Consider the following 125,846-nt stretch of genomic DNA (forward strand, 5'->3'; position numbering starts at 1 on the left):
GCACAAGGGCCAAATTAGGTACTTTGCAGATGCTCTCAAGCAAATTTCAAGAGAGCTACAGTAACAGCAGTGATTTGAACATGTGAAAATTGCTGGGTGGGCATGTTCTTTAACTTTGCTGTGTTTAAAGATAATCTCATTCCACTCGGCAAATAAACGTAGATAGTAACAAAAAGATGGAGAAGACCCTTCTTGGCTCATGGTGGTGCATCCAGTTGTAGTGTTCTATATAGCGATTCTTCTAGTACAGAAGTCTCAGCGGAGAATTGCATTGTCCTTGGATTTTGAAAGCAGAGGACCTGCTGCAGAGGATCAACAGTCCTCATTTTTAAGAGCACCTCTCCTGTCTCATCATAATGGTCAAGAACCGACAGACAATTCTTCCAGGCTTAGGGCAGGGAAATACTTTTGCATTCATAATGGTCCTCTTACTGAGGAGCCTGAATCCAAATAAATGACACAAAGCCTGTGGGTGTAATTCTTGGCTATCTTTCTCCATGCCTGTATCATGATGTCAAGACATTTTTTTTAAAGACAATTATAAATGAAAAAGAATTAAAATTTCACAGAACAAAACTGTGAAGTTTCTTCAATGAAAAGTTGGGAAAGCTTTATTTCCACATCCACGTAGCTGATAAAAACAGATTACTGCTGCAAAAGAAAAGGGCCATGTATGCTCATAGTTTTGCACTAGTTATGGGCTCTGTGAAAGCTGTTCTGTCCCAGTGCCATTGGACGATGTCACCCCCGTTTGTGTGACTAATTCAATCCTGCATGTCAATGGAGAACGCTACACTCTTCTAGTATAGTCATCAAATTTTCAAATACATTTACTCCACATTCACGTGCTCATTGCTACACCATCCAGCATACTCCAAACATTTGTCTCATGTTCAGCACAAGGCACCACTGTTTGATTAAAAGCCTTTGTTTATTGGTTACAATATCAATTCATGGCAACATATCTTTTCACTGAGCCACTGTACAAATACCAAGAAAAGATCAATTTTGAAAAAAAAAAAAACCAAAACAAAACTATAAACAAACATTCATAGCAAGTGATTATTATTTCACAGGGAATTCTTTATACAACAGCACTGTTAAAGAAAATCGCATGGCACAAGTTCCCCCCCTTGGTTTCAGATGGACATAAAACCTTTAAGACTGTTCTTGAATACACACACAATCCAAAGGCAGTGCAGACTCCTTTCGGCACTGGAGAGATTTATGATGCCTTTTGTTAAAATGTTCAGCAACAAAAGAGTAAAAATGTTACAAAAAGAGAAGGTTCTCGAGTTTAAAGTCAAACTTGTTTTGCACTATATAGTACAGAAATTAAAAAAACTAGGTTTGGACTCCTTTGGATAGTAAGCAATACACACGGTCAGCCACTTTTCTTTCCTCCTTTCGTTTTGTCTTTTTTTTTTAGGTTGGAAGGAAAATAAAGCACAGAATGAAGCACCACTATATAAATAAAGCAATAAGGCTGAAATATCTAAGACTAAGTCTGCATTTGTCAAAATCTATCGTACTGTGGAATTTGTGAGGCACATTTAATGTGTTATCAGGTTATATCAAATTAGTAACTGTTCACACATTTAATTTTACCGTACAAACACTGCATTAACTTTCTGCATGTATTTTACACAACCAGCAACTGGATAAAAGGCTCTGTGTGCCTCTGCAGTTCAGGAAGATATTGAACCAACATGCATGGCAGATTATACAAGGTGCACCATCCACCCCATGCGGAATTACTTTTACATGAAATGCAATGTCAAATTCTGTCATTCAACTAGAAAACTGCCTGTGACATACACCAAACATTTATGGCCCAGAATACACATGGGCAAAAGTTTAAAGTACAGTACTAAGTCCACTGGCAGAGACAGTGTCCACTTGACAAAAATATACTGTCTTGGAATGTCTATTTGACTCAATTCTTTCTGAGCTTATTTTTTTGTTCCTCGACATTCTCACACATGAGCTTCCCTTTCTGATAATTCGTTGTGCTGATGGATTAATAACAAATGATTGGCAACTCATGCATTACAGTAAGCAAACACTGTTACTGAGGAACTGTGAAGTCATGAATTGAGGCCACCTCAAAAAGAGAGAATGCAATCTTGGCTTTAAACAGAATGTTAAAACTAAAAACCTCCATTAGGTTGTCAAGTTTATTCACATCCCAACCCAGCAGACGAAAAACAAAATCAAAATTGCTATTGGAAGAGAGAAGGGTACATGTAACAGTGAGGTAATGACAGTATGATAACAAGAAACCTTGTGGGTTTTTTCAGCTCTCAAACAGTATCGCATATCTATGGTGAATATATTCTGCAAACTTGTTCCACATCACTTACACAAAAATTAAAAATCTGGATTCTGGTCAGTTCTGAGGCACATGATTTTCAAATTTCTAAATTATGGCTAAGCCACAAGTTTTTATTCTACACAGTACTTTAAACATCTGGTTACTATTTTTAAACATTAGAAATCCAGTGAATACTGTAAATAATTTAAAAAAAATGAACTGGCATCCAGACATTTTTTGGCACAATATATTCTGTAAGTGATCAGTACTACAAAACGAAAACCTAAGACATGTTTTTGAACCAGAGAAGATACTTGAAATGACATAATTCTCATGAACATCATTATAAACAAATGATGCCATTAACACTCAACCCCACCCCCCTGCTCCTGAAAACCCATATGCTGGTAGATCTGACCTCAGAATGAAGTTACACCACCACCCGCTTTTATAGTCTCAAATAAGGCCCTCTATGCACAAGTGTGCAAGGAAAAACTTTCCCAATACTTTGTGTGTGTGTAACAATTTTTGAGAGGATCAGGATGAAAGATTTTCACAAACTGTACATCTGGAAGCTTTATAAGTCCTCTTGTAAGAAGCTACAAATTTCAAATTCTAAGAACAGATCCAACTATTAGCACCAGGAATTATTTGGGATTAGGGGGCAGGAGGGAAACCTACACAAACCAATATCCCAGAGTGCACCTCTGCCTACTACCAAAAAAAAAATGCACCCAGTTCTATGTGATCTGTATTGCTTCTGCTTTCGATTTTGGTCCCGTTTGCTTTGCCTGTCTTTACAAAGGGAGCACAGTGACACCTGCTGCCCCTCCCTTGGCTTGTGCACCTCTTGGCACATTCACTACTGCAAATATAGGACAAATGCAGTTTGGAAATACTCACATAGGAGTACTGGAAACTTGACCATACTGACAAAATAATGGGTATTCATACTGGAAGAAATGGTGGCACGGATGTAAAACTGAGAACACACTCAAAACAACTTGGTGACAATTTCTAAGTTACCTTCTAGGTCAGTTCTATATGGAGGTTGTTGCGTCCTGACTACAACCTCTGGACGCAACAAGCACTGTTCAAAAACTTTTTATCCTGTCTTTCACCTCTCATATCACACTGGAGCACACTGATACGTAGGAGATGGTGAACGCATTAGGGACTGAAAGGAGAGAAGGGGCAAGGTGTAAAAAGGTGCTAAATCTACCGGCTTTGTAAAGCGGGGCTGAAAAACTCAGTACTAAGTGCTTACAAGTTTCCTTGGCAGGCTTACAAATATTTTCCAGGCAGTTTGCTTTCTTGGTGGAGAAAACGGGATGTTCATATACAGAAGTCCTATGAGGAGGAGTCAGCTCCAAACAGGAAGCCGAATCCCAAGGAGTATGAACAACCCCTCCTCCCAAACAGAGCAACTGAACTCTATTCTCAGAAGTACCTCAACCAACTCAGGTTGAAGACTAGTATGCAGCAAACATTATGTGGAAAATGAAGTGGCTATTCAGAACCCCAATCAAAGCTATGGCACTGCAAAGTCATCTCTACCTACTTCCTACAGGCCATAATTTCCCAAAGATTCTGCAGGATTAAGTAGAGAAAAATCCACAAATAGTCTGCTAGATTTTTTAGCATAAAATCAGGCTTCAGTATACAGCTTATTAATGTATTGCACTGTAAAGAATACTTGGCATTTCAGAAGATGCTTAGGCACCGACACTTCAGACTGGGAACATAAAAACAGACTGTAGAAAGAACCGAGACTACAAGGAGGATTTTTGGCCCATTCAAAAGAGCTAATACCGACTATCAAACAGCTTCATTTCTCACCCCCTCCCCCCACCCCCAACACACACATTGCTGGTAAATAGTGAATGAGTTACTGCATTCCCTAACCATTTCACTAGGTGGTTCTCTTCCCACTGACATGGTGTGTCAGTGAGAGAAATAATCACATATAGGGGAAACCAGACATGCTCTTTAATGGATTATGCATAACCTGTGCAATATATGGAATGAAACCGAACACAAAGACAACGAACATTACACAGATCAACCAAAAGAACTACTAACGCTATGGACATATTTGCCAAAGTAATGACATTAAAACAAATCAAATACATAAAATGTGCAACACATGTAAAAAAAAAAAAAAAAAAAAAAAAACGGCAAAAAAATGGCCTTCAGGACTGTAAAGAGTTCTTTCTTGCTTCTAATTCTTTCAGATCAACTGGAAACAGCTATTGGCTGCCACACTCTCTAGCGTCCTCATCCCTGGCTGACTCGGGGAAACAGAAGTCTGACCTATGAATCAAGCTGGGAACCCTTCACAAGAAGCGCATTACATTTAATTTGTACGTTACCATGCCAGTCCTTATGAAAAGTTTCTCAGGGGCAGAATAAGGGACTTAGAGCAATGTGAACATTTGAACTGTGGGGCTATAGAAGAATTCTAAAAAGCAGTCAAAGGAACAATGCACGCCCTTGCCCTCTATGTACATTGATCTCATATGAAAGGGTGAAGAAGATGACAGGAGGTGGAAGAATCATGCCTGAAGACTTGACCAAAGGGACAAAAGATTTAAGGAGCATGTACTGGAGGGCAAATGAGAGAAAGGAAAAGTATAGACAAGTCTGGGGCAAAGACAAACTGGTTAAGATCTGGAAAATTGGGGACAGAGCTGGCACACACCACATTTGCCAATCTTCAGACTGAAGATGGCGTCTGGTGACAAAGAAATACTATGCAAATGCTACACCAAGTATGACACTGGTGGTTTTACACCAACTGCCAAGTACACTGTGGTTTGAAAGAGCTGAACTTCCACTTTTCACAGTTTAATAGTGATACAAGCTGCTTTGTTCATTGACAATTCCTTATACTAGCTGTTTTAAAAAGGATACTCAATCACAAATGATAAACACAACTTGATTGTGTCCTTCCAAATCTGTCCCTCAGTTCCAGCAGTCAAGTTCTAGCCTTTCCAATTAGTGTTCTGGAATCCAACCAAAATCTAAAGACCTACAATACAGTAGGGCAAGGGGTACTCGTGGCACGCCCAAGATGACTGAGTGTGGTATAGGAAAAAAGATGATCATGAATTCAACGCTTCTGCCGATATACACAGTCATGCCTTTATTTTTCACCCATGGCAAGATCACAAAAAAAAAAAAAATTAATAAACACACAACAACAAATAAAACCCCACACTCACTCTTAAAACCACTGATCAGCTCAATCATGACCAAACTTAAGTGTGGTATCAAGCTAATGGCAAAGCTATAACTAGCTAATTCATGGAAAATGTATATACTAGTTTCTTTACATACAAGCAAATGTTACATGGCTGGTTGCTATAATGTTTACATTCTGTTATATACAAAAAAGTACAGATTAGCAGACTTTGAGCATAAGCAGAAATCCCTTAAGGACAACTTAACTGAACCAAAACAGAAAGGAAAGGACCTCCATCGCCATGGCCAAGTGCTAGCCCCTTGTCAGAGAGTCAGTGATATTTTCATCATTCCTTCACTTGATTTTTACTAGTTTACAGAAAGCCTTTTTCGTGTTGTAATAATAATAATAATAATAATAAATCAGTGAATAGAAAAAACTTCACCTGCAAATACAAGGTAGAAATGTTAATTTCACAGCTCTAGGCTGCAGCATTGATCTCTCCAGATCTCATTGGAGAATGTACAAGATGCTTGCCCCCGTGTTAATTCCAGATTCTGAGAAAACTGTCCCAAGACCCTGTAGCTACAGCCATCCCATCATCGGTAACACCTAAACAGCTGACACGGTTATCATGACCAGCAAGGACACCTGTAGGAGAGAGAAACCAGGGAAGAAAATGAACACCCAGACTCTGAAGTCTAATCTGCACAAACCAATGACCGCAGCAGCAAAGATGAAAACTGGATACTTCTGCAGGAATTGTGTAAAATTTTTAAAATTTAATTAAATAAAAAAGTTCAAAATTCTGCGCGGTTTTTAACTTATGCAAGTTTCTGCATTTGTAATTTTGTATAGACATCCCCCACCATAAAAGCATGGCTTCTCCATGCCCTAAGCCTGAACTCCCCTCCCCCAAAGCTTTCTCCTTGCTCCACCCTTCCCCAGAAGTATCACTCCCCAATTAGCCTGAACCCCTTCCCAGACAGGTTCAATCCCCTGTATTTCCGCCCCCTTTCCATGGTGGACACTCCCAACTTTATTTTCTTTTTTTCTCTGTCCCCTAGCAAGAACCTCACCTCCTCCTCTCTCCATCCCCCTGTTTCTCAATCCCTGCCCCAGTAACACACATCTACATTGCTGTCTCTGACTTCCCCTAGCATACATATACCCATAATTCTCTCTCAGCCTCCTCCTAGCACCCCCTCCTCCCCACCATAGCTCTCTCAAACCTGTCTCCAGCACCTACTCCACAGCTCTCAATAACACCCCCAAAACATCCCCCCTCTCTCAATGACCACCTCCATAATTGAATCCCTCCATATACCTCTCTCTAGCTTTCTCCCTCCCCCCATAGCAGAGTTTTCTCTCTCTCTCCCCACCCTGCCACCTCCACTGGCGCATGAAGCCCCAATCCGGCACTGATCACAAGTGGAAAAGCAAAGCCACTGCACATTGGGCTGTGTCCTCTGCCATTTTGACACTGAATGCAAAAAGGGAATCCACATGGGACAACACAGAAATTTGTGGTTCACATTTTGCATTCAGGGCCTGATGTGCAGCCAATCTCCTCTTTCTCTGCTTGTGGTCAATGCTGGGCCAGGGTTGAGGGGTATGGGTGTATATGTTGGAGCTACTGCAGGGTGGAAGGTGATGAAGACAAGAGAAAACCAGCTTCTTTGTACTTGTGCAGATTTCTGCACAGGATGGGAATTCTGCAACGCATAACTAAAAGCGCCAGAGATTCACAGCCGCTAACTCAAAAGAAAAAAAAAACTGTCCTGTCACTTTAATTGCAAACAGAATTCTAGCAGCCATTCTTAATAGAGCCTTTCACCGGGTGTGAGGCCACTGGCTGAGCAGTAAAAAGTTCTTGGCTCCGATATTACGGATGCAGCACCTGCTCATGGCGCACTTCATATATCCCAAGCTTAAATTCATACAACAAGGCAGAATAAGGAGTCTGGCTTATTGAACTTGATATACTGCCTACAGTATCATAGAAGGCAGTTTAAAACTCTCTTTTGTAGCATACAACTGGTGTTTTTCAAGCTGCTCTTGCAGTACCCCATAGCCAGTCGACTTTTCAGACTATCCATAAGCCATATGTGAGATTGCGCATGCAAATGTCTCATATCTGTATTAACAGTGGATATCCTGAAAATCCAACTGGTTTGGTGTACACTGCTCTATTTTAGCACTATATATTGCTAGGGGATATATACAGCTTCTGTCAACTCTACCCTGCAATGGCAGAAAGAAGTAAAACCACTTATGCTCAAAATTAAGTGCCTACCTAATCTAGGAAGTATGTCCCATCATAATGCATATTAGAATTCTGCATAGCTCCTTTAGTATCCCCAGTATTTCAGAGGCAAAACACAGCAAGTTAATTGTAGAAACCAAGCAAAACATGCTTTGTTTTGTTTTCCATTTTCCCCCCACAAAACAACTAAAATGGACTCTCTTCCTTCTGCCACTGCAGGGCAAAACTGTACTGAAGTCTAGTGCAACAGACAGGATGGGCATACTTGTTTCAACAGGCATTTTCCACTACCTAAATTCACTGAAAGTAGATTAACTTAGATAAAGCTATAATTCATGTAATTATCTACTTAGCGACATGTGATAGACATCCAGTGGTCGCTAGGTACATCTATTTGGTGATCACTATCTGTTTGATTTTGTTATATTGCTTGAAATGTTGATTTCTCTTATTTTTTGCCTATTGCATTTTAGTAAGTTTTATGTTTTCTGTTTTTCTCTTATTTTACTTGTTTTTATTAATTTATATATGCTCAATGTAAACCACTTTGAATCTTGGAAACAGCATGTTATTAAAGATATACCATATTGTCTTTTTCTGTGTTTCTATTACACAGTGATTTTTTTTTTTTTGATGGGATGACTTTGTGCCTGTAACTACTGACTGCTCTATCACACATGATCCTCCAAGTATCTGTCAGAAGAGGCCAGGAATCCAAAAGGCAGATTCAACAGATTTGCCTCCCCTCTTCCCAGTTACATTTGGGAAATTTTGGGCAGCCCTGATACATACAAATATTGATCAGCAGTAAAAATTATCTGAATCTGAAAGAAAAGTTAATGAATTAAGCACTGCACAATGAACACACTGACCTGCTCGCTCTCCCTTTAGAGTGTCCCACACATTGCAGTTGAAGTCGTCATAACCAGCTAGCAACAGGCGGCCACTTTTGGAGAAGGCCACGGAAGTAATACCACAGATGATGTTGTCATGGGAGTACATCATTAGCTCCTGGTCTGCTCGGAGATCAAACAAGCGACAAGTGGCGTCATCCGAGCCTGTGGCAAACGCATGGCCATTTGGGAAGAACTAGAAATAAGAAGATAACATATCGGTGGAGAATAATGCTCCAGCTTACAAGGAAGTCTGGTGGTTGTTCATGTTCAGAACAGCATATGTATCATCAAGTTAGCAAGGAGTGAGGAAGTGTATATGTGGAGTGCAGCAACATGGTGGGTGGAGGTACTAGCGCTTCACAGATGACTCAGAAGAAACCAAACTCCTTCCAGTCCTATACCACAGAAAACTTCAGCTTTCTAACCATTCCGTGGTAGTAGAAACCACCATGAGGAAGGCCAGGAAATCAAGAAATCACTCAAATACCACCACCCCTCTCCCCTCTCCCGAGGAAAGAGCAATGCTTCTTAATCTAAACACAAAACTTGATTAGTCGCAAAAATCCCTAAAAAAGGCCCGATACGACTTACAAAATAAGAAAAAAAACAAACAAACCCAAAACAAACAATAATGGGGAACACTACAGTTACAATAAAAGTTAAGTAACAGTCACAATACTAATTTAAATCAAATAAAAATGTTTTCAATTGCTTTCAAATGACAGAATAATTTGGAACCATTCTGGTACTGGGTATGGTGTTCCGGACATAAATAGCCTAGAATGAAAACAGAGATTTAGGAAGTCGCTTATAATGAATACTTTTTGACAGGCGGACATTTCAGTAACAATTGATCCTGTAGGCTAAGAGAATGGCAGCAAAAAGACTGAGAAAACAACAAATTGACAACAGGTTCAGGGGGCTGCCCCCTGTAAAACAAGAAACATAATACAAGCAATTTTAAGAACACAACCCTTCAAAGGAAGCCAATGCAATGCTCGCAAATGACTAGTAACACTCAAAATCTGCTAATTCGAAAAGTTAACGGACTGCCATATTTTGAATTGTAATTTCCTAAAGAAGTTCTCAATCCAATGTATAAAAAAAAAATTACAATAATCCAAATTAGATGATATACGCATGAATCTATCAGAACAGCATGCTCAGCGTGCATATCTTCACACACCAATTTCAGACGACAGAAGTCATCTATAACATCTAACAAAAACTACAATCCTTTCTTCCTTCTATTTCAAAGGATAAAGAACACAACTCCCAATATCTACCGTACAAGCCTTCAAAGACACGGCAAAAAAAAACTTGAAAGGCACGGCATCTGATTCATACGATACTGCCATAGGTATATTTATTAGATGCATGGCATGGCTCAAGGCCTCGGAGAAGATGACTGGCCCTTGTACTGGCAGAGCTCCTTAAATTTGATACAAGAGGGGGAACAATTGCCAGCAATTATGGTGAAGGTGTGGATCTCTGTTAGCCCTAAAGAAGGTAAAGATTGCACCGACAATCATTCAGGCCTATACTGGTCTTCAACCGTGATGTGAAGATCTGGCTGAAGTGCAAGCTATCAGGCTGTCTCAGCATATGCCTAATTTAATACATCCTGATCAGTGGCTTTGTGCCCTATAGGCAAGACTCTGATAACATCAGGCAGATGGTGAATTTAATGCATATTGCAATTAAAAGAAAGCAACTATTGGCTCATTTTGAACATAGATGCAGAGAAAGCCATTTGAGGGCTCTTTTTTGAAGTAGTCGCCTCTGTATTACTTTGGTGGGGGCAGCTGGAAGCAATTAAGATGTTACTTGCACCCAAACTGAACTATATTCCGAGTATGGTACCTCTTCCTTATCCAGATTCCCTTATAAAACAAGAGTATTTTCTAAGCTTCTGTGGCACAATAAGGCATCTAGAATAGTTCTAAGGAAAATGAAACTGGTTAGGGAAAGGAGTAGAGTTAATTTTCCAGATTTAATGTTGTATCATTATTTGTATCTGATGGCCACTGCTGCTACATAGTTTACCGACAGCGTTGATGGATTTGACCAGAGGTGATTACAGTTGGAAAGGGCTCTAGTGAGTCCCTTTCCTTTGTGTATCTTGGTCATAGCTCAAGCTCAAAAAGTTGTGCCTCATTTTCCAATAATTCTTGCTACAACAAGTACTACGGTATATGGCCAAATGTTCGAAATTATCTTGGTACGATATGGGGCCTATTTCCCTTTGGTTCAATCCTGACTTGAGGATACGAGTGTTTAGTTCGAGCAAATGGCAGGATAGGGGTGTTTGGTATGGTAGTAATTTTAAGTCATTTGAGGCACTTAGTAAGGAGTATAATTTACAGTGTAATCATGATCAACAGTGGCTTCAACTGAGGTTCTGTTTACAGTGTTCGAAAACAGATGTTCAGTCACTGAGCCTGACTTTCGAGTTAATTGATTTATGTGTTGCTCATTAGTTTCACCTACGAAGGTATCTACTGTATATAAGAGGGAAAGCTCAGTTGTGGATATACGTGATACTCAAGTGGACTTTGGATTATGATTTGGAGGGAAGACCATGGAAAGCTTTTTTGACTAGATTTTGTAGACCATTATCATCAGTGGTCACTCAGTCTCTGCATTGTATAGCCCACTGGGATTTGTGTACCTACTCAAAGGTCTCAAAATTGACTTGTTAGTGGCTCTAACAGATGCTGGTTTTGTGGATCTCCTGTGGGTTCTGTTTCTCATATGTTGTATGCTTGTGTGAATTTGAAGCAGTTTTAGGTTTCAGCATGGGAGCGGATTACTAGTATATTAGAAATTCAGTCTGATTTGATTGATAAAATAGTTATTTGGAAGTCAGCTGTTTTACTCATCTCATAAGTAAACAGAGGGCTAGATTGAAGTACTTACGGCTACAGCAAAAAGGACCATATTGTCTAGATAGAAAGATAATACTGCTTTTGTCCATGAACGTTGTATGCCTCACAGGAAAGTATGAAGCGGCTGCTGTGATTAAAAGGCAGAGCTTCTCAATGTTTAAAAAAAAAGTTGTAATATGTATCAGTCTTCACAGAAAGTGCTGAGGCAACATTTAAGAAAATGGGATAAGCACAGAAGGTCTCGCTGCAAAAAGAGTGAAGGAAGGCCTGATGGAGGTCTATAGTCGTAGCGAGCTTATTCCAGCCTGCCTGATCCAGCTCATCCAGTTCGTCCCAGTCCATCTGCTCCAGCTTGTTCCAGCCCGTTCAGCCTCTCCCTGCATGTTCCAGCTAGCTGCTCCCGCTTGCCGCAGTCCATCGAATCCAGCCTCTCCCAGCTCGTTCCAGTCCATCTGCACCAGCTTGCTCTAGCCCGCCTGATCAGCTACCTGCTCCAGCTTGCTGCAGTCCGTCGGATCCAGCCTCTCCCAGCTCCTCCCAGCTCGTTCCAGTCCATCTGCACCAGCTTGCTCTAGCCCGCCTGATCAGCTACCTGCTCCAGCTTGCTGCAGTCCGTCGGATCCAGCCTCTCCCAGCTCCTCCCTGCTCGTTCCAGTCCATCTGCATCAGCTTGTTCCAGCCCGCCTGTTCCAGCTCGTTCAGCCTCTCCCTGCATGTTCCAGCTAGCTGCTCCCGCTTGCCGCAGTCCATCGAATCCAGCCTCTCCCAGCTCGTTCCAGTCCATCTGCACCAGCTTGTTCCAGCCCGCCTGATCAGCTACCTGCTCCAGCTTGCTGCAGTCCGTCGGATCCTGCTTCTCCCAGCTCCTCCCTGCTCGTTCCAGTCCATCTGCACCAGCTTGTTCCAGCCCGCCTGATCAGCTACCTGCTCCCGCTTGCCGCAGTCCATCGAATCCAGCCTCTCCCAGCTCGTTCCAGTCCATCTGCACCAGCTTGTTCCAGCCCGCCTGATCAGCTACCTGCTCCCGCTTGCCGCAGTCCATCGAATCCAGCCTCTCCCAGCTCGTTCCAGTCCATCTGCACCAGCTTGCTCTAGCCCGCCTGATCAGCTACCTGCTCCAGCTTGCTGCAGTCCGTCGGATCCAGCCTCTCCCAGCTCCTCCCTGCTCGTTCCAGTCCATCTGCATCAGCTTGTTCCAGCCCGCCTGTTCCAGCTCGTTCAGCCTCTCCCTGCATGTTCCAGCTAGCTGCTCCCGCTTGCCGCAGTCCATCGAATCCAGCCTCTCCCAGCTCGTTCCAGTCCATCTGCACCAGCCTGTTCCAGTCCGCCTGATCCAGCTCCTCCCTGCTCGTTCCAGTCCATCTGCACCAGCTTGTTCCAGCCCGCCTGATCAGCTACCTGCTCCAGCTTGCTGCAGTCCGTCGGATCCTGCTTCTCCCAGCTCCTCCCTGCTCGTTCCAGTCCATCTGCACCAGCTTGTTCCAGCCCGCCTGATCAGCTACCTGCTCCCGCTTGCCGCAGTCCATCGAATCCAGCCTCTCCCAGCTCGTTCCAGTCCATCTGCACCAGCTTGTTCCAGCCCGCCTGATCAGCTACCTGCTCCCGCTTGCCGCAGTCCATCGAATCCAGCCTCTCCCAGCTCGTTCCAGTCCATCTGCACCAGCTTGCTCTAGCCCGCCTGATCAGCTACCTGCTCCAGCTTGCTGCAGTCCGTCGGATCCAGCCTCTCCCAGCTCCTCCCTGCTCGTTCCAGTCCATCTGCATCAGCTTGTTCCAGCCCGCCTGTTCCAGCTCGTTCAGCCTCTCCCTGCATGTTCCAGCTAGCTGCTCCCGCTTGCCGCAGTCCATCGAATCCAGCCTCTCCCAGCTCGTTCCAGTCCATCTGCACCAGCCTGTTCCAGTCCGCCTGATCCAGCTCCTCCCTGTTTGTGCCAGCCATCTGCTCCAGCTTGTTCCAGCCCGTTCAGCCTCTCCCTGCATGTTCCAGCTAGCTGCTCCCGCTTGCCGCAGTCCATCGAATCCAGCCTCTCCCAGCTCGTTCCAGTCCATCTGCACCAGCTTGCTCTAGCCCGCCTGATCAGCTACCTGCTCCAGCTTGCTGCAGTCCGTCGGATCCTGCTTCTCCCAGCTCGTTCCAGTCCATCTGCATCAGCTTGTTCCAGCCCGCCTGATCAGCTACCTGCTCCAGCTTGCCGCAGTCCGTCGGATCCAGCTTCGCCCTGATGTTTGGTGACTGTGTACCCTTTCCAGAGTTTGTTTTGGTATAATGGGCACGACAGTGTGACTGAGCACAGCATAAAAACTTATACAAAAATATTAGCGATTTTGATACTGGTGACATTAAGAATTGAATGATATCCAACACCAGGTTTATTGTTTCAATCCCATACCTGATTAAGTAATCCACAAAAATTTATGCCTGCTGCTATTTCATCACCATCAGAAAACAAACCAACTCAGCAAAACTTTCTGCAACTTGTGGCTTTGCTCTTCTCCTTCACAAAATGTGTAATATTTATTCCATTCCTCACAATAAAAGTAGTCTATATATCCTCAATGAAATATACCTTACCAGTAAAAGCGTGATTTATATTTTCCTCACACTGCACATATTTAAAAATCCAACACAAAACGAGTTTGGCTGCTCTACTGGGGAAACCTGGTCTATGGAGCAGGGTATGTGTGCGCTGGAGATAACGAACGCTCACTGGGAGTCATAAGAGCAAAGGTGCTCAGTGGGCCTTTGGTGTGCGGTCAGGCCGCGGCTGGTAGTTTCGCGCATTTAGGAGGTGGAGCGTTGTATAATTGCAAGGACCAGTCTAGAAGATATTTTCCATGTTAATAGTTGAATAGGGGTATGGGGGGAGGGGTGGGGAGTAAAAAATTGGGGGAAATAATGTTATGATGGTGCTGAATCTGTTGAAGTCACACATTGTTTGAGGCGTATGCTTATGTGGCCTTGTTATGTATTAGATGTATTTTGCTATTACCATCAAAAAACGATTGAAATAAAAATCCAACGCAGCACTCCCTACAAGAAGGGTGGGGGCTGAAGTAATATATTACATTTATCAGTCTATTTTATTTTTCTGAATGGGTTACAGTTCGGCAGAACTGCTGCTTAGCTACCATAAAAAGTACAGAAATCAATCATATTTGCCTTGAAAAACATGTAAAAGAAACCAGTTCTCGTTTAACATGGTAACTGAATCACACTCTATGGTCTCAGGGTGGCAAATCACCATTACCATATGTGAACAGTTCCTAATAAAAGGCTAAACTAGCTCACCTGTGGATAAAAAACCCCCCAAAAAACAGTTTTGTCTCTAATTTTAACAATCCTTGTCCCCTCCCTTTCCATCATGAGCGAGTCATCAAACAGCCACTGCAACTCATAATATTCAACTGTACAGACTGTGAAAACCTACAGAATACAAACAGAAAATGAACCATACTCCACACTTACGCAAACAGCATTGATATCAGATACATGTCCTGTGAAGGACTGCCCGCACATTCCATCTCGAATGTCCCAAAGCTTAGACGAAGCATCACAAGCACCAGAAACAAACGTTCGCATGTCAGGACTCAGAGAGAGACTCATCACATCACCAGTGTGGCCTGTGAAGGTGGTAGTCTGCTGGCCAGTTTCAATATCCCAGAGAGCACTGCAGACCCAACATACAAAAAGAACATTTAATTAATGCATTACTGTGCACAGTCTCAAAAACTGCTAATCTAGTCAGGGTCAAGAGGACACACACTCATGAGCACATTTCCTAAACTCTTGAGTGTGCAAAAGCCTACAGGTGCCTGGCTAAGGTAGTTCTGTAATAAGAAAAGATCCTTGCATTCAAGAATCTGATGGTCTGAAGACATTCAAGCCACCTGCAATGACCAAGAGGAGTTCTGAAAAGCTCTAAGGTGTAGTGCCCTCTAGTGCTTCCCTCAATAATGAAAATGCAATCATTTATAAAAGTACAACATACCAAGTTGTGTCTCCTGAGCTTGTGACAATTTGGTTGTCATCTAGAAAGCGACAACAGGATAAATAACCTGAAATATCAAATATATAATCATTAGAAAAGTTCCAACGGAAACGGCAACACATTCTGTATTAGCCAAAAAGAGTACTAGCTCACTGGTAGAGATTAGCTCAATTTTGGGGTATTGTTTACTGAATGTTGTTCCTTGGTACCTTATAGTAACATAGTAACATAGTAGATGACGGCAGAAAAAGACCTGCATGGTCCATCCAGTCTGCCCAACAAGATAAACTCACATGTGCTACTTTTTGTGTATACCTTACCTTGATTTGTACCTGTCCTTTTCAGGGCACAGACCATATGAAGTCTGCCCAGCACTATCCCCGCCTCCCAACCACCAGCCCCGCCTCCCACCACCAGCTCTGGCACAGACCGTATAAGTCTGCCCAGCACTATCCCCGCCTCCCAACCACCAGCCCCGCCTCCCACCACCGACTCTGGCACAGACCGTATAAGTCTGCCCAGCACCATCTCCACCTCCCGCCACCGGCTCTGCCACCTAATCTCGGCTAAGCTCCTTAGGATCCATTCCTTCTGAACAGGATTCCTTTATGTTTATCCCACGCATGTTATACTGCACGTACAAAAATTTCAAACTCTGTGTGACGCTTAAGTGAAACTGAAAAAGTATGTTTGACAAGGAACCGGAAAGCTCATTTCTTAGGTGTAACTTTGTCCTACCAAACCAAGAGTAGTTTGCAGAAATCCAAGTGAACAGGGCCCATAAGTGAAACTCTGGTGCATCTCACCTGTATGACCAGGCAATTCTCGGCTCACCCTCACGTTGCCTTCTCTGGTTTTCAGGTTGTAGATGGAACAGATATTGTCTAATCCCCCACAAGCAACATAGTTTCCAGATGGTGCATAGGCACATGTCATCACCCAAGAGGATCTCAAAGGAATGGCATGCATCTTCAGACAAAAAGAACATTCATAAAAATTTAAGTTAAATATTAGCAAGACTGCTCATCTCATCTATGGTTCTGGTGATAGTATAAAAAATTATTTAGATATATACAATACAGGGAAGGAAACAAGTTAACACTACACTCTAGGGCGGATCAGCGCAATTAAAATGATCATACTCCCCAAACTACTAAATTTATTTATGGCGTTGCCTATCTCCTTACCAGACAAATTCCTACAGGGTTTACAATGTAGAGTCTTCGCCTTCATTTGGAAGAAAAGGCCACCACGGGTGTATAAAGAGGTGATGTACCAGTTGAGAGCCCCGGGGGGATGGGAGTCCCATCTTTTCTATTATACTACCAAGCAACCCATCTTAGAATATTGTGAGATTGGTTCCAGGGTACTGGGAAGATTTGGAAACGGCTTGAGCAGGGGTGGTTAGACCCTTACCCACTGAGAGCAATACCATGGCTACCTAGACAGGTTCTAGGAGATAATTAGAGGCTGCCCACCTCCGCTCCAGAGGCCTTTGACCATTTGGAGTAGGATATGAGAAAAATGTTTCCCAGGCCGTACATACTTTCTGCACATGTTTATCCGCTTTGCCCCCCACTTTATCCCAGGTACCCAGGATTCTTGTTACCGTTTGTGGGAGGGCGTAGTTTTGTCTTCTGAAGAGCTATGTAAAGAATATGGGCTTTCCCCCTTGCAGGCCTTTCAATACCACCAGCTACGAGACCTCACCATATGTAGGGCAAGAGGTGGCTATGGGTGAAACATACGAGTTTTCACAATGGGAACAAGTATTTAAATCTTTACTTCAGGTTTCTATCTCAAGTGCAATGGTGGAGAATGGGCACAAAATACCTTACTGTTGATACTATACCCCCCAGTGTTTGGCTAAGATGTTCCACTCCAGTTCAGCACTCTGCTGGCGCCGGTGTGGTTTAAAGGGAGATGTGTTTCACATTTGGTGGTTATGCCTGCATGCTCAAACGTTCTAGGCGGAAGTTTTGAAATTTATCTTTAATGTAACTGCAGCTAGTTATCCTATGAAAATGGATTTTTGTCTCCTGCACTTTTAAACCTCATGGAGTTAAAAGGCGTATTCACCAATTTGCCACACAGGTGTTCGTGGCAAGTAAGATGGTCTCAGCGGCAGCGGCCTTAAGATAATTTTACGTAAGCTGGACAATAGTCACTTGATGTCTAGATTCACAGCTATGCGCACAGGACATCTAACTAAATACCATAAAATTGGGGACTTATATGTTAAATGGACCTCACGTCCAGACACCTCCTGCTCATCTGATACCTAGACCAGAGAGTTCCACCTTGGGGGGGGGGGGGGGAGAGGAAAATTGGGGCTAAACTGTTATTAGCATTTGTTTCTATGCTTAACTCAATAGGGCTGGGTTATGGTTGTATTGTTCATTGACAATTTTGTATTATCGTATTATTTTTCAATAAAAGGAAAACAAACAATGGAAAAAAATAGTTAACACTGCACTTTGAACTTATAAGGAAGTTGAGCAAGTTGAATCAGTTTAAACTGAAATTTAAAATGGGGCTTTATTCATCAACAAGATGGCAATACAATGAGAAATTAGTTCTTACCTGGTCATTTTCTTTCCTTTAGTCCTAGCAAACCAGTCTAGAACCTGTGGGTTATGCGCGCAAACCAGCAGATGGAGACAAGAGACCAAAGACCTGCCCTAAAAGGGCACCACATAGCCTTAGTCCTCAGTATTTCAAATGTCAAAGAAATTGAGATTAGGTGTTTGTCTTTCATCTGAGCTGTCAGTGAATGACAATCTAACAGTCCTTCAAAAGGTAGATGCACACAAACACAACAACTTGTAAAAATGAGAAATTGAGGACCTTGAAAAAGTACTGCGAATAGTTGTCAGCAGCAGAAAGCTGAAACTGTATTAATAAATATAGACTTTGGAAGGGCCTGTCTGGTCTGACAGGACTAAAAGGAAAGAAAAGTAGCAGGTAAGGATAATAAGGAAGGAGAAATTTAGTTCTTACCAGACCAGTCCAGAACCTGCTGGATGTGGAAAAGAAATCTTAAGAAGGGTGGGACTGTGAAATCCCTGTCTGAAGTATTTAGACTCCAAATGCAGTCAGGGCCGGTGTTAGGGTGTGGCAAAAAGGGCAATGCCCTAGGCCCCCATACCTAGGAGATCCCAAGCCTGCCTCAAGCAGAAGGCGGCATATGCTGGAAGTCTAGCTTTTGGGGCCCCATCCTAGTTTCTACCCTGGGCCCCTGAATGTCTAACACCAGCCCTGAATGCAGCTTCTGCTCACACACCCACAGAGCCTGGTTACCTTCCAGATACTTGAGAAGTACCCATCAAGCAAAGGCAGTGACCTAAATTCTTCTCCACAGCCTTCCTATGAAAGGGAGGAAGTACAAGGACTTTATTTACATGAAAGGAAAGAAGGAACTAATGTAACAGAAAATCTCTTGATTCTGTAAAGCGAAAGAAAGGATTTCTGCACAATAAGACTCGAAATTCAGAGAGCCTTCAAGCTGATGAGCTAGTAGCTAGGCCATCTTAAATGTGAAATCTTTTAAGGGTGCTCTCTTAAGAGGTTCAAAAGGTAGAAGACCCAATGCTTTAAGAACCAAAATGTAGATGTCAATGTGGGCAATAATTGCAAATAGGGGGCCTAAAACACAACATGCCTTTTAGAAAAGGAAACACACCCAGATGGAACTTGAATCTTCAAGGACCCTAGGGCCAACTTCTGGAAGAATCCCTCCTGAAGAAATACTAAAATATGAGAGATCTTCGCTGAGAAAGGACATATTGCTCTCATCACACCAAGACTCAAAAACATGCAAGACTCTTGAAAATAGAATAGAGAGGGTAATACAGCACACATAAAAAGTATACAAACAAAAAAATGCATCACTGGGCCTTCAAGACTGAGACAACAGGAGTCCTTTATTGACAGGTGACCCAGCATGGGCCGTGTTTCGGCGTTAAACAACGCCTGCCTCAGGGGTCAAGGTTTGGTTCTGCAGTATGCAAAATGAAAATTACAGCCGCAATGTGAAGATTAAGCTCGTTTACAGAAATAGCTATTTATGTAAACGAGAAGGCTATTACAGGAGCTTAATCTTCACATTGCGGCTGTAATTTTCAACAGACATTTACTTGTGAAGAACCTTTTCATTTTTTTGAGGCATTGGACTTAAACATTTTGCATACTGCAGAACCAAATCCAGGACCTCAAGCATCTAAGCCCTGGGCTCATCCTCAACCTCCATAGAGAAGGGAATAGCTGCAGCCATTTTCCGGACAAAGGAGGTAAAGGATAGACTCTCCGGTGGAGAAAGTCTCCTTTCTAGTGGAGGGGAAGGTTCAGAGGGAATCCCATAGGACTTGTCAGAAGAAAAAGTACCTGGGATCCTCCTCTTCCTCCCACGAACGCTCATCTTCAGTATCGGACAAGACATCCCTCAGAGCAGTCCGAAACTGATCCTGCCTCGACGCCAAGGAACAACATCCTCGATGGCGGTGCCGAGAAGTCGACGCCCGCCTGGACTCCGGTGAAGCTTCCTCCACCGACGTCTATGGGGAGTCGACCTGGGTGGCAGGCGGCACCGAGGTCGGGGACCTCACCACAGACGAAGGGCCAGATGCCACTGCAGCAGATGGTACGGAAGGCGCAAGCACCCCCGACACCGAAGCAGACTGGAGCAGCAATCTTTCCAGAAGCTCTGGAAGCAGGGCCCTGATGCGCTTGTCGAGAGCCACCATCGGAAAAGCTGCGCGGTCGGTAAAAGAACCTGTGGCAGAATCTGTCGAGGCTCGGAAGCAGGTACCGGGCTGCCAGAAGACTGACGCATCGGCACCTCCTGAATAGAGGGGGAGCAATCCTCTCGGCACCGACGCTTCTTGGGTGCCGATTCCTTCGACGCTCCAGAGCTCCCGGCACCGCGTGTCAAAGGAGAACGATGACTGTGCTTCTTCGCCTTTGCTCGATGCCCATCATCGAGACTCCTCGGTACCGATGAGGACGTGGAATCCTCACGCCTCCTCGGGACCGGGTCCGACGAAGGTCGGTCCCGGGGGGCCTGCATAACAGGAGGCCTTGAGGCAGGTGGAGACCCACTCGATGCCTCACTGCTCCCAGCGCGAATAGGTCTTTCAGCAGCTCCTGACGTCGATGCTTCCCTCGAAGTCGATGTCGACGGACCGGACCGAGCCCCCAAAAGCTTTTCTCGTTGGGCTTCTCGAGACGCTTGGGTCTGTTTCTTCCTACGAAGACAGACTACAAGCGGCTGGGCTATGGTCGGGTCCAAGGCACTGCATTCACCAGGCGTGGGTATCGGTGCCTGAGATGGTCCGGTTGCACCGAGTACAACGTTTGAAGCTGCTGGGTGTCTTTGACGACATGGAAGGAAAAACGGCTTTGGCGAAATCAAAAGAAATGATTGTGCCTGTTAAAAGAAAAAAGGGCACAAAAAGAAGGGAACAAGCCAGCCGCGTCGAAAACAAAGGAAACTTTAAAAGAAGCAAAAATAGAAGTTTTTTGTTTTTTTTAAACTGTAGAATTGTAAAAAAAAGAAAAGAAAAGGCAAAAAAACATGAAACGATGAAGACTCTTTCCCAGGCCTGAGAGGAGCGAAGAAAAAATACTCTACCACACCTCAACGCAGAGAAAAGAAAACTGAGGAATGCGTTTGTGTGATGGGCGGGAAATCTCCATTAGCGCCACGCTTACCCCAACGGACAGAGCATTTAGTGTGCTCTACTAGGGCCTCCATCCTCCCAGAAGCTATGTGTTACCTCAGCTGTGCCAGCTATGAAGGAAATTGAGCCCGGTTCTTGCAGCCTATGCAGCTTAAAGAAACAGCTCCATTTCACTGCCACTACAGAGTCACTCGTTTAAGCTCCCTCGAAAATGGCCAAATTAGGAAGGGAGGGACCCCTATCCACAACAAGGACAACTGTTATCAAGACCTCTAGTTGACTCACTTGTAAAAAAAAAAAAAAAAAAAAAAAAAAGGTCAGCAAATAATTTCTTCATTTTTATAACATTGGTGCTCAATTTATCAAAAAAAGGCATCCCCTGCTTAAATGGGTCCCAGACCTCCAAACGGCCCAGAAGCTGCCATCCATTACCACCCTAGAAGCTGTACAATATGCCCATCACCATCTGCTGAGACAGAGAAATACTAAAGACCTAAGGCTGAATGGTGCTGGTTGGAAGGCAATTCCCACAGGTTCTGGACTGGTCTGGTAAAAATAATAAGGAAAGTGCAATTCTTAAAAACATTCCCCTGTGGACTGAACAGCAAGTGTTTCATACCTAACATGGGAAGGTACTGATCATGAAGGGGCTTGTCAGCAATGAATTAGAGCCAAATATAAGTGCTAAAGTGTGACTGGTTTAAAACCACCAAAACTACCAACATGACAAAAAAAAAAAAAAAAAAAAACTACCATATCCTGAGGAGCAAATTGCAAAACTCAGAATAGCACCAGCTGAACCAATGAATTAGACAAATCAGACCACAGCACAAACTCACATTAGTACTGACCAATAAGTTGGCATGTAATCACCCAGTATTCACTACTGCTTTCACAACCCAGCCAACAATGCTACAGAGACCCACAAAACTCCATTTTAGCTGTGACCTGTGCTAGATCAGCCCTCTTGGTCAACCATCAAGGAGAACCAAGAGGAGAGGAAGTAAGAACTAAGTGATTCATTCATCCCTACCTAATCCTTAGAGCAAGTTCTGTCATCAGAGCAGAACATTCTGTTGCCCTTCACACTATGGGATAGATACAAATGTCTCATACACAGACTCTCACCCAGTACATAACCCCACCTTGTAACCTCCCTTCCCTTCTTACTGGAAGGCAGTTGGGATCCCAAAATGGAGTACTGACTCATCTCCCCATCCTTTCTTCCTGAAAATGAGGCAGAACTAATTTCAAATGATCCACTTTTCTATTGCCTCTCTTCTGGAGAAAACCAAAAGATCCAGTTTGGTAACTTCAAAAAACACGTTTACTTTAGCATAGTGAGATATTTTCATTTTAAATTTTGGAAAGCCAAGCTCTGATCTAACCCCCTCTTTCCAGATGGGCAGTATCACCTACTTCCTTGGCATGTCTAGGTTTCAATGGGGGCTCCTAATGTGCTTTTGTCAACTGGTGATACTTTAAAAGGAGAACTATCCTATCCTTTCAAATGCATCTCTCTCAAGTTTTCATCGCCAAGTGGTGTTAAAAAAGTAAGTAAGTAAATAAAGCCTACATTTTGAACTTCATTGTAAAGCTATTATCAAACTCCAGCCACTTCAAAAAAAAAAAAAGTAGCAGAGTTGCATATTTAACTCATTAGCTTCAATGTATGAAATTTACGCATAAAAACAATGTCATCACATATAGAGGCACATTTTCAAAGCACTTAGCCTTCCAAAGTTCAATAGAAATCTACGGAACTTTGGAAGGCTAAGTGCTTTGAAACTATGCCTCATAGTATGTGAATGGAACAAACTACTGCATAGCTACTACTACTACTACTTAACATTTCTAGAGCGCTACTAGGGTTACGCAGCGCTGTACAGTTTAACAAAAAAGGACAGTCCCTGCTCAAAGGAGCTTACTACTACTAAACATTTCTAGAGCGCTACTAGGGTTACGCAGCGCTGTACACTTTAACAAAAAAGGACAGTCCCTGCTCAAAGGAGCTTACTACTACTACTAAACAATTCTAGAGCGCTACTAGGGTTACGCAGCGCTGTACAGTTTAACAAAAAAGGACAGTCCCTGCTCAAAGGAGCTTACTACTACTACTAAACAATTCTAGAGCGCTACTAGGGTTACGCAGCGCTGTACAGTTTAACAAAAAAGGACAGTCCCTGCTCAAAGGAGCTTACTACTACTAAACATTTCTAGAGCGCTACTAGGGTTACGCAGCGCTGTACAGTTTAACAAAAAAGGACAGTCCCTGCTCAAAAGAGCTTACAATCTAATGGGCGAAATGTCAAGCTCTCACTTCCTGTTAAAATAAATACTTCCAAAGTTTTATACATCAGTTATGAACTTAAGACCCTATGGTCTTTAATACACCAGTTATGAACTTAAAACACCCCCACCCAATGCTTCCTCCTGCACTCTACTACTTCCTTGCTGAACATGGCACAGTGTAAAAGAAGAGGAGGCAGACATCCTCTTGCCCTCCTAGTAACGCATATACAATTCACTACACTCCGAATGCCATTTTAGATAGGACACCCAAGTCAGCATGTCACATAGGGATGTCTATTTCTCATGTTTAGAACAAGACCTGGCAACATACAGCCTGGTCTAAAATACACGAGACATGGACATCCAATGTGCTAACGATGTCCAGCATGAATATCTATTTTATAAACAAACAACCAAATTATGAACAGGGAAAAACAAGAGACAAGGACTTTTTTGAGAAAGCACAGAACATCCGTGTTATAAGCAACTTTACCTTATTTGTTGTATAACTGTCCCAGATAATTAATTTGCCATCTTGGGAAGCACTGACTAATAGCCTGCATTAAACAGAAAAAAAAAACAAAACAAAACAGATGAACATTTTAATTTCAAAATAAGCAAAGGAGAATGTCTGGTCTAGTTATGAACACTTTCATAAATCTTGTGCCCTCATGGAGGTAGATGCACTAAACGTTTTTCATCGTTAAATGAGCCCTCAGGGAAGAATTTCCTATCCTTTCCATGCACTTAAGCCTATTTTCCGACGACAGTAGCAGCTAACGAAAACGGAATGGAGATGAGCAATTAGTGTGAAAACCCCATTGAAACGACATGCACTAACCTTTTCCGATTGCCTTTACGCAGGAAAAAGGCAGGAAAACTAACGAGAGGTCTGGACCTCTCGTTAGGACAGCTCTGTGCCAGGAAAAAGTGTTAAGTGAAAAAATAAACAAACTTTGAGCCAATCCCAGCGCATTAGCAGAGCTAAAAGCGCTGTGATTGGTCCAAAGGACCTCAGAAAACACACAAAAAAATAAAAATAAAAAAAGGATCGGGAGGGGGCAAGGGCGCTCATCAGGAGCGTCCTGTACGGACGGCCTTGCCCCCCCCCCCCGCTGCTCCCCACTTTCCGCCGCTCCCCCCACCCCGAAAAAGCAAACTTCTAGAAGCCCCTGCCCCCCTCCCTTCCTCACTACTCTCTCACCTCAGCTCCGCCTCCCGACATCCTCCGTCCGTGCCCCGCCCCCTTTTGGGGTCGTCACCGCCATTCCCCTCCTCCATCGGGCCCCCCTTCCTCTTACCGGGCCCGTGCAGCGCCTCTCTCCTCTGTCCGAAGGCGCTGCACGGGCAAGAAGAAAGCTGAATCAGCTGATGCCTGCCTTCGCGATGGCGCGTCTTTCTCCTGCTGCGCCCGCCCCTGACGTCAGTAACCTACGTAGGTTACCGACGTCAGAAAGGGGCGGGCCCAGCAGGAGAAAGACGCGCCATCGAAGCTGGGCAAAGGCAGGCATCAGGCTTTCTTCTTGCCCGTGCAGCGCCTTCGGACAGAGGAGAGAGGCGCTGCACGGGCCCGGTAAGAGGGAGGGGGGCCCGATGGAGGAGGGGAATGGCGGCGACGACCCCAAAAGGGGGCGGGGCACAGGACGGAGGATGTCGGGAGGCGGAGCTGAGGTGAGAGTAGTGAGGAAGGGAGGGGGGCAGGGGCTGCTTGAATTTTGCTTTTTCGGGGTGGGGGGAGCGGCGGAAAGTGGGGAGCAGCGGGGGGGGGGGCAAGGCCGTCCGTACAGGACGCTCCTGATGAGCGCCCTTGCCCCCTCCCTATCCTTTTTTTATTTTTATTTTGATTTGGGAGCCATGTGCTTGTGATTTGACTGTGTTTTGACTGTGGCATGCGCAGAGCAGCTAACATAACGCTTGGCTGCTCTGCGCATGATTTGGGGGCCGATTAACGATGTGTATTGTGATTCTTTGATACATTGTACGTTTCAATACCGATCTCAGCATGTGTGACTTTTTTTTTTGGTGCATTTTTCGTTATTTTAAAATCGTTAGGAACTTTAACGATTTAGATTTTTTTATGTTTGGTTGCTGCATCTGCCTCATGGTCTGAAATTCTCCTCAAGTAAAGGGATTCTAGGCAGAAAAAAACAAAACAAGTCCTTAACCTGTTAAAAGATAGCAGGATAATCAATCATTCAACTGAGGGAAGAAGTCATCCAACTGTGCAGATGCTGAGTATTTCCTAGATAAAGCTGGAAAAGTCTAGAAAGCATTCACAGGCAAGAATGGGAGATCCTACTTAGCCATCACCATACAAGGAACCCTCAGTATTACATAATACACTAGCTTCAAAAGAAAAATTCAAAGGAAAGAGAAGTAGAACCACACTGTTAATTACTGTGTTATCCACATCAAAGCCTTAGAGATCTCAATGGAGGTCAATCTGAGACGGCCTCCTGACACAGTAAATGACCACAAAATACCATCTGATCCACACAGTATGCCCAAGTATCTATGCCCACAGCTACATCCCAACTGCCTGTTACAGTGTGACTACCTGCAAGATTTCTTAGCCTAAACAGTTTTTGTGTCCTCTCACTTTTTGACACTTCTGATCAGTAAAAATAAATACATAAATAAACCCTCGTATAGCCCAATGAACAATACGAAGTCTCGATCAACTTTTGGAATGCATTCGTAACCTCCTGATACTGATTAGAATCTGCAGAAATCCAGCTTCTGCAGGACCCCATGACAATGTAATGGCCTGGCTGAGGTGACAGGTTGAGATCACCTTGGACAAAAAAAAAAAACTGGATGGAGAAAAACAAGCAGGCTGAAAAGAGAGACAGATAAGAATCCTGGCATGAAAAGAGCCTGCAACTCTGATACATGCCTGGCTGAACAGCTAACCAATAGTAAAGACAGTCTTCAAGCACAGATCTTTAACCATCGCACAGTTCAACAGCTCGAAGGGGGAACCAGCCAGAACATTCAGGACCAGACAGTGGCATTCCTAGGGGGGGGCGGTGGGGACGGTACGCCCCGGGTGCACGCCGCTGGGGGGGGGGGTGCCACGCGCGCCTGTCCTCCGTTGGTCCATGCTTACTTCCTGTTCCGGGGCAGAGAAGAACCATGGACCAACGGAGGGCAGGTGCGCGCGGCACCCCCCCCCCCCCCCCCCAGCGGCGTGCACCCAGCGGAGGGGGGTCCGCGCTGCATTCGGGGGGGGCGCTGCACCCGGGGGGCGGGGCGCATCGGCGATCCGCCCCGGATGCCAGCCCCCCCAGGAACGCCACTGGGAGCAGGTTAAGATCCCAATGCAGCATCACCAGATGAGCAGAGGGCCAAATCTACTAAATTCCCTAGGGGAAGGGGGGAGGTAGAAAAGAAAATATCAATGAGTCGCCCAATATGACACCCTTCACTCACCCTCTAAAGCAGGACAGCGATCACCTGAACCTTGAGAGAACAGAGGGCTAAGCCATGATTAAGACCGCCTTAAGGACTGCTGGAAATGGCTGCCTGCCACACCAAAAAACCATGCTCTTCACACCATTACTCAAACAGTCAATACTCCTCTCTGCCCTGCTCTCTCCCCATGTCCAGCAACCCTCCTCTCCCCCCATATCCATCTCCCCTCCGTGCCGGGCCCCCTGCACTGACATAAGAGTGCCTCTCACCTAAATGTGAAAGCGCTGCAGGCAGCAGCAGATCACTCCGCTGCTGCCTGCAGCGCTTCCACACGGAGGTGAGAAGCACTGTCATGTCAGTGCAGGGGACCTGATACAGAGGGGGCAGGAGCGGCGGCAGCGACAGACGACGTCGGGGATGGGGGGTGGAGGTTGGTTCACCGGCGATGTTGTTTCGTCTCCTCCAGGCTCCAGCGGCAGCGTCCGTTTCCCTCTCTGTTCCGTCCTCTGACGTCATCACGTCTTGACGCTAGGGCGGGACAGAGAGAGAAGTCTCTACTGCGCATTTGCGGGTGAGTCGCTCACTTGTCATTTATATGTTTGATACATCCTCACCAAATATCAAATAAGTAACCACAAACTAAAATTAAACTGAACCCCCAAGAGGCCAGATCCCGCATACAATGCAACACCATAGAAACAGTGATGCATGTCCCCTAGTACTGTGCAAAATATAAAGATAGCAGACATACATTTGAAAAACTGACAATCACCACTTAAATAGAAATAAAACAAAAAATATAAAATAAGATAATACCATTTTATTGGACTAATACATTTTTCAATTAGCTTTCAGAGGCCAAAACGTCCTTCCTCAGGTCAGTACAGTATACTGCTTTACAGTCCTGTCCTAAGGATGGAGGATTTGGTCTCTGAAAGTTAGTCAAAAATGTATTAAAATTAGTCCAACAAAAAGATCACCTTATTTTCATTTTCTATTTATCACCACGCAACAATACTACTTTATTGTAAAGCAAATAAATTTTTTTTCTACCTTTGTCGTCTCTGGTTTCTGCTTTCCTCATCTTCTCTTCACTCTCTCCCTTCCATCCAGCATCTGCTCTCTTTCTCTCTCCTTTTCATCCAGTGTCTGTCTGCTTTCTCTGCCCCTTCCGTCCACTGTCTGCCCTCTCCCCCTTTCCATATGGTGTCTGCCAGCTTTCTCTGCCCCTTCCATCCACTGCCTGCCTTTTCTTTCCCTTCTATCCAGGATGTGCCTCCCTCTCTTCTTTTTATATATGATGCATTCCAGCATCTCCCCCTCTCACCATCTTTCTCTCTCCATTCTCTGTTCCCCATCCATATCTATCTTCTGCTCATCTCCTATTTGACTTTTTTCTCTCCATGTTCACTGTCATTCCCTCTTACTCCCTCCCTCTCCCCCCATGTTCAGCATTTGCTCTGTGTCCCCATCCCTTCCCATGTTCTTCACCCTTCTTTCTCTCTCTCTCTCTCCTGCACTCCAAACCCAGGGCCAGTATCTCTCTCCCCTGCTTCATAGTACTGCATCTTGTTCTCCCCCTCCCCTGATCCAGCTTTTTCCCAGTCTCCTCTCCCTCATGCATCCCACCTTTCTCTTCTCTCCCCTTCTTGCTTTCCTTAGATCTAGACTAGCATTACTCTTCACTCCTTTCTCCACCCCCTCCCTTTTCCCATTCCCCTGCCATTGCTTTCCTTCCTCTCTCCACCACCCTTTCCCCTTAGGTCTGGCATCGCTATCTCCACCGCCTCTTCCCCTTAGATGTGGCATCACATCCTCCTCTCCACCCCCCTTTCCCTTTGGTCTGGCTGGCTGACATCGCTCCCCCCCCCCCCCCCCCGGACTAGTGGCTCTCCCCCTCCTCACTCCATACCATCACTTAATAGCTCATTCCAGGCTAGAATTGGGGGTTTGAACCAAACTCTTATGAAAAAAGTACTCTTCAAGCAATTCTCCCACGACTCTCTAGTCCCCAGGAGACTCCTCTATCGCTCTCTTTAATACCTTGCAGAGCTAGAATGAACTCAGATGTGGTCACAGATCTAGTTACTTCTGGTTGCTTGGGTCCTACTTGCCTAGCTCCAGCGGACATCTGCTGTACCCTCTCCTTTTCCAGAATCAGTGGTTCCCTGCTCCTGTCTTGTACGCCGCAGCCTGCTCCGCTCCTGCATGCCTCTCCACCAGCAGTGTCTCAGAGATGAAGGTGTTGCCTTCTGCCTGCCCTGGAAGCACCCTCTATACAGCTTCCCGTGTAGGCGGGACGCTGTCCAGATTAGGCTTCCGGGGCTGATGCTGCCAGAAGCCTCGAAGTTGAAAGACGTGCAGAGTGGAGCGGACGTGGAGCGAGAAGTGGGAGCGATACCGCACTGGTCGGGGGGGGGGGGAGGAGGGGGAGAAAGACATCCATGGCAGCACCCCCTCACGAGCTGCACCTGGGGCGGTCCACCCCCACCGCCCCGCCCTTGGTATGCCACTGGAGCTAAGCACCTGCCATAAAGCCCAAAAATGCAGACTCAGAAAATGAACTAGCTAGGAAATGCTCCACCAGCACACCATGGAATTATATCACTTCTACGGCCAATTCATTCTGCTTGTTCTTGGCGAGCTACTACTTTTATCCATTAACTGTGCAGCACTAAGGCCCCGATGCTCAAAAGTGAATGCGAGTGCCAGTGGCCATTAGCGCCGGACTAGCACCCGCATTTACCTGTGCACAATGTTCAATGGCCTGAAGCACGGGAACGAGTGCGCAGATGAACAGCACAAATAGCATGCTAAGTAGTCAAGTTCATGAAAGTGAGGTCATTTTATATCCCTCCCCAGTGCTCAGAAAAGAGCGCCCAAATCAAAACTGCCTCACCGCTGCAACAAACACCAGGTCAAACCAGGCATTAGGGTGTTGGAGAGGATTTCATGACTCTCTCTTGAAAATCTGCCGGTTTTGATTGCTTTTCAAAGCAGAAGGAACCCTGTGGCAAGACCTTAAACGCTGGTCGTGAGAAACGAATATGCACAATTCATAGCAGACCCAAAAGTGAAAGCATACATTGACGAAGTGGTGTGCTGGAGCAGGCTCTCACAGGCTCTCGAGAGCCGTTTGTTAAGTTTTTAAGAATTTTGGGAGCCGGTTCTTCATGGCTACTTTAACAAATGGATCCCAAAATGTGGGCTTGGGCCCCTCCTGAATTCTCTTTTACTTTGCTGGCGAGAGAGAGCCCCCTGTTAACAATTTACCAGCACACCCCTGCATTGACGTCTGTTTCCTGCGTTTAAATATAAGCACCCAAGCTTAAAAAAAAAAAAAAAAAAAAAATTACACACACATTTAGGTTGCAGAGAACAGCCGCCAATGTGTGCTTCACGTTCGGGTTTTACCAGGCACATGCGCACAGGAGCCAAGCTTACTGTGGAACTCCTCTACGTATGTGCCAAGCACAATCCTCGCTAACGCTTAACGCTATGAGCGTGCCTATATTTGCATCTCATTAGCATTGATTAGGGAGTTTTTCTGCACTGTTCTGGCGGTATTTTTATGGAACTATTTGGAACAGCGCCAGAGTTTTGAGGATCAGGGCCCAAGTTCTTGAAAAGGGAGAGCCAGCAAGCAGCCTCTTGGAGGTGGGGCTGCGAGAGAAGCTTGCTGATAAAGACTTAAAGAAATACTTTTCATGTTCTGTTATGGCTCTCTTACGAACAAAGTTCTAGCTGAAGAGTTGCAGCGCAGTTCAACCCACCTTGAATCTGATCCCCAGTGCATGGCATAGATTTTAGCTAAGTGTCCCCTCAGTGTACGGCGTGTTCTCATCTGGATGCGACCTACGGAATCCAAACTTGCTGTGATCTGAAGGGGCGAAAACGTGTAGGCTAAGTAATCACAGAGTAATGCAAAGTATTAGTGGTCTAAATTAGAAGCAGAGTAGGTCTTACCTGAGCCAGTGTTGTATCAGTACATGCTTTTCTGGCATCCTGAAAACAGAGAGCAATGGAAATGAGGATAACAGATGCAAAAAGCTAAGACAAGCTCGCAAGGTTAAAATATGTTTATGTTTAAAAAAAAAAAATCTATTCACCCATGATCATTTCAGCCCATACCAGAATATAAGATGAAACAGTAGATGCTGCACCAGAGCATTTAGCAATCAGCATTACAAAGTTCATCTTTAGGTAGTCCTATGGAGGTATGGGTGCAATGTTCACTGGCTGGTGAAAGGCTGGAAGAGACACCAGGCTTTAACTTTAGTGTCTTCCTCTTACTAGCCCTGAAATAAATAAATGTGAGATCACCCCCCCTCCCCACCAATCCACTCTCACCCAACCCTGAAAGCAACATGGCTGTCCTGTTCAAGGAATGTACCCTTATTAAACCACAATAAAACTCCTTAAGCAATAAAATATATGCAATTCTCAAACTGCATTAGCAAAAACCAATGATTTAAATGTTGGCTTCTCCAAGTTCAGACCTCTAGGTCTGTAAACAGGCCAGATTTTCAGGCTATTCCTAATGAATATGCACAAGGGATTTGCATGCATACTACTCCCACTGAATACAGATCTCTCTCATGCACATTCACTATAGACATCCTGGAAATCTGACCTGTTTGCAGCCCTCAAGAACTGAACTCTGACAAGCCTGCTTTAATGCAGGGGTTCTCAACCCAATCAGGTTTTCAGAATATCCACAATGAATATGAACATGATAGATTTGCATACAATGGAAGCAGTAGATGCAAATTTCTCTCATGCATAGTCATTATGAATATCTTAAAAACCAGACTAGCTTGGTGTGCCCTAAGGACTTGCTTTAATGCAATACTTCCTTCTGCAAAAGAGCCTCTGACCAGTAAGCTAGGTTCACAAAACAAACTTGGACTAGTTGACGTAATGAGCATGCACAGAAAAGTTTTGGCCTTTTCATTCGCAACCCCCTTAAATACACTCCACTTTTCAGCAAGCTTCCCAAGACAGCATCAATTTCTTCCTACTCCCTGGGCTTCTGTACACAGCACTGTACTCTATTCTCCATCAAGAAGTTCAATGCACTAACTTCTTATTGATTGTAATTTGCAAAATTCTAATAAAAATAAAATCAAGAAAGTAAGATTCACAGCAAATGAAAACTTTCCTTCAAAGAAACCTAAAAATTCAGTACCACATTAAGGGACATTAACCTAAATGTACAGAATGAGGGAAAATATATTTACAGGGTTATGTAATACGACATTAAACACTCCCCTGTTACCCAATTTCCAAACGATAAGACATAAAATATAAATGTATTCATAAGGAAAGCCTCTGGCAAGGATCATTATAAACATAATTAACCTGTTGATAGGAAATTAGACATCTACAAAGAGAAAACACAAAAAAGTAGAATAGCCAACACTCTAGGTTTTAACTGAAGAAGCTGTCTTCTCAGTTGGGTAGCTCTAGAAACACCATGAAAAATAGTTATTTTCTGACCACAATACAATAAATCTTTCTTAGAAAAAAAACAAGCTTTTAAACACTGAGTTTGTCTTTTTCTGTACCAAAAGCAAAAAGTAAAGTTGGCCTAGAAGAAATGACTTCCCGAGAGGTTTCCAAAAACTGAGTCAGATTAGCAATTGTAGGATCATCCTGAGTTTGCTTGCACGCCGTGTACTAATTTAACAGAACTAGTAATATAATACAGCCTGACAATGCCCACATTTGTCATCGACAATACTGATTTAAGATAATTGTAAAACAAAAATTCTGGTGATAAAAGATAGGTTCTTGGAAAATTTAACCACCTAAGGTTTTTAATCCTTAGGGAATTTTCCAAGAATTCCACATGCTTGTGAAGAGTTAAATTAAAATCCTGAACCCTTGATGCTCCCAAAGATTGCAAGAAGGCTGAGAAAACATCACAAGTGTCTACCATTCACCTCACTTAATTTCTCAGCAGTGACGAGTGAAAATTTAACTACCTGATCAGTCATACCCTTCAGTAATAAATTATTATTATTATTATTATTATTAAAGTCCAAATGTCCTTTAGAGTAATCTGGTCAGAAACTGTAGGTACAGGTAATGCACTAGCCGAGCCTATAGGCAAGGATGCTGGTGCTGGTATAGGCAAATAAGTCTTAACAACAGATACAGGACTTGGTTTCTCATTCATTTCACTGGTAAGTACGTAAGTACATAAGCATCGCCATGCTGGGACAGACCAAGGGTCCATCGAGCCCAGCACCCTGTCACCGACAGCGGCCAAAAGAACAAGCAATTTCTCCCGCCCATCCTAGAAATACTGTATTAGTCCCTCGTCCATTCAATAACATTCTATGTTTTTTTCCTCCAGGAAGCCGTCCAACCCTTTTTTTTAAGTCCGCTAAGTTAACCGCCTTAACCACCTTTTCCGGCAGCGAATTCCAGAGTTTAACTATGCGTTGAGTGAAGAAAAATTTCCTCCGATTCATTTTAAATTTACCACACTGCAGCTTCATCGCAAGCCCCCTTGTCCTAGTATTTTTGGAAAGTGTAAACAGACGCTCCACATCGACCCGTTCCATTGCAAGTAGCAAGTTCACATGATTTTAAAGGCAATAGTTCAGTTAAACCTCCAGGAACTGGGGGAGGAAACCTTTCGATGGGGCTGAATGATGCCCCTAAGCTTGAGGAGTTGAGCTGAGTCATAGTACTCACAGGAACAGGAGTAATCAGATGTGTGATTGTCCACTGAATCGCTCGCAGCAACAGACGGGGCTAAGGCTGCCTTCACCTTTCTTTTCACCACTGTAAAAACATGAAAATCCAAAGGATCTACCAAAGTGGCACCTAAGGGGTGCAACCCCCTTTGGTCTCGAGCCGTGCGGCCGCAAACAAACAGGCTCTAAGATATGGGCAGCTGACGATGTTGTCACAGTTGGGGGAGTGGCTTCCCACTATATGAAATTACTGGAACCAGAGCTCTCCGACTCCGTACACCAGGTCAGCTCCCGAAACGCACTAACTTTAATGATAAATGACCCAACTATTTCTCTCACCTCTCCTTAAACAAATCAAAACAAGTGATCCTGCCAAACAGTGTCACAATGGCCAAGGTCTGTAGTTCACATACAGACCAAATGTCAACTTTTTAACAAGTAGTGAATTGGTCTCAATACGAATCTCCATTACTCAGCTATAAAATTCAAGCTGTAATTGAAAACAAAGCCAGCTGACCCATGGTAATGCAAGTATGTCCAAATGAGTGGAGGAGTAGCCTAATGGATAGTGCAGTAGGCTTTGATCCTCGTAACCTGGGTTCAATTCCCACTGCAGGTCCTTGTTACTCTGGGCAAGTCATTTAACCCTCCATTGCCCCAGGTACAAAAATAAACTTAGATTGTGAGCCCCCTAGGGACAGAGAAAGTACCTGTATATAATGTGTAACAGCACTGCATATGTCTAGTAGCGCTATAGAAATGATTAGTACTAGTACATAAGTATTGCCATACTGGGGAAGACCAAAGGTCCCTCGAGCCCAGCAACCTGTTTCCAACAGTGGCCAATCCAGGTCATAAATACCCGGCAAGATCCCAAAAATGTACAAAACATTTTATACTGCTTATCCAAGAAATAGTGGATTTTCCCCAAGTCCATTTAAGAACGATCTATGGACTTTTCCTTTAGGAACCCGTCCAAACCTTTTTTTAAACTCCACTAAGCTAACCGCCTTTACCACATTCTCTGGCAACGAATTCCAGAGTTTAATTACACGTTGAGTGAAGAAGGATTTTCTCCAATTCGTTTTAAATTTACTACATTGTAGCTTCGTCGCATGCCCCCTAGTCCTAGTATTTTTGGAAAGCGTGAACAGACGCTTCACATCTACCCGTTCAACTCCACTCATTATTTTATAGGCCTCTATCATATCTCCCCTCAGCCGCCTTTTCTCCAAGCTGAAGAGCCCTAGCCGCTTTAGCCTTTCCTCATAGGGAAGTCGTCCCATCCCCTTTATCATTTTCGTCGCCCTTCTCTGCACCTTTTCTAATTCCACTATATCTTTTTTGAGATGCGGCGACCAGAATTGAACACAATATTCGAGGTGCGGTTGCACCAATGGAGCGATACAAGTACATTACTACTACTACTACTATTTAGCATTTCTATAGCGCTACAAGGCATATGCAGCGCTGCACAAACATAGAAGAAAGACAGTCCCTGCTCAAAGAGCTTACAATCTAATAGACAAAAAATAAATAAAGTAAGCAAATCAAATCAATTAATGTGAACGGGAAGGAAGAGAGGAGGGTAGGTGGAGGCGAGTGGTTACAAGTGGTTACGAGTCAAAAGCAATGTTAAAGAGGTGGGCTTTCAGTCTAGATTTAAAGGTGGCCAAGGATGGGGCAAGACGTAGGGGCTCAGGAAGTTTATTCCAGGCGTAGGGTGCAGCGAGACAGAAGGCGCAAAGTCTGGAGTTGACAGTAGTGGAGAAGGGAACAGATAAGAAGTATTTACCCATGGAGCGGAGTGCACGGGAAGGGGTGTAGGGAAGGATACTTTCATGGCCCACTTGTAACACTATCTCAAGGTAAGTCCAAGCTTCAGAAGGTTCTTCCTTGCATCTTAATTTCTGCCCCTTTGTTTGTCCCAAAAATTCTCTTTTATCCTCCAAAACTGAAAATAGCTAACAAAAGCCCCCCACAAAGTTAATATCTTGCTGAAAATGCTGACCACAAGATAATCACATAAGCACAAAGCGTCATTTAATTAAACTGTTTTACATCATTGGATACTTGAGAAATATCCAATGATATAAGTACAGAAAATATTCTCTGGAATTTTTAAAATTATTTTTTAAATAATCCTTTTATTAATATAATCAAGCATACAAGAATCCATAAACTTGAAAAGATTGGAAAACAAAAATTTGGCTACATAGAACAAAAAAAAAGGAACACACATTATTTAGTCCACAATTATCAGGAGACAAGAAATGTTTTAAAAAAAAAGAAAGACAGGAAACTACCACATATCAAAGGAGCAGATATGAGGTTAAAAAAAAAAAAAAAAAAGCCTACAGCTAGAATCCATCATTTTCCTGGGAGTGCCCTAGGGCTATAACACCAATTCTTCCCTGCTCACAATAAATTCAACCAGCTACTTGGGTTTAAAAAACAGGTAATTTTTTTCCCTGATAGGATATACATTTCGCTGGCAATTTCAAAATAAACGAAGCTCCCAAAGCCAGGATTCTCAGCTGAAGGGCTAAGTATTTTTTCCTGCGCTTTTGTGTTGCTTCAGATAGATCAGAAAATATACCAATATTTGATCCCAAGGACTGTTCATTAATATGACAGAAATCTAATTTCAAACCATAATTTCTACCGTGTTCCAAAGCGAAAGTTAACAAGGAAAGTAGTTGTAGCTGTTACAATTCTAGCGAACACTCCAAAAATGCTGTTAAATCTAACTCAGCTTCTAGGTTTCCCCCAAAATGTCAAGTACTGAGTTCTCACAAGAGAAAGAATATTCCCTAGGGGGATAAGCAGTATCTCAGAAGTATTTATGAACCATTTCAATACGAGATATAATTGGAGACTTAGGGAAGTTCAAAAATCTGAGGTTGTTCTCTCTCGATTATGGACTTTCCAACTTCTGGGCTATCAAAGTTTGGGAGATAAGATGGTGTCCAGAGCAGACGCTTGACACATTGCTCTCCCTAATGTGAGTGTTTTCCAGACGCCGCTAAGACCCAGACGGTTTCTGACAGTATGAGGAAGAGGAAAGGCACCCACAAAATTCACCCTCCGTCTTCCGAAGCTCCAAGGTGTCTGGTACAGAGTGGCTGAGCAGGGGTCTTTGGAGGCAGGCTTGATGATAAGATCACTACTGCAAACTGTAAGAGTGGAAACTGAATCTTCTAGAGGCAACATCTCTCTGCTGGAGGAACTGATCAACCGGCCATAGTAACTTTGGAATCCCTCTGGCAAGCAATTAGGGCTATTGACTCCAATTTTAAAATGGCATTGAAAGAAATTAAAACTGAATTTGGGACCATTACTACCAAGACAGAAAGTCACAAAGATTTGTTAGTTTCTCATGGGGAGCAGTTGGACAGACAAGCTGAACAGATTACTGAATTAAAACAACTTGAGCTGTCTATGTTGATTGAATTACAGTGCAATCCGCTTAAGTGCAAGGGTCTGGGACCAAAGAAATACATACAGTTAACCAGTGTGCACTTAACCGTTGTGACCCAAAGAAGCTTGACAGTCTCCATTAACTGACGCTAGGCTTACTTGAAGTAATCAGTCATAGTCCTCTGTACACTCTTGTGTCTGTGAGTCCCATAGACTATGTCTGCCAGACGGTAAAAACTGTTATAGCACTGACATCCAGTGGCCTCCAGATAGGCCCGCACGGTGTTCAGACTAGAGAGTTGCACGGGGACAGAAATCCTACCCATCCCCGCCCGTCCCTGCTGGAATCTTACCCGTCCCCACCCATCCCCGCTGGAATCTTACCCGTACCCACCCATCCCCGCAAAACTTTAAACCATCCCAACCCGTCCCCACCCGTCCCCGCAAGAATTTAACCCATCCCCACCCATCCCCGTAAGAATTTAATAGTACATAAAAGAAAGTTCCAGTCAGCTCCCTTTCTGGATTTGAGCCACAGCACTGTAGGCAAGGACGGACCGGAAGTTGGAACTTGGAACACTCTGGTGCGCACATGTAAGATTTGTCTCTGATTCACTGGGATTGTGTGCTGAGAGGCCGCCACATGCACGCGCCAGTAGGTCAGGTGACATCTGATTCTCGTGCCTGTGTCAGAGCTGAGGTCTGTGCACCAGCCTGGGAGCAAAGAGGATTAATAGTAACAAAGTAAGTGACAGCAAATAGACCTGAACGGTCCATCCACTCTGCCCAATAGTCACACTCATGATCAATTCATCATTAAATCAACGAGTGTGATATTATATACTTGATTATGGTCTTTCTTTCGTGTTTCTGGAACAAAGACCACAGGAGTCTATCTGGCCCCATCCTTATGTTCCAACTGCTGGAGTTGCCATCGAAGCCCACTCCAGCCTATTCATGTTCTCATTTGTGGGACACAGACCGTAAAAGTCTGTCCAGCACTGTCCTCATGTTCCAGCCACTGAAGTTGCTGTCTAAGCCCTTTCCAGCCCATCCTACACCAGATTGCCATGTATGAGACACAGAACATACAAGTCTGCCAGGTATCAGCTCTAGTTCATCACAGCCAGAGTCGCCATCTAAGCGTCACTTGACACATCCACACACATGCAGCCATTTAAGGTTAGCTTTTATATAACTTCCATTTTCTAATTAGAGATCCTCTGTGTTCATCCCACGCCTTTTTGAATTCCGTCATCATTTGTGACTCTACCACCTCCTTAATGGAAGACTTTCCACATTTATGCTGTTAAAGCAAGGAAGAAGAGGAGGAGGAGACAGCACTCAAATAAATTGGTATTCGGTAGATGAGAGGCTGGTGCAGGTGCAGCTTACACTTCCACGGGAAGCCCACAGAACTGGTTCCATCCCCGCGGGAACCCCGCAGGAACTGCCTCCGTCCCCGCGGGAACCCCGCAGGAACTGCCTCCGTCCCCGCGGGAATCCCGCGGGTTCCGCGGGATTCCCGCGGGGACGGAAGCCGTGCAGCTCTCTAGTTCAGACTCTCCAGCGCTCTTGCAAAACTGACAGCAGGTTGTTGAATTTTGTCAGCATGTGCCTCGCTGCTCATTTCATCATCTGTTTCATCATCAGCCATTACCTGTGTGTAAGCGCATATCTCGACATCAGTGCTGCCGTCAGATGTTTGTAGATCGTAATCAACAGCTACGTAGTGATGAAACTCCTCTTCAGTAACACCGGCTGGGATGTCAATAGCCTGTTCATCTGACGTGTTTGCAACAGCTGCATCTGTTTCATCCCTCTCCACATCCCTAACAAAGCTTGCCCGCTTGTAGCAGTTCACAATGGTTGCCTGTGTAACATGATTCCAGGCTTCTTTCTGCATATGTAGGGAATCCAACAGTGATAGATTACGAGCCAGTACAACAGTACGTTTATCCTTGCCAGTCTGGCCATAACGCTCATCCGACGACGTAGCACAAGAGCCCGATAATGTTGTTTGAAACTGGCTATTTTGCCCTGATCCATAGGTTGGATCAGAGAGGTAGTGTTTGGTTGGCAGGAAGACCACCTTGACGTTAGACAGCCTGACATCACTGTGCGAAGCACAATTATCACAAAGCAACAAAATCTGACGCTTTTGTGCCCGAATTCTTGTGTCTAACTTCTTTAGCCACTGCTTCCAAATTTCCCCCATCATCCATGAATTTGCATTAGCCTCGTATGACACAGGAAGTTGCTTAACATTCTTGAAGGAACGGGGCTGTTTGCTCTTTCCAATGATGAGTGGTTCCAACTTCTCACTCCCATCCATATTGCAGCAAAGGAGGATCGTCAGTCGGTCCTTCAACGTTTTAACTCCTGTAGTTTCGGCTTGTTTGAATGCAAGTGTTCCATCAGGAATCACTTGCCAGTAGAGACCGTTTTCGTCAGCACTGAAAATGTCACAAGGTGCAAACTCGTTCAAGATGGTAGGAAGAACTGAAACAACCCAATTTCTAGCATCAGCGTCTTGTTTTTCACCATACTGTTTCTTGAATTTTATGTTGTTCCTCTCCTTCCATCTTTCCAACCATCCAACAGTGGCTTTGAATTCAGTTAGTCCAAGACTTTCAGCTAGCTGATTAGCTTTCTCCATAAGCAGTGGACCACTGACAGGAAACTGTCTGCTCCTGACTTGAGAAAACCACCAATGAAGAGCATCTTCTACATCCTCAGCTTTTCCAGCCCGTTTTCGTTTCCTGTGTGGATTTGTATTGCTTTGCCAGTCTTCCAGAAGCTGATCTTTCTATTTCAAGATAAGTGAAATTTGACTGGGATTCACACCATATTCTTCAGCAATAGATGCTTGACTGTTTGTTTTCTAATTTTTTAAGAACTTCTATTCATTCAGCCAGCCAGTGTTGAAGTCTTACAGTTGCGTGATGACGACAACTCCAGTGTACACTCTAACAAAATTCTTTCGCTTATTCTGCCTGTAGCAGTTAGCCAACGAGATTTCAAATTTACAGCCCCTTTGTCATGCGCCAATTGGCTTCCATATTTCGTGCATGCGCTTATGCGGAGTCTTTCCTGCAGAGGAGCGGTCTTAAACCATGGATATAAGCAAATCTTGCACTTATCAGTGGTGCAATAACCGAAGTTTGTCCCCATAGAAATTGATGGCGCCAAAAACTGGAGACTGACTTTTGATAAAAAAATTAAAAGAGCACTGAAGCCTACTAAAGTAATAACTGTAAATATATTAGGGAGGGCCAGTTCACCCAGACATAAATCACTATTTCACCTTTTTAAACGGCTAAGGTAGGTAATATTTAATTACTGCAGCGACAAGCAACACTTGCTTGTTTGTTACAGCATGCATAATTGATCTAGCACGGGCTTTACTTCTCAACTACTGGAGTTGTTGTCTAAGCACCACTAAGTTTTGATTCAGATTCCATCCTCTTTCCATATAAAGATTCTTTGTGCTTATCACACACACTTTTGAATTCCATCACTGTTTTTGTCTCCATCATATCCTCATGTCCAATCCAGCTATCCATCACCTGCTCCATGAAAAATGTACTTCCTGATGTTACTCTTAAATCGATCCTCTCCCCCCACTCAAATCATGTCCTCTAGTTCTCTTGCTTCTCTGCATAAATAATCTGTATTATATCTACCCTATCCCTCTTTCCCTCTAGGGTATATGTATTCATCAAGGCTCTTCTCATGTCTTTTGGGGTAAACCCCATATTTTTGTTGCCATCCTCTGAACTGCTTCTAGTCTTTACGTTATTAGTAAGAAACGGCCTCCAAAGTAAGCACAATAAACCAAGTGGGACCTCACCAACAAACTGCAGAGGAGCATTAACACCTTCTTTAAAGTTTTCAAATCTGAGCTGGTTCTTTATGCACTATATAGTGTCCCACCTTATGGAAGGCACACTACATATGGACCACTGCTTGAAACCTTTCAGGCCGCCTCAAAAGCATGACAAAGTTTCAATCTGAACTTAAAGGACCCTTGAACTATTTTTACTTGGATTCCGTTCTGAAGAAAAGAAAGATGCAGAGGGAGAACTCCCTCCTCTGCATACCATTTGTCGAGATCTGCCAAACTCTCAAGTACGCTAAAAAGGGAAAGCAGTTCAGAGACTAAAAAAAGCATGACTATGCTTCTCAAAAACTACAGCATTTGAAGTACGACCATGTAAGTACCATGCCATTATAGAAAAACGGAGACATATTTCTTAGTGCAAAATCTCTTCTACTTGAAAATCTGAGGATGCTGAAAATTTCTTGGACAGATTTCAACTAACCAAAAACTCCATGGTTAGTTTGCTGCCATAAGAAAATTATCGGGGGGGGGAGGGGGGGGGAGATAGAGATATACATGAACCTCTGAAGCACCCAACCTAACACTGGAAGAAACTTAGGATACATGATGTTTAAGTGCCAGGACGGTGCAATACCGGAGTGTTTAGGTGACAGACAGTAGTGCATAAACGCTGCTCTCTGACAGGTCTCCTATTATCTCTACTGCTAGGAGGGAGGATTAGCAGTGGCACTGCCACCGAGCACGAGGCATACCACCCACTGTATTTTTGGTTGGAACTCCTCACACAAACCAGTGTTGTCAACTTGACAGAAGGCACAGGTGGCCCAAGATGGTAGCACGCTCTAGAATCGTCCTGCCCCTTTGGCCTTCCTGCTGACGTAGACAGTTCTACAGACCAATGCCACATGGGAAGGGGCCGAGGTGTCAGAGAGGCTCAGGAGGACAAACCCAATGGAAAGGCAATAAGAGCGGGAGACCTGGCACTGTTCTGTAGACATTGGGCATTCTAGCAGGAGATGCAGCCAGACATGCACCATGCTCAGTGTCTGTGCTGCTGCTGAAGCAAAGAAGCAAACGCTATTGGCTGGCTGGCCCAGAAGGGGTTGGAGAAGCATCTATTGCTGATTCACCCTCCTAGCAGTAGCCATGGGGATGACAGGAGGGCTGTCAGAAAGCAGAGTTAAGCACCATTGTTTGGTGCCTAAACCTGGCACCAGACCATCCTGGCACCTAAATATCCTGCTTTGGTAACTGGAATACATAATGTACTTTTTCCACACAGCGAGGGTTGCAGAAAAGGTTCCAGACTTTTGGAACCAATCTCTGCTAAGTGTAAAAGTACAGAACCCTGTTGGCCCTTGTCACCATGGGGTCTAGCATGGACTATCTCAATTGCTATTGAGGTTGTAGAAGACAGGTGCCATCATCCCAGAATGAGAAAGTGAATGCTGAAACAAGAAATTCTGCTTGAATATTATTTTGGCAATGTGCCACATTTAGAACAAGAAAATGCTTCTAATACCCCCAAAGCCACCACTTCATACTGCACCATGCTAGAAACTCCAAAGGTCGATGAATATACTTGTTGCCCTAACAGCACAGTAACCAGCAGGAGAACAGAGAACGCCAAGGATGTCATGTGAGCTTGAGGTCATCAGATTACATTTATAGATGCCCCCTTTTAATTTCAACACCAGCATCTAGCCCCATGACCAAGGCTCCATGTGGTACAGAAACAACTAGATGTAGAATTAAAATGGAATACTCCCTGAACTCGAAAGGGAAAAAACAAACAACAACAAAAAACTTAGTGACTTGGTGATGAATCTCAGAAGTGTAGGCCTCAAAAGGAAACTAGCCTGCCCCAGGAGAGACTGAAAGTACAGTTATGTGGGTTACCATCTCTTGGTGCCTTAAAGAACACTGGTTTACAACAACTAGATGTCCCAAACAGATACAACCAATAAAACTCTCTCAAACAATGCTTTGGGAGCAATTGCCCCCCCAAAATATGCCAATTAACCAAAAAGAAATGCAGTGGCTCAAAAGAAATGAGTAGAAAAGCTCTTGAGTTGCAAGGCTATCCAGGCTGCATAGCCATTACTACTAGTGATCAAGGTTCAATTTGGAAGAAGCAGGAATATATTCTGGTTCACCAGATTATTTTGGAAGCAGTTTCACAGCTCCTCAATCAAGGAGGATCTGTAGTATAGCACGTATGACTGCCATCAGGAAAGAGACACAACACCTGTAGGTGGACTCTGCTACCTGTCAATCCCCGAGAGAAGCAAAGCACCAGGGAATCCCTGTATCCCTTCTCTGACTGCCTGCTCTACCAAAATTCTGAAAGGATGGCTGGTGTGACTGCAACCAGAAATGGCAGTAATAGCTATAATAGTCCAGCTTGTACCTTCACCCTTTGTGCAATCTATTTTAGCTATATGAGAATTGTGCCAAAGATGTGGACTTGCCTCAGCAACTACAAGACTTGGACTCCTCCAAGATATTCAGTTTCCCAGGTCTTCCTTGAAGAGCATTCTGCTTTCATAGGAAGTCTATGAAGACGAATGTTGGGAGAGAAAAATGCAGTCCCCTTTTCCAAGCCATAAAAAGGGGACTGCCTTAAATGGCCCACCTCCTGCAGAAGTTGCAAGAAAAAAAATTAATTAAAAAATAATCATCATCATCATCAGAGGCCATATGGCACATCTCGACATTCAGAATCCATCAATTCCTCAAATTATCCAAGAATGCCGTGTCTATGCCTAGGCCCAGGACCAGTTGGATCCAGTGCACACAAGCATTTGAATATTAGCAATGGATTATGTCACTTCAGAGTTAGGAGTGAGATAAAAAGTCTGCTTCTAGAAGGATTTCAGTTAGGAATACTGAGTGAGATGTAGTCATAATTGTTAATTTCCTTTCCTTTAGTCAGGCTGTACCATCCTGAACAAGGATATAAGGTTGCTGGTGCTCACTGGAAAACTCCAGAATGCATCTGCCAAAACAGAAGATCCTTTTTGTAAAGCACACCCATGAATCATCAACCACTGCAGCTATCATGAATCGACTTAGGCCAGTGAAGTCACTGTAAAAGATCAATTTCTCTACCTCTATCAACTTGCAGAGAGGGATAACACCTGTTTATCCAGGATGTCACTTTTTTTTTCTTGTTTGCACAATAGGTAGCTGGTAAAAAAAGGTCCTGGCTTGATTCACTGTCAGCACTAGAATAGAAGCTAGCCAAGATCAAAAGACCCACTGACCATACTTGGGGTGGTCTGCTTGGGCTCTCTCCAAAATGTGCCCTCAGGATCTCCTTAGGCATGCCAAACTGCGCTACTATGGGAGCCTGCAGCTGTGGCCTAAATGTCATTCAATACACTGTTCCCTATGGCAAAGGAAGATGGCTGCAACCTAAGCTCCCCCACATCAGCTATTTGAAAGACACCCCCCACCCCTGTTACTTGCAGTGCTGGTCAAAGACCTTGCCTGCAATCATACAACACTGAAAATTACAGCTCTCTCAAGGTTCTGTCTTGGTTTGAGATTTTAGTGTTAGAAACTCTGAGTGAAGGAAAAGGTAAAATTATGTATAATCATACCTGATAATTTTCTTTCCATTAATCATAGCTGATCAATCCATAGACTGGTGGGTTGTGTCCATCTACCAGCAGGTGGAGATAGAGAGCAAACTTTTGCCTCCCTATATGTGGTCATGTGCTGCCGGAAACTCCTCAGTATGTCGATATCAAAGCTCCATCCGCAGGACTCAGCACTTAGAGAATTACACCCACGAAGGGACACTCTGCCCAGCTCACCACCGCCGAAACGGGGGAGGGGAATTAACCCAGCTCATCCCCACACAAGTGGGGGAGGGGAATCCGTCCAGCTCATCCCCGCGGAGTGGGGGAGGGACACCACACCCGCCGATGCGGGGGGATCTGGCTTATCCTGCAACCGCAACCGCGGGAGGAGCTGACTGACCCTAACACCGCCGAAGCGGGAGGGGTACAAAGCTGCCCTACAGCCGCACGAAGCGGGAGGGAGTGCCGGCAGAATTTATGTCTCAATCCAGCCCCGTAAAACGGAGGGGAGAGGAATGCAGCAGCTCACTGTAACACAAAGTCGTCTCAACTCTTGAAGAATCCAAGTGAAAGAAGAACTTGAACACGAAGTCCTCCTGAAGTAACTGAAGGCTAAACTTGAACCTAAAATTCAACCAGAATATAAACAGTACAGATATCTGGGAGGGGCTATGGATTGATCAGCTATGATTAATGGAAAGAAAATTATCAGGTATGATTATACATAATTTTACCTTCCATATCATCAAGCTGATCAATCCATAGACTGGTGGGATGTACCGAAGCAGTACTCACCCAGGGCGGGACATAGAAATCCCTGACCTCAACACTGAAGCTCCAAACCGGGCCTCCGCCCGTGCAGCCACAGTCAAACGGTAATGCTTGGAGAATGTATGAGCCGAAGCCCACGTTGCCGCCTTGCATATCTCTTCCAAGGAGACGGATCCGGCCTCTGCCATCGAGGCCGCCTGAGCTCTCGTGGAGTGAGCCTTCAGCTGGATAGGCGGCACCTTCCCCGCGGCCACATAAGCCGCTGCAATGGCTTCCTGGACCCATCTTGCCACTGTAGGCTTAGCAGCCTGCAGACCCTTACGAGGACCTGCAAACAGGACAAACAGATGATCCGATTTCCGGAAATCATTGGTCACTTCCAAGTAACTGATGATGACTCGTCTCACATCCAGATATTCAAGAGCGGAGTACTCCTCTGGGTAGTCCTCCCTACGAAAGGAAGGGAGACAGAGCTGGTGATTCACATGGAAGCGAGAACCAATCTTGGGCAGGAAGGAAGGCACTGTGCGAATAGTCACTCCTGCCTCAGTGCACTGCAGAAAAGGCTCTCGACATGAGAGCGCCTGGAGCTCGGAAACTCTTCTGTCTGAAGTGATAGCCACCAAAAAGACTGCTTTCAACGTCAGGTCTTTCAGAGATGCCCTCGACAAGGGTTCCAAAGGCGGCTTCTGCAATGCTCTTAGCACCAGGTTGAGATTCCACGCAGGCACCACTGAGTGCAGAGGAGGGCGCAGGTGATTAACTCCCTTGAGAAAGCGCACCACATCTGGCTGCGAAGCCAGGGAAGCACCCTTCAGGCGGCCCCTGAAGCAAGCCAGAGCCGCTACCTGGACTTTAAGGGAACTGAGCGACAGGCCTTTCTCCAGACCTTCTTGCAGGAACGCCAACACTGAAGAAATTGGAGCAGTGAAGGGAGAAAGTGAGCCTGCTTCACACCATGCTGCAAAGATACGCCAAACCCTGGCGTAAGCAGTAGAAGTAGAGCGCTTCCTCGCTCTCAGCATAGTGGCGATGACCTTGTCTGAGAAGCCCTTCTTCCTCAGACGCTGCCGCTCAATAGCCAGGCCGTAAGACCAAAGGGAGAGGGATCCTCCATCACCACGGGACCCTGATGTAACAGGCCCTGCTCCACTGACAGCCGCAGAGGATCGTCGACTGAGAGCCTGAACAAGTCCGCATACCAGGGACGTCTGGGCCAATCCGGACCCACCAGGATTACCCTGCCGGGATGCTTTGCCACCCGGTCTAGCACCCTGCCCAACATGAGCCAGGGCGGGAACACATAGAGGAGCTCTTGTGTCGGCCACTGTTGGAGAAGAGCATCTACTCCCAGGGATCGAGGGTCCCGTCCTCTGCTGAAAAAGCGCGGCACTTGGCCATTGGCCGATGACGCCATCAGATCTAGGCTCGGCTGGCCCCAGCGCTTCGTGGTGTCCAAGAACGCCTGAGCAGATAGTTGCCACTCTCCGGGCTCCAAGGTATGGCGACTGAGAAAGTCCGCCTTGACATTCATGACTCCGGCAATGTGGGCCGCTGAAAGCTGCTCCAGGTTCGCTTCCGCCCACTGGCAAAGACTCATAGCCTCCTTGGCTAGAGGGGCGTTCTGGTACCTCCCTGGCGGTTGATATAGGCCACAGCCGTGGCATTGTCCGACAGGACCCGTACAGGCTTCAACACGAGTACCGGGATGAACTCCAATAACACCAAGCGAATGGCTCTGAGTTCCAGGAGGTTGATAGACCACTTGCCTCTGCAGGAGACTAGAGCCCCTGCGCTGTCCTTCCCAAGCAGTGGGCTCCCCAGCCCATCAAAGAGGCGTCTGTCGTGACGACAATCCACTCCGGGGTCACCAGAGGCAATCCTGCAGACAACTTGTCTGTCTGCGTCCACCAGCTCAGCGCCTTGCGCACTGCTGGGTCCACGGGAAAACGCACAGCATAATCCTCCGACATCGGAGTCCAGCGCAGCAGCAGAGATAGCTGTAGTGGTCTCATATGAGCCCTGGCCCAGGGCACTACTTCCATCGTGGCCGTCATAGAGCCCAACAGCTGCACGTAGTCCCAAGCCCGAATAGGAGAGGCTACTAGGAACTAGTCCACCTGAGCCTGAAGCTTGACAATCCGATTGTCTGGCAGGAACACTCTGCCCACTTGGGTGTCGAATCGAACTCCCAGATACACCAGGGACTGAGTCGGGCGCAGCTGGCTCTTCTTCCAGTTGATGATCCATCCCAGGGAGCTCAAAAGAGCAACTACCCGGTCCATAGCTTTGCCGCACTCTGCATAAGAGGGGGCTCGGATCAACCAGTCGTCCAGATAAGGATGGACTTGTACTCCTTCCTTTAGCAGGAAGGCCGCTATGACCCCCATTACTTTGGAAAAGGTCCGCGGAGCAGTAGCCAACCCGAAAGGGAGGGCTCTGAACTGGAAGTGTCGTCTCAGGACTGTAAAACGCAGAAAGCGTTGGAGAGGAGGCCAGATGGGAATATGCAGGTACGCTTCCTTGATGTCCAAGGAAGCCAAGAACTCTCCTGCCTTCACTGCCGCTATAACAGAGCGGAGAGTCTCCATGCGAAAGTGCCTCACTTTCCAGGCCCGATTGACCCCTTTGAGGTCGAGGATAGGCCGGACAGAACCTCCTTTCTTTGGAACCACAAAGTAAATGGAGTAACGTCCCTTGCCAATCTGATTTTTTGGCACCGGAACGACCGCACCCAGGCGGATCAGGTTGTCCAAGGTCTGCTGCACTACCACAGCTTGACCGGAGACTTGCAGGGAGAGAGTACAAACCCGTCTCTTAAGGGTTGGCAGAACTCTAGCTTGTAGCCGTCTCTGATGACTTCCAGCACCCACGCGTCTGAAGTTATAGTGATCCACTCGCCCAGAAACGAGGACAGCCGTCCTCCAATCTGCACTGGGGCGTGGACCAAGGCCCCATCATTGGGTACGAGACCCTGGGGGAGGACCGGAGGGAGCACCTCCGGGACGGCGGTCTCTGCGAAAGGAATGCTGCTTGGGGGAGAAATTCCTCTTGAAGGAAGAGGGGGCAGAGGAACCCGACTTGCCCGGGCGGTATGGAGGTATCGGGACGAGTACTAACCCGAGCCCTGACCTCTGGTAATTTCTTGCCCTTAGACGTGCCGAGATCGGTCACGATTTTGTCCAGCTCGACCCCAAAGAGCAGCTTGCCTTTAAAAGGCAATCTAGCCAGGCGGGATTTAGAGGCGTGGTCAGCAGACCAATGTTTCAGCCAAAGCCACCGCCGCGCAGAGACTGTCTGAGCCAAGCCTTTAGCTGAGGCTCTCCAGACATCATACAGCAAGTCTGCCAAATAGGCTAAGCCCGATTCCAGGGCCGGCCAATCAGCCCTCAAGGAATGATCCGAGGGGGAAGCCCGCTGCACCATAGTCTGGCACGCCCTGGCCACATAGGAGCCGCAAACTGAGGCCTGCAAACTTAAAGCAGCTGCCTCCAAGGACGACCTTAAGGCAGCCTCCAATCTTCTGTCTTGGGCGTCCTTTAGGGCCGTGCCACCTTCCACCGGCAACGCCGTTTTCTTAGTCACCGCAGTGATTAAAGAATCCATGGTAGGCCACAGATAGGCCTCACGTTCACTCACAGCCAAAGGATAGAGGCGGGACATAGCCCTAGCCACTTTAAGGCTCGTTTCCGGGACATCCCATTGAGCCGCAATTAAGGTGTGCATGGCATCATGCACGTGGAAGGTTCTAGGCGGGCGCTTCGTCCCCAGCATAATGGCAGAGCCAACAGGGGCTGAGGGAGAGACGTCCTCCGGAGAGGAAATCTACAAAGTGTCCATGGCCTGTAACAACAGGTTGGGCAAATCCTCTGGGCTAAAAAGCCGCGCTGCAGAGGGGTCATCCGCTCCATCCGTGCGGGGATCTATCTCCTCCAAGGAATCCGCAAAGGATCGTTGGGAGACCTCAGACACGCTGCCCTCATCTACATCGGAGGAGACAAAAGTCCTCCAAGGCCTGGAAATCAACCCGAGGGCGTTTACCTCTGGGAACCTCAACCTCTTTATCAGAAGAGGGAGCAGGGGCAGCGTTTTGCATGAGGAAAGCCTGATGCAGCAGCAAAACAAACTCGGGGGAGAAACCCCCCAGACTGTGCACTTCCGCAGCCTGGGCAACAGCCCTAGACGCACTCTCAACCGGCGCTCGCAATAGCGGGGGAGAGACATGCTGCGCATCCAAAATGGCGTCCGGCGCGAAACTCCGTGAAGGAGCCGCGCGGGAAGAACGGCGCTTAACTTTAGCCGCTTTTGTGCCGTCGCCCAAATTAAGGGCGTTCATGGCATTAATGTCTCCAACCTCAAGGGCGGCCCCGAAGAAGCCGTCCGAGCCGCGTGGCCGGCCAAGATGGCGGAGGCGAGGAGCGGGGGATGGGCGTTTATGGCGGGAAAAAAAAAACGCCACGCCGGAGGAACGACCGGGACATTCATCGGTCACTAAACTATCACCCATCAAGGGCGAATCAGGTTGTAAAACCCCCGCATCCCCTCTAGAAGCGCTCCAGCGATCCGGGGAGCGACCCTTTGCGCCCTCGCCCTCCGACGCCATTGCCACGAGGAGAAGAATCGGGGAACCCCCTGCCCGCTATAAAAAGGTAAAATTACCTGCTTGCCGCTCCGAGCTGTAACGAACTGGTGTCCCAGTGAGTAGCTGCAATGAACGTTTAAAGAAACGTCGAATTAAACGCCTTTAAAGACGTTTAAAACTTTTTTTTTTTTTTTTTTAACGGAGCCAGCGGGAGGGGGGAGAAAAGGAGGGACCTGGCACCACCAGGTTTGCACTTGCTCAAAAGAGCCCTCAACCCCAGGCCTCAACAAAACCTAAGGATTAGGCTTGGAGGCCTAGCCAGAGCTGCTGCTGTGTGTGACCACCACCTGCTGAGATAGAGAACATACTGAGGAGTTTCCGGCAGCACATGACCACATATAGGGAGGCAAAAGTTTGCTCTCTATCTCCACCTGCTGGTAGATGGACACAACCCACCAGTCTATGGATTGATCAGCTTGATGATATGGAAGAAGCCAATTTGGAGGGGGGGGGGGGGACTCGGACTCCTCCGAGTTACCCCTCTCCACCAAGGCCTGCATCCTCAGGCACAACCCAAAATACCTCAGGTGCACAGGCCGAGCCTGTAGGAAAAACCAGTGCTTCGGCCTAGTGCTCTGAAAGAAGAAAAGAACTGCTCTCAGCTTCAATACTCAGCCTCTAACCCAAGCTCCCTCAGGACTAGTTCAAGAAAGAAAAATCATCCCTCATTGCGGTACACGTACATACTCCCACCTGTTTCCATAACCGCTAGTGTAGCCTGGAACAAATGCTGCAGAGTTTTGATGTTTTGAGGCGAGGAAGCAACTTCCCATCTAATTATCCGAATCTCTTTCAGGTGAAGGAAAAAAAAAAGCGGTGAAAAAGAGAGGAGAAGATAGGTAGGAGGAGGAGAATTCAATTCAGACTCCTCCAAATATCATCACTAATCCAGGTCAAATTATATTTTGCTATGTGGGGTTTTTTTTTTTCTTTTCAACTTCAGGTATCTCTCTGTTCAACTGACATCAGTTGCTCAGACTGGGTCAGGAGCTGCTTCAGTAACACTCCAAACAACCACTGTCCGCCCATCACCACCATCCACTGGAGATATTCTAAGGCCGCACGGTGCCCTTACTGGGCGAAGCACTATTTTTCTCTGTCTCCATCTTCTGGTCAACAGGAACAACCCACAGGTTCTGGACTGGTTTGGTGAGGACACTAAGAAAAAACAATATCTGTTGCCTTTAGACAGTGGCACCCAGTTGCTAAACTGTAAAATCATTTGAAATCTGTTGAGAGCGATATCTATTGGATTAAATACATCACACGGTTTCATTTTATTATTCTTTTCAAACCCAAGAGAATGTGTTGGATACTGCTCCATTCTAAATCGTCCAACTCCTCTACTTTCTAGATCTGACACACAAATGTACACACATAAGCAATACAAAACATATGAACACACAGAAAACACTCCGATACAAAAACGCATATGCATGCACACAGGTAACATAATAACATAGTAAATGATGGCAGATAAAGACCTGTACGGTCCATCCAGTCCGCCCAACAAGGTAAACTCATTTTACATGGTATGTGATACTTTATATGTATACCCGAGCTTGATTTGTCCTTGCCTTTCTCAGGGCATAGATCATAGAAGTCTGCCCAACACTCTTCTTGTACTGAAAGTTCTCAAAATTCTGGAATCCTAAAGAGCTACAAGATTCCGGAATCCCAATCAGTAGCAACATTCCATGTAGAACCCCAAAGAGTAAAATAGTAAATGACGGCAGATAAAGACCTGTCCGGTTCATCCAGTCTGCCCAAGAAGATACTTTATACGTATACCCGAGTTTGATTTGTCCTTGCCTTTCTCAGGGTACAGACCGTAGAAGTCTGCCCAGCACTGTTCTTGTACTAAGTGTTGGAAAGGGTTCCATAAGACACGTATTACATGCTCTCCTCACTTCTTGCAATATTAGAAACATAGGCTGAGAAAATCCCTGTACATCTACTACTTGTTCCTTCAATCATCTAATTATGAAGAGGGATTGGAAGTACTTCTCTGGGAAGGCGGAGTGCTGTCTCTCAGAGAAAACAGAAAATGTTTAAAAAAAAAAAAAACCTACAACTCACTTAACATTTACTACTAAGCAGTGGCGTAGCTACGTGGGGCCTGAGGGGGCCGGGGCCCCCGCAGATTCACCCCAGGACCCCCCTCCCGGCGAACCCGCCCCCGCCGCCGCCTACCTTTACTTTTGCTGGCGGGGGAATCCCACTCCCCGCCAGCCGACGTCTTCTTCTTAGTCACTTCCTGCACTTCAATTTGTTTGCTGACGTCCTGCACGTAATTATACGTGCAGGACGTCAGACTCAGAGAACAGTTCTGTTCTCTGAGTCTGACGTCCTGCACGTACAACGTGCAGGACGTCAGCAAACAAATTGAAGAGCGGGAAGTGACTAAGAAGAAGACGTCGGCTGGCGGGGAGTGGGATCCCCCGCCAGCAAAAGTAAAGGTAGGCTGCAGCGGCGGCGGGTTCACGGCGGGAGGGGGGCGGCAATGTCGGCGGTGGGGGGGCGGCGCCGGGGGGAGGGCTAAAATGTGCCCCCTCCCCCCGGGCTCGGACCCCTCTCCCACGGAAGGCTGGCTACGCCCCTGCTACTAAGTCTGAATCAGCTGAAACAAGCACCACTTTAAAGCCCACCAACCAAAACTGCAAACATACAGCTACGCTCTGGTAATAAAGAATATTTAAGTGGCCCATCTGGAAAAATCCAACAGTTATGAAAAGGGGGGGAGGGGAGGGAAACAGTGATGAGGGATGGAAAAAAAAAAAAAAAAAAAAAAAAGGTCATTTGGGTGCCTGAAAATCAGAAAAGCAAAAGAACAAAAGAAAAGAGAGTCAAACTAAACAAGGAAAAAAGTGCGAAAAAAAAAATATGACTGGTGCCAATATTTTCTTAACGGTATTTCCTCCCCTGACAAATAAGTGGCAAGAAGGGGCTGGGGAGAGAATAAATAATTATGCCTAAACGCCTACAACTAGATTACCACAATTCCCGAGTATGGCCTAATCCATTGCCTGGAATTTCTACATTCTTATTGGCTGACACCCAAAATTCTGTTTACCTCTCAGAGTCAATTATAACAATGGGAGGGGCCTGGGAAGTTAACTGCTAAGAACAGATGGGACAGTTCAAACAATTTGGACATTAGAAAGATCTCTTTTCCTTTCTTCTATCTTTTAATTTTAAAGTGATTTCCAGGATCAGATATATTCTTTAACTAAAACACTTCTGCATCTGCTTTAATGCTCCAAAAGATGCCAGAGGTAAATCAACCAGAACCCCATAAAAGCCACTTGCACACAAAATGCCTTTTGTCTTTAACTTTGCCTTGGTTAAGATATTCATATGAGGGAATCTGGTACCCCACTTACTCTGATCTGATTCCTTAGCTGCTCGGCCTCCTGCCGCAACTGTTCCAGCTCACTCATCCTCAGGCAGCTTGGCTCACCTCACACGTCTGCAGAAGATCTGGTAAGAAAAGATGGATTAAAAGTTAAGAGGTCGTTCGTAAAGAAAAACTATGGACTACAGCTACAACTTACAGTGGATCAAGCCTGCAAAAGTGGAGGAGTGGCCTAGTGGTTAGAGTGGTGGACTTTGGTCCTGGGGAACTGGGTTCGATTCCCACTGCAGGCACAGGCAGCTCCTTCTGACTCTGGGCAAGTCACTTAACCCTCCATTGCCCCAGGTACAAATAAGTACCTATATATAATATGTAAGCCGCAATGAGCCTGCTATGAGTGGGAAGTGCGGGGTACAAATGTAATAAAAAAATGCACAGATCTCTCTCTCTCACCCTGAGACATGCTCCCTGTTTAACAAAATAAAGCATCCTTGCTTCCCAATTAAGGAGGGCATTCTGCATTTTATCAAGGTCAAGTTGCTGAGGTATTTATTCTAAAATGTTCTTGTTAGAGAAGGGAGAACGTGACTTGTTTTTTTTAACCTTCAACTGGGGAAGTTGCTGCCAAGCATGCTACCTCTCCCATCATTACTGAAATATGGAGAAAATGCCCTAGTAGTCTTCCTCCAGTCTGAACTATCATACACTAAATCTGAACATATGAGTGGACATATTGGGTCAGACCAATGGTCCAACTAGCCCAGTATCCTGTTTCCAACAGTGGCCAAGCCAGGTAATCGTGGAAACATTCCATGCTACAAATCCTAGGGCAAGCAGTTGCTTCCCAATGTCTCTATCTCAATAGCAGACTATGGACTTTTCCTCCAGGAATTTGTACAAACCTTTTTTAAGCCCAGATACGCTAACCACTGTTACTACATCCTCCAGCAAAGAGTTCCAGAGCGCTTAACTATTCATTGAGTGAAAGTATTTCCATGTATTGCTACTGCTTCAGTACTAGGAAACCAGGGAGAAGCTCTCAAGGAAACATGCCAATTTCCAAGCAACAATTTTATTCAAAATTTAAGACAAGTAGACCAATTCCACACAATCTATGAAGTTTTACAAATACAAAATGAGAGAGAGCGAGAGAGAGAGAGAGACTGGTCCCAGGCACTGCAAAAGAAGCCCAATTTAATTTAATGAAAGTGCTTGCTGGGGTAAAAAAGGAAAGAATCAAAGGGGTGTGAGGGACAGAAAGAATGTGAAACAAGTGTAGCTTTCACCTTATCTCCAGGCCATCTTGACTTTCAGATACTGGCTACAGAACAAAAAGTTGTAGGACCTATAAACACAAATCATCTCAGGAAAACAGATAAGATAGAGAGATTCCTGTTATGATGTATTAACGGCTAACTGTGCAACTGTATTATCTAGAACATTATCTGTATTGTCAGCTACTGGAGGAGGCTCCTCTCTTGCTCTAGTATTTAATGTAGCCTCAACTTTCCCCCAAGAACAAAACAGGACGTCGGCCTGGGTGCAACCTTCTCTGCTGAGATCACAGAGATTTTGTACCCTCTACGTACATTTCAAGCAAGAGGGACTCCAGAGATCTGCTGCAAAAACAGGAAGTCAAACCTGCCACACCTCCTGTCAGGAAAATATTTGTATAGTAACAGGACACTAAGATCTCTTGCTCTCCTGTAAACCCATAGTACAGGATGAAATGATAAAGCAGCAAATACTGATACGAAATCCACAAAATCTATGCTCAGTCCCCTGGGACTTGTTCAACAAGGAAACCTAAGTGGCTCTTGTGGAAGGGCACCTGCCAACACTGAAAAAGGGATATGGTGCACCCCCCCTACTGAAAATGAGCTCTTTTGACAAGAACAAGCTGGAAAACTACCTGCCAGTATCTAACATCCCCTTCCTGGGAAAAGCTTACAGAACAGGTAGTCTGCATTCAACTCAATGACCAGCTAAATTAAAGAAACTGGCCATACCCACTCAGTTGGGCATCAGACCTGGGTATGGAAGACAGTTCTTGTATCCCTCATTAATCTCCAAAGAAACCACAACAAAAAGGATCAGCTTTGATACTACTGCTGCTGAATTTCTCTGCAGCCTTCAACACTGGATTACAAGGTTGGCAGAAAGGTATTGACTGCAGTTTTGCCTGGTTCAAATCCTATCTGGCAGGCAAACAAGTACCATTCGGCAACAGCACACCCCCTTGGGCAGAAAACTATGGTATATTCAAGCTTCTCCTTCTTACCTACAAATGCACTCAGTCTGCTGCCCCTCACTACCTTTCTACCCTCATCTTCCCTTACATTCCCACCCGAAACCTCCGTTCACAGGACAAATCCCTCCTCTCACTACCCTTCTCCACCACCGCCAACTCCGGGCTCCGCTCATTCTGCCTCGCCTCACCCCATGCTTGGAACAACCTTCCTGAGCCCTTACGCCAAGCCCCCTCCCTGCCCATCTTCAAGTCTTTGCTTAAAGCCCACCTCTTCAATGCTGCGTTCGGCACCTAACTCCTACTGTTCAGTAATCCAGACTGCCCCAATTTGACTGCCCCTTTCGGACTAACTGTTCACTTGTCTTTTAGATTGTAAGCTCCATGAGCAGAGACTGTCCCTCTATGTTAATTTGTACAGCGCTGCGTAACCCTAGTAGCGCTTTAGAAATGTTAAGTAGTAGTATATCGCCATAGAGATCCTTACCATCACCTATTATATTTATTATCTACCTCAAGCTTTTAGCCAAGCTGCTTCAGGTGACAATTTTATATCTAGGCTAATAGCATACAACTACTTAAACCCCCTTAAACCAGATCAACCCACAGTTTGAGTAAATTAAATAACAGCAACTCAGGAGCGAGCAAAAACACATCAAAAACTCTGCCTGAATTCTAGTAAAACAGATTCTGTGTGTTCCTCACAAGCATACAGGTATCCAACTTCAAACATACCACTTGGGAAGTAGAAATGCCACTTAAAATCAGGAATCTTGGGATACTGTTAAACTCAGCACTTACTTTAATCCTGCAAATTCCAACAAACTTTTAAAAACTGCTTCTATTATCTTTGGCAAAATCTCTCTTCATATTTAGAAAGAGAGGTTTGGTCAAAGTGGTCCATCCTGTGATAATGTCATAAGCCAGACTATAGTAATGCCCTGTACACTGGTCAAAACAAAAACATTTTGCATCAGCTCCCAAATAATTCAGAATGCTGCAGCAAACAGCGTGACATTACACCCTTCCTGTAAAAGCTGCCCTGGCTACCAGTAACCCACAGGGCCAAATGTAAATCTATAATTTTCAAGGCCCTAAGATAAAATGGGCCAAAGTACCTAAGAACGAGTTAACGCTCTATGTGCCTTTGAAAGGACTTGCTTAGGGGCCTTAAGGAGCATCATCTGTACCCATGTCAAAAGGAAGGCCTGCCCCCCTCCCCCACTCTGAAACCCATTCTCAGGTGGTGGAGATGAAAACGGTAACGGAATTCAAACATGCGTGGGATAAACATAAAGGAATCCTGTGCAGAAGGAAGGGATCCTCAGGAGCTTAGCCTAGAATGGGTGACAAAGCTGGTGGTTGGGAGGCGGGGATAGTGCTGGGCAGACTTATACAGTCTGTGCCAGAGCCGGTGGTGGGAGGCGAGGATAGTGCTGGGCAGACTTATACAGTCTGTGCCAGAGCTGGTGGAGGGAGGCGAGGATAGTGCTGGGCAGACTTATACAGTCTGTGCCAGAGCCGGTGGAGGGAGGCGGGGTTGGGAGGCGGGGATAGGGCTGGCCAGACTTACAGTACAAATAAAAAAGTAGCACATGAATTTATCTTCTTGGGCAGACTGGATGGACCGTGCAGTTCTTTTTCTGCCGTCATCTACTATGTTACTATGTTACTCAGAGGGGCTACAACTAATTCAAAACTGGTTCTATTTCAGGAAGGAAGGTGAAAGCCTGGTTCTTCCCCCAAATCTTTAATACATGTGGCAACTAGCTATCTACTCGCTCTGCATCTGGAACAGCTTCCCTCACACCTTGTAACAAGACTAGCTCCACCATAGGCACCAACTTTTCAAAATTATTGGGGGTGCTAAGCACAATGGAAATAACCCCTCCCTGGACACATACAAGGAATTTTCTCAATATTGGGGGTGCTGAAGCACCCACAGCACCGGCTCCTAAGAGCTCCACGTACCTTATCCAACGTACATATAATCTGAATTCAGTTTAGACATGTATATATTTATCCTACCCATCCTGTCTACGTGTCTCAAGCTCTACTCCCCCTCCCCCAATTAAGATGTGCTGACATCATTAAGGATGAATTGGAAGAACATTATATCATTTATATTCTGACATTTGTCATGTTTCTGTTATATGATTAGCAGTGCAGTACAATAATGCTGATACTATCAGGACATATATCCAAGTTTGCCTCGTTGTATTTATGCTTATATTTGGCATTTTACTATTGCTATGCTGTTAACACAATTGTAACTTTCATGTCAAGCTGTGCCTGCTGTACATCACCTTTGGTGAATCTCTTCATAAAGGTGGTTAATAAATCCCAATAAATACAAATCCAAACCAGTCTAAGGAAGGACGGTAGAGAAGGGTGCAAAAGCGGCTGTACCTCCACCCTCATCTCCCCCTATGTTCCCGCCCGCAACCTCCGCTCACAGGACAAAGCCCTTCTCTCAGTACCCTTCTCCACCACTGCCAACTCCAGGCTCCGCTCATTCTGCCTTGCCTCACCTTATGCCTGGAATAATCTTCCTTTACCCATACGCCATGCCCCCCTCCCTACCCATCTTCAAATCTCTGCTTAAAACTCACCTCTTCAATGCTGCCTTCGGCGCCTAACCGCTCGAGAAATATAAAATACCCCAATGCATCCACCCTATCAGATTAACTGTTCACTCGTCCTCTAGATTGTTCACTTGTCTTTAGATTGTTCTCTTGTCTTTTAGATTGTAAGCTCTTTGAGCAGGGACTGTCCTTCTATGTTTGAATTGTACAGCGCTGTGTAACCCTAGTAGCGCTTTAGAAATGGTTGCTGTTGTTGTATGGGCAAGACTCCTTTGTCCAACTCTTTAAAAATTCAAATCTCAGTGGTAACGTAATTTCCAGGTTATAAGTTGTGTTTTTTTTTTTTTTTAGATAAAACCTTGTGGGATCTCATGGCTGCATGTGTTTGAGGTGTAGGTAGTGGTGGTGGTGTCCAGAACCCCAAACTCCCTTTTTGCAGGCCTGAGTGTGGATAAAGTACCAGTAGACTCAAGTAGCAATTGCTATTCAGATGTTATGGAGTGGGATTCAAACTGCCGGCACTAAATAATTTTGCCACGCCTTTATATGTCAACTTTACCAAAATATATATTTTTTTTGCCCTTCTTGGTACCTGCAACCTATAACCTGGAAATAATAGGCACAGCTATTTCTGCAGGCTTAAACAGTCTTGGCCACAAGCTCAGCACAAACTTCTCTGGTTATCTTGAATTCTGTCAATGCAATAAACATCCTTTATAACAGCAGTCATTTTTATAATCAATTTTAGTGTATTTTAGTATTATTTATTTTGATTATAAAAATATGACTTATAATGGAGGTAGGTTTTTTTTTAAGCCAATGATGGAGATTCTAGCTCTATAAGACAGACTGTTTTTGAGCTCTGAAGCTTTTTTTCCCTCCTTTTTTTGTGGCACTTGCTTCTTATGTATGAAATTGCAGAGAATTTTGTTCGAGTTTGTATGTTAACACATTTGCAATTCTCTGACCCTAAGAAGTATAATAGTAGTCAATACAATAAATAGACATTTTCAGAATGCAAAGGTAAAGGCTGGAGAAAGGGAAGGTAAAAGTAAGGTAGTGCCAGCTATCGACTCATTTCACTACCTGCATACAGCAAATACTGGCACCACCCTGTTCAAGAAAGATGCATCTTCTATTCACTGTATGTTTCCAACACCAAGTATTTAAACAGAAATTAACTTTGACAATTTAGAAGGCAGCTTAAAAGGCCTATTTGTTTTCAAAAGCCTTTTTTTGTTAACTGTTTTAGTTTTATGTTTTGTCTCAGCAGGGTTTTTTTTTTTTAATGTTGATTATTGTATTTATGTATATTTATTTTGTAACCCGCCTGGAATGGCAAGATAGTGCAGGCTAAAAATCATTTTTATTATAATAAAGTTCATTGGGGCAAGAGGGAGAGAACAGAGGTGTAGAAACAAACAGTAATCTTCAACAGCACTCTTAATAAGACCACCCCCCAAATGTTGTAGACAGCATAGAATTTCTGAAGTAAAATTTGTAAAATATGGATTTAACAATGAATTAAATAAAATAGTTGTACACAGATATTTAAATGAGAATCCCCATATAGCCACACAGCTTGTACAGCACAGACAATGGCACTACCCTCATCTTTATTATGGAAGGCAGGAGAATAATTCAATTCCATAGGCCCATTCAGTCCTTACTACTTCTCACAAGCGCCATCCAATCCGGGTGGCAATGTTCTATCAGATGGGCTTGTGCGTTGGCAGCACTGTAAAACAGAATTGCCACCTGTCCATTCCTGCACCTTTACAGGGCCACCACTTCAAATTAATTGGTGCTTGTGAGAAGATGTTGCCAGAATAAGAGAGGATGCTGCCCTTTCACCATGGGATATGTTTACAGGAAGACACACTGCCTGCTCTGCTGCTCCTGCATCCCTGAAGCGAGACCCTTTCCTTCTACTATCTTGCTAAAAATATTAATCTGGCCTGTGTGTGTGTGTGTGGGGGGGGGGGGGGGGGGTAATCACAGATTTCTCTCAGAAGCAACATTACTGGCTGGACTTGGGAACCACGTTACAGCAGTACTCCTTCCTGAATGCTGTAATCACTGGCTTGTGAGGAAGGAGAGGTGGTTATGAATGAAGTCTTATGTCATAAACTCAACAAAAGATGGCTCTGACCAAACCGGGGGGGGGGGGGGGGGGGGGGGACAGCACCTGCCCTGCCAAGTTAATGAAAATATTTAAGAAATCAGTATGGCAAAGGGTGTGCAAGATCCAAACACTGGTAGCAAGGAAAGAGTTGACCATGAAGAAATGCAGACTTTATTCTCTACTCAAAACTCCTGGGTCCTTATACACAAATGCTGGACAAACTATGTTTCACCCAAGGGGCTGCTTCAAGGGGTGGTAAATTACTGCAAACACACAGTACTAATCAAAAATCAAATCATAATGAATAAAGACAAAACAGTTTATATAAAACTCAATCATTCTTAAAATGTCATTTAAACATTTAAAACCACACTGAAAACCATGCAGGAACCAAGAAAAGAACTGAATACCAACCTTTTCAAAAACATTCTATAGTTAACTAGATAAACTATTAATGTTCCACCCCACTTTTTAATTGCATAACATTACTGTAATTTCATCTAACTGTAAACCGTAAGCCACTTTGAACTGAAACTTGTTTTGGGATAATAGTGGGATAGAAGAACATATAAATAATAAATAAAACACAGACATGGATAAGGTTACCCAGTGTTATAAATCAAACTGGTAAAAACTAGTAAAAAAAAAATAAAAATAACTCAGTATTCTAAAAATTCCATCACTTAAAAAGGATGGAAATGGACTGAAATGTGTACCTCTCACCTGTATTTCCAAGCAGCTTATGGACTCTTTATCAAACCACGCTAGCAGTTCCTAGTACAGCAATGCTGACAAAGCCCATTCACTTTGAATATGGGCACTGTTGGCATTGCCACACAGAAACTGATAGCACAGCTGTTTAAAAAAAAGAGGTCCTTAGTGATGCATTCTAACTTATATCCCATTAAATAAAAGTCACCAAAGATTGCGTGTGCAAATAGGCACACTCCCAATTTGCATTGACAGTTTAATAGAATAATGAGCCAACTAGTGCCAATAACTGGATTTTAACAATTATTGGTGCTAATTAGATTTAATTGGGACTTACAAGCATAAATGTTGGCAAGGCTCAAAAAAAAAAAAAAAAAAAAAAAAAAAAGAGGATGTGGAAATGGGCGTTTCAGGGCAAATTGTGGTCACAGTTTTACTTGCAAACTCTCTCCTCAAACATTAATTCTATAAACCTTGCTGAACTTTTAGGCGTGCCTTATATAATAGCGCTTCAGCAGCTTTTTTCGGCACCATATACAGCATCTAGCCCTAAATGATGTCATGTCAGTTGGAGATAAAAAAATGAATAAAATTAAAAACCATGACACTTCTGATAATAAGCATAGCTAGCATCATCATTTTATAAAGGTGCTATCAATTTTAAAACTCCATTTAAGAACACTGCTGTGACTGGTGACCATGGGTTTCTGGCAATTTTAAAACAAAATAATCCATTCAAAATCATACCCAGATGTTCTATCACATGTTGCAACCAAGAAAACAAAAAAAACATTAAAAAAAACACAACACAACCCCCCCCCCCCCCCCCCAAAAAAAAAAAACAGGTTTAAAAGCCTAAAACTGGTTAAAAAAAAGCTTAAAAAGATGGTAAAAATGTTGTTCCTTCCAACGATGTCAATGCATTCCAACACCAGAAGTTGCCTGGGTCTACTGAAAAAGCTTCTCAAAAACCTGAAAACTACCTTTTAGAAGCTCTAAAACCAGGAAATCTCAAACTTTATAAACTTCTCAAAATTGTCAACTACATGGTCATAAATTGTTGTTCAACTGATTGTATTATCTAGATGTTGAACCTGATAAAAAATGACAGAACCTCATCCTAAGTCTGGTGTGTGTATAGATAATAGATAAGCTTGGAGAGATATGTGTGTATATTTCAGAGTTTCTACTCCATCCATCAAATGTAATGTTTGGGCAGATTGCATTCTTAAAGAAAGATCTCAATAGGAAAGCAGGGTGGGAGAACACAAAGAGAGGAGGATACGCAGTCCAGGCTGGCAACCAGTGCCCTTAGGAGTGCAATACTGGGTATTAGTTTTAGGCATCAGTGAAGAAGGTGGTCTTGAGATCCGATTGAGATGTCATGTGGTTCCATAAGTAATTTCACGACAAGAACAATGAGCAGGTTCTGTTGAGATGACCTAAGTGTTCAAGAGGGGCAGTAAAGAGTCAGGAAGTGTGACAGGTATGAAGGTTCGCCAGAGGAGCAGATTTTAAACACTAGTAGTATTTTTTAGGTTATTCAATGAGTCAGTGGTAACCAGTGAGCTGCTTTTAGCAGAAGGGGGAAGGGAATAGGACTTAATATACCACCTTTCTGTGGTTTTGCAACTACATTCAAAGTGGTTTACATATTATATACAGGTACTTATTTGTACCTGGGGCAATGCAGGGTTAAATGACTTGCCCAGAGTCACAAGGAGCTGCAGTGGGAATCGAACCCAGTTCCCCAGGATCAAAGTCCGCAGCACTAACCACTCGGCTACTCCTCCACTCATGATCAAATTTTGTGTGTCCTGTAATCAGTTTAATGTCCGTATTTTGTAACAATTGTAGGCGTCTTGGGTCTTTTGCAAGTCCTTTGTATAGTGTGCTAAAATAATCAAGTTGGTTAATTCCTGAAGGAGTGCATTAGAAAGTTATAGTTGTAGGAAGCAGAAGGGTTTTTATGGAACAAACGATATGAAGTTTGTAGAATGAATGTTTAACTACAGCAGAAATCTGACCCAAACAAACCGAAACCCCAAAAATTAAGGCATCGAAGATCACTCCTAAAATCTTTGTGTTGTGCACTAAAAGGACAGGAGTAGAACAGAGGATAGATGTCACAAGTGTCACACTGGGTTAATCAGTAAAGAGAAGTATCTTAAAATTTATTGGGGTTTAATACTGGTTTGTTATAGTTTAACTAGTTAAGTTACTTATGTTAATTTATTGTTGATACCTGCATATCGTCTGTGTAGACATATTTTTATTTATTGCATTTGTATCCCACATTCCCCCACCTATTTGCAGGCTCAATGTGGCTTACATAGATTTGATAACATTGTCATAACAGGATATCGGATACAATTAGTAATGTGTAGCGCTTAGGAAGGGGTAAGGGAAGAGGGAAGAGAGTTGTTAGGGTAATTATAGGAGGTGTGCGCTCATAGTTGAGTGGACTTAGTGAGGTTATAAGTTCTCATTGTAGGCCTTGTTGAAGAAGAATGTTTTCAGAGATTTCCGAAAGATAGATGTTTCTTTGATTGCTTTCAGGTCTGTAGGTAATGCATTCCATATCTGCGTGCTCTTGTAAGAGAAGGTAGTGGCGTGCATCATCTTGTATTTAAGTCCTTTGCAGCTGGGGTAGTGCAGGTTGAGAAATTTACGGGATATATGGTGTGAAGTCAATAGATTGCAAAAGTGTTAGAAAATAAGTGCAACAAAAATATTGAAAAGTGATGGTGCTAAGTACTTATTTATGAAATGATGAATGTTTTAAAGAAGAGGATGACAATTGCTACTGCTTACACCTTCATGGGGTACAGAATTTGCCGCTGTCGTGGACAGGATGCTGGTCTTTTCCCAGTATGGCATTACTTATGTACTTATGTCTTACCCTATAATTTCCTTTATTTTATTTCATTTATACCCCACATTTTCCCAAGCAAATTGTGTTCAATATGGCTAACAGATTATTATATTAATACAAATCAGGTTCCGGTTCAATGCATATTAAACTAACATTACAAATTAGTCACTGAATACATCAGTCTAAAAGACTTGTAGGGTCGAATTAAACAATGATTAAACAGAATATGATAATCTGAAAGAATAACATTATGAAGTAAAAAAAAAAGAATGGAAATGGACACTTTGTGTTAGGCATCTAAATTATAAGGGGGCTGGGTCCATCAGTAAAAAAAATTCTTCAGAAATGTTTCTAAATATTTCCAGAATTTCAAATAATTACGCTCCTATCTTACTAGTTTCGGGAGGGAGTTCCACCATTTGGTACACTGGTAAGGGAACCCTGCTGATTTATATACCACTTTTTTGTAACTAGGATAATGGAGAGTTAAATAGTGTTACGTAAGGGTAGATTAAGGTTGCATATAATCTGGAGTTAACCCATATACATTTTTGAAAACGAATATACAGGAGTTTAAAGGTGTTCTGGCTTTTATAGGGAGCCAGTGAAGTTTCCTGAGCAGAGGAGAAGCTTTCCCAAAACATGTGACCTTGTAAACAAGTCTGGCTGCAGTGTTTTGGGCTGTTTGTAATCTTTTTAAGGTCAATTCTTTGCAGACAGCATAAATGTCAAAGTGTGATAGTACTAACGATTGTACCAAGGTTCTGAAGATATCATTAGGGAAGAGATATCCGATTCTTTTTAGCCTCCACATTACTCTGAATGCTTTTGCTGTGACTGCTTGAACTTGGGCATTGAAAGACATAAGAGTCTATTATGACTCGTTGCGACTCCAATGCATAAGTTACAGTAATGTATAGTGCGATAGGGGTTAGATAAGAAAAATACATTTGGGATTTTTTTTCTATTTAATTTCAAAGGTGGAGGCCCAATTTCCCATCAGATCAAGGCCAGATTTAACATTATTTAGCACATCATCAGTTAAATCATCTATGCAAATGAAAGTTTTCTAACCTCAGGCATCCAGAAACTTCCCTAGAGGGGTCATCATGATATTGAACAGGATGGGAGATGGGGAAGAGCCCTGCGGCACTCCACAGTCTGGTGACTATTGGGGAGGAGTAGAGCTTTGTGATTTGACCTGATAGAATCTGGATTTTAAAAATCCTTGGACCCAATTAAGTACATTCCTGCCTATTCCTAGATTGTCCATTAGTGCTAGTAGCAAATTGTGATCAACCACATAAAATGCACTAGACATGTCAAATTGAGGAATGATTTTCCTACCTACGCTGATTTATTTTCTGAAGTTAGCAATGTGTGGTAAGGACCATCTCCAACCTATAATTAGGTCTAAAGTCTGATTGTGAATAGTGTAGGAAGAAAAAGTCAAGTTGTCCATGAGTTGGCAAACGACTATTCCCTTCATCATCTTAACCAACAAAGGGATGGAGGCCACAGGTCTATAGATGTGATGTCACATATTAGCCCGAGGGTTTTTTGGAATGGGGGTTATCATTATAGACCCTTTATCTATAAGGAAGTGACTCAGTGAGAACAAAAGAGATGAGATCTAAGAGACTCAATGAATATATTAGTCAGCCATACCATTCGGCACAAGTGGGTGTTATCCCCTTCTAGCAGCAGATGGAAGGAGACAGAAAACCTGAGGTTCACCAGCGACCTCACCAGTATAGTCTAATGGTGCTGAGTGGAAAGATCCAGTATACGTCTGGCAAAGTAGCAGACTGTCCCTTTGTAAGGCACATCCATGCCCCATCACCACTGCAACGAATTTCAAGCAGGATTAAATGAATTAACTCCTCCCTCTTTTTTTTTTTTTTTTTTAAACTGTAAGGGACAGAACAGAGCACCCTGAGAGCCCTGGGCCTTAGTCTTCTGAGGGAGGGCTGCAGAATGGCACAGCTGACTAAAGGTAAGAAAACTTATCACGTAAGACAATTTCACTTCCCTTGCCATCTAACCGTACCATTCTACAAAAATGGGATGTACCGAAGTAGATCTACTAGGCACGTGATGACAAAGCCCCCTGAAAGACCACTTTGCCAAAGACCAAACAGGCCCTGCCAGCATATCCAACCTGTAGAACTTCACAAAGGAATGAAACAACTACCACGTTGCTGTCTTACAAATTCCTCCAGGACCTGAGTACAGTGGGCCTTCAAAACCTGAGAGACTGTACAATTTCTGCAAACTCACCTTACAAATCAAAACCTTGGAGGCTGCCTGACCCTTCCTAGTGCCACAAAAGAAGTGATTCAAAAGATTGAAGTCGTTCGTCTCTTTCAGGTACCACAGTTAACATCTAGCGGGATGTCCAGCTTGTGTAGTCTCCGATCTCCAGGACCAGAGCCTTCCACTAAGAAAGTAGGCAAACAAACCTCCTGATACACATGGAATGAGACACCACCTTAAGAAGAAAGGAAGAAACTGTGCAAATCGAGATCAAGTTTCACTCGAAAGGAGAAACATGGATCTCAACAAGACTGTCTGCAGCTCGCAGATTCTCCAGGCTGAGGCGACAGCCATCAGAAAAACCTATCTTGAGCATGAGGTTGTTCATGGAAGCAGACCTTAATGATTCAAACAGAGCCTCATCAAGAGTTGTGAAAGCCTGATTTAGGTCCCACAAAGGAAAAGTGGGATGCAGCAGAGGGCGTACATGCCCTACCTCCTCTCAGGAACCGGACTACCTCGTCAGGGAAATACCCTTTACCTTGCCCCAAAAGCTGGAAAAGGCAGCCACCTGTATCTTCAAAAGAGCCAAATGCAAGGCCCTGTTGCAGAAACCCAAAATAGTGGGAACCTGAGCATTCCAAGGGGACAGCGGCTGACCCTCACATTAGGATTCAAAAACCCTCCAAACACTGATAAAAGCCATGGAGGTGGAAAACTTCTGTGAAGAGAACAGCCATGCCAGCCAGAGAAAAAACTACTTTTATCACCTCTCAATGGCCAGACCACAAGCCAGAAGGAATCCGGATATTCCATGACCTCGGGCAGCTGAAGAGGCTCAAACACCAACAAATGGAGGTAAGTCTGCGTACCACAGCTACCAAAGCCAATCCGGAGCCAACAGCAGATCAGATGAGGATGACATACAATCCTGAGCAACAGCCGGCTGATCAAAGGCCACAGAAGGAACACGTAGAAAGGTTCCTCCTGAGGCCGGGGCTGCCCCAGAGCATCTATTCCTGGAGAGGCCAGCTCCTTAAGAAACGGGCCGCCTTCGCATTGGCCCCAGAGACCATCACATCAAAGGGTGGGGATGGGGCCAGCTCACATTCCCATGTCCAGGAGAGAGCAGCTGAGAAAGTCCACTTTCACATTATCCTTGCCTACAACATGCCCTGCTAACAGCGCCTGCAAGTGACTCGCCTCCCAATGACAGAGGCAAGATGCTTCCCAGGCCACTCCCTGACTTCTGGTGCCCCCCTGCTTGTTGATATAGGCCACTATAATGGCACTGCCCACCACACTTTGTCCCCAGAAGAGAGGTAAAAATTCCAGCAGGGCTAGGCAGACAGCCCAAGTGTCCAGGTAATTGGACCACGTTGCCTCCTGAACCACTCTACTCAATGGGACTCCCCAGCCATGGTAACTTGCAACCGTGGTGACCAAGACCCAGCCCAGTGCTTCCAGCAGCATTCCTTTCAGGAGGTGAACAAGACTGTCAGACCATTCCAGGCTGACTCTCGCTTTGGCAGGGAAAGGCAAGAGTTGCTCAAAGTCCTAAGAAGCAGGGGCCCAGAGAGAGAAGGGGGTCACAGTAGCAGATGCACATGTGCCCTTGCCCAAGGAATCACTTCCAGCATCACTGCCATGGACCCCATGAGCTGCAGACAGTCCCAAACCTTGGGGGGCCACCAGCTTGCACAACCTGTGCTTCTGCGCTCTGTCCTCAGGAAGGAAAACTATCCCCTGAGCAGTGTCAAAGCGGATCCCCAGGTACTCCAGGGTCTGAGAAGGAACCAAATGACTTGCGTCGATTCACTACACAGCCCAGGGCCTCCACAAGAGAAATGACCTGAGAGGTGACTGCACTGACCTTTATCTCCAAGTTGGCCTGAAACAGCCAGTCATCCAGTAGGAATCAACCCAAATGCCCTGGCGATGTACATGTGAAGCCACCACCACCATTATCCTGGAAAAGGTGCAGGGCACCAAAGCTAACCCACAAGGCAAAGCTCAAAACTGAAGTGCTGCCCTAGCACAGAGAAGCAAAAAGATCTCTCGTGATGGGAATATGCAGATGGACCTCATAGAAGCTTGAGGTCAAGAACTCATCTAGTTGAACTGAGACAGTCAGAGCATAGGGTTTCCACGTGTAAATGATGGACTTGCAGACAAGCATTCACCCCTTTTCAATCCAGGATGAGACAAAAGGAGCTGTCCTTCTTTGGGATCATAAAATAAATGAAGTAGCATCCCAATCCCTGCTCTGCTGGTGGACTGGTTTCACCATCCCTAGATCATGTAAATGCTACAGAGTAAGAGCAAGACTGCCTGTTGCTGTAGGGCCAAGCCACATGGGGAAACCATGAAGGCACTGGGAATGGTGCGGGTGAACTACAGGGAGTAACTTCTCTTGACCACCTCCAGAATCCTTTGACTCGAGGTGATACAGGCCCACGCAGCAAAAGAGAGAGAGCCTGCCCCCCCTACTGGAACCACAGAGGGGCCCAGCATACCCTCACTGGGCAGGTCTAGCTGCAACTCCACCAGAGGGCCCTAGATCTCTTGGGACCATAAAAGGAACTCGCCAAACCAGAAACCTGGGTGGGCAAGCAAGCACCAGACTGACAAAATGGTCCACACCTCTGGAGTGCCCTCTAGAGGTGGACCACTGAGCACCTCTGTTTCAGCTTTGGGAGACAAAGGAGGCGTGCCTTCCCCATATCCTTCACCAGCTTCTCCAAGCCCTCACCAAACAGTAAATGCCTCCCTAAAAGGGCAGTTGACTGAGAAGCTTCTTAGGGATCACATCTGCAACACAATAGTGGAGTCAGAGCCAGTGCCCAAGTTACCACACCACTAAGGAAGATAGGCAAACCAACGAGGTAGCCACCAACCAGGAGGAAAGGCGAACCAGTGCCCACATCACTACACCAACGAGGCGGCCACCAACTAGGAGAAGACTCACTGCCTCATCCTATCTTCTCAGTTTAATAAGTATAAACCTACAACTTTAAATATTCCCAACCAATTCATAAGACAATTAGATTGTCACCTAAAAATCTAATCTTGGGTCCAAAGGGGAGCGGGTTAAATCTGAGGCACACAGAGGGCATATTCATGTATAAGGCAATAATTATAGGAAAGCAATGTATTCTACAATTTTGGACTCGGGATATTGGGCCCTCTTTCTGGCAGTGGAGGAATTTGCTTCATACCCTGGTGCTTCTGGAGGCACGTGAGGTGCACCGTAGCCCTAGGAGTAAACAACGGTTCTGGGAGATTTGGGAGCCATACGTGCAGGCCCTATCGGGCAGAGCCCGCAGCTTACTAGTGAACTCACTCACATTGTAGCTTGTGATATGAAAGAAAGACATGTTAGAATATTCTTACGTGGGAGGGAGGAGGGTGGGTAAGGAGATGGGAGGGAGGGGGAGGAGGGAGGGGGAGGGGGGATGTGTGCTTTATGCTTAAACATATGAAGACTGATTCAAGTTAAAGATATGTGGTTTTCGTAGTAGGTTAAGAATATGCTGCAGTGATATGACATTAATCTGTTGAGTTTACTTGTTTGGGGGGGAAGGGGGTTGAATAAAAAGGGGGGGGGGGTAAAGAATTGTACTATATGTTATTTGATATATTGCTATGAATAGAGGATACTAAGAATGATGATCTTTCTGTATCATGGCATGTGATGTTTACTAATAAAAATAATTAAAATAAATATTCCCAACCACTCTCTTCCTATTTCGGATAGCCTAAAACTACCAGGTGTCACAATTGATCGGAACATGACCCTGGAAACCCAAGTAAATTACACCACAAAGAAAATGTTTTACTCGATGTGGAAACAAACGTATAAAACCTGTCTTTCCTCGAGATGTCTTCCATAACTTAATACAATCAAAGGTATTAAGTCACTTAGATTACTGCAACGGAATTTATGTAGGATGCAAAGAACTAATCAAGAAACTTCAGAGCGCCCGGAACACAGCAGCGAGATTCGAATTTTGATTTACCAAAGATCAATCTGCCAAGCCCCTTCTGGAAAATTTACACTGGCTTCCCATTAAGGAAGCCTTTAAGGTTTGCACCTTGATTCATAGGATTATTTACGGAGATGTTCCTGGATACATGTTAAGTCTAATAGATCTACAACCCAGAAACAGTTTCTACTCTTCCCGATCCTTCCTAAATTTACATTATCCAGATTGCAACGGACTTAAATACAAATATACCTACGCATCTAGCTTCTCCTTCATAGGCACACAGCTATGGAATGCACTACCCAAAATCTTAAGATCAATTCAGAACCATCTAAATTTCAGGAAATTACTGAAGACCACCCTGTTCAAGAAGGCTTACCTTCCAGACTCAACCTAAATTACTATTTCTTTGATACAGCAAAATTCATGGACTTTATCATCTTTAATTATCTTTTATTATCTTTGTCTTATACGTTGCATATTCGATTACTATCTTATTACATTGTTAAATTGTATTTTACTAACAGTAGCCTGCACTACAGTATTGTGTAAGCCACATTGAGCCTACAACTAGTGGGAAAATGTGGGGTATAAATGTGTTAAATACATACATAAATTCCAACATTCATCCTTTGAAGACAAAGAAATACTGATGGTCTCACAGCACAGTGCCTTTATATGGTGAAGCACACTGGACTCCACCCCATTCCCCGCACATATACTTCTGTCTCCATCTGCTGGTCAATGGACACAACCCACAGGGTCTGGCTTGGTCAAGGGAGAATGCTAAGGAAAATACCAATATTTATGCATATATGCAGATGTATTTGCACACAATCTGACGAATGTCAATAAAATTAACAGTCCAGCACACCTCCCCTCAGCTGGGATTGGGTTTTTTTTTTTAGGGGGGGGGGGGGGGGTTAAACCACACACACACACACACATACCCATGCTCTGCATGGAAGCCTGAAAAAAAAGATGAAAGGTCCAAAAGAAAACAGGTATAAAATCCTGATTGACACTATTGCAGAAGAATGAACAAACCTTTTGCTGCTCCTCAGACCTTGTGTTAAAGCTTCAACGTTGCACTGAGCCTTCTGGTCTTCTGTGCATTTCCCTGAATCTCCACAGAATAGCTAATAGCTTCATTAGCATTAATTTAAATGTGCTCTGCATTAATGCCCACCTGAGGCTTTGTGCACAAGTTAGCTCATGAGCAGAATTTGTTTATACATAAAATTCTATACAGAAGCCAAGCTGCGTGGAAAGTCAAACAAACTTTACTGTATCTCCCTCTCCCCCCCCCCCCCTAAGATAGCAGAACCCCCTAACAAGTTCTTGAACATTTCATCTGCCCTGGTTATACCATCTGTTTATTTTTATATCTAGCATTGAAAGATTGCTGTACCTCAAACTGAAGATCTGGCTAGTTATCCTGTAGTGTTTTCAGAGAGTGGGGGAAAGCAGAGAAGACAACTACATAGGAAACCTGCAGCAAGTGGCTGGTATTTTGCAGACCTATATATTAATTTGCAGGTAGCCAATTCACCACCGCATGCCCCTTCTTACTTCACTCCTGGGCATAGTATAAGTTCCCTTGAAAGTCAAACATGTCCATTAATGCCCTCCAAGATCTGCAACCCATCACACCAGCAAAACCTCTTCAGGTCTCTAATACTAGCAGCCTGACAACTAGTGGGAAAAGCCACCAAATTCATATGCTTTAAAAAAAAAAAAAAACACAACTTAGTAGTACTAGTTATACTGATCAAAAAATAGTTACTCTGGTCTTCACTATACTCCTTTTGTTTCCAAGCATCTTTCTTCCATCAAAATATTGCCAAGGTGAAGGACTGGTTCCATGTGCAATACGTCTATAGGTTGAATCCCTCGTTAAAGAAGTGGATAAACTAAGGAGGTAGCAAGGGTGAGAAGCATCTGTGACAATGAGACATACAATGAAATGTTTTTTTGAGATGTCAAGGATTTCTAGTAGAGGGAAAGAAAAACTGTGCAGAAAAAGGACCACTGGAAACAGATAACCAGACCCTGCGGAATCAATACCTTGACTCCTTCCCTCGAAACAAGGAACTGGTATGAAGTCAGGAAAGTGCAGGTGAGAACATTCCAGGACCAGGAGGGACCAAAGTTCAAAAACCCCAAAGTTGCCAGATCAGTGACTATTAGGAAGCAAAGGGTAGTGGTGGTTGGTGATTCCCTTCTGAGGGGTCCTCGGAAGTATGCTGTCTGCCTGTTGCCAATAATCAAGATATTAAGAGTTTGCTGAGACTCAAGTACACTATTATTTTCAATACTGCTCATCCATGCTGGCACAAATGATACTGTTCAGTATCCCACCAAACATATAAAAAGTCACTTCATGGCTCTTTCTAGGGTGATGGCCAAAGCAGAGATGCTTGCATCCTTGAGATTAATGCATTGTCACTCAGATGGTGTCAAAGAGCATTTCAACTTCCTGGACCATGGAATACCAAGCAGAGATGATGTCCGACAAATGTCTTCTGCAGTATATTTCAGTAGGTTAGCCAGAGGGTTTCAAACCAGAATAACTGGGAGGACATGGGTGAACAAAGCCCTTATGCAAGTAAAACATTAAATACCTCTATAGCAAGGGTTCTCAACCCAGTCCTTGGGACATACAAGCCAGACTCGTTTTCAAGATATCCACAATGAATATTCATGAGAAATTTGCATGCACTGCCTTCACTGTATACAAATCTAATGCATATTCAGTGGATATTCTGAAAACTTGACTAGTTTTGTGCATGCTGAGAACTGGGCTGAGAATCCCTGCTCTATAGAAATGGGGAAAAAGGACATCTGGAAAGTAACATATACTAATGCCCAAAGCATGAGAAATAAGATTCTAGGTGATGAAAGAGAAGGACTTGGATTTGGTGGTGGTCGGAGATGTGGTTCATGGATAACCATGACTTTGATGTAGTTATACCTAGGCTATAATTTAATCAGGAAGGCCAGAATAAGAAGGGAGGGAGGAGGAGTGGTGCTATATGTTAAAGATATTAAAACAGAATTGAAGGATTTATAGTTTAAGGAAGAGGAAATGAAGGGGACAGAAATTTAATTAAAGACATTCACAACATAGCTACGAAAGGGGAAGTTCTACCAATAGGTGTTTCAACATGCTGGTTGTTGACTAGGGCATTCGTGTTGCAGGATCATCTAAAACTAGGGATATTCTGGAATCTCTACAGGGAAAATGTTCTAGCAGTTGGCAATGGAACCGACCTGGGATGAGGTCATACTGGACCTAGTACTCACGAACACTGTTTCTGATGATGTGGTGCAGTGGTTCTCGAACCAGTCCTTGGGGAACACCCAACCAGTCAGGTTTTCAAGATATTCACAATGAAAATATATAAGATGAATATGTACGCACTGCCTCCTTGTTGTGCAAATCTACTGTGGATATCCTGAAAACCTGACTAGCTGAAGTATCCCAAGGACTGGGTTGAAAAGCAGTTATTTAGTGGGTTATCATCTGGCATCCCGTGTTTACCGCATGATGCTCTATAATAAAACACATGTAGAGAGGGTTTATTCAAAAGTGAAGGTTCTACACTTCAAAATAAATACCTTTATCAAGACGGATTAGCTGGATGAGAACATTTCGGGGGACGTGGGAGGGTAGTGGGCAAAACAAACTATTTTAAGGGCAACAATCCTTTTTGTTAAGGAAGTAAAAGGAAAGAAGGCCACACTGGTTCTTAAAAGTAGTAGCTGAGTAAGGAAAAAGAGGTTAGCCTTCACAAACTACATGGGAGACACAGGAAGACAGTCAGATGTTACCTAGAAAAGCTAAGAATCTGGTAAGGTAGTCAGGAAAGTAAAGATGCAAACTGGTTGAGTGGAAGACAAAAGTAGCAGTAATTGGAGCTCATTCTAAGGAAACGGGCACTACCAATGGTGTTTTGCAAATATTGATTCTTGGTCTGGTTCTTTTTAATATCTTTGTAAGCGAATATTGCAAAAGGCTGTCTGGTAAGTTTTGCCTCTTTGCAGATGATACCAAAATCATCTGATGGTGTGGATCACATAAAGAGGGATCAAGCAACGCTTCAAAAATGGTCTAAGATTTGATGCTAAGAAAATAATTTAAAAAACAAAACAAAACAGGGTTATGCATTTCGGCTGCAAAACCCAACGGAGCAATCTATTTTTGGGGTGGGGGTGAAGCAGTTCTGTCCACAGGAGTGCGACTTGGACATGATCATGATGATCTTAAGGTGGCCAAACAGTTAGAAAGGTGAATAAAAGCCAGAAAGATGCTTGTGTGCATAGGGAAAGGAATGGTCAGTAGCAAAAATAAGGTAACAGTGCCTCTGTATAGTCTCTGGCAAGATTCCATTTAGAATACTGCATACAGTTCTGGAGTCTGCAGGATGGAGTCTGTCCAGAGCAGGGGCATGGGCCCCTACAGATTTAGCCCTGGCCCCCTATACTTTTGAAGAAAGGTACCAGAGGGGAGATATGATAAGAGGCATAAATGCACAGGACACAAGTCTCTTTCAAATTAAATTAAACTCTGTAACCTGAGGGCACACGGTGAAGGTGAAAGGGGATTGACTCGAGTAATCTATGGAAATACTTATTCATGGAAAAAGTGGTAGACAGGATGAAGGTGAAAGGGAACAGACACAAGAGTAATCTATGGAAATACTTATTCATGCGCATATCCAGCAGATAGCCAAGACCTGTCGCTTCTTTCTCTATAACATCAGCAAAATTCGCCCTTTCCTCTCTGAGCACACCACCCGAACTCTCGTCCACTCTCTTATTACCTCTCGCCTTCACTACTGCAACCTACTCCTCGCTAGCCTCCTACTCCTCGCTAGCCTCCTACTTAGCCATCTATCCCCCCTTCAATCCGTTCAGAACTCTGCCACACGCCTTATCTTCCGCATGGACCGTTATGCTCATATCACCCCTCTCCTCAAGTCACTTCACTGGCTTCCGATCAGGTATCGCATACAGTTCAAGTTTCTCCTACTAACCTACAAATGCACTCAATCTGCAGCCCCTCATTACCTCTCTACCCTTACCTCCCTTTAAGCTCCTACCCGAAACCTCCGCTCACAGGACAAATCCCTCCTCTCTGTACCCTTCTCCACCACCGCCAACTCCAGGCTCCGCCCTTTCTGCCTCGCCTCTCCCTATGCTTGGAATAAACTTCCTGAGCCCATACGCCAAGCCCCCTCCCTACCCATCTTCAAATCCTTGCTCAAAGCCCACCTCTTCAATGTCGCCTTCAGCACCTAACCATTTTACCCCTATTCAGGAAATTTAGACTGCCCCAATTTGATTGACCGCACATTTTATCCATTAGATTGTAAGCTCCTTTGAGCAGGGACTGTCCTTCTTTGTTAAACTGTACAGCGCTGCGTAACCCTAGTAGCGCTTTAGAAGTGTTAAGTAGTAGTAGTAATAGACAAGAGTAATCTATGGAAATACTTATTCATGGAAAAGGTGGTAGACAGGATGAAAGTGAAAGGGAATAGACTCAAGAGTAATCTATGGAAATACTTATTCGTGGAAAAAAGGTGGTAGATACATGGGACAAAGTTTCTGAATTCAAGAAAGCATGGCAAAAGCACATAGGACCTCTAAAAGAGGATACTTGATTGTATGGATAGCCTATACGGTCTTTATCTACCATCATTTTCGCTGTTTCACTTTCAGCAGCAAATCCACAGGACCGCAAATTACGTCTTCCTGTTGAGCATTAACCAGGTGCACGATCATTGGGACCATCTCAGAGAAGAAAATCATGAAGCAGGAGACAAAAGTCCAGTGAAACATCAGTAGAACAACATTTTGTGGCGTTTCACACTTTTACTTGAATTTATTGGGATCAGATATCAGGGCACCTTTATCCCTTGATCTAGAATTTTAAAAAGAAGCCAACTGAATTACTGTGGTATCAAATTAACTGTACAATGAACATAAGGATTAAGTATGAAATTCTCTTCACAAAATCACTCCACCGGGGTATCACCGTGCACAGAATGCACAATGTGACCCCTCCACATTCCAAATGTTCTTGTTTGTAAATATTTTCAACCATGTCTCCCACCCTAAACTCTCCACTTGCACTTCTCCCATACTGCAGCTGAGATTCAAGAGCAATAACTGGGTCAAGATGACAGATCCTTTTTCTCTTGACGTTTTGCCATGTACTTTTTCCACTGTCCTCATCAAAGATAGAAATTAGCAACAGACCAGGGTCATCATTTCCCTGGCAGGAGAGCTCAGGGAAGCACCCACAAAACCCAACAGGAAGCACAGAACAAAACTTTTTCCATTGCCCTAAAAAGGGTCCTTGCTGGTCTCAAAGCTTGCACCTTTAACAAAGTTAAACCCAATCGAGGTTATTACCTATGAAACTGTTGATTTTCTTGTAACTAATGCACATCTCACAAAAGGTTCTTGGTCATAAAATGTTTTAATGGATTCTTTTTGCTCACTGGTCCACTTTTACTTCTCTTTCTATACATAAATTTGCTATTTTGTGTGTTGCACACTGTGCCAAACTGTAAAAACTGTATTTGTGCTGCCTTTTTGGAAGCTGCGTTTACTTCCTTAGGGCAGTGGTTCTCAACCTTTCTTCTGTTGTGACACACCTGACAGTGTTCAAGTGTGTGACACACTGAACAACAAAAACAACAAAAAAGAACCTCCTACATTTGTTAAAAATTATGAAAGGGAAATATAAATATAAAATATTCTTAAACAGAATGTATTTACTTTAACAGTTTATACAACAAAGCTATTGTTTTCAAAGAAGTTTTGATCATCACTTTATCAATAAAAAATCTGGGAGTGATGAATTTATATGCAATATTTCCACATGGGAAACTTTTATCCACTCTAGAATCTATCTGCTTATCATAACAAATATTTTCAAATTCTGGTGTCATCACCAACACAAAATCCCTCTACTGCCAGATACGGTGAAGTAACTCAAAACTCTGCAAACACTCAGAAATTATGTAGAAAGCAAAAGATATGGGCAGCAGACCTGCAGTGTTTCTATTTGGGACTGATGGCAGCAGGGTAGTCAACAAGCAGAAAAAGGGACCAGTTAAGGGTATTTCAAGGGACACACTGATTGAGAACCACTACCTTAGGGTCTTCTACTACTACTACTAAACATTTCTAAAGCGCTACTAGGGTTACGCAGCGCTGTACAATTTAACATAGAAGGACAGTCCCTGCTCAAAGAGCTTACAATCTAAAGGACAAATGTACAGTCAGTCAAGTAGGGGCAGTCTAGATTTCCTGAAAGGTATAATATGGTCACAAACAAAATGAGTTCCTGATTCGACACAAAAACAGCGATTTTCTATATGTTTCACACAGGTAAGTACATGTTTACAGAGGACACAGGTAAGCACATGTTTACAGAGGTGAAGGCTTTCAATCTTCATATACTTTTTACCTGCAGCAAAAAGACGCTGTGTTGACCAAAGGGGCACTCACAGAAGTCAACAGAGGATTAGATCTAAGACTTGAATATATACACATAAAAGCCTTTTTCCTTTGTTATTTTTGATAGATGTTTACATCAATGTGCTGTGCACGAAGTTTGCCTGAAAGGTAGTCCACAAAAAGGCTTTACAAGAATTAGTAGTTCCGAACATATGGACCTAGATCAGGAACTCTCAGCCCAGTGCTCGGGACACACCTGGTCAGTCTAGTTTTCTGGACATCTCCAATGACAATGCATGAAATATATCTGCAAGCACTGCCTTCATTATATGCAAATATATCTCATGCAGTCATTGCTTTGACTCTCCAATAACCACTCATATTAATCATCAAAATACTTCTTTATTCTTACAAAAGATTTTTTAATGCCTACAAAATTGTTTAAAAAATGACCCTAATCCTCACATCCACTCGTAGCTCTAATCATACAGCTGTGTAATCTATTTTTTTTTGTACCCCGCACTTTCCCACTCATGGCAGGCTCAATGCGGCTTACATGGGGCAATGGAGGGTTAAGTGACTTGCCCAGAGTCACAAGGAGCTGCCTGTGCCTGAAGTGGGAATTGAACTCAGTTCCACAGTTTCCCAGGACCAAAGTCCACCACCCTAACCTCTAGGCCACTCCTATGGCTACTTGTGTTGTTTGCAACCAAAATACATATTCCTTTTTTCCTCACAGATGATGTATCATAAATAGAGCACTCTCATGATATTAGGAACCCTCAACATTGTTCTGTTATACACAACTGATGCAACAACTAGACTGAAAAAGAAAGAAGACTGGACAGTGACAATTATTTGTAACAAATTATTTTTCTTTGCATCTTAACCTCAGTAACTATATCAGTGCCACAGCGTTCAAAACTTTCATCAATTCCAATTATTAAAAGTAGAGTATTTTTTCTTATCTGTTCTTCAAATTGTTCTCTCTTAATTCTCTCCACAGTTCACTGTCCAGTCCTCTCACTGAACGTATAGTTCCAGTGAACTGTCACACCCTACAGAAATTTGTGTTTCGTTGTCCACGTCTTCAGGGTTCATGACTACAACACAAATAAATGAGAACTTAAAGATAATATATACCCTCTACACTATCTTACTAACGCATCTCATTCTAATATTACTTCTTACCTTTAACAACATGAGATTCTTAATCTTTTAGTCACACTCTAGAGGAACCTCCACTGGCTGCAGGAGAAAATGGCGCCTCAGCTCGCCCGAAGCCTTCCTGATTAACTTCCTGTTGGCTCAAACTATAAACTCTGGAGGAAATACGTCACATCAATAAGCTCGCCCATTCCACCTCTTTGTTTAACCCCAGCGGAACCACCATCCGCCACTCAAAAATTAATCTTTGTTCAAGCTGCAACATCTTACATACAGTGTTCCTTGATTGTCCGCGAATTCAGCCAACACCACAAATTATAAAAGATTTTCTTTCATCCAATGTTCTACAAATGGGGTATCAATTTTTTGTAACTTAATGTTGATCAAGTGCTGTGCTAGTCTATGTTTTATTTTTTTTAATGGTTTGGCCAATATAGAACAAGCCACAAGAGCACTTTATAGCGTAAATCACAGCAAACAATTCAGTCAGTTCTAGATCTTAAATAAAATCTACAAGACTTACTTTGGTTAGGAATTGTTACTCATAGAGTCTCTATTGCATGTTCACAGTATCTGCAACCCCTACATTTATAATGACCTACCGTCAACATGTTCTGATTGTTCTTTTCACGAGTTTTTCCCCTAGGGTCATTTTTTAACAATTTTGTAGGCATTAAAAAAAACTTTTGTAAGAAGAAATATTTTGATGATTAATGCAAGAGTGGTTACTGGAGTGTCAAAGCAAATAATATTGTAACCAGAGTGAAATCAGGAAACTCAGAGGGAAGCATAATGCATAGTCATTGGGGATATCCTGAAAACCAGACTGGCTAAGCATGTCCCAAGGACCGAGTTTAAAACCTCTGTTCTATTTAATACATTTATAACCCACCTATTCAACCATCTAGGCAAGGAATAAAACATTCATAAAATATACAAACTGTACAAAAAAAGAAAAAAAAAAACAAACTTACAAGCAGCAAAACCCAGCATGCCTCAATACCCACCCATCAGTCGAACACCTTACAAAACAACTAGGTCTTTAACTGCTTCTTAAATTGAGATGCAGATACAAGTTGGCGCACAGAAAACGGCAAATAATTTCACAAATGGGGGCCAGCGACAACAAAAACTGGGCTATGAATTTCTTCCAAATGTACCTGATGGAAAGAAGGAGCTACCAGCAAAGTCAGGTCTTGAGACCGCAAAGCCCTAGGAGAATAATAGTGCCAATAGACGTAAGCAGCGCTGTATAAATTATATTCAAGTACTTTCTCTGTCCCTACTGGGTTCACAATCTAAGTTGTTGTTTTTTGGGGGGTTTTTTGGTGGTGGGGGGGGGGGGGGGGGGGTTGCACCTAGAACTATGGAGAGATATGGGACTTGCCCAGGGTCACAAGAAGGTGTGGTAGGAATTGAGCCTGATTCTCCTGGATCTCAGCCTACTGCACTAATCATTAGGTACGCCTTCTCTCCAAAGCACACAAAAGACCCTTGTTTTAGAAGCACCCTCACATGCAGTGTTAGCATTTAGAAGCATGCTGACACTTACATGTATAAACAGCATTTCCCCGAGAAAGATCATTTAAACATGAGGAGATACTTATGTTTAGTCAAAGTATGGGAGATGTGTGGGTAGGGCAGGGAAAGGGAGCGTCCTAGGAAGATATACCATACATATGTGGATTCCCATTTCACATAGAGAATCCACATTTATAGGGCAAAATTCAGATATCAGCATTTACAGCTGCCCCAAGGCACATATAAATACCTGCCCCATCCAGTGATCACACTCTTGATACAAATTCCTCCCCAACCCCCACCAAGCATCTAATCTCTCCATGAGGTCACTGCTCCCACAGCAAACCCACACCCAGCCTCATCGTTCACTTTATTGGGAAAAAAATTGAGGGAGGGGGGAGGAGGCACAACAAGCACATATGGGCCTGACACTTCAGCGCCATCCATTTTCAGGGCTAGTTCATTCAGCAGGCGAGTTGTTACACACTCCTTAGTGGATTCCAACTTATCAGGGGTCCCCGATGTTTACAGAGTGGGAGCAATGCCCACTCACCACTACTCTCAATGATCCTGGGTTCTCTAAGGTGACCACTGAGATGAGGAGGAGTGGCCTAGTGGTTAGGGTGGTGGACTTTGGTCCTGGGGAACTGAGTTCAATTCCCACTTCAGGCACAGGCAGCTCCTTGTGACTCTGGGCAAGTCACTTAACCCTCCATTGCCCCATGTAAGCCGCATAGAGCCTGCCATGAGTGGGAAAGCTCGGGGTACAAATGTAACCCCCCCAAAAAAAAAAAAGGTCAAGCATCCATTTGAACCCAGCATTATTAAGAGCGGAAGTGAGTGGACATCACTCCCGCTGCTTTAAAAAAAAAATGTTATTCTGTACTGACAGTTCTAGTAGGCATGTTATAGTAGACACCAGGGATCCATAATAAAGCGAGGAAGGAGAAAGGTTTTTTTTTTTTTTTTTTAGGGGTGGGGGGGGGGATTTCCTATGCTAGGATCATGGTCCTCTAGAGCAGGCGAAAGGATTTTATAAACTGCTCCCACATTACGTGTGTGCAAGGGAGGCGTTTCCCCCACAAGCAGTTTTCTAAAAATCACTACTCCCTATGTAAGTGGGGAGACTTACAGGTGCAATCATGCACCTGTTTTACAAGAGGCTCTACCTATGGAATAACCTCTTGTAAAGATATTATGGGAATTTTCCACCTCTTGCCCAGATGTGTGAATGCCCGTTCCACAAAGCATCTACAATTTGCCTTCACGTGTCTCTGAAGTCTCTAGCTTGAAGATAAGCCATTTGTGATAGAAAAGTAGTATGTAGCCTTCTCCTACATAAAAACAGGTACAGCCTGTCATATATGAATGGGATCTACTGCAACGGTTTCCAAATGCATAAAGAAAAAGAATAAACACATTTTTAGGGAAGATATATATATACACACACGGATAGGGTTTGTGCCTTTGACAATGTCCGGAAATCCCCTGCACAAGTTCACTGTCATATTCTCGAAGCCGGACGATCCCTAACCAACCCTTTGCAACTGGAAACAGCTCTCGCCTTTTCAGAACCCACATGCCATCTCCAAAAACAAAACAGCATTTCCGCGGGGGGGGAAAGGAAATGGACGGGAACCCCGTTTCCAACCCTTCCCGTTTCTTCCCGCGTTGTCACGTAAAGCGCCGTGAGCAGCAGAACCCGCTACACCGTCTAATTCGGGTGCAGCACCACCACCGCCCGCGATACATAACGCGCAGAGCCCGACTTACAGGCCCCAAAAAAGCCCCGGTTAGCGGCACAGTCTAACCTGGTTCAGCGTCTACCTCCTCCTGCCTAGGCCTCTGGACCCTACAGCGAGCGTCGGCTCCCACAGCTCTGGCTCATGGCTCCTGCCGGAACGGATTCCCCCGGGGCGACGGCGGCAGCTTAAGTCCCTGTGGAAGGCGGTGGTGGGAGCGAGGGCCGCTGTTCCTCCTTCTTTCGCGAGCGCGGCCACACCCCATCCAACGCCTGGGAGGCTGCCAAATCCACGCCAGGACGTGGGGGGGGGGGAGACGGAGTGGGACTCACCGCCGGACTCGGCGCCGCTACAACGCAAGACACAGCTGATTACGACATACCGTCTGTCTGCTCCCGTTTACGGGTTTTCCTCCCCCCCCCCCTTTCCACCTATAAAACCGAAAGAGTCCCGTGCGAGCCGATATTGCCGCCTCCCCCCCTTCAACCCACGCCATGGTATGGTCCATCGTCAGACCGGACTATTACGACGCAACGGGGCGGGGGAGGAGGAGAAGAATCTTTTAGCTAACGGAACTTACAAGTGCGCTCACTTGCACGGCAGACGCCAGACCCCCCCCCCCCCCCCCAAACATCTTTATTCCCACCTCCATCCGGAGGGGCACCCATAGGAGCCGGCATCCTCCCTCCCTCCCTCCCTTGAGGGGTGATTCGCCCCCTCCCACCCGACGGTCACCCGTAGAAACTAGCATGCGCGCGCGCCTGACCCGTCCTCCTCCTCCTCCTGTAGCCGGTACCTCTAGTCCGGCCTTTCTGTTAACGAAGGCTCTTTCTCCACCATTTTTCCCGGGGGGGGGGGGGGGGGGTTCCAATCGGTGTCTTCGATACCTCTCCCTTTGCAATACCATTAACCGAAACTAACGTTGCAGACACAAAAATCGGGGCTACCTTCAACCCTAGGTAACACGCATAAGGGCAGATGCACCAGACTTGCTGGAAAGCCCGCACTCACAGCGACGTTGCTTGCGGCACAGCTCGTCGGTGGTGGTGCCCCGCGGTAGGATCCCCTGGGCCTGCACATGGACCGAGCCCGCAGGGCTGACGGTTGCCATGGGATTCGTGTCTATGCGTCAGAAAAATTAAAGAGACAGTTTTTGCTTGGGGTGACAGCCAGAATGCACCCTCTTAAGCCATGCAACAGCCCAGGAAAAGTAATGCACTGATGAAATCGAAGCGATTTCAAGTACCAGAGGGTGACTCAATAGAAATCAAACCAAATAAAACATGGAAAAGAAAATAAGATGATACCTTTTTTTATTGGACATAACTTAATACATTTCTTGATTAGCTTTCGAAGGTTGCCCTTCTTCGTCAGATTGGAAATAAGCAAATGTGCTAGCTGACAGTGTATATAAGTGAAAACATTCAAGTATTACTATGACAGTAAAATAGATACCATTGGAGATTCTACATGGAATGTTGCTACTATTGGAGATTCTACATGGAATGTTGCTATTCCACTAGCAACATTCCATGTAGAAGGCTGCGCAGGCTTCTGTTTCTGTGAGTCTGACGTCCTGCACATACGTGCAGGACGTCAGACTCACAGAAGCAGAAGCCTGCGCGGCCACGTTGGTGATCTACAAGGGCCGACTTCTACATGGAAGTCCATGTAGAATCTATAGAAATCAAACAAAATAAAACATGGAAAAGAAAATAAGATGATACCTTTTTTATTGGACATAACTTAATACATTTCTTGATTAGCTTTCGAAGGTTGCCCTTCTTGGTCAAATCGGAAATAAGCAAATGTGGTAGCTGATAGTATATATAAGTGAAACATCCAAGCATTTCATTGACAGTCTAGCAGGGTGGGGGTGGGTAGGTGAGAGGAGGGTGATAAACAGAGAAATACGACTTTATGGTTTATAATGGGCTAGAAAACCCAGATCCTTGTTAAGTCCTGTCCGATGGTGACTGCACCAGCCAGACTTGTTATGTGTCACTTCATAAGATTTAAAGGCTGTTAAATAATAAACTGTAGTAGAAATCTTGAACTGGATTTTTATTTACACATACACAACGCACTGCAATTAATGAAGCACCTTTTCTAAAAAGTACCACACCCAGCCCCAGACCTTGAAATGTAAACTTATTACAGTACTGCTTTGGATGGACATCTTCAAGGCAAGACAACCGTAATGCAAAGTCTCAACCGCATTTCAACATAGTATGCATGTCATAAAGTTTGCAGGGGGGGGGGGACCCCTTTGTATTATCACATCATGCAAGATCAGGGGACATGTCTGAGGAACAGGAAATATGAAGACAATTTCCAAAGATATTCACCTGAACAGAATGCCAGTATTTGTCCTCCATAGCACGCATCCTTTTAGCCTTTTGGAATCATTGACATAGAAACATAACAGCAGATAAGGGCCAAATAGCCCATCCAGTCTGCCCCTCCTCAGTAACCACTAACTCCTCCTTTTCCTAAGGGATCCCACATGCCTGTCCCACACTTTCTTAAATTATGACACAGTCCTCGAGTCGTCTCCACCAGGAGGCTATTCCATACATCCACCACCCTTTCTGTGATATTTATGGTGAGCAGCAAAATAGCATATGTGTATGACATTTTCACAAATCCATGCACTATATTAAGCCCCTAGTTCGCCCAAGCTGTACAAGGATGGATAGTGCTGTAAGCAAACCTTTAATCTTACATCCACAACTCTGGCCTCTCTTGCAACCTACTGGTTCAACCTGGCTCTCACAGAGGCCCCCACCCAGCATTTTCTACAGCTCTTCAGTCCCCATAGCCAGCAGGAGGAAGGCCAATCTCGGTATGAGCTGTGAGGTGATGTGATGCATCCTTGCGTTTGTCATTCTTTGACTCCAAGGTTTCCTTTTGTTCACTTTTTTTGTTGGTCCTTTCCTACATCTGTTTTCTTTCTCTATATTTTCATAGGAGCCTTTTTGGTGCGTGCTCTTATATGTATTTTGGGACATACAGAGTGGGTTGTGTCTGAGTATACTTACTGCTCAGTGTTTGGATGCAAACACAGGCATTTCGCCTAAACATGTCAGGGTTCAGATTGAATTTATTTAAATAGGCTGGATTATTATTGAGCATGGATTTGTATCAACCCACCTAATTGATGTTTTATTATTTTTCTGTTATTCAAAATATACATGTTTATAAAGATTCTTGTTTGATTACTATTTCACAATACTCTTGTGCTTTTTGCTTGTGTATTGTATTGTTTTTGCATATCCCCCTCCCATTTGGTATTTCACAGTTGATAGTGCATGACTGACCCTGTGCAGATTAAGGGATCCTTTTACAAAGGCACGCTGAAAAATGGCTTGCGGTAGTGTAGGTGCAGGTTTTGGGCACACGATCCATTTTTTAGCGCATCTTGTAAAGGGGTCCGCTTCCTTCACTCTGGGTTGGGACCGGCAGCCCTGTTAGGCTCACAGGCTTCCAGAAAAGAACCAGACTGCCATATGGACTTAAAACCAAAGTGCTTCATTCTCAATTCAGTTCCACTCTCAAAATTGAAATGCAATTCACAAACAGGGTTCAGGCTGGGTTCCAAACTCCAGCCAGCATTCAGTTCCTTAACAGTTCAGGCCCACTTCCTTTGCACTACCTTCCCCTCTCCCTCAGAAGGGCTCAGTCAAAGTTCAGCCTGCTGTTCTATACATCCTAATAATTCAACCCTTTCACAAACAGTCTCTTCAAAGGAAACCACTACTTAATGCCCCTGTCCTCTTCACAGCACCCCGGAGGACCCTGTACCAAACAGGGCTGGCAGCTTTCCTCCTACCTCACAGCACCACACCCCTGTGGCCTCTCACACTGCCTTCATGTGCTGGTCAGGGTTATATCTACATTCTCACACTCCATGGCAGCTTACTCTTCCCCCCCCCCCACCCCCCCCCGGAAGCCGTTTCCGTCCTCCACCTACTCCATGGCAGCTTCTCTCTCAATCAGTTTCCTCTCCCTCCTGGTGGCTGGGAGCCACCCAGAAATCTCTCTCCCTCTCACAGCTGTAGGGAATTATATACCGGCGGCGATGCAGCTAAGGGACTGAGCTTCACCTCCCCTTCTCCCTCTAGTGGGGAAGGGAGTAACTGGCTCCCCTAGTACTGAGCCACTTCTCCCCCTGCTGGGGTTGGAAATCCATTCCACCCTTTTGGGGCTACCCTCCTCTCTCCTGCTTGCAAGGGCTTCTGAGAACCGTAGTTCAGGGGTTAGCTGCTTTTCTGTGGGGCCCCGAGTGCTAGCTTTGTCACAGCCTGTAAAAAAAGTCCTTTTTAAAATTTTTGCCAAAAATGGACGTGCGACAAAATGAAAATTGCTGTGCGTCCATTTTGGGTCTGAGACCTTACCGCCAGCCATTGACCTAGCAGTAAAGACTCACACGGTAACCGGGTGGTAATGACCTACGTGCGCCAAATGCCATTTGGCGCATGTCCATTACGCGCTCCCGAAAATAACAAATATTTTTCAGACGCACGCCAAAAATGAAATGACTGCAAGAGCCACGCGGTAGTCAGGTGGTAACTCCATTTTGGCATGAGAGCGCGTAGACGCTCACGCAGCTTATTAGTAAAAGGGCCCCTGTATGAGGAAAGGTGGTATATTAAATAAAGTAAACCATATGTATTCTAATCTGGGCAAGTGTGAGTATGACTTTAGGAAGAGAAGGGAAAGGGGGATGTGATATAAATATACATACTTCAAAGGTGTAAAAAATGCACAGGAGGAAAGCATTTTTAATTGGAAGGGATATCCTAGAATAAAAGGGGTCAGAATATGAAGTAACCTGGGGGTAGGCTCAGAAGCAGCATAAGAAGAGAGAGAGAGCAATAGATGCATGGGGGAGCTTCCCAGTATCGGAATTTAAAAATGCTCAGGATTTTCACAGAAGATCCTTAGCTGTGGAGAAGCAGAGGGACATCTAGAGAGTGTCGACTCTGCGGTTCTATAACAAGACAAACTAGATGGGCTTTGTAGTTTTTAGCCGTCATCATGATCTAAGTTTCAGTATGTATCTTACAAATCAAGTATACACTCTAACTTCCTTCCTCTCAAATAACTTTACCCAGAGATAAATTTTGAGCAATACAGAGTGGCAGAAGCATGCACGAGACCAATGTCATTTGATTTAGTTCATTTGCAAGCTTGGAAATGATTGCATAAGAATGTGTCATGTTGGATCAGACCAATTGTCCATTGAGCCCAGCATCTTATCTTCAAAACTAGCTGAATAGAATATTGTTTCCTATCCCATGATGCATTTCGTCTCCTTCCTCAGGAGGAACCAAAATAATAATCCTATATCAGGCTGCACGCCTACGTGGTAATCGGCCGGGCTTCCGCCCAGGAATCGCACCACCGGAAACTGTTGTCTATTATTTTGGTTCCTCCTGAGGAAGGAGACGAAATGCCGATCAGCATCGGGGAACTTGCGATTTGAAGTTTTCAAGCACGGATGCATGTCCCAACTCTAGACTTCGCGCCTTCTATCTCGCTGCACCCTACGCCTGGAATAAACTTCCTGAGCCCCTACGTCTTGCCCCATCCTTGGCCACCTTTAAATCTAGACTGAAAACCCACCTCTTAACATTGCTTTTGACTCGTAACCACTTGTAACCACTCGCCTCCACCTACCTCCTCTCTTCCTTCCCGTTCACATTAATTGATTTGATTTGCTTACTTTATTTATTTTTTGTCTATTAGATTGTAAGCTCTTTGAGCAGGGACTGTCTTTCTTCTATGTTTGTACAGCGCTGCGTATGCCTTGTAGCGCTATCGAAATGCTAAATAGTAGTAGTAGTAGTAGTAGTCCCCAGCCAACCCAATTTTGGGGTGTTTGGATATTCTCTGTGATATTTGTCATCAATTGGGAACATTATTATGGACTGAAGAATATTTCTACAATACACGTATATGGTGCAATATTGTATCAAGTTTGCTCTAGTTAAACACAGGACAATTGATATAGAACATACGCAGGTTCCAGTTTATAGAACCAGCGTTAATGGTGAACTTTCAGATCAAATAGATAAGTTCTAAATTGTTATATTTATATTGTATTTATCGAATATGAGCTGCAACATCTTATGAGAGGTGTATATAGCTGTGCACTATTATTACGAATATTGATGGATGGCTGGAGCATGTGAATGTTTGAGTGAGGCAAAATTGTATTGTATGTTGTTATGTATGGATGATTGACATTTATTGTCAATAAAAATAAGGTTTTTCATATGTTCTGGAGTCTTTAGTAGCTATGTGTTAAAACTGGTTTTGAAAAAAATCCCTATAGTTAAATAGTTAATCTATAAGGTGCCATTAGCCTTTGTCATTTTTGCTGCTATCAATTTATTTCTTTATGAGTGCTTGATAAACCGCTCATTGCGCACACATAGTGCTGCGGTGCGGTTATCAATAGGATAGGGAAACGGGAAGGAACTACAGAATCAAAATAGAAAAGTTGGAGGGATTAAGGGGAGAGAGTAACAACAAGAAGCTGATTAAAGGACATAGGAACCTACACATGGAAAATTAAAAGGAAAGGGGTGGAAACAAGAATTAAGGAGGGTACTGCGAATCTGCATAAGCAGTAAATGAGAGGCATCTTCTAAATACCTGTTAGAAAAGTAATGTTTTCACCGATTTCTCTAAATAGGGAAAAGAATATTCAGAGCAAATATCAGGTGGGCATGTGTTCATGCTACCCAAGTTCTATATGTATTACTAATTGTATATTCTCTTATACATGTCCACCATTCATGATGTATTGTAAGCCACATTTAGCCTGCAAAGAGGTGGTTGGGGACCCCCGCCAGCCAAGGTATGTGGGGTTGTGGCAGGGCGGGTTTTGCGGCAAGGAGGCAGGCCAAACTGTGCCCCCTCCCACACACACACTTTGGGCTCCGGCCTCCCCCCCACGTTGAGGTCTAGCTACGCCCGTTCTTCTGCCTGCAAGGCTAGGTTACTGCTGAAGGAGCAGGCCCCCTCCCCCCGAGAGCTCTTTTGGGAGCTGCTGATAATAACCCTGGGCTGCGCTGTAATTTTAAATAGTACATTACTTCTCACTTCAATCAGTTCTTATAAAACTGAGAAATATTGACCTTCAGGTCAAGAATGTCACTACTTGAAGACATTGAAAGAATGTCAGAAGACACTCCCACAGGTAGAGATGATAGTGACATGTCCTCCTGTACCCCAAAGCTGGACAAATGAAGCAGAAAAAGGGGTATCACTATGGTTATTGCAGTCAGGATTTTTTTTTTTTGTTACATTTGTACCCCTTGCTTCCCTACTCATGGCAGGCTCAATGTGGCAGGCAATGGAGGGTTAAGTGACTTGCCCAGAGTCACAAGGAGCTGCCTGTGCCTGAAGTGGGAATCGAACTCAGTTCCTCAGTTCCCCAGGACCAAAGTCCACCACCCTAACCACTAGACCACTCCTCCACTGTTGCTACTATGTGAGATTCTACATGGAATGTTGCTATTCCACTAGCAACATTCCATGTAGAAGTCGGCCCTTGCAGATCACCAATGTGGCCGCACAGGCTTCTGCTTCTGTGAGTCTGATGTCACTCACAGAAACAGAAGCCTGCGCAGCCTTCTACATGGAATGTTGCTAGTGGAATAGGAACATTCCATGTAGAATCTCCAGTAGTAGCAACATTCCATGTAGAATCTCCAATAGTATCTATTTTATTTTTGTTACATTTGTACCCTGCACTTTCCCACTCATGACAGGCTCAATGCGGCTTACATGGGGCAATGGAGGGTTAAGTGACTTGCCCAGAGTCACAAGGAGCTGCCTGTGCCTGAAGTGGGAATCGAACTCAGTTCCTCAGGACCAAAGTCCACCACCCTAACCACTAGGCCACTCCTCCACTAAATGTGGTTAAAATATATATATCTTTTTTTTTTTTGTTTCGAAGGTCTTTACAGTTGGTTAGGTTAGGAAGCGCAAGGCCCAACTGCGCCTTCATTTTACATGTAACAGTGACTCTGTGAAGAACTAATATAACGGTAACAAGATGCCAATCTTGGAAAGCTCACTGTACACAATGATTTCATGAAAAGGTAGACAAGTTCTGACATACATTACTGCTCTTTTCAGCCCTTTCCTTTTCCAGCCTTTATTTTTGGATTAGCTTATCCACCTTAACAGTATTTATATAGATTTACTTAGACCTACTTTAGCATTATCAACCCTCCATGATTATTCCAGTGTCTTCAGAAATGAAAAGGTCAACCTCAGCCTTTCACTAGTCTCATATTGTCACAAAATGCCTAGCCACCAACCTACCCCGTGGCCACTTAGAGGGTCTATCACCAGCACAGCTCAGGTCCGCCTGCACCTGTTGCTTGTGCTCTACCCTAGAACCCTCCTCCCACTGACTGTGTCCCAACTGCCTCTGGGCGAGTCTCTCACTCTCAAATTATTCCCAGTGATTTCTAGGTTACTGAGGCCACAATCTCAGTAGTCCCACAGTTCCTAGAAAGCACTCACAGACTCAACACACAAACCACCAAGATTCTTAGTCCAGACAAGTAGAGGCAATAAACTAAAATAATGTTTATTGTCAGGAAAAAATTAGAACAATGAACAGAGGTGGTGCAATCAGCAAACAGTAACAAGTAACTGAAATATGGATCAATTACAAAACTAACTAAACATTTGTTTACTATCTAAATAGTACCTAGAGAGATCAGGACATATAGTTACTCCCAAGTTATCAAATATAACTTTTCACAGGGCCTCAGCAAATAGATCCTTCTCTCTTTGGTCCCTGGCTAAGACTGGAGCAAATGTCAGTACATTCTAGATGAAATTGAGCTCCTGGGCCAATCAGAGCCCAGAACAACAAGTTTTAAAAATAGCTGGCCACATCACTGCCGGTTACCTCTTATCTCAAAGAACATGCACCACCTGCTGGCCACATTAGAGGAATACTTCTCAAAAAATAATGCAAGGCTTAAAACCCACAGTTTTATCACACATATATTTCTGACAACTGTGAGGCCAATGTTAAAGAAAAAAAAAGCTGACTTCCTAAATTTAGGATGTTAAGAGGCTTTTATACTTACTGCACATTAACAGCAAAAATTAGCAGGCAGTAAGTACAAAGCCTATGCGGTAAATACAGGGGACATTTATTGCACACAGTAGACAGTTAATGCACAGGTACTGCTTGGACCAAGCGTGGGCCCTCTGTGCTATCAGCCTGGTTATGTATGTGATGCTTGTGCATTAACTGTCATCAGCACAGATACCCATGGCAGCACCACCCCTTGCCGAACCCCTCATGACCAGTGCCAACCCCCTGATCTCCCCAGTGATCAGTTCCAACCCCCCCTCCACAACACTCCCCATACCTCCAATCAGCTTCCCGAGGCACCCTTCACCACATTGCCCAGATAAAATTTTCCCTGACTCAAAGCCCCACTCACAACCGTTAAAGGAAAGAAGTGGAAAATTCACATATTTGGCTGCAGAAAGAAAAGCAGATAAATATTCCTCTTATCTTTACATGGCCCTATTGTTAACTCTGCTCATACTTGTTGGCATTTAATATACATAATAACAAACAAAAGAAAAATTTTTAAAGGTGTGGGATAAACAAAGAGGATGCTTAGATAGCAAAAGCATAGAATCAAAGCAAAACTTAAATGACTTTCACATTTAAAAAAAAGACATAGAAGGGTAACCTGCACAGAGCAGCTGGTATCACTCTACTCAAAGTCATTGAGGGGGTAGCAGGCACAGAGTAGCAGGTACAACCCTAAAAGGCACAGACAGGCACAGAGGTCAGGTACAACCCTAAACAAAGGCACAGAGGGAGTAACAGGCACAGAGCACCAGGTACTATGCTAAACAAAGGCACAGAGGGAGTGGAGGAGTGGCCTAGTTGTTAGGGTGGTGGACATTGGTCCTGAGGAACTGAGTTCAATTCCCACTTCAGGCACAGGCAGCTCCTTGTGACTCTGGGCAAGTCACTTAACCCTCCATTGCCCCATGTAAGCTGCATTGAGCCTGCCATGAGTGGGAAAACACAGGGTACAAATGTAACAAAAAAAAAAACAGGCACAGAGCAGCAGGTACCACCCTACACAAAGTCATTGAGGGGGTAGCAGGCACAGAGTAGCAGGTACAACCCTAAAAGGCACAGACAGGCACAGAGGTCAGGTACAACCCTAAACAAAGGCACAGAGGGAGTAACAGGCACAGAGCACCAGGTACTATGCTAAACAAAGGCACAGAGGGAGTGGAAGAGTGGCCTAATTGTTAGGGTGGTGGACATTGGTCCTGAGGAACTGAGTTCAATTCCCACTTCAGGCACAGGCAGCTCCTTGTGACTCTGGGCAAGTCACTTAACCCTCCATTGCCCAATGTAAGCCGCATTGAGCCTGCCATGAGTGGGAAAGCGCAGGGTACAAATGTAACAAAAATAAAATAGATACTATTGGAGATTCTACATGGAATGTTGCTACTATTGGAGATTCTACATGGAATGTCCATGTAGAAGGCTGTGCAGGCTTCTGTTTCTGTGAGTCTGACGTCCTGCACATACGTGCAGGACGTCAGACTCACAGAAGCAGAAGCCTGCGCGGCCATGAGGAACTGAGTTTGATTCCCACTTCAGGCACAGGCAGCTCCTTGTGACTCTGGGCAAGTCACTTAACCCTCCATTGCCCAATGTAAGCTGCATTGAGCCTGCCATGAGTGGGAAAACACAGGGTACAAATGTAACAAAAAAAAAAAAACAGGCACAGAGCAGCAGGTACCACCCTACACAAAGTCATTGAGGGGGTAGCAGGCACAGAGTAGCAGGTACAACCCTAAAAGGCACAGACAGGCACAGAGGTCAGGTACAACCCTAAACAAAGGCACAGAGGGAGTAACAGGCACAGAGCACCAGGTACTATGCTAAACAAAGGCACAGAGGGAGTGGAAGAGTGGCCTAATTGTTAGGGTGGTGGACATTGGTCCTGAGGAACTGAGTTCAATTCCCACTTCAGGCACAGGCAGCTCCTTGTGACTCTGGGCAAGTCACTTAACCCTCCATTGCCCAATGTAAGCCGCATTGAGCCTGCCATGAGTGGGAAAGCGCAGGGTACAAATGTAACAAAAATAAAATAGATACTATTGGAGATTCTACATGGAATGTTGCTACTATTGGAGATTCTACATGGAATGTTGCTAGTCCACTAGCAACATTCCATGTAGAAGGCTGTGCAGGCTTCAGAAGCAGAAGCCTGCGCGGCCATGAGGAACTGAGTTTGATTCCCACTTCAGGCACAGGCAGCTCCTTGTGACTCTGGGCAAGTCACTTAACCCTCCATTGCCCAATGTAAGCTGCATTGAGCCTGCCATGAGTGGGAAAGCGCGGGGTACAAATGTAACAAAAAACCAGGCACAGAGCAGCAGGTACCACCCTAAACAAAGGCATAGAGGGGGTAACTGGATATTGCAGCAAGTTGTCTCCTGTTTTGTTTCTGCTGAAAGGTTAGGCACCAGATGATAGGTGCTGAGAGCAAATTCTATAACGGCAGCTCCACTTGGAAGTGCTGTTATAGAATCCTTGCCTAAGGCCTGCACTTATGCACCTAATTTTGGACTTCTTTTACATAGCCGTGCTATCAATTCCCGTGCGGCAAGTGAGAGGAAGTTCATAGGAATTGAATGGGCTTCCTCTCACTTGCCACGCCGGGAATCGCTAGCGCTGTTTAGTAAAAGAGGCCCTTTAAGCGCAAGCACTTACGCCAGCTCAATGGCTGACATAAATGTTCACACCCAACTGTGCACCTGACTGCCGGCCCTGTCCCTGCCCCGCCTGTGCCCCTCCCATGTCTGTTCTCCTGACCCACCTATGCCCCCCATGTCCACACTCCCTTGAAGTCGTGCACTCTGGTATTTGAGTGTGCAACAAAAGGAAGCTGCATGTGTAGCTACTAATTGGTGCCAATTAAAGCACATAATTGGCTGGCAACTAAAATTAACAGCCAATTAAGTTGCAATGCACAACTTTCTTATTCTGTAAATTGTGCATGCAGACGCTAAGCAGAAAGTTGGGTGTCCAGCTTTATAGAATTTGGGGGATAATTATCTGCTCTTCAGATCCTGTTTTCTACTTATGTGCACTACAGAAATTTGACCTCATGCAGTAGAGCAGTGAAAGATGTAAATTCAAGGCAGTTTAGCCTGGGTGGAATTAGATCTAGCAAATGTTCACAGTGGTGTGAGTACCTTCCCATGCACTTCCCAATTTTTTTTACAGAGCTTTTATCTCCTTTCTTTGTCCCTTGTCTTTTATACCTATTTACCCGACCTCCACATTTCCTTGCACTTGGAAGACAGGGATTACAAAGCTGCCAGTGGACGCCCCCTTTCCTGCAACCATTGTGGCTCTGAAGAATGACAGTCTGCTCCCGCATTTTAAGAACACATTTCCTGACAAACAGAAATGCTAATTTTCTCTGTGCTGTATCAGCATCTCTTTTCTTTGCTTTTTTTTTTTTCCTTTCCTGCTATTTGTGGCAGAGAAGATCAACATTGTGAGCTTATATAGAGCAGCAGACACAGTTAACCTGATTCACCACAAGTTCCACCCAGGAACTGTTTCAGCCTGCTTTCTGCTATATACGTGTGTACGTGTCTGGCTGCAGAAAAACAACTATCTGAATGTTCATGTCCCTTTGGCATATCCTCAAAATTCTGAGGTGATAGTACACAAAACAGACAATTTAGGAGGGGGGGGGGGGGGGGGGTGATTTCATAAACTGCCTTCTTGCCAGAAAGTAGGTTGATAAATGTGCAGTTCCAAAGCATGCACGCTCCTCAGTACAGCTCAGGTACTCAAAAAAGTGACTTATATGTTATGTTATGTTATAACAGATTTATCACCCGACAACTCCCTCAAGTTGAGATTCAAGGCGAGATACAATGAAGAAAACTGATTACAAAACATGAGGCGTTTACAAAAAAAAATCAATAAAAAGATTACTGTTAAAAACAAAAACTACATTACATTACAAATTAAATTAAACTAAGATCTACTAAACTCAAAACATATACGTTTTCAAAACTTTACAAAATTAATAACAATATTTCAACAAACGTAACTCTAAACGAAGATTATTCCATAAACACACAGCCAGAAACGAAAAAGAGTGGGAAAATAAAGTCTTGAGTCTAACAGACTTAATAGATGGGAACGCCTAGTAGTCAAGTTGAAATGTAGAATTATCAATCATTGAGACAATCCATCTGACAATTACCTTTAAAATTGAGGAGTCACATGGTCACTACGGGACTTATAGAAGATAATCTAGCAGCTGAATTTTGAATCAGTTGAATTTTATGAATCAGCCTAGCAGTTATACCCAGATAAAGGGGCGCTTTTACTAAGCCACAGAAAAAAATGGCCTGTGGCAGTGCGAGCGCATCTTTTGGGTGCACGCTGGGCCAGTTTTTGCCGCATCCTGGAAAAAGGGCCTTTTTTTTTAAGGAGCCAGAAAATGGACATGCAGCAAAATAAAAACCCAATGATCTCCTAATTCCCACTATAGCAACATTACTATATAACTAATCTTCAATGAAAGTAACATAGTAACATAGTAGATGACGGCAGAAAAAGACCTGCATGGTCCATCCAGTCTGCCCAACAAGATAAACTCATATGTGCTACTTAATAATGCAATAATCAACGGTATACCCGATTGATAGTTTTATATAACATTAATTAATTTATTTATTTGTTACATTTATATCCCACATTTTCCCACCTATTTTCAGGCTCAATGTGGCTTACAAAGTATCGTAAAGGCGTTTGCCAATTTCGGTTGATAACAAATACAAGATTGTGTTGAGGTCAGATGGGGTAGAAGTGAATCAGGCGTCATGGGGTCGAGGGGAATGAGGAAAGTAAATTGACCAGTACGAACATTGATTATGTTGTGTTGCTGGGTGTGAGGATTTATGTTGGATCGTTGGGATAAGCTTTTTTGAAGAGGTGGGTTTTTAATGATTTCCTGAAGCTTAGGTGGTCATGTATTGTTTTCACTGCATACGGGAGTCCATTCCATAGTTGTGCGCTTATGTAGGAGAAGCTAGATGCATAAGTTGTTTTGTATTTTAGCCCTTTACAGTTTGGGTAATGTAGGTTTAGGTATGATCGTGCTGATCCGAGTCTGTTTCTTGTTGGTAGATCTATTAGGTCTGTCATGTATCCTGGGACTACGCCGTAGATGATTTTGTGGACCAAAGTGCAGATTTTGAAGATGATCCGTTCTTTGACTGGGAGCCAGTGCAGCTTTTCTTGAAGGGGTTTAGCGCTTTCGAATCATGTCTTACCATATATCAGTCTGGCTGCTGTGTTTTGGGCGGTCTGGAGTTTTTTTTTGTGAGTTGTTCTTTGCATTCAATTGCATTTAAAGGGTCTGACTAAGATGAGTACAAAATAATTATTTTCATCTTTAAATGCAATTAAGATTATATAAAGCTATCAATTGGGTGTGCTGACGAGGAGGAGGATGCCAATAACTTTGTTAGTTAAATGGTATGAACAAGTGGCACCGCTGAGGTCACCAAGAAGTTTAAAGTCCCTGTTTAAGATGGCTGTCTTAATCATTGAATTAGTACTGCTGAGTTGGTCTGTTGAATATTTTAATCAGGTGCGTAACCAGACCTCGGCAGGAGGGGGATCCAGAGCCCAGGGTGGGGGGTACATTTTAGCCCATCTTCCCCAGCCGCCGACCCCCCGCCGCCACTTTCGACCCCCCCCCTGCCGCTGCAAGGTACCTTTGCTGGCGGGGGTCCACAACCCCTGCCAGCCTTAGTCTCCTTCAGCGCCGGTCTCCAGTGCGTTCGCTGATCTGTGAGTCCTGACGGCACAGCACAGATCAGCGAACGCGCAGGACATCAGGACTCACAGCACAGATCAGCGAACACACAGGACGTCAGGACTCACAGCACAGATCAGCAAACACGCCGGAGACCAGCACTGAAGAAGACTAAGGCTGGCAGGGGTTGAGGACCACCGCCAGCAAAGGTACCTTGCGGTGGGTCGAAAGTGGCGGTGGAGGGTCATCGGGGGGGGGGGGGGGGTTGAAAGTAGAGGAGGCCAGGACTAAATCTGTGGGGGCCCAAGCCCCCGTGGCCCCACCTAGCTACGCCCCTGATTTTAATTGAAGATCAGTTGGGGAATTAGGCGATCATTGCGTTTGGAGATTCCTAGAATAAGTAATTGGTGCCAATTGTGAGTGTTGCAACATAAAACCCAGCACGTGTCCATTTTCGGCCTGAGACCTTACCGCCACCCGTTGACTTAGTGGTAAGGTCTCGCGTGCTACCCGGGCAGTAGGTGTGCAGCTCGCATACACTGCTGTTTACCACCGGGTCAGCACCACACGGTAGAAAATAGAAAATAATTTCTACCATGTGTTTTTGACGTGTGCCAAATTCAGGATTACCACCCTGGGCATGCGGTAGCCGGGCAGTAATGCTGACTTGGCAGGGCCTTATGCACCCTTGTGAAAGGGCCCCATAGTGAATGACAGTAATCCAGTAAAGCTAACATTGAAAGTCGAACAATCATTCTAAAGTGATCTTCAGAAAATAAGAACATAGCAAACAAGGCCCTACAGCAGGGTTAGACTGACAGTGATCTGGCCCCTTGGGTAAAAGGGGTCATGGGCCTCCAACCACCTTTCAAAAGTGATGAAATTTAAAGGCGTAGCCAGACTCGGTATTTTGGATGGGCCTAGAGGTAAATTGGATGGGTCCTTCCACACTTATGTGGTGCCGCCCCCCCCCCCACACCACACCACACCCATCTTCCCAGAGATATTTTTTTAAGAACACAGATTTTTTTTTTCAACCTACCCCACATCTTCTCCCTGTCCTCCGCAGCATCCGGGCATCTGCGCTCCTGTCTCTGAACCCTGTCCATCCCCAGTGTCAGCACAGGTGTTCCCAGTGCCTGCAGTGATTCATTTTCACTGCTTACGCTGGCCCCACAGGCTTCCATCTGCCGGTGTCCCACCCTCGCTGACGTCATTGCCTGCTTCCTGTGTGGCGGAATGCGGCAGATGGAAATCTGTGAGGCTGGCACAAGCAGCGAGAATGAATTTCTGCATGCGCTGGGGACACCTGTACCGACACCCTGGAGGGAAGGGGTTCAGAGACAGGAGCACAGATGCCAGGATACTGCGGAGGAGAAGGGGGAAGGGAGCAGTGTAACACTGCAGCTGGGTGGGCCTGGGCCAAGAATGGGTGGGCCTGTGCCCACCCAGACCCACCCGTAGCTACGCCACTGATGAAATTAGATAGAAGTTCGGGCAAAGTGGGCCCTCGGGCACTGCCCTATTGTTCCAATGGTCAGTCCGCCCCTGCCCTAAAGGAAGTGAGAGCAGGCTCCTCTTTGGCCTGGTTCACACAACTGCCCCAAAGCCGGAATCTAGTCGCCTTTAAAATATAGTGGGACCAACACGTTTTACATCCTGTTTACTACTGTGCAAAAGGCTGTGTTACTTTCAATATTATTTCTCCCTCTGATAACCTTCCAATGGCGCAGCATCAATTTGTTAGAAGCCATCTGATTTTCAGTGCTGTGTGAGCCTGCTACTATTTTTAGCACCTTATAATTAGCACCATAGGAAGAAGGATGTCACAACACCCTGTGCTTATGTAGATCTTGCCAGCCACCCCGGGCAGCTGGCACCGATCATTATCAAGACATAAGGGGTGAACTACTAGCACCGTACAGAAAAGTTCAAAGGGCTTCCAAACTGCAAATTAGCCAGGGGAAGAGTCTCTGCTTTCATTTCTTCATTCACCTGCAGAGCTCAAGATTTGACAAAATAAAATAAAAAAATTAGGATTGACACTGGGCTGTCTAAATACCTCCCACATGAATAAAGCAAAAGTTCCTATACCTGTGCTGTACTGAAGGGCACAAACGTTTTTGGCCAATTATATTTTTGGGAGGAGAAAAGGACACTAGGTTGTTAATAATAAATATATATATACTAGTAAAAAAGCCCCGTTTCTGATGCAAATGAAACGGGGGCTAGCTAGGTTTTCTTCTGTGTGCATGTGGGAGTGTGTGTGTCCCTGCCGTCTCTGCCCTCTCTCCCCTCCCCCCTCTGAGTCCTTCATTGTTATAGAGAGAGCGATTTGATTTCCTGCTTTGCTGTTTTCCTTCACTGTTTGTGTTAGAGAGAGAGCGAGGGCGGGGCAGACACTCATGGGGAAACCGGATATCTCTCCCCCTTCACACTTCTGGCTGGAGGCTTCATAGAACGTTGGTGTTGCCTTTTATATATAGAGATATGTTAATATCAGAAAGGAGCAGAGGAGTAACCTATGGTTAGAACAGGGACGTCGAGAGACTGAGCCGGGCACGGGGCAGGGCCGTCACCACCGGGCCCAGGGCAGGGTTGCTGCCTCTGGGCTCAGGGCAGGGCCACTGCCCCCCCCCCCCAGGATAGCTGCTGTTGCCGCCACCGCCACCGCCACCCTCCAGGTTCACCGCCGCTGCCACCCCCCCAGGATCGTTGCTGCCTTTTCTGTCCTCCCTGGATCTCCCCCCCCCCCCACCGTAACAGCAAATTCGTTGGCTGGCGGGGATCCCAAGGCCCCTGCCGCTGCTTTTTCTCTCACATTGCCCGTGCTCGGTTTCAAAACTGAGCATGCGTGACGTGAGGGGAAAAGCAGCCACTTGGCAGGCAGTGCGGCAGAGTGAAGAGCAGCGCCAGAAGAAGACCCGTTCTGCTGGTGGAGCCTGGGGTGGCTCCCAAACTAGAGGCCCTGGCCCGAAGCCCTGCTGCGTCTGCTCCTCCCCAGCCTCCAAGGGGGGCCCGGCGTGGAGTTTTCTCTCTCCTACTCCTGTCAGGATGCGATCACCTGAGTCCCGTCAGGAGCAGGAGAGTGAGAGAGAGAGATCCTGGCACTGGGCTCCCCTTGGAGGTCAGGCCTGGGGAATTTTGCCCCTCCTGCCCCCCCTCTCGGTGGCCCTGGGTTAGAACAGCAGGCTGGGAATTGGAAGGGACACGTTCAAATCTCCCAGCTACTCCTTGTGGCCTTGGGCAAGTCACTTAAGCCTCCATGCCTCAGAAGGCAATGACAAACCACTCATGCCAAGAAAACCACAAGGAGGCGGAGGAGGTACCTCACTGTATGGTCACTTTTTTGGTAGGGGGAGAGGTGATAACTTCCTCCTGCTACGCCAAGCTTACAGCTTCGCGAGCCTCTACTTACAGATATATGATGTCCCTCATTCTTTCTCTTTCATTGCCTCATTCTTTTATCTCTGAAATCCAGTCATCCCAGTGACAGCATTTGGTAGGCCACAGAACTTGGTTTCCCTTCAGAATCGGCTTTTTTTTTTTTTTTTAATATGCTCAAGGTGCTTAGAAGTCAATTCTGGTCACCACATCTTAAAAAAGATATAGCAGAATTAGAAAAGGTGATTGCATGACTTCCCTATGAGGAAAGGCTAAAGAGACTAGCAGCCAAAGCTCTCACAGCCAAAAGCACGATAATGAAGCAGCAAAAACACATTATCGCGCTTTATACGATTGTATAAGGTTGGTTGTCCATAGATGCTCTAAAGAGTTGTATATTTCTACATCAAAGGGACTCCTGAGGCAGGCCTTTGTGGCCGAAACACGATTTGTGTTGAGTCCATAAAACTTTCGCTTTGAACTACTAGAGTCCAATATATAAGGAAGTCCAGCCAGTCACATCCTTGCTGGCTTAACAGTTTCTGATGGACCTGAAGTGCATTTCCTGCTATCCTGACTCCTTACACTGCTTCAGCGCAACTTCTTCCCTCCTTGCATCATGCTTAATTCACATTCTACCCTTGGTTCCTGATCCTGTCTCATGCTGGTTCCTACTCTACCTGTGATTCCTGTTCCAAACCTAATTCCTGCACCATGTCTGGTTTCTGATCCTGTCTGGTGTTCACCTTGTTCGACTGCCCTGGGCCTTGCCTCTCTGTCCATGTTGTTGCCCAAGGGAGGTCTTGACAGGCAAGTTTTTTTTTCTTTTGTGTACACAAAGTTCTCTTCTTCAGAATATAAATGATAAAATTTAAAAGATATTATTCTGCCACTTCTTTTCTTATCAGGTGGCACAATGCTGGAACAATCTTCCATTATTTATTAGAACAGAGTTTAGCTATATGAAATTGAGGAAATTGTTGAAAGTGTTCTTATTAGAAAAGTTTTTTTTAATGTAATAAATGCTGTTTTTATTGTTGGTTCTTTTATGACGTAATCCATGCTGAGCTGTCGAAGGTTTGTATTTGTATCTTGGGGAAGTTCCAAAATTTTTTTTTTTTAGTGCTCCCCAAGTAAGTCAACCTGCAAGTGCTGATAGTTGCACTGAAAAGTTTTCCCAAAATACTCAGGCCCCTGTTTGCTAACTCATGGAGAGTAATTCTATAAAGTGATGCTTACTTTCAGGTGCAAAAAAACAAGCCTATTTGGAACCTAGTCTGTAAAGGAAAGCAAATGGCTACATTTTTTGAATAGAATACAAGTGTAAAAGGTCAAATATGTGCCTATATTTTAGGCACAAACACTGAGCATAGAACTGGAATAAATTCTTGTGCCTTGATCGTGAATATATATGCATAAATTAGAATATTTTATAATCTAAGCACAAGACTGTGCCTTATCCACACTCCACACCAAACTTTACCCATGTGAACACCCACCTGCAAAGTATGTGCTATCAAATATAAGCACATATATAAGCACCGCCACGCTGGGAAAAGACCAAAGGTCCATCAAGCTCAGCACTCTGTCTCCGACAGCGGCCAATCCAGGCCCCAAGAACCTGGTAAAAAACCCAAAATTTAATAACGATCAATGGACTTTTCCTTCAGGAATCTGTCCAGACCCCCTTTGAACTCAGCAAGGCCAGCTGCCGTCACTACCTTCTCCGGCAACGAGTTCCAGAGTCTAACTACGCGCTGAGTAAAGAAAAACTTTCTACGATTCGTTTTAAACCTACCACATTCTAGTTTCATCTTGTGTCCCCTGGTTCTATTATTGTTAGAAAGTGTAAACAAATGCTTCACATCTGTCCGCTCTACCCCACTCATTATCTTGTAAACCTCTATCCTATCACCCCTCAGCTGCCTCTTCTCCAGGCTAAAGAGTCCTAGCCGTCTTAACCTCTCCTCATGGGGTAGTCGTCCCATCCCTTTTATCGTTTTTGTCGCCCTTCTCTGCAATAGTGAGTGGCTGTAAACTGCTCACTTACATGTATGTGACTAGAATACCAATATTCACAGGCACTTGCAGGTGGGCCTGGGTGGGCACAGGCCCACCCATTCTTGGCTCACGCCCACCCAGCAGTGGCGCCCCACATCAACTTCTCTGCTTCTCCGTGGAGTTCCACATCTGCCCGCCTGTCGCTGAACCCCGTCCCTCCCAGGTGTTCCTTACAGGTATCCTCGGCGCCTGCAGCGATTAATTATTGCTGCCTGCGCCGGTCCTGCAGGCTTCCATTGGCCAGATCCCGCCCTCACTTTCATCATTTCCTGTCTGGCGGGACCGACTGGTGGTAGCCTGCAGAGCCAGCACAGGCAGCAATAATTGAATCACTGTAGGCTCCGGGGATGATTGTAAGGTACACCAGGGAGGGAGGGGGTTCAGCGACAGGCGATCAGATGTTGACGTGGGGTAGGTGGGAAAAATATAATTTTTAAAATATCTCTGGAGCGGGGTGGCCTATACAGAATGCGTGGGTTAGTGTGCAGTAACAGTGGTAGCACACATTGAGGCATATTTTCAAAGCACTTTGGGAGGCTAAGTTCCATAGGTTTCTATGGAACTTTGGGAGGCTAAGTGCTTTGAAAATGAGCCTCATTATCTCCTGCAAAGCCCACTGCATAAAATGGTTTTGTTGTGGGAAAATTACTACTACTACTACTATTCAGCATTTCTATAGCGCTACAAGGCGTACGCAGCGCTGCACAAACATAGAAGAAAGACAGTCCCTGCTCAAAGAGCTTACAATCTAATAGACAAAAAATAAATAAAGTAAGCAAATCAAATCAATTAATGTGAACGGGAAGGAAGAGAGGAGGGTAGGTGGAGGCGAGTGGTTACAAGTGGTTACGAGTCAAAAGCAATGTTAAAGAGGTGGGCCTTCAGTCTAGATTTAAAGGTGGCCAAGGATGGGGCAAGACGTAGGGGCTCAGGAAGTTTATTCCAGGCGTAGGGTGCAGCGAGACAGAAGGCGCGAAGTCTGGAGGCAGTAGTGGAGAAGGGAACAGATAAGAAGGATTTATCCATGGAGCGGAGTGCACAGGAAGGGGTGTAGGGAAGGATGAGTGTGGAGAGATACTGGGGAGCAGCAGAGTGAATACATTTATAGGTTAGTAGAAGAAGTTTGAACAGGATGCGAAAACGGATAGGGAGCCAGTGAAGGGTCTTGAGGAGAGGGGTAGTATGAGTAAAGCGACCCTGGCGGAAGATGAGACGGGCAGCAGAGTTTTGAACCGACTGGAGAGGGGAGAGGTGACTAAGTGGGAGGCCAGCAAGAAGCAGATTGCAGTAGTCTAAACGAGAGGTGACAAGGGTGTGGATGAGGGTTTTGGTAGAGTGCTTGGAAAGAAAGGGGCGGATTTTACGGATGTTGTAAAGAAAGAAACGACAGGTCTTGGCGGTCTGCTGGATATGAGCAGAGAAGGAGAGAGAAGAGTCAAAGATGACCCCAAGGTTTCGAGCTGAGGAGACAGGGAGAATGAGAATAACACAGGGAGAAAATGCACAATAACACATTTATCCAGAGTATTTATTTGTTACATTTGTACCCCACATTTTCCCACTTATTTGCAGGCTCAGTGTGGCTTACATAGTACCGTAGAGGCATTTGCCAATTCGGTTGATAACAGATACAAAGTTATATTGTGGTCAGATGAGGTAGGTGTGGATCAGGCATCATGGGTCGAAGGAAGCGAAGATTATAAATTGTCCAGTTCGATCATTAGTTATGCTGTATTGCTGGGTGCAGGGATTTATGTTGGATCGGTGGGATAGGCCTTTTTGAAGAGGTGAGTTTTGAGTGATTTCCTGAAGTTTAAGTGGTCTCGGATTGAGTAGAGAACAGCATGGGGATGGACACAGGTCCATGGCATCCAGTGGGTATGGCTGCAGGTCCTGTGGAGATCCCACAGCTATGGATGCAGGGTCCTGTGAGGATCCCGCAGGTATGGATTCAGGTCCTGTGCGGATCTCACGGCTATGGATGCATATTAGGTGTGAAACATACTGAGCTGGAGGACTCCACACACTCACATGCACAGATCCCCTCCTGAATAGAGAGAATGAAGCACATCACAGGTAGATGATCAAAAACCCCACGCTGTTCTAAACAGCGCTGTAAAATTAGTGCCGGAACAGCGCAGAGAAATAAAGCCCTGATGATCAGAGCTAACAGCATGCAAATTTAGGCGCGCTATTAGCTCTGATCATTGGGTTACTTCTACAGGAAGATTGTGCCTGGGCATGACAGGTCCAGGCTATCAAAAAAAAAAAGAAAAAGAAAACCTGGACCTGTCAAACAGAGTAATACAAGGGGCTGGAGGTCAGGTGGACCTCCACCCCCCACCTGGACACAAGGGGCTGGGGGTCTGGTGGACCTCCAGTTCCAAGCTCCCAGCCCTCCTCCATTCAAAACAGTTTCCCTGGTGGCCTAGTGGGAACCACCCCCATCTGTCCTAGTGGCCTAGTGCCCCCCCCCCCCCCCAAGCCCTAGTGGCCTAGTGCCCTAGTACATAAGAACATTAGTATTGCCATACTGGGAAAAAACAAAGGTCCATCAAGCCCAGCATCCTGTTTCCAACAGTGACCAATCCAGGTCACAAATACCTGGCAAGATCCAAAAAAAGTACAAAACATTTTATACTGCTTATCCCAGAAATAGTGGATTTTCCCCAAGTCCATGTAATAATGGTCTATGGACTTTTCCTTTAGGAAGCCGTCCAAACCTTTTTTTAAACTGCGCTAAGCTAACCGCCTTTACCACATTCTCTGGCAATGAATTCCCTCCAAAGCCTCCCTGTACCTTTGTGATGCAGGAGGAGGGAGTAGCTCTCCCTCCTCCTGTGAATGCTACCTTCAAAATGGCAGTGCCCTGTCCTGCCCGGTGTATCCTGGGATGCACTAGGTGAGGTTTCTCCCTTATATGGTATTGATGCACTAGGCAGGGCACCGCCATTTTGAATGTGGCGCTCACAGGAGGAGATAATGCTACTCTCTCCTCTTGTTTCACAAAGATATGGAGGGCTTGAGGGGGCCCTAGGCCACCAGGGTGGGGGGGGGGGGTGCCCCCTGTGTCACCAGAAAAACTGTTTTGAATGGGAAAGGCTGGGGGCTGGAGGTCCACCGGACTTTCAACCTCTTTTTCTAGGGGGGGGGGTGAGGGGCCTGTAAACATGCAAATGCATGCTGGACAGGACTCCCCATTCCTCCCCTATGCTCCACAAACCCAAATGCCAGTTCTGAGCTGGCGTAGGGCTTGCTGAAGGAGCAGCACCAATGTTTGGTGCACTGTCTGCTGAGCATTGGAGAGGAATACCTAATGCCCTGTTTAGCATACATTTGCATGCTACTTGCACTCAGAGCTGGTGAGCTCGTTGTTACATGCGCTCGCCGGCTCTGATCATAGGGCGACGGCAAACGTGGGCACTGGTCTGGTGCTAATGGCCTCTTTCGCCCGCATTTGCCTTTTAGCATTGGCCTGAGAGAGAGAGAGAGATGACAATAGCCACAGAAATAAAAAAGAGACTGACAGAGCTGTAGCGAGGGGAGCTGACACCCGGGGCGGGTCGCCGCTGCGCACCCCCCTCCCCCCCGGGTGCAGCACGGCGCACCCTCCTCCCGCTGGAGCGCACCCCCCCCGGAGTGCATACCTCCCCCCCCCCGGAGTGCATACCTGCGGTGAGGGACGGGCGGGAGGGCCGATCCGCCCCGACTGCACGTTGCTGGGATGTGTCGGCTCCGCGCTGGTTCACTGCTCTCTCTGTCCTGGAACAGGAAGTAACCTGTTCCGGGGCAGAGAGGGCAGTGCACCAGCGCAGAGCCGACACCCCCCAGCGGCGTGCACCCGGGGTGGACCACCCCCCCGCCCCCCTTCCTACGCCACTGGAGACTGAAAAGAAATAGGCAAGGAGAGGAAGGGGTATGTCTCTGAAACTTGATTTCACAAGAGCTGAGCAAGTCTCCCTAAGCAGCTGAGAGCTGGACAGAATTAATACTGATTAGGTCTGGGGTTAGGTCTAGAGTGGAGGAGTGGCCTAGTGGTTAGAGCACCAGTCTTGCAATCCAGAGGTGGCTGGCTGAAATCCCACTGCTGTTCCTTGTGGTCTTGGGCAAGTCACTTAACCCTCCATTTCCTCAGGTACAAACTTAGATTGTGAGCCCTCCTGGAACAGAGAAATATCCAGAGTACCTGAATGTAACTCACCTTGAGCTACTACTGAAAAAGGTGTGAGCAAAATCTAAATAAATAAATAATATCTTGAGCTACTACTGAAAAAGATGTGAGCTACACTGAAATCTACAATTTCTGTGAGCTCTGAGTTAGGGGGTAAAGCTTTGTCTTGAGAGTGAGCACACACAAAACAAGTTATTTTAACAAGCTGCAGATGCAGGCTGTGATTATGTTTAGTGTCACCTGGAGAGGACGGGGAAAATGACATTTGCTTCCCCTGGCGTAAGGACCAGCCTCAGAGGGTCCAGGAGAACTGCTCTGATTCTAAACACAGGTGGGGACAGCAGGGCCGCCGAGAGACTGTGCCGGACCTGGGGCAGGGCCGCTGTCCCCCCTGGATCACCGCCATCCCCTCCCCCCCAGGATCACTGCTACCCCTCACCAGAATCGCTGCCACCTTTCCCTGCTCACCTGCCCGCCCGACCAACCGACCGAACTCCTTGGCTGGCAGGGATCCCGAGGCCCCGTCAGCAGAAGCCTTCCTCCAGGCACTGCTGTTCTTTCTTCTGCTGGCTGCCACACTGCCTGCCCTTGTGGCTGCTTTTCTCTCAGGTCCCACATGCTCGGTTTCAAAACTGAGCATGCGTGGCCTGAGGGCCCAGCAGCTGCTTGGCAAGCAATGCAAGGGGGGCCCGGCACCGGAGTTTTCTCTCTCCTGCTCTCCTGTCAAGACGCGATCACCCGGGTACCGTCAGGAGCAGGGGAGAGAGAGAGAGAGACCCTGGCGCCGGCCTGGGGAATTTTGCCCCCTCCTCTCGGTGGCCCTGGGGGACAGTGCAGGAAAAAAAAACTTTCATTCCCCTTTCCACTGCCCCACACACATACACACCAGTGTCTTGCAGGGAAACCATAGAAGCAGCCTACAACTTAAATACAATCCAAGCAACTCAAATGTTATTGTGTTTTACTGATTTCAATACTACAGTATAATTTGTATTGCAAGTTTGATTGCAAAGCAATGCAATACTCATATCTTTAGAGAACCCTGAACACAGTGCCTGAAAAATCTCACTCATTAGCCTTCAATCTCACTCGCTGGGATGGGAAATTTCCCTGTTTGGGATGGGTTACCCTTGGCATCTCTGTGTTATTGCATGGGAAGCATTGGTAAATACAGGCCCCAGTTACCATAGATTGATGCCATCATCCTTCCAAACAAAAAGCTTCATTGTGGCTGTATTTGAAAAGCACTAGTGGCGTAGCCAAGGGTGGGCCCGGGTGGGCTCAGGCCCACCCACTTTGGTCTCAGGCCCACCTAGTAGCAGTACACCTATGATGTGACTGGCAGGGATCCCCAAGCCCCACCAGCCCAAAACTCCCAACAACTGTCCCTCCTGCATACCTTGTAAATAGCAGATCATTGCCTGCAGCGAGAAGCAACTGATACATACTGTTCGCACCGGCCCCACAGCCTTCCCTCTGATGTATTACTGATTATGCGGAAACAGGATGTTGCCTCAGAAGGAAGGCTGTGGGGCCAACAGCCTTTACCCTTGAATTCCTCCCCGTGAACTCCATTCGCTGGGTAAATGTCTCCTGTCGTCCCTATTCTCCCCTACTGCTAACTCCCGGCTCCGTTCCTTCTATCTCGCTGCTCCCTATGCCTGGAATAGACTCCCTGAGCCAGTACGTCAGGCTCAGTCTCTGGCTGTCTTCAAGTCTAGGCTTAAAGCCCCCCCAAACCCACCTCCCCGTTCCCCCCGTTTTCTATTTCTGTTGATGGCTCTCTCATTCTCCCTGTCTCCTCAGCTCGAAACCTTGGGGTCATCTTTGACTCTTCTCTCTCCTTCTCTGCTCATATCCAGCAGACCGCCAAAACCTGTCGTTTCTTTCTTTACAACATCCGTAAAATCCGCCCCTTTCTTTCCGAGCACTCTACCAAAACCCTCATCCACACCCTTGTCACCTCTCGTTTAGACTACTGCAATCTGCTTCTTGCTGGCCTCCCACTTAGTCACCTCTCCCCTCTCCAGTCGGTTCAAAACTCTGCTGCCCGTCTCATCTTCCGCCAGGGTCGCTTTACTCATACTACCCCTCTCCTCAAGACCCTTCACTGGCTCCCTATCCGTTTTTGCATCCTGTTCAAACTTCTTCTACTAACCTATAAAGGTATTCACTCTGCTGCTCCCCAGTATCTCTCCACACTCGTCCTTCCCTACACCCCTTCCCGTGCACTCCGCTCCATGGATAAATCCTTCTTATCTGTTCCCTTCTCCACTACTGCCAACTCCAGACTTCGCGCCTTCTGTCTCGCTGCACCCTATGCCTGGAATAAACTTCCTGAGCTCCTACGTCTTGCCCCATCCTTGGCCACCTTTAAATCTAGACTGAAAGCCCACCTCTTTAACATTGCTTTTGACTCGTAACCACTTGTAACCACTCGCCTCCACCTACCCTCCTCTCTTCCTTCCCGTTCACATTAATTGATTTGATTTGCTTACTTTATTTATTTTTTGTCTATTAGATTGTAAGCTCTTTGAGCAGGGACTGTCTTTCTTCTATGTTTGTGCAGCGCTGCGTATGCCTTGTAGCGCTATAGAAATGCTAAATAGTAGTAGTAGTAGTAGTAGTAGTAGTAAAGCCCACCTCTTTGCTACTGCTTTCGACTCCTAACCATGACTCTCTTACTCAACGCCCTCACTTATCACCCCTACCACTGCAATTTCCCCACCCCTAGCTGTCTGTTCGTCTGTCCAATTTAGATTGTAAGCTCTGTTGAGCAGGGACTGTCTTTTCATGTTAATTTGTACAGCGCTGCGTAAGTCTAGTAGCGCTATAGAAATGTTTAATAGTAGTAGTAGCCAACATGAGCAGTGTGCATTAGTTGCTGCTCGCTGTCGGTGAAAATCTGCTATTTAAAAGGTATGCAGGGGAGGGGGGGATGTTTGAGAGACCATATGGCATGCAGGCGAGAGAGAGTGGGACCAAATCACTTGTGGGACAGGGCGGAGTTCTTCTGCCCACCCATCTTTGGCCCAGGCCCACCCAAAATTGGGTGTCTGGCTACGCCCCTGCTGCATTGAACTGATTGAACAAATGTGGATGAGCCTCTAACTCAGATCCATTCACTCCATTTTCCACATATAGAGAACCTGTCACAAAATGTATTTACCATTTTTATGATTTATGTATTTAATTTTATCCTGCCTTTCCGCAAAGTGCTCAAGGCGAAGAACACAAGACAATAACAATTAGTGCAAATAAGCCCATAGAATAATAGTAAAACACAACAGATCTAATATAACAGAGAATAAGGCAAAGAATGATACCTTCATAACAGAAAGGATAAAGGATCAAACATTAACCTCCCAACATATAAACTTATATCACAAGAATTAATTTAACTGTAAACAGTTTTTTATTGAACAAACGAATAAAAATACATTGATTCAAACAGAAACATGAACTTTTAACAATTTTCATTTCTAACCGGAACTTCTTACCTCCCACCCAACCCTTCGTATTCATCTTATTTAAAGATTTTTTTAAGGTTTATCGATTTTTCTTCAGGATCAAAAGAACAAAACATTAAACAACTGAGCAGCTAATCTAAGCAAAGGTATCAAGCTGATACATAATAATGAGCATACAAAAAAAAAAAAAAACCACCTTTGAGATCCTGATTTCATGAATCACTCCCCGTTTCCACCCTACCTCAACCGTTGCCTTGAAACTACAACTGAGATGACCCGTTGTCTGGACTCTTCTGACCCCAGGCCATCATTGAAATGATTACGTCTATTATTCCTATCCCCCCTCCCCCACCCAAGCAGAGAACCCACAAGAATTAATTAAAAAAATTAATATAAGAGAACAAAGAAACAAGCTAAATGTAGTTTGAATAATCTCTCTATATAAAAGGCACCACCAACGTTCTAAATGAAGCCTCCAGCCGGAAGTGTGAAGGGGGAGAGATATCCGGTTTCCCCATGAGTGTCTGCCCCGCCCTCGCTCTCTCTGTAACACAAACAGTAAAGGAAAACACAGCAAAGCAGGAAATCAAATCACTCTCTCTCTAACAGTGAAGGACTCAGGGGGGGGGGGAGGGGAGAGAGGGCAGAAGCCCTCACTATTTCTGTAACACAAACACAGCAGAGCAGGAAACTTAACACTGAAGGACTCGACTCCGAGGGGGGAGGGGACAGAGAGCAGAGGGGAAGGGAGAGAGGGCAGAGGGCAGGGACACACACACTCCCACATGCACACAGAAGAAAACCTTGCTAGCCCCCCGTTTCATTTGCATCAGAAACGGGGCTTTTTTTACTAGTAGCCAATAAAACAAACAGGAACAATAAACTAAAAATAATTAGACAAGGTATCATAGACACATGAAACAGCCAGCTAGAGAGATCTACTTAAAAGGTTCCCCAAACTTATGTTTCCCTTACAAAATGCACCTAGCTCTGCGACAGTAGTAATTTTTGCAACTATATTTACGCATCTATACAGGGCTGCCGAGAGACTGAGCCGGGCCTGGGGCAAGGCTGAGCCCTCCTCCAGGATCGCAGCGCATCCCCTCCAGGATCGCCCCCCCACCCCTCAATCGCTACTTCTGTCGCCTCCCTCTCCTGCTCCCAGGTCTTCGGCACCGTAGTTCCCAGTCTTCATCTGCCCGCAACCTCAGAGTCATATTTGACTCCTCCCTCTCCTTTTCTGCGCATATCCAGCAGATAGCCAAAACCTGTCGCTTCTTTTTCTATAACATCAGCAAAATTCGCCCTTTCCTCTCTGAGCACACCACCTGAACTCTCGTCCACTCTCTCATTACCTCTCGCCTTGACTACTGCAACCTACTCCTCACTGGCCTCCCACTTAGCCATCTATCCCCCCTTCAATCCGTTCAGAACTCTGCTGCACGTCTTATCTTCCGTCAGGACTGATATGCCCATATCACCCCTCTCCTCAAGTCACTTCACTGGCTTCCGATCAGGTACCGCATACAGTTCAAGCTTCTCCTACTTACCTACAAATGCACTCGATCTGCAGCCTCTCACTACCTCTCTACCCTCATCTTCCCTTACGTTCCTACCCGCAACCTCCGCTCACAGGTCAAATCCCTCCTCTCAGTACCCTTCTCCACCACCGCCAACTCCAGGCTCCACCCTTTCTGCCTCACCTACTACTACTACTACTACTACTTAACATTTCTAGAGCGCTACTAGGGTTACGCAGCGCTGTACAAATTAACAATTAAGGACGGTCCCTGCTCGGAAGAGCTTACAATCTAAAGGACGAAATGTCAAGTTGGGGTAGGTAAGTATTCCTGAGAAGAGGTGAAGTGGTTAGGTGCCGAATAAACTCCCTGAGCCCATAGGTCAAGCCCCCTCCCTGCCCATCTTCAAATCCTTACTCAAAGCCCACCTCTTCTATGTCGCCTTTGGCACATAACCATTACAACTCCATTGAGGAAATCTAGACTACCCCAACTTGACATTTCGTCCTTTAGATTGTAAGCTCCTTTGAGCAGGGACTGTCCTTCTTTGTTAAACTGTACAGCGCTGCATAACCCTAGTAGCACTATAGAAAAGTTAAGTAGTAGTAGTACCTACCCTCTGCTCCCTTCTGCCTGCCATCTGACCCCCTTCATTTAAATAAAAAAATATCTCTAAAGCAGCAGGCGCTGCGTCTTCTGTGCGAAAGCGGCAGACCACCTTGGGCGGGCCTTCCCTCACTGTGTCCTGCCCTCATGCAAATAGGAAGTTACATCAGAGGAGGGCGGGACACAGTGAGGGAAGGCCTGCCCGAGGCGAACTGCTGCTTTTGCAGAGAAGGCGCTGCGCTGCTGCTTTAGAGATTTTTTTTTTAAATGCAGGGGGGTCGGACGTATCATGTTCTCAAGGACCTTGGCATTCTGTCAGGCTTCTTCCCCGGGAACCCTGGGTACGTGAGTCCTTGGACCACGGCCGAGGAGCGGCAGTGGCAGGCAAGATCACCTTCAGAGCAGAGAAGAGACAAGGCTGGACTGGAACCCCGAACTGGAGTCCTGCACTGGAACACTCGGGACTGGAACGCACCAGACCGGAACACACTGGAGTAGGCTTCACCTACGCTTAGCTGCCTTTCCCCGAGGGTTGAGCCCTCAGGTTCGAGCAGCTGGTAGGGCTTACAGGAAAACCAGAACTGGAACCAGCAACAGGAACAACCGGAGTCAGGATCCAGCGGTGCTCCCAGGTACCTAGGCTAACGTGAGACAGGCAGGCAGGGAATGTCCGGGTTCTGGCAATAGTCCGAGACAGGTGGCTGGCAGAGAAGATCTGAGTACAGGCAATAGGCAGAGACAGGTGGCTGGCAGAGAATAATATACACAGAAAGGCTGAAAGCCTACAGGTCAGAGAGATACACCCAGAAAGGCTGGAAGCCCACAGAAAGGCTGGAAACCCCCAGGCCGCAGTAATACACCCAGAAGGCCTGGAAGCCCACAGATAAAAGGATATACACATATAGACTGGAGGCCCACAGAGCAATGGGCACAGAAGGGCTAGAAGGCCCACAGAGCAATAAACACAGAAGGGCCAGAAGGCAAGGCCCACAGGTGATAGTAACTCACAAAGCAGAAGAGCTGGAAGCCCACAAGAAAAGACAAAGAAAGCTAACTGTGCAAACAGCACACTAACCTCGGGACCTAAGGCACTGCGGAGGCATTGGCAATGCAAAGGCCCAGAATGCCAGCACAGCACTTCCTTATGAAGGCTCTCACTGATGAGGTCACCAGCAGCAGGACAGAAGCATGAAGACCTTGACCCCAAAGAGAGACTTGACACACATAGGAAGTGAGCCCACAGGAAAGACAAGAAGGAGCCATCTTGGAAGCTGGCAAAGAGCTGGTGGCAGCCATCTTAGATGCTGGCTCCCCAGAGAGGCATAGCACACACAGGTGAGGTCTAGTGAAGCAATCAGCACACAGAGCCAGAGACAAGACTAACACAAAGACAGACAGAAGCCAGCAGAGCTGCTGACCCCCAGAAAGAAGGTAAGGCTGAGGGTGGTCACAGCCACAGACGTGACAGGACGACAGACAAGGGAGTTGAGGGTAGGCAGGTGGAGATGGGACTGCGGTGCCAGCGGCCTGGGAGCAGGAGAGGGTGAGAAACTCTGGCGCAGGGCCCTCCTTGGTGGCCCAGGCCCGGGGAATTGTGCCCCTCCTGCCCCCTCTCTCGGCTGCCCTGTGCCTATACACGTCTAACTCCTTGTGGGGCAATTCTATAACTTGGTGCTTCAATACCAAGCACTGAGAACCAATTCTAAAATGACATCTTGGCACCAAGATTCTGTTCTAGGATACTGGCACAAGTTGGCATCAGCACAGTTACATCTAGGCACGAGGTACTTGGGGGTACTGAGTATAACATGTATAAAATGTTTGTACGTTTGGGTAGCTTGCCAGGTGGCCTTGACCTGGATTGGCCGCTGTCGGGGACAGGATGCTGGGCTCGATAGACCTTTGGTCTTTTCCCAGTATAGCATTACTTATGTACTTATGAGTACCGGCACCTTTTCCATTGTCTGCTAAAATTGACCCATGTCCCCAAGTTTTAATGAAAGAGCTCAGGCTCTACACACCAATTCTGCCTTGTCATAGATTCTGTACTGGTTGCAGGGGGCCTGGCTATTGTGGGGTGGGTCCCTCGGTGATCACCCCACCCCTGAAGGGTGGCCTGGCATTTGAGTACCCGGCACCTTTTCCATTGTCTGCTAAAATTGACCCATGTCCCCAAGTTTTAATGAAAGAGCTCAGGCTCTACACACCAATTCTGCCTTGTCATAGATTCTGTACTGGTTGCAGGGGGCCTGGCTATTGTGGGGTGGGTCCCTCGGTGATCACCCCACCCCTGAAGGCTGGCCTGGCATTTGAGTACCGGCACCTTTTTCGCTAGAAAAAGTACACTGTTTAGGCATAACCACTTATACCAGGACTATAGCTAGTGTATGTTGGCATGTCTAAGGGTACCACGCAGTGAATGTAACTTAGGGCCCAATTTACTAAGCCCCAAAAAGAAAAAAGGAAAGACTCCAAATGAAAATGCAATAGAACACAATAATGATAAGTCCAGGTTACTTATCTTAAAGTAAAAAAAAAATTGGAAGCCAAAACTCTCCAGCCATCGGTGGGTTGTTCATCTATGCATTTGCATTTGGAGTCTTTCCTTTTTTTTTTCTTTTTTGGGGACATTTTTCCTATTTTGGGATGGTTTTAATTTATTTCACAATTGCACATGTATGGAAATGGTGAACTTGAGGATGTATCTAGGAATCAAATGTTAGAGCATGATACAAATTGCTCAGAGTTCTTGTTATCTTAGTAAGCTTTAGACGCTGGGTATGTCAGAGCTTAGATAACTAGAGTCACCTTTTTCCTTCCACTATATTTTCACAATTTATTTGGTATTTTCATGCCTATGTTGTTTGTGGGATATTTTCTTGTTGCTGTATTTCATATATTCCCTCATTTTGGTTTTGGCACTGAATATTGGTCGGCACCCTCATAACTTCCAGGTTAGTGCCTGACCCAAGGTATGTCAGTGCCTGGACGTGGCCCAGCATTGAATATCCTGGGGTAATTCTTCCCACATCTGTCAGCGGCTGTAAAACCTCTGAACACTGCAGGAGAATGTCTAACTGCTCCTTTAGTTTCTCACTGGATAGAAGGAAACCATGATCTCGCTGATTTACAGTGGTGGATTATAGACTTTGTTTCTCTACACCCACAAACAGGAAATAGAGACATTCAATTGAATTAGAAACAGCAATATTGGATCCATAATTTGTGCTCCATGGTCCCGCAGGGTATGAACGATGACCTTGATGTCAGTCAGTAACCTCCTTCCTTTATGAGCAGTGGTTGAGCCCAATACTCATTTCTGTCTGTCACTGACAAGTAGATCCAGGGGCATACTGACAATTTGGGCAACCAGGTAGTGCCCAAGGGTCCAGAGGATCTAAGGGGACCAGAGGCTCTGCCCGGATGCCCAGCGCACCACTGGTGATCTAGTGGCCTCAGCGGGGGGGGGGGGGGGGATTTGTTCTTTCCTGCCCAGCCGCTGGGGTTCCGCTATTCCCCCCCTGCCTGGCACCACTGTATTTTAAAAATGGTGGCCGAGACTCCCTGCGGAAGTGTCGCGAGACTACCACGGGAAGTCTCAGCCACCATTTTGAAAACACAGCGGTGCCAGCAAGTGGGGGAATAGCGGCAGTGCAGCGGGCAGGAAAGAACATGCTCCCCGCAGAGGCCACCAGACTACCAGGACCCCAAAGGTAGGACCAGGGCAGTGGGGGTGGCAGCTGCGGCGGCAGGGGAGGTGTTGGGCAGCAGCCGGGCAGGGGGCCCAGTCTGCCCCTGAGTAGCTCCTTTGTGTTCCACTCACATTTGCCTTCACTCTCACATTCCTTTATAACTCTGTGTTTCCCAGTAATACACAAGTGGAAAACTGAAAACCTGGTTTCCACTTGTGTATTACCGGTTTGACAGGGAAGGTTGTGCAGCAGCACCCTGTATGCAATTATTTCAGTTAGCAGAAAGTTAACTGTTTGTCAATTTGATCTACATGATTATTTTCTATATTGGAAGTCAATAGACCCCTGACGCAGGCCTGACGCAGGCCTTTACGGCCGAAACACGATTCGTGTCGGGTCGTTGTTTTATTGATTTGAAATAAAGACCTTGTTTAAGGAGACACCACTTGTGAGAGGACTTTTTTGGATCCACTGTTTCCTTTGCTTTGAAGTTTGCCTAGGGCATCTAATACTAGAGGCCAACCAAATTTCAGTTATGGCACTGAAACTAGCCCAAAATCCTTTTTCTGATGAAAGACTATTTTAATTTTCAGTCAGGTTTTCAGTTTTGGCCAAACATTACCATGTATTTTCAGTGGAAGCCAAAACTTACTGCTGTGTCTTATTTATCTCCCTCCCCCCCCCCCAAACAGGAGTTTCCCTTCTTCCCAGACCTCCTCCCTTCACACACCTATAGGCTCCCTTGGGTCTATCTTACAACCCCTGGTGGTCTAGGGGTGTGGTTGGGGCAGAAACAATCAATCCCCAGTTACTCCTGCCCATTCCAGCTCTGCTTTCAAAATGGCAGCCATGACCAGGGCCGCCAAGAGGGGGGGGGGGGCAAAATTCCCCGGACCCGCCAGGGTCTCTCTCTCTCTCTCTCCTGCTCCTGACGAGACTCGGGTGATCACGTCCCAACAGGAGAACAGGAGAGAGAAAACTCCGGTGCCGGGTCCCCCTTCTACTGGCGGGGCAAGACACCTGGAGTTCGGTCGGTTGGTTGGTCGGGTGTGCAGGTGGGCGGGGGAGGGTGGCGGTGATCCTGGTGGGGGTAGCGGTGATCCTGGGGAGGATGACGGTGATCCTGGGGGGGGGGGGGCGTCAGCCCTACCCCGGGCCCTGCTCAGTCTCTCGGCGGCCCTGGCCATGATTGGGGCATCGCTCCTGCCTTGACTACACCAATAGACCTCCAGGGATTGTAAGATAGTCCTGCAAATGTGCTATTTCTTTTTTTTTTTGGTACTGTGATTGCAAGTAATGCAGTTTTGGTCTTCCACAATATATGGTAAATAGAGTGCTCCAGATAAATGCTTTTGATGCACAATCTTAGCAAGAATTGACGTTTTTAAATTTGGAATGATAAGCTCCTTAGGAATTAGCTTGTGTTATAAAGTCAGCTGTCACTCCGAGTGTGGTGCAAAGTCAACCACTGTAAAAGCACAATCACGTTTAGTTTCCATCCTCATTAGCTGTGGTGCCTGTGTGTGGAGTCACAGAAGGCAAAAGTAGAGACTAATAGACGATTCACCACTGGAGACGTGAGTCCAACAGTCTTTATTATATCAGAGATAACGACCCGACACAGGCCGTGTTTCGACGCTAAAAAGCGTCTGCATCAGGGGTCAATAAATACACTACAAATCAAAACATATAACATATAAATAATGCCAATAAAAACATATATGCACATCCATATAGAGATATGAAAATTCAATAGACACTAATTTTCTGATCAGAGGTCAATATTGACTCTATTAGTCTCTACTTTTGCCTTCTGTGATTCGTCATCGTAGAGAACTTTTCCTGTTCTATATTTTGGCCTGTGTGTGGAGGCTATTTTGCTTGGAGGTAAAATACAGTCTTTCATTATTTCAATTTTATTATATTCTGGCTTGGATAACTGTGGGTTTAGCAGAGGGATGCAGACCGCAAGCTCTGACAATCCCCAGTGGCCCTCACTGGCTCATATGCACACAACCAAACTTGAGTTTTTGGTTTCGGCTTTGGCTGAAACCAGGTGATGAGTTATGGCTGCAGTTTCGGTTTTGGCCAAAAGCTTTCAGCCAGTTTTGCTGGCAGCTTCAGTTGGCCTCCATCTAATATCCTTGTACTGGTCTTGATCAGCAGCTTTCCACATCGTGGTCTGACTGACGTATGCAAATTATTTTTAATCACCAGCCTTGGCTTTTATGCCACAAGAGGGGTTAAAATAATCTCTTATTGCGTCAAATCATGCCTTGAATTTTCCATCAAGAGACGTGATGTCTGATTTGTAAATACAACATTCTCTAAACCATATTATTACAGTATCCTGGGGGAGGGGGGGGGGAGACCTATTAAATGACCTGTATTTATTGCTATGTTCCTTATCCCACCCAGCCAAATCACCTTTCAGGGCAGCTATTTCTCCGCATGCCTATTTATAGAGCCTCAGCACAGCTCTTTTCATACGATCAAATGCTTTTGGGAGCAGTTTAAGTGGCGTGATATACTTCAAACCAACGTCCATTAAAATACAGGGGAAAAACACCCATAAATAAGCACAGAGCCAAGAATACCTTACACACTGTTTAATAGTCTAGTTCTTTGCCATGCCAAGCTCTGGAGCAAGCAGGGGAACCCCCTCCCCCCCTCTATCCACTATTTGACTGCACAGTTTAAAGCTTTGTCTCTTAACAGAACTTGGCTCCTGCTCCCTAATCTACAATCCTAAAACCAAAGGGATGGGTCACCTCGGTTCCCTTTCAGAACCGCTCCTGGGCAAAGAGCTGCGGTTCCCTTCTGCTCCGTTTGTCTGAACACCGCCGCTCACGACCTGATCGATGTGTGAAGTGCATTATATATTTTATTTATTTATTTATTAGGATTTATTTACCTCCTTTTTGAAGGAATTCACTCAAGGCGCTGTACAGTAAGAATAGATCAAACATGAGCAGGAGGCGATTAGAGCAGTATAAATATTCGAACAACAATATGGCATGGTATACAACTTATTAATAAAGATCTCGATTGTGTGATCTGGGAACAACAAATTCAGACACCTGCAAACCCTTAATTTCAAACCTTTTTTGGATATTTAGAGTTTTAGCTGAATGGTTTGAATTTCCCTGTGTATATTAGGGTATACTATTTGCAATGACAACACAATATGTACTAGAACATTAAAATTGGTAGTGAAGGGTAAGGCAAAGTTGTAACATATACATGAGTAAGAAAGTAGGAAGAATTAGAAAGCTTCTTATCTGGCTATCTGCACGTCCAGAGAAAAACCTCCAAAGTGGGGAGGGGGGGAGGGGGGAATAGCAGCTCAGTGGATTGGTTTCTAAATTAAGCTTCAGCTGAGGCTAAAAATAGCTCTCCATTCTGGAGCCTTACACTGCCTGAATTTAAATTGCCTGTTTTTTTCTTTTTTATTCCTTGACAGATAACAGTTACCGCACACTTGCTGCTAGATTTTTGCTTTATGAGAGCATCCTACCTAACTAACCTTAATATATCTCCGTCCCTAGGAAGGAATAAACACAGGAGGCTCTAACGAGCTCCTAGACCATTTTCCAGCACCAGCATCCATTTCTTTAAAGTCTTCATATGAAGAAAGGGACAAAAGACAATGGAAGTCTGTGTGTGTGAGAGAGATTCAATTCTCTTCAGACAATTCTTAAAGCTGATGTTTAAGCATATATAGGATTCAGATGTATAGATACATACATACGCATATGTTTTAAGATTGCATAAGACGTGGTGTAGTTTATTTATTTTATTTGTTGCATTTGTATCCCACATTTTCCCACCTCTTTGCAGGCTCAATGTGGCTTACAAATACATCATGAATTGTGGAAATATATAAGAAAATATACATTTAATATAACAGAAGGATTTTGGGTAACATGATAATGATAAAACATGATAGTAGTTAATACTGAAAGATCTTTCCTTGACGTTTCAGATCTTTGAAATTGTGCAATGTACGGGTGTCCCTGGCCTCCTCCAGCTACCCCCCACCTCTTTCTCTCTCACTCACACAGAAATGTTTCACAAAGCAAAGGCATGAAAATGGAAGCTGCACATTTCATATTCATGGCACTGCCTGTTAACATAAAGAGCTCAACGTGCTTATGTATTTTGCCATATACAATAATCAAAGCAGCAGGAAAAGTGATGGCATATACGTCATTGCTGAAGCCATTGAAACTGACTATGGAAATCACCCTTAATTCAGCCTTTCTTTTCTCTCTTCCTAAGAAAGCAGAGGTGACACACACACAAAATCTCAGCTCTCCTCCACCTATGAGTGCACATTACTCCAGTTAACAAAAAAACGATCACCGATTGCCTGAGAATAAAATGCAAGATTGTTTGTTTAATCTTTAAAGTGCTCCATCACAGTAGCATAGCCAGACCTCAATTTTTGGGTGGGCCTGGGGGTGGACTGGGTGGGCATGACCCACATATTTCCTCTCTGTCCGTCCCCCTCCTGTAAAGATAAATACCTGGGCTGGCGGGGATATCCGGGCCCTGCCAGCTGAAGAATCTTCTGGAGGCCCCCAAGGCTTGAGAAGTCTCATCCCTGCGCCAGTCACCGGCGTGGCGGGAAGCAGCGTTCAGCAGCGTTGCCTGCGTGCTTGCCTTTTAAAATAATTTGTCTCCCCAGGCTCTGCTGCATTTACTTCTTCGCCCGTTGCAAAGCGATGCCGTTCGCACAGGCAGCTCCGCTCCCCTTTGCCGGGTCCATCCGGCCCTCTCTGATCCACTTCCTGTAGTGGATACGTAGGGCCAGATGGACGCGGCAAAGGGGAGCGGAGCTGCCTGTGCGAATGGCAGTGCTTTGCAATGGGTGAAAAAGTAAATGCAGCAGAGCCTGGGGAGACAAATTATTTTAAAAGGCAGGCAGGCAACGCTGCTGAACGCTGCTTCCCGGACCCGGCGGAGCCGCGGGAGAAAAGGCAGCGACAGCAGCAGAATGTTGGATGGGCGGGCCTGGAGGGAAAATGGCTGGGCCTGGGCCTGTCCAGGCCCGCCCGTGGCTACGCCCCTGCTCCATCAAGTTAGCTTTGTATCTTTATCAGCCTGTTAGAACATTGCGTTCCAGTAGTTGAAGTTCCTTCATTGCACGTTGTTAGACTTGACGTTAATAGAAAGTCTATGTTTCGAATTGTAAGTCCTAAATTCTGGATTGAAATGGTTTTTTCGCACAGTTTAAGAAAGATCTTAAAACAGGGTTATTCCACGAGGCCTATGGAAATGAGTTTTGTTATCTAGTAGATCCTGCTGCTGTGTTTGGTATGTTATTTTGAGAATAAATTTAAATACAGGCTTGATGAAGTATTTGGCAATTAGATCCGTCTGATTAGTCTTTTCTGTTATTTTTTTTTTAATTTTATTGTCAGGGTAATTGTAATGTGAATTGTATTTATTGTTATTATGTATGTTCTTTTGTAACCCGCCCAGGAAGTAGATGGAGCAGGATATAAATCTGTCAAATAAATAAATAAATATATAACTGAAAAAAAGATGTTTTAAAATTGCCCTTTTTAAAAATGATTCTCTGATTTAATTTATAATGCATCTGTGCATCTGAAAATGTTATTCTTATTTATCAAAAATAAGCCCTGAGAAAGTAAAGCAAGTTGAAAAGTGTAGATCAAGGTTTCAAGGTTTACTAAAATTTGGTATACTGCACCCAGGAAACCTGTCTAGGCGGTTTACAACTGTTAAAATATACAAACATTGAGCTTCAAAAGGAATTACAAATGCTGTATACTATGCCATACTTTGTATTGTTTTCTGAATGTTTTTACTGCTGTAATTGTCTATTGCTTATATTTGATTTTTTCTTACTGTACACTGCCTTGAGTGAATTCTTTCAAAAAGGCGGTAAATAAATCCTAATAAATAAACAAACAAACAAATTCCAGACAGGATAAGAAAATACAAAGAAAATAACCTTAAATAATGTAAGATTTCAGAGAAAAGGAATATATATATATATACACACAAAATTCTTCAGCTATTGTGCTTCAATCCAGCTGGGGAAGTAGCTGAAATCAGTCATGAAAAGCATTTATCCTTTTAATTTGGTATAATTTCATTATCTTTTATTTATCTTGTAAACTGCTCAGACAATGAGCAGTATATCAAAACTGAATACACTGGGCCCTGTTTACTAAGCCGCACTAGACTGTAGATGCCCATAATAGTCCACTCAAACTCCTCCCCTGAGCGCATCCGCTCTATAATCCACCCAAACTCCTCCCCTGAGCACATCCGATACTCCATCCAAACTCCTCCCCTGGGCACATCTGCTCTATACACCCAAACTCCTCCTCTGAGCACGTCCGATCTATACTACACCCAAACTCCTCACTTGAGAAAATCTGCTCTATACACCACCCAAACTCCTCCCTTGAGTACATCTGCACTATACTCCTTCGAAACTCTTCTCTTGATCACATCTGCTCTATACTCCACCCAAACTCCTCCTCTGAGCACTTCCAATCTATACTACACCCAAACTCCTCCAACGACCACATCTGCTCTATACTCCACCCAAACTCCTCCCTTGAGAACATATTCTCTATACACCACCCAAACTCCTCCCTTGAGTACATCTGCACTATACTCCTTCAAAACTCTTCTCTTGATCACATCTGCTCTATACTCCACCCAAACTTCTCCTCTGAGCACTTCCAATCTATACTACACCCAAACTCCTCCAATGACCACATCTGCTCTATACTCCACCCAAACTCCTCCCTTGAGAACATCTGCTCTATATGCCACCCAAACTCCTCCCCTGAGCACATCTGCTCTATACTCCACCCAAACTCCTCCCTTGAGAATATCTGCTCTATATGCCACCCAATCTCCTCCCTTGAACATGTCTGCACTATACTGTACCCAATCTCTTCCCTTGAGCACATCTGGTCTACAAATATGTGCCTACTTGCACTGTACATATTCTAAGATGTTAGCTAATTTTGGGGTGTTTTTACAAAGCTACAGAATAAAGTGGCCTTAGCGCACCCATAAGCTGGTCTTTCCCACGTGCTAAGGTCATTTCTACCACAGCTGGAAAATGGTGATTTTCCAAATGAATGGCCATGTGCTAATGCTTTTCCATTCGTGTGTGGCCATTAACAAAAATTAGTGCATGAGTGCTTACCACTAACTATTTTGCAGGTGGTAAGAGCTCACATGCTAATCCTGTGCTAATCAGTTAGTGCGTGGCAATGCCGATGCTCTAACTGATGTAACGCAGAAACGGAACGCCCACTCTACCCCTCCAATACACACCCCTTCAGCCAAAAATAAAAACTATTTTTTAGCACATGGGTAGTGTGTGAACATTTGAAACTTACCGCGGGACACCTCAACACGTTCTGCAGCAAGCCCTGCCTTTTAAGCTGCAGTAGAAACATTGAAACAAAGAAACTATGATGGTAGATAAAGGACAAATGGCCAATCCAGTCTGCCCATCCTCAGTAACCACTGACTCCTCCTTTTCCTAAGGGATCCCATGTGTCTGCCCCACGCTTTCTTCAATTCTGACACAGTCTTCGTCTCCATGACCTCCACTGAGAGGCTATTCCACGCATCCACCACCCTTTCGATGAAGGAGTATTTTCATAGTACATAAGTACATAAGTATTGCCATACTGGGAAAGACCAAAGGTCCATCGAGCCCAGCATCCTGTTTCCAACAATGGCCAATCCAGGTCACAGATACCTGGCAAGATCCCAAAAATGTACAAACCATTTTATACTGCTTATCCCAGAAATAGTGGATTTTCCCCAAGTCCATTTAATAACGGTCTATGGACTTTTCCTTTAGGAAGTTGTCCAAACCTTTTTTTGAACTCCGCTAAGCTAACCGCCTTTACCACATTCTCTGGCAACGAATTCCAGAGTTTAATTACACGTTGAGTGAAGAAACTTTTTCTCTGATTCGTTTTAAATTTACTACATTGTAGCTTCATCGCATGCCCCTTAGTCCTAGTATTTTTGGAAAGCGTGAACAGATTCCTCCTATTTCCTCTTAACTTAATCCTATGCCCTCTCATTCCAGAGTTTTCATTCTTTTGAAAAGGCTCACCTCCTGTACATTAATATCTCTGAGGTATTTAAACATCTCTATCATATCCCCTGTCTCCCACATCTCTTTCAGCATATATGTGTTGAGGTTCATGAGCCTGTCACTATATGTTTTATGACCGAGACTGCTGACCAATTTTGTAGCCGCCCTCTGGACTGAGTCCATCCTGTTTATTTCTTTTTTTTAGGTGTGGTCTCCAGAATTGCGCACAGTATTGTAAACGGGGCCTCACCAGAGACTTGTGCAAGGGCACTATCACCTTTTTTTTTTTCCCTGCTGGCCATCCCTCTCCTTATGCACCCAAGCATCCTTCTGGCTTTGAGTATTGCCTTTTCTACCTGTTTGGCCACCTTAAGGTCATCAGACACAATCATCCCCAAATCCCACTCTTCTTTTGTACACAGCTCTTCACCCCCCCTATACTGTACCGTTCCCTCAGGTTTTTGTGACCCTGCATTTCTTAGCATTAAACCTTAGTTGCCAATTTTTTGACCATTCTTCTAGCTTCACCAGATCCTTCCTCATGCTATCCACACCCTTACTAAGCGTTAGTGTTTACTGCAGCTTAGTATAAGGACCTTTTATGAGGCCTTTTACACACATAAATCAGCATTTTATACATAGAAAAGGCTTACAAAAGTTAGTTCCAAGATGCCTATGTTAACAGGGCAGGAAGGTGCGTGCCCGCATGCTTTTATAAAATACTAGCAGAAACCTTACAGAAATGATGCCTAGAGTAGGTTGAAGGTAATAAAAATAAAGCAAAAAAAAAAAAAGAGAGGAAAATAAGATGATACCTTTTGTATTGAACAAACTTTTATTTTTTATTTTTTTTACTAGCTTTTGAAGGCCAGAAACTTCATCCTCAGCTCAAGACAATATGAGCAAAAGATGACAATATCAGAATCAGAATATATACATAAAGCATAAAGTTAATTGCATTGTCTGTATTTATATTTGGTTATTTTACTATTGTTATACTGTTAACAATTTGTAACTTTTATGTTAAATTGTACCTGCTGTCTTGGTTGAATCTCTTCATGAAGGTGCTTATTAAATCCCGATAAAGAAATAAAAGCATCCCAATGACAGTTTCAAGGGGAAAGACTGGGGGGGGGGGGGGGGGGGGGGGGGAGGGTGAGAAACAGGGAGAAGTGGATGGATGATCAGAAGGTGACTAAAGCAGTATAATTTTCTGGTTTATAATATGTTAGGAAACCCAGATCTCTGTTAAGTCCTGTCACGTTAGTATCAAAATACTTAATATTCTTGAAGTTTCCTCTTAGTATTCTGACCATAAGATCAGTGATGCAGCACCCAGCTCCTGAAAAATGCTCACCTCCAGAGGTGTCATATCTTGTTTTATCTCAGGGGAAATGTCTCCATATGGGTTAGTTCTGCACAGACCTCGACAGTAAAGAGCCTCATTGATAAACCAGGATATGTGGGGTGTGATCTCAGTTGTTTAAATTTACTGCTAACACTCGGCTTAAAACTTGCATCATGCCAAAGACCACTTTTCTTCTGGAGTTCATAAGATGTAATATGTACAGGCAACCTATCCTGGGGCGCTTGGAAATTCTTTTTAATCAAGTCTGGGACATATTTCTGTATCCTTCCGCCACATTTTGTTGGTCTCAGACAGTCTGCATTTATTGATACTTGAGGATCGTCTCTGTTTCTCACACAATTCATAGAGTCGTCACTTGGGACTGAAACCTCTATGATCAATGCTGTTCTGGTGTTCTTCTCTTTTACCACTGTGTCTGGTTACCTTGCATCTAGTTTTTTTGTTTTTTTTAATCGGTCAGGATGACCTCTTCTTCATTTCTCCACTTTTCTCTTAGAGTTATGATCCCAGTGCTTTTCAGGTACAGCAATGTTATGAGGTTTATAAAGTTTCCAATGGATGAAACGTGCCACCTTGTTGTTCCTTTCTGTATAGACATTTTATACCATCAGCACTTCGCAGCCAGCTATTATTTATTTTATTTTA

General features: G+C 44.9%; 1 protein-coding gene across 3 annotated transcripts; it reads right to left on the reverse strand.

The window, feature by feature from the left end:
* Positions 1-912: 912 nt before the first annotated feature.
* GNB4 (G protein subunit beta 4) lies at positions 913-82,965 on the reverse strand. 3 transcript variants are annotated; one of them, XM_030216686.1, is made up of 11 exons: positions 82,006-82,070; positions 80,111-80,115; positions 53,276-53,377; positions 30,888-30,926; positions 30,695-30,801; positions 24,001-24,064; positions 16,344-16,506; positions 15,538-15,604; positions 15,015-15,216; positions 8,637-8,853; positions 913-6,149 (listed from the first exon to the last, which is right to left on the reverse strand). In XM_030216686.1, exons 3-11 carry the CDS (start codon positions 53,330-53,332, stop codon positions 6,043-6,045), a joined length of 1,023 nt encoding a protein of 340 aa, XP_030072546.1. In that variant the 5' UTR covers positions 53,333-53,377; positions 80,111-80,115; positions 82,006-82,070; the 3' UTR covers positions 913-6,042. The 3 variants fall into 3 exon arrangements, with proteins under 3 accessions (XP_030072546.1, XP_030072548.1, XP_030072547.1); XM_030216688.1 differs by lacking the exons at positions 80,111-80,115; positions 82,006-82,070 and adding an exon at positions 82,884-82,965 and having other exon boundaries at positions 53,276-53,372; XM_030216687.1 differs by lacking the exon at positions 80,111-80,115 and having other exon boundaries at positions 53,276-53,372; positions 82,006-82,196.
* Positions 82,966-125,846: the final 42,881 nt, after the last annotated feature.

This window comes from Microcaecilia unicolor, chromosome 10, assembly GCF_901765095.1.
Source record: "Microcaecilia unicolor chromosome 10, aMicUni1.1, whole genome shotgun sequence".
Taxonomy (NCBI): Eukaryota; Metazoa; Chordata; class Amphibia; order Gymnophiona; family Siphonopidae; genus Microcaecilia; species Microcaecilia unicolor.

Bases quoted from the DNA above. Each gene is read 5' to 3' on its own strand.
- GNB4 (XM_030216688.1), bottom strand. From the start codon at position 53,332: ATGAGTGAGCTGGAACAGTTGCGGCAGGAGGCCGAGCAGCTAAGGAAT. The intron at 15,217-15,537 runs GTATGTTGTACT...TTGGGTCTGCAG, and splicing joins AGCTCAGGAGACACAACTTG to TGCTCTCTGGGATATTGAAA. The intron at 8,854-15,014 runs GTAAGTGTGGAG...TCTTATTTCTAG, and splicing joins CTGATATCAATGCTGTTTGC to TTCTTCCCAAATGGCCATGC.